General features: G+C 40.4%; 1 protein-coding gene across 1 annotated transcript; it reads right to left on the bottom strand.

Moving 5' to 3' along the window:
- Positions 1-72,951: 72,951 nt before the first annotated feature.
- GRXCR1 (glutaredoxin and cysteine rich domain containing 1) lies at positions 72,952-125,775 on the bottom strand. Its single transcript, XM_030564153.1, has 4 exons — positions 125,256-125,775; positions 83,980-84,219; positions 75,223-75,288; positions 72,952-73,201 (listed from the first exon to the last, which is right to left on the bottom strand). Exons 1-4 carry the CDS (start codon positions 125,649-125,651, stop codon positions 73,022-73,024), a joined length of 882 nt encoding a protein of 293 aa, XP_030420013.1. The 5' UTR covers positions 125,652-125,775; the 3' UTR covers positions 72,952-73,021.
- Between the last annotated feature and the right edge of the window lie 18,404 nt (positions 125,776-144,179).

Raw genomic sequence — 144,179 nt, 5'->3', positions numbered from 1 at the left:
TTAATAGATGGGAACCTCTCAGTCTATGTAATTAAAATGTACTGGGTGTAATTAAAATTAATGTAATTAAAACAGTCTCAGCACCATAGTTCAATTATGTCACTCAAATGTTGCTTCTCGACACACCAAAATTACATTTCCGTAATATGGAGAAGATAATCTCTACATTCCTCTCGTTTAATAAACAGCTGAGACCAAAACACAAAAAAACCCCTAAATTATATACATCAACAAGAAAAATGGAGCTATTTCTCCAAACTTGAAACTTTTAGCTTCACACACATCTGTATTTTAATGCGTACCAGAAACACTGTCACACTGAACCTCTCAAAGGCAACAAGTGCAAATAATTGCCTATTTAATCCTTTAACCCAGTGGTTCTTAACCTTTCTGCAGCCTGCACCCCTTTAATTCTCAAAATATGTTCTTGCACCTCATATCAAAAATCAAAATATGTTCTCGCACCCCTTTAACCTAGATATATTTTTTTTTGTATATTACAGTAATCTTTAAAAATGTATAATATTAATAAATACAGAGGTTTGATTAAACAAAGTAGCTGTACTTAAGTGCATGTGCTTAATTTGTGGTTTTGATGGTTTACCTTCTAAAAAATCTTGCATGTCTTACACCCCCAAAAAGGGCATCTTGCACCCCCAGGGGGTGCTTGCACCCCAGGTTAAGAACCACTGCTTTAACCTAATTATTCACCATTAATGGAGTACTTACAACAGTTTCAAAATATAGATACTTATGGGCATTATCTGGTAAAAATCAAGGAGGCAGTTGATGTATTGTACAAATAGGATGCAAGATGGTATATTGACACTTTTGGATGTTTTACTAAGGGCCATTGCATCAATCTGTAGAATTCCTATTGATATTAAGAATACTGTAAGCAGATCAAGGGCACTGTATGGTTTCTAGTGCGAATTTTAAAGAATTACAGGTTAATAGGAGAAGGCAACACTTTACAAAGAATACTTGAAGCAATATTAGCCACTCAGGCACTGCCTGATATGTCAAAAAATTATACTTTTAGAAAACTTCTCAAGAAAGTTAAGACTTCAGGCAATCCAGATTTCCAGTATCTATCCCTTCCTTTCATACTATTCAGTTTTATACTACTCAGTTTATTCTATTCAGCTACCATGATGATCCGTGCCATTTGGTGTCATTAAATTATACCAAATCAGGGGAAAAAATCTAGGCATTACTTACCAAAAAGAGAGAGAGAGAACAATTCAAAAAAGACACTTATTACAACAAATTGCCATTCAAGATTTGACTCATTAATCAATTCACTGTGAACTATAATACAATAGGTGATACTGGACCTCCTAAAATTATACTGAAGTAGTTTAATAATATCTCTACTGTAAATGTCGGTTCAGAAATTGCCAGAAGCATGTGAAGTATTATGAAGGGATTGGGAATATCCATTTGGGGAAATTATCCACAAAAGGCTGATCCAAAGCCCATTGAAGTCAATGGAAAAATTCCATTAACTTCAGTCATCTTTGAAACTGGCTGAAAATTAGAGGCCAAATCCTTGGCAGTTGTAAATCGGCATATCTCCACATTGGCTTCAGTGGAGCTATCATGATTTCCAGCAGCTGAGATTTATATCACAATAATGATACTTAGCATTTATATGTCTTTACATCTTCAAAGTCCTCTACAAACTTTAATTAATAAGGAATACCTTTCACCTCCGCCTTTGAGGTTGCCAAGTGATAGCTCATGTCTACTGGATACCTTGAAGGGGATTAATAACTGGGTTAAGGTTGAAACTGATGATAAAAATAATATTCCAAACTCTGCAGAGATACCCTCTTGCCAAGAAAAGATGAATGACTTCCTATAAGAAATGAAACAACTTCACAGGAGAGCTTGTCTTCTAACACAGCTATCTTGCCTCATTTTTTGTAATTGAAAACTTTCTTCGATTACTTGCTAATGTAGTCTACTAACATTAATAAAGGAAGCAGGTTTCTCAGAAGGTTTAAAATAGTCCTGAGAGAAATGATACATAGCAAATGACTGGTCTTATTTCTGCTGTGTGTGCCATGTACATTTTCTCATGTGGTTTTATTTTCCTGAAAAATTATACTAAAAGAAATTGAAGCTTGTCCTTAAAAATCAGGCATCCTTAAGGATATCAAATCAAAACTCAGAGAAGTGCAAGAAAAAAACCTTATTTAAAATAAAATGTTAGTACTTTGCCCTGTGCATATTGCACACTGAAGGTACATGTAGCTTATGTCTGCAGGCGAAATTCTATTACAATTCCTCCATGGGACTGCTGGGCTGCAGTTCCACCATCCATGGTTCTCCCTTCTCTGCACCCAGCTCGCTCCTCTAGCCACTTCAGAGAGGACACAGGCCATGGCCCTACTTCCACTGTACTCAGTGACAGGATTGTGAGAGGCCCACAGCAGCAGTGGGTACGCATGCATATAACCCATTTGTGTACCCAGTTGGGGCTAGCCAGAATATGACCTTACATTAGCAAGGAGAAGTTAGCAATGCATTTTTCTGCCCATTTTTTCTGTCTACTAAGTTCTTCAAGGAACAGTAGCTAGCTTTGTCTCTTCTAAAGCACTTAGCATAGGTCAGCATTTACAACCTGATCTTCTACTACTAAAATCAGTGGGACTTTTGCCATTAACTTCGGTGGGAGAGGAGCCTTTATTATTGTTGATGATTATTTTTAGTATTATTGTAGTGAATTATTTTTAGAGTGACATTTGCAGCCTGCCACCGATCATTTGGGGAGCAAAGATGCTTTGTTCTGATGAGGCATTAATGGGATATTAGAATAGATGACACAGTAATGTTGCGACAGTTTTGCCACAAGAAAAAGCTGGTTTGACAATCCTACACTGCAAGGGACAGTAAATATTCAGTCGACTCGGATTTTATTTACAAAGGCTTTGGAGCCACTCAAAAAATTGTTGCCAAGTAAATAGTGACAAAGGTGGCTCACATGGGGCAAGGCTACTGGAGCAGAGTGGCTTCTGACAGCCCAAGAGTATTCTCCATGAATGTAGTACTGGTGCTTTGCTCCATCTTCTTTACACGACAATCCTTTTTTCTCATCAGATTAACTATTTTTGTTGGGCTACAACCCTTTCAGCCGCAACAACTACTTATCAGGAAATATAATAAAGCCTGTTGTTTACCACAGTAAATAGTAATTCTTAACTGTTAGGCTCAAGTCTTCATATATAATTTTTTCTGCTCTTACTTTTGGAGGCTTTCTTTGGAAAAATCCAAAGGGAATGTTGTGCTAGTCAGAATGAAACATACAGGACAAGGAAGGGTAACTAGCCTGGTCAGGTGATAAGTAGTACTTCAGGCTTCATAAGTTTCCTGGAAACTGGCATCTGGTAACTTTGGTAGACTTGGTAATTTATCCTATACAATTCCCCACTCTCTGATTTTACCACCTGTAGGTGACTGTTTCAGTATGAAAAGTGGAGATTGCTTCTAACTTCACTCTCAATGTGAGAGACGATACATTACTTTATAAAAGGGTGGATATGAACTCTAAAATGGTTGAAAGTGAACAAAAGGGAATGGCTGAAACACTGTCAAAGCTTTCACAATAATAACAAATTCAGAAATTTTTCAATTATTTTTTACAATAAATGTCTTATTAATCAAGGCTTTCTTTTATGCCTGCCTGTGGTCTTTAAAACCGCAAAGGTCATATTTTCTTAAACTCTGCATTTCATCAAAGCCTGATACACTTTTATGAGGAGTTTAAACTCTGTAAATACACTAGTGACTGATGAAATGCAGTTTGCCTGCAGGAAATAACATTGTGCAGATGTCCTTTATTTTCTGAAGGCTCTTGCTCTCCATTCTCCAATTATCTCCACCACTCTGCCTTCCAAAAAAGACTTCAAGGTCAAATCCAGGTCTCTCAACCAGCTACACACTTAACAGGTGAGTGCAGTTATTTTATTTTCAGTTATCTTTATCTCTAAAAGCTATTCTCAACACTGTCAGCTAGACACAGGAAGTACAAGATCCAATCAATGTGGTGGGAAATGTTTAGCAGGCAGAAAATTGAACACATGATATTTTGGAACAAATATGTTCTAAAACCTTAGTATTCCTATTTTAATGCAGTTAAGAAATGCAAATATTTAGTTAAGATTTGAAAATGAAAAAACTGATTTCAAAGTGGTGGGTATCGGAATTGTTAGCAGAATGGAGAGGTAGCGGCAACATAGATGCTTGTAGAGGGTTTCAGAACACCAAATGATATTGGTTTAGGGAAGGAAGGGAAAGGGTGAAAACAAAAGCAGGACAAGATAAGAGCATAAGAATGGCAATATGGGGTCAGACCAATGTCTAGCCTGGTATCCTGGCCTCCAACAGTGGTCAGAGAGAATAAACAGAACAGTTAATTATCGAGTGGTTCATTCCCTGTCGTCCACTCCCAGCTTCTAGCAGTCAGAGGCTTAGGGATTACACAGGGCATGAAGTTACATCCCTGACCATCTTGGCTAATAGCCATTGATGGACCTAACTTCCATAGACTTGTCTAATTTTTTTAAATCTAGTTATACTGTTGGCCTTCACAGCATCCCCTGGCAATGAGTCCCACAAGTTGACTAAGTTGTGTGAATTACTCCCTTAGTTTTTTTTTTTTTTTAAACCTGTAGCCTATTAATTTTATTGGTGATTCCTGGTTGTTGTGTTAGATGCGAGGGTGAATAGCATTTCCTTATTCACTCTCTCCATACTTTTCATCATTTTATAGACCTCTATCATATTCCCTTTTGATCATCTCTTTTCTAAGTTGAACAGTGCCAGTCTTTTTAACCTCTTCTCAAATGGAAGATGTTTCATATCCTTAATCATTTTTGTTGCCCTTATCTGTACTTTTTCCAATTCAAATAGATAGGTAGATATGGTCACCAGAACTACAAGCAGCATTCAAGCTGTGGATGTAACATGGATGTATATAGTAGCAGTATGATATTTTCTGACTTATTATCAGGGCCGGGTCCAGGCACCAGCTCAGCAAGCAGGTGCTTGGGGCGGACAAGGGGAAGGGGCGGCACGTTGGGCTCTTCGGTGGCAATTCGGCGGCGGGTCCCTTGGTCTCTCTCCGAGGGAAGGACCTGCAGCTGAATTGCTGCTGAAGAACAAAGTGGCACGATGGAGCAGCCGCCGATCATGATTGCGGCATTTTATTTATTTATTTATTTATTTATTTTGCCGCTTGAGGCGGCAAAAACCCTGGGGCCGGCCCGGCTTATTATCAAATGGTTCCTAACATTCTGATGTTCTGTGAGAATTCTGGAGGCAGGCTGGTTGGAAAGAAGGCAAAACGCTTTTTTAAAATTGCATTAATCTCATCCTGAGACTACTCAGAAGACATTTAGTTCACACTGGACATACTCAAATCTCACACACATCACCTTTTTCCTCATTTGAGTTCCCATACAGATTCTACCCTGAACCATATACTAAGTACTATAGTGAATGAAACAATGAATTCACACTCCTGTGGCTCTTTTGGGGTAATGTTGAGCACTAATTTGGCCCCTGAATCACTGATGTCTGAGTATCACTGGTCTAGATACTTATTACTTACATGTATGTGAACATACAGGAACAACTTTAATTATCCACACAATAATATATTTGTAACCTGTGTGCACTTTCCTCTGTTTAGTTCATTGTTTTTGCTAATACTTGGGCAAGATCCTGCCCATTGATTTGTCTAATATCAAGAATACTTTTGAGTGCTCAGTAATTAATAATATTTGTTGATTTTAGTAGATAAAAATCATATTTACTCCTGTTAGTGCTGGAAAGCTAAAAGAAACAACACAGCTATGAAAGAGTGAGGTAGATTCTTTCCTGGCTCATGTATCGTCAACAGATTCATTCACTAAATCCAGATTAAAGCATCTTTATTTTTGGTAATAATTTACAAACCAGAAATAACTCATCTTGACGTCCAGCTCCTAAATTGAGTTCTCACAATTGGGATTTAGAAAAACATCATTTTCCTTGTAAACTTTATGCAGAAATCATTAACAGACAGAAATATGAACCCCTACATTGCCATTTTTAGAGAATTTTTTCAAAGAATAAATTAACATCAATGAGAACCAAGAGATACACAGATATATTTTAAAAGAGAGAAATGCATCAGTAATTCATGACACTAATTAGTGCTCTTTTCATTAGTTCCTGATAATGGGAAATATGTGAGAAAAACATATTTTACTATAAACAGAGACAGATTGAAAAACATAAAAAGAACTTCTCATCTCATTTGTGTGTCTTCTTTGTCTTGGAAACAAAAAGAGAAATAAATAAGAACTGCCTTCTGTTATGGGAATGACAAATAGCATCTTTAACAGAAAATGTGTCATTCAAAGGCAGAGTAATTAAAATTTAAGTTCTTAAAAGTAGTTAGTCAGCTAACCATTATAAAAGCTAAATCTTAACTGCTTTAAAGCACAGGTGGTTTATGGACTTTCAGTACTTTAGTTCAGCAAACCGCTGTTGCTAATAGAGGCTGAAAAATGTTGATGGTAAGCACAATACATTTTTTCCATAACACTGATTGTACATCATTGTAATCTACAGATAGGAATTGTGTGCACTGCATGTAACAGAAGGCCAGGGAATGAGCCCAGAGGAACACCAACCAATTATCATTATGCCTAATGTTTATTTATTCAATTTGTATTGTAGATGCACTGTTTAAGAGCAATAAATCACATTCTAAGCTATTTATGAAAATATGTGAACAGAAGGGACTAGAGTGGGAAAACAGTTCTCAAAATATGAACCAGTCTGGCAGGATGCAGTCACCAAAATGAGCCCCATATTCTGCTTGTCATTTTGGTGGGGGGTATAATAAAATAATAATGGTTCAAGATATGTAGTTGCTCATGCTAGGGTTTTTTTAGTCCAAATTATGCCTGCACCGGGCACACAGAGTGAAAAGAGTCCTAACTCTAGGAATCTTGCACTATGCACAGCCATAGAGCTGTTGCCTTCACTCCCAAAATGGATGGGGGAAGCGTTAGCGTTGCAGGTAGTGCTCTGCACAGAGTGGGCTGTCTGGATGGGGATGTGGCCATTTCCACTGGCTTGAAACTTGGGGAGTGTGCTGGAGATGCACAGACTAAAGACACTATGCCTGCTCCCAACCACTCTAGGCCTGATATCCCCCACCATCATGGCTGCCCAGACAAACAAAAGTGGGTTTCTATGTAGCAGATAGGCCTAGATTATAAACCTATCAGAGAATAAGAGGATCAGGGAAGATGGAGTAAAGTTTGCTCATTGATGTGGAAACAATGAGAGACATACACCATAGTATGATTAAATGCACAGGCTGCAATTTTATTAAGGCCCTCAACCAAGAGGGAATCGCTTCTCAAATTACCTGACAGGGCTGTTCCAGTGTGGATTTTGATGGTACCAGGTTCTGCAAATCTGAGGACAGTTATGAAATCAATGCCCCCTCTGGCTTCCAGCTAGGATCCCTAGACAGACAGACAGACCTGAGTGCCAGACCACTGCCTTCCTCCATGCAGGAGGTAGATGAAATGAGATAAGGGAGCCACATGCTGTACGAGACATAGAGACATACCCCCTCGCTGGGCCCATAACCAGCAACCTATTAGGTTACTTGGGCCTCATGTTAGACCCTTTTAAAACCATCCCTCTGCACTAGGACCTGTCAAAGTTGCAACAATGTAATACAGATCGTCAAAACTGGCCCTTCAGATGCTCGAGAGAAGGAGAAAAATCCCTTCCGGACCCCAAAATTTGCCTAGCCCTCGGCATCATAAGAGATAAGAATGGGGCTGGACAGAGCCCAGTTGGCTACACCCCAGCAGCAAGAGAAAGCAAAACCCAGCCCTCTTCGCCCACCCCATCAGGCAAGACCCAATTAGTCAGCCCATCATGGCCCTGCTATCCAATGTCAGCAGGAGTTGGCAGCACAGGCTCTGCTATCTGGATACCATGTACAATAGTCCATCCCCTTTCCCCCATGCCATCATTACATGCCCCTGCATAGAGAAGTGGGGAAGGAACAGGAAAGAAGCAGCAATATTGCCCTCTTCTATACACACATGCTGTTGGCAGGGGGAACCAGAGATGCATGTTTGGCACTGCCTCAAATGCCCCTACTTGCACGGGCATTGGAACAATTTGTAGAGTGGGGGTGCTGAAAGCCATTGAACAAACTATAAACCCTGTATATGATGGAAACCACTTCAAGCCAGGGGATGCCGCCACATCCTTAGTGCCCCTAGTTCCACTACCCTGCCCACTTGGAATCTCTCCCTCTACTTAGAGCAGAGGAAAGAGAGAGGATGTCTCCATAGACTCCAGACTTATCTGGGGTCGGGGAGAGGGGATGGAGCACTTAAGCTGCAAATTGCAGTAGATCACTGTAGCTACAAGAGCACACATCACAAAGGAATTGTGCTCACTGTCATTTGCCAGTCTCTGTTGTCAGACCTTTCTGAATAAGGGGATTTTCAGATATGTATTTTTGCTACGTGTTCTACACTGCCTGTTTCTGTATGTGGATCTGTACAGGTCTATACCTAAGGGACATTTTGGCTACCTCATTCTGACAGACTTATCCAGAGTGTATCCTTGTGATAACATTCAGGATATAATAGAGACTCTCACAGTATCTGTGATTAACACTACAACCTCGGTGCTTTAAATTCCTGTTATTCTGCAAGACATTTGTGCCCTGAAGCCTGAATTTCATTGAATAAGACAGTTCCTTGTGTGGGTTTTGGTTTTGGTTTTTGGTTTTTTTCTTTGTTATGCCCTTTAAGACATTGCCCTTGCTTGTTGCTGGCCAGCAGGAAATTTAAAGGGCTAATAGTGTATATGAGGATGAGGGACAATTAGCTTCAACAGCTATTGTATGCTTTATATCCTGTAAATGTATATGTTCTAAGGCATGGAGAAATATTGACATTGATAAATAATATTTAATAAATCTTTTAATTATCAGCCCTCGTCCCCTTGTTTTCTGGGGTCTAACGCTGCTGGGATCGCCAACAAGGAGATCCCAAAAGTGTTTACACTCGACCTCTGAACAATAGCATAAGGGAGAGGACAGTCCTTGCATCTTCTCCTCCTCCTTACCCACCCACACAGGAATGGGTATGAGCTCACCTCTCAGAACCAAGGAAGCCAGTGACTTAACAGCTACAATGGACTGTGAATGTTTAATCATTCCTCAGAGCCTATAACAATCCATTCTTGTTAGGCTTTCCCTCCCCTTTTATTTCAGTTATAAATTATTTGTCTTTCTTTTGAGTGTTCCTTACTGCTATTTCCTGCATGAAGGGATAAAGAATGTGAAAATATCATGGACTGACGTTGCGCTATAGAAGTGGACTCCTAATAAGCAGATATGTCAGGTGATCTTTCTGAAAACAATTGCGAAATTGGATTCCTCTGGAGTGCCTTTTCTTCATATTATTTCATGAACTGCTATCTACAGTTCAACATAAAATACCTGGCATATAAACTGTGATGCAGGAAACATTTAAAGGGCTTTCCAGCGAAAACTTGTCCTCATTTAATAGTTCATTTCCAAAGCTGTTGCTTGACAGAACCAGGGAATGCATACATGAGTTAATAAAGGCCACACTTCAGTGCTGCTTTCCAGTTCATTAATTCTCTTCCCCAGTGTCTAGATAATTAACTACTGCTGCATCCCTAGAGTGATGCTGTCATAAACAAATAGTTAAGGGTTAATGTCTCTTTTACCTGTAAAGGGTTACAAACAGTGAACCTGGAACACCTGACCAGAGGACCAATCAGAAGACAAGATACTTTCAAATCTCGGTGGAGGGAAGTCTTTGTTTGTGTGTTTTCTTTGTCTGTTGTTCTCTCTGGATTCTGAGAGTGACCAGACGTACCTACAGGCTCTCTAATTTTCTGTTCAAGTAGTAAGTACAAGTAGAAAGGCGGTTTAGTCTTTTTGATTGTTTTCTTTATTTGCAAATGTGTATTTTCCTGAAAGGATTTTAATTTGTATGTATGCTGGGGGGAGGATTCTCTCTAGTGTCTATAAGCTGAAAGACCCTGTAACATTTACCATCTTAATTACAGAGACAACTTTTACTTTTTTCTTTCTTTTATTAAAAGCTTTTCTTTTTTAAGACCTGATTGATTTCTTCCCTTGTTAAAGCTCAAGGGAATTGAGTCTGTACCCACCAGGGAATTGGTGGGAGAAAGGAGGGAAGGGAGGAGGGAAGGTCGAATTCCTCTGTGTTTTAGATTCATGGAACTTGAATCTGTATTGCCTCTTGGTGAGGGGAAAAGAGGAGGGGGGAAGGTGACATTCCTCTCTGTTTTAAGATTCAAGGAATTTGAATCACAGTGATCTCCTAGTGTACCCAGGGAGGGGAGGATCTAGGAGGAAGAAAAGAGAGAGGGGGAATGGTTTATTTCCCTTTGTTGTGAGACTCAAGGGATTTGGGTCTTGAGGGTCCCCAGGGAAGGTTTTGGGGGGACCAGGGTGTACCAGGCACTCAAGTCCTGGTTGGTGGCAGCACTACAAGATCTAAGCTGGTAATTAAGCTTAGGGGAATTCATGCTGGTACCCCATCTTTTGGACTCTAAGGTTCAGAGTGGGGATTTATATCATGACAGATGCCTAAGGCACAAATAAAGGCAGAGCCAGGGCTGGCCTTAGGGAAAATGGTACACTGGGCCAGATTGCATTTTGGCGCCCACCCCATGGGCTCCCTGGGCTTCCCAGCCCACCCCCCAATCACTTCTGGGCCCCACTGCCTCCTCCAGTGTTTAATTTGTATTGAAAGAGATGCCAGAGCTCAGCCCTGGCACAAATTAAGCACTGGCAAAGCATCCTGATACTGGCAGGTGCTGCCAGGGTGCCCAGCTCTGAAGGCAATGCCACCAGCAGCAGCTGTGCAGAAGTAAGAGTGGCATGGTATATGGTGTATTGCCACCTTACTTCTGTGCTGCTGCTGTGGCTTGTGGTGCCTGGCGCGTGGCATGTGGCTCAAGAGTGTGTGTTGGGAGAGTGTGAGACAGAGAGAGTCTGTACATATGTCTGAGCGAGAGTATGTGTGTGTTGAGGGAATGTGAGAGACAGAGTGTGTGCGAGAGAGAAAGAGAAATGCAATGTGTGCTCGGGGAGTGTGAAGGAGACAGAGTGTGTGTGTATGTATGTGTGTATAAGAGAGTGACAGAGTGTGTGTGTGTGTGAGAGAGAGAGAGAGAGAGAGAGAGACGGTGTGCATTGGGGAAGTGTGAGAGACAGCGCGCGGTCCCTTTAAGCAGAGCTTCACTCACCAGTCTGAAGGCTTGTTCAGATAGCAGCAGCTGCCAGCAGCCTCATCCCACTCCTGAGCCCTGTCCCCCCACCCCAGCTCTGTAGAGATGGGGTACATGGGTAAGGGGGCAGGGGGAGGGGGATACTCTGACATCAGCATCCCCCTTTCCTCCCCCACTTCACACAGCAAACAGGAGGCTCCTGGGAGCAAGCCAAGGGGCATAAGCAGAGTAGCAGTAGAGGGAGGGGCACCCCTGCTCCAGAGGTGCCCCGCTTAGAATGGCGCCCCAGGCCTTCACCCAGTTTGCCCATACGTAAGGCCGGCCCTGGGCAGAGTCACCTGAAAAAGTAAAAGGATCGCTTCTGTACTGCTTTCTTGGGTAGATAGGCCACAACCCAACCCTGAAAGAAATGATCCTGGGAAAGAAAAGAGGGAAGAAGATTTAAGTGATTATACTGTGAGGATTACAGGAAACTGTATTACAGTATTCAAGAAAAATACAGCAGCTATTTGTCTTAATTGGGCAAAATCCATATTTTGTGGATATTTGTATTATCTATCTCAGAGATACTGCACACGTCATTTTAAAAAGCAAGTTTGGCAATACAGGTTTAGTGAGAGTTGGGCTCCATTTAAACATGCTATTCCTCTTTTAACATATTATCTTTAGAGGCATACGTCATAGAGGTTTATGTCTCCATAGTTTCTATTTGAAGGATGTACAATGCATCTTCTGGGCCTGATTCACCTCTAGAGGCACCCACTCCTGTACCCATATGAGTTGTTCTGCTGAAGGAAGATTCACCCCAGGCAAAGGCATCTTTTTCTCTATCCATGTCTCTACACGACACATTGGTGGAGTCTGCCCAGGGCTTGAGTTGTTCAGCATGTGGCCTTGGGTCCCTGACCATACACTCTGCCTGTCCAGCCCTGTCTACTTTATGGGCAGACATGCTAAATCCCATCCCCTTGATGAGCACCACCTGGGAAAGTGCTCCACTTCCCACAGTATGCAGTCCAGGTTCTGATGGCTTTCAGGCATCTGGGCCACATTAAAAATTACCTCCCACTTAGAAGTTATTAATTGTAGGTGGACCAGTGTCCTCATTTCATACAATCTCACCACTGTTTTTGGCTTGCCTGCTAAAACCGTCAAGGACTAAACAATCCTGGACACCAAGGGATTGTCTGCATAGTGCTTTACTCCACACCAAAGGCATGTACAATGTGTTACGCATTAACTAGCCCATGTGGAACCTGCTAGCACATGCTAAAAGTTCTCTAGTGCATATTAACATAGCACTATTTGAAATGGGACGATGTTAATGCACAGTAAGAAACTCTAGTGCATGCCAGCAGGGTCCACACAGGCCAGAAAATGTGTGACGCACTAGTGTGGATTAAAATTTACACCGGTCTGTTTGGGATGGACTAAACCACAATGTAGACAAGGCAATAAGCCATCAGTTCCCATCTCCTGAAGGTAGTCACTTCAGGTCAGCAGTGAGGCACATTTACATGCATTGTAGATGCCTTTACTAATCCTACTTTATGGCTACATAAAGCACTTTGGGCTCCAGCGCTGTCGATCTAGCTTTGTCCATGACTATTCACTTCACCCACATATACAAATATTTTGTAAAATTAGAAAAAAAGAACAGATATTCAGGAAATAAGGTTAAATAAAGTGAACAAACAACGTCCAAAAACTTTATATCAGATAAAGAGTATTCTAATGTGTCTTACAATGAGATTGATGTATAGCAGCATAACCAATGCTCCAATACAAATGGGTGCAGTCGACCAAGAAATCAATCCTGTAGTGCATAGAAAACTGAACTGTTCTTTGAATTTCTCATACAAATACCAACATGTAACCTATCCACAACATTGTTACATCCTGCTGTGTTGTTGCTTTCCTTATTCTCATGTTTGACACCACAGAAAATAAATAATTTATTGAAATAACACTTTTCAAATTGCCTTTTGTTTGTTGTGGGGGGAGGAGTTATGTAACTAAACTCTTATTGCAGTGTACGTAGTTCAAAATGACATCTTTCCAACACATAAAACCTAAACTAGTAAATCATACACAGGTTGGTGAATTTTACCCTGCTGCTTTAAAAATCATGTTTAGGGCTTTTATTTTCAACTATAGCTAGATGGAATGTTCTGTTGAAATGTTTTGTTGATGGAAAATGCAGTTTCTTCAAAATCAAAAATTTCCAAGAGAAATGTTTTTTGCTGAAAGTTTTTGTTTTCAGGTCAACTCTGACTGAACCACAGCAGTGAATCAGGGAGTTGTGTGGCCATGATGCATTATGTCTGGTCTAGACCTGCCAGAGAGCCAGGCCCATGGAGGAGAATGAGGCATTAGGTGGCACAAGGCACCCAAAACACAACTCCAGTGAGGGACTGCAGCAGCTCAGGCAAGTACAGGTTAATGTTAAAACAAGCTAAAACAAAGTGGTTTGGTTTGGTTCAACAAACTGAAACAAAATGTTTCAATTCACAAATGTGAATTCTTTTGATCACAAATATCAAAACAAACATTTTGAGATTTCCAAATTAAAGTGTTTTGGAACTTTCTGTTCTCCCCTCCCCCCCAGAATGTTGATATTTCAAATTTTGAAATATCAGAATTTCCCCATGGCTGGAAAATATGATTTTCACCCAGTTTTATTTTCAACCTAGTATGGAATTTTACATATCTTACACTTCAGTTCTAACAGTGCCCAGTTATACATAATGTACATCCTGTGCTTAGGTAAATACATGCAATAGCTCTAATCCTATGCTACATCATTCTCATGTTACTGTACTGAAGTCAGCGGCCCGTCGTTTACAGCAGGAACCCAGGATACATGCTGGTAAGGTCATGCAACATTTCCACTGAAGTAAAAAAATGTTATGCACACAGAGTTAGTGAAAGACCCCAGATAGGTCACACATTGACTTGTTTTGCCCTTCAAGCTGATGTGTGAAACTATTTTAAATGATCAAAACAAGGAATGTACCACCCCTGAAATTTGTATTTAGAGAAGACTCTGCGGTGCTGCCTATAGTGACAACATCCAACAAGGTGACTTAGGATACCTGACAAAATAAAGGCCATTTTCTTTCTTAATGGAAGGAGGGCATGCATACCTTGCTGTGAAGGGGGGTGTGGGAGACCTTGGCTATTTGAAGTCAATGGCAGCTTTGCTATTCACTTCAAGTACCGCTTACTCTAGTCATAAAGTTCTACATGCAGTGCCATGCTATTATCTATTAGATTATCTTCCTCCTTCTCCTAAGTACGTACATGGTACGCTCAGAAAAATAATAGTGAAGATTAGAGAGATTCAAATATTTGGCCAAGCACTTGAAATCAGTGGCTCTGAAGGACTCAACACTTCACAGGAGTGCTCAGCCCCTTGCAGGATTGGGTCTAACAATTTATAGGCAGTTTCAATATTTTTCAGGTACCCCCTCACAGTCACATGGGTCAGGTTTCTCAGTACCAATCCGCCACAACTTAAGATAGCTTTTAAACAGTATTCTGTTCACACAGTGGAACTTCCCCCAATAGGCTACATTTATATATTCTCCTCTAGATGACAGTGAAGGTAAATTCCTCTTCATCTAATTAAAGATATTTAATTTACCCCCTTTCCTCTACACAAATAACAAAGCCTTGATTAATCAGCTGTACAGCAAGAGTAAACACTCTGCTTCACTTAATTAAAAATTAAATTCCTCTTGAGGGATGATTGCAGCAGGGAGCTGGTATATGCCTTTGCTAAATAGGTGTTTCTTCCATGACACAGTTAGAGGTAAACTACTGGGAACTCTGTATCAATATAAACAGAAATTTGTTCAGACATTCAATTAGGACTTTACACATGTTCATCCTCCTCTGAGAAGAGGTGTTCATAGAAAGGCCAATGGAACTTTCAAGAATTTGGAGGTTAGAGCTGTGTTATTTGGTACATGATACATTTGATGTATTTTCATGGCATTTGGTGACCTTTTAATAATATTTGTAATGTCTATACTTTGTTCAAAATTCATTCTTTTTTAAAGGTGCTGCCCAAGGTTTTGCATGCTTTTCAGTTTCCTCCTCCCCACCCCACACACAAATCAAAATCTAACAAACTTAATTAAGAAAGTATTGAACAAGAATTTTCATCAATATCTTTTCTTCCTCATTTCTCTCCCTCTGATAAAATTTGGATCACAGGGTACTTTTTCTGTTCCTTTCATCCTCTTCTTGGCAACTAGATCATCATTAATCTTTTGTGCAGGCTACACATTATCCCATGGGTTGCAACATGGGAAAGAAAGCAGGATCTGCAGAGCAGCTACTTACCCACCTCCATGCAGGTGGATGGGGCAGGGCAGGGACTGGACTGGACTGGACTTAGCTCCACCCCCTCTCTGCCCCAGCCAGCATAGGCTGCGGTAGCAGAGTGCGTGACATACACTGCACTGGGTACAGGTGAACTTCCTCCTCAGTACAGCGAGGAGACAGATCATAACGCTCTGCTATTTCAGGGCAACAAAACCATATACTTTCTCTTGCTCAGGTAACAGTCTAACCAGTCCCTTGGAGAACACAGAGGGGAATAACCTGCTCCCCTAGAACTAAAAATCTGATTTTGAGATTATTTTTCCCTGGATAACAAGAGTGGGAATTCACGTGCAATTTTAATTTCAAAGCTAAGCTGAGGACTCTTGTAAAACATCCCTGGCGGCTAAACATCTTGTGATCCAGGCATGTAAAATGTGAGCACTCTGTGAATTAGTAGTACAATATCAGGATTATTATTTATTTTCTCAAGAACTATATGTGCAAGGTAAATAGATCATAGCAATACCACATTACACACTTTCCTACAATCAATATCAATTATCAAATTCGCAGCAGGAGAGAAAGGAGGTGAAATTGCTCATAAAACAAATTTACAAAGTCAACCCACTAGTTTATATGTACCTTTTATTTTTAAAAATGTATATAAATAATTGTTCCAAGGATCTTTTATCTGAATGATCATAAAATTGCTTATGTGTGACATCACGGACACCCATTGTACCTTACTATATTTCATGGAAATAATGAAGGTAATTGGGTTCTTATTTTAATGAAGGTTTTTGGTTTTTTATCCCATTGTAATGTTAGACTGTAAGCTGTTTGGATTAGGACCATTGTCTTGTATTTGTCTGCCAAGCACATACAAACACCAATGTCCCTCATTAAAATAAAAAGGAATCCATCTTGATTAGCCCAACAGTAAACGTTTCAAATGCCAATTGCTGTTAAAAAGCATAGGCAGAGATTGTCCTCACCTGCAGGAATACCAAATGGAGAGGATCTGGTGGAAGAAAGCCTTCACGGAGATTTCTCCCATTCATTCTGTCATGTGGGTGACAGTGTCTTCCATCCTCACCTCCCCGCCCCCACACACACACTGAATATACAACAGGTCTGCTGCCAAACCTTTCACATTTCCGAAGAGCCCTCACACCCCTCGAGATAGCACAGCTCCAAAAAATTTTTTAAAATGCCAACCCTGCCAGGAACTCACGAGACAGTAACTGTTCCCAGAGCACTGGGGGTTCCCAGGTACTGAGGGTATGTCTACGCTGAAATGCAAGCCTAGGTCTGTGGGTCTAGAGCGCTCAGATTTGGTGTTTCTAAGACCATATTTGAGTGTCCACACTGATTAGTCAGCCTGGATTTATAGTTTCTGGACCTGGGTTTCACACCCACACTCACATGACCACACTTCACTACATAGTCCTGAGGCAAACCAGCCTATCCAAGGCTTCCTAGTGCCCTACCCAACTGTAGCTGCTCTAGCCCTTGGTTCATGATGCACTATGGGAAAACTTGATTATCCATCCCATGGTACTTTACCGAAAGTTATCTCAGCCCACCAACACATCCAGCCAAGCCAGCTTTTTGGGTCTACATACTCCGAGCAACTGGAGCCAGCAGCATGGAAGAGACACAATTAAGGAACTTGTCCTCGCTGTGCTTTCTCTGCTTTTTCCAGAAACAGGTAGAGCACTCATGAGACACATTTGGACATTTCAGTCACGTTTTCTGACTTCCCTAAGGCACCTATCAGAGGAGGAGGATACAGACATGGCAGACTCCAACTGGCTAATGTGGCTCATGACTCTCAGTACAGCAGCTGATGTCCCCTATGTAGACTGGTACTTCTGGAGCTAGGCCACAAGTACAGATTGGTAGGATCACATCATCATGCAGACATAGGACAACCAGCAATGAGTCCACAACTTTGGCATGAAGAAAGTCATGTTTCTGAAGATTTGTGAGCAGCTTGCTCTGACCTCCAGCATCTGAACACATGCATGAGGGAGGCCATGCTGGTCCGGAAGTGGCCTGGTATAACCATCTGGAAGCTGGGTACTGCTAACTGCTGCATGTCCATTGCTAACCAGTTTGGTGTTGGCAAGTCAACTGTGGGGCTGTGGTGGCAAAGGTTTCTAGGGTAAAAGGCCTGTGATTTACCCAACGGAGGAGAGTATAAACAATGTCCTTGAAATAATTGCCAGTTTTGAGCAAATGAAGTTTCCTTACTGCACCAGGGCCATTGGTGGAACTCAAGTACCTACAGTTTGCCCTCCTCAAAGAGCACATAACTATATCAACCCACAAAGGGTACTACTCCATTGTTATGCAGGCCCATGTCAACCACAGAGGCCGATTTATGGATGCCAGCATGGGCTGCATTGGAAAGATGCCATGGTTTTCTGCCCATCAGGAGTCTACAATTATGGACAGGCTAGGATGCTTTTCCCACTGATTGACATTGTCATAAATGCATTAACTGTCCCCACAGTTATTCTAGGAGACCCATGTATCCCCTTTTGCCTTGGATTATGAAACCATGCCCTGCTCTCAGAGCAGAGGCGGGTCTAGCTTTTGTGCCACCCCAAGCACGGCAGGCAGGTTGCCTTTGGCGGCTTGCCTGTGGGAGGTCCCCAGTCCCAGAGATTCAGCAGCACACTTGCGGAGGTCTGCTGGTCCCACGGCTTTGGCATACCCGCCACCGAATTGCCGCTGAATCCGCGGACCTCCCACAGGCAAGTCTCCGAAGGCAGCCTGACTGCCACCCTCATAGGGACCGGCAGGGCGCCCCTGCAGCTTGGCGCCTCGGGCATGCGTTTGGAGCGCTGGTGCCTGGAGCCACCACTATCTCAGAAGCCCTGGCAAAAAAAGGTTGAATTACCCTCTCAGCAGGTATAGAATGGTAGCTGAATGTGCATTTGGCAGACCACTTGTGCTATTTTACAGAATCATTTGGATTCTAGTGTTATCAATGCTGCCCACATTATTGTGGCTTGTTGTGCTCTTCACAATTTCTGGGAAGCCAAAGTTGAGCATATTCCTCCAGAGTAGAGACATGACATTAATGGTTTGCTGAACCAACACACTCCGCCATAAAATGCACCTGTCATAAAGAGAGGAGGATGCACAATGCAACAGGAATCAGAGATATTTTGCGTGCCCACATTATGGACTTGCTTGGACCAATGGAAGAAGGAGAATGGTTCATATATGAATGCATCTGTGATATCAGCTGCAATATAAACAGTAAACAAAGTGCTATCACTGTATGCTATGCATGGGGGACAATGACTGTTATGAGTTTTTAGTTATGGATTACATGACTTTATTTTTTTTTTGAAAACTTGTGGATAACAACTGTGGATTTTAATTATGGATCTGAAAAGGTACATCAAGAGAGATAAGGTGGGTGAGGTAATATTTTATTGGACCAATTTCTGTTAGTAAAAGAGACAAGCCGTGTAGCTTGAAAGCTTCTCTCTTTCACCCGTTGAAAAAGGTATTATCTCCTCCACCTTGTTGCTCTCATATCCTTGGATCAACACGGCTACAACAACATTGCAAACACAATATATTGAGACATTTTATTTGCATAAAGCTTCCCAGTTATGCTTTATGATACCTTTATCTTTATTCTTCGACATACATTTGTTGTATAATGTGATGCAATGATGGTAATAAACTTTCTTAATGAATTCAAGGACTTTATTCGTTAACATGGTTGCATTACAAAATGACAGTATTAAAGAACTGACAAGCTGGCCAGCTTCTATAAAAAGAACAAACCAGAACTAAAATAAAAGTTCATAACACAAACATTAAACAGTACAAAACAGTGAAACCAGTGCAGAAAAAAAGGAAACTCTCCTACTTCTGGGTGTCCCTGGCCCTATTCTCCTTTCTCACTTGGAGCTGCTGCATGGAGATGGAGGATTGCACGGGGATGGAAGACTGCATCAGGTACATTTGCCCAGTCCAAATAATGTTCAGTCCTGGTTGCATAGGATCCCCACCCATAGAATTGTCCAGTGGGTTCCTGCTCTTCAGGACACGGTACCATGGAGCTCACTCAGGACATGGTGCTGGCTCAGAAGGTGAGAGAGCACCAGGAGCCTCTACTCTCACAGCCATTAGCATATGCAGCCTCTCAAACAGGTTTCTGCTGCACTCCATCCTCCTCCCTCAAGCAACATTCTTGCTCAAGAAACTGCTTTCATCCCATTCTGCAGCCTCTCTGTCTTTCAACTTGCCATGAATCTTTCTGCCTTTGGTACTGTAACTGCTGGTTGGCCCTCTTCACATTTCCTCTTTGACCACATCATTACAGTGCAACATCCCAAACTCCTGTTGGATTGTGGCTGGGCTGCAGAGGGGAAAGAGCCTGAAAACACAAATGAAACAGTACAGTATTGTCTCAGTATTTCTGAAAAGGTTCACTACATCAGCAGCAGAAGTGCCTTTAGAATCTCAAGGCCAAACAATAATACTTCGTAAAAATTCTGCTTTAATATATTCTGAGAGTAACAGTTAAGTTCCCAGATATGCCTTGGACACAATTGAGAGATAAACAAAGTATAAATCCTTCACACATAATTTTAGAGTGAAAATTATAAATGATGTAGCTTTAAAAATTACAGACTATTTCAGTTTTTTGAGGGAAGGGGGTGCCAGGGCCGGCTTCAGGGTTTTTGCCACCCCAAGTGGCAGAAAAACAAAAAAAAGCCGCAATCACGATCGGCGGCACTTCAGTGGCAGCTCCACCGAGCCGCTTTCTTCTTTGGCAGCAATTCTGTGGCAAGTCCTTCCCTCCAAGAGGGACCCGCCACTGAAAAGCCTGACGTGCCGCCCCTTTCCTGCTTGCTGAGCTGGTGCCTGGAGCCAGCCCCAGGGGGTGGCAACACTTACTGGAGTTTACTGCTTATGGCTTCACAGTCCTTTCAGGCATTCAGCATTCTGGAGGACATAATAATTCTGGAGATTCCTGAATGACAAAGGGATATTCTAGCCCACAATACTGGAGGCAAGTCAGCTGTGTATGCTGAATAGGTTTTCAAGCTTATGGTGACTGAGCAACACATGTATGAGTGGAGTGGGCTGCTGACCTACAGAGGAGGACCTGGAAAGTAAGCCCTTCCCTAACTATGCACATCTGCAGTTCTGACTGTGGGAAAAGTTTGTACCCAGGATTGTATCAAATTCATAAGGGAATCACCAGGATGCTGCACTAGCTTATAGATTGGAGAAGCAGCCACAGAAAGTGAGAAGGATCTATTCTGTAGCCCTGGGTCCTTACTTATTCCTTGTACGTCAACCACAAAAAGATCAGTTAATCAGACTTCCTGCTGACGCAGTGACTTTCACCCTTAACATGACATACACTGTGTTTTCAGACACTGAATATGGGATTGTCATGAACTGTGTATTTTACCAATGATTTCTTGTCTTCAGAAGTGAAGGGCCTGTTTCTCCACTGTCTCATTCCTGTTTTATGCCAATGTAACTCCACTAATCTTAGTGGAAATATACTGGAATAAAGCAATGGAGAAACATGCTTCAAGACTTGAATGCATTGTACCCCTTCCTGTCTACTACTTTTCAAGGTGACACTTTGGCATCACTATAACACTGTGCTTTCCAGGTTTGTCCATAAAAAGTACAAAGACATCCATCATTTTCTAAGGCACTGCCAACTTGAAAGTGTCATGTTGGTACTTTTGAATGTGCAATATATAATTTCTCTACATTTGGTTCTTTAAAAGCCCCATCCTTAATCCTCTCTCTCTAATTTAGACAACTAATTGCTTCAGACAAATTACATCATTCCCTTTCATATTTTCCTATGTGCTAAACGCTGATAAGTAACCTCCATTTATCAATGATATTCAGCTTTACATTAATTATATTTCAAGGCACACACAAATCATTGTGCAGTACACTTTTTAGAGATGCACAAATGAACCACATATTAAATATGAAGCAAATATACTGTATTTAACTGAAACTGAGTAGAGACAAAAATAATCCATTCAAATTAATTCTAGTATTTTTAATTACTGTTATTTTTACTTCAGTTGTCTCTCAAAAGTTACACTTTTTGAACTACAGCACCTGGGATTAAAGATTCAGATATATGAGGCCTACCTGAATCCTTCTGAATAGCCACAGTTATCCTGTGATTTGTAATGCTCTGCTCTCTCCTGTTAAAACCAGACATTGTTTTTAACATGAAAATCAGTAATTTACTAATGCCTGTTAGAACTTTATTTCATTTCTTTATATGTTCTATATTGCATTCATTTAACGGGCTTCCCTGTACCATAAAAATTAAGGATAACATTTCTCTTAATCCGATTATAATTAGGATGGCAATTGAGGAAAACGGAAGCTATTGCAAAAAAAATATTATCTTGGATATATTTGTAAATTTAAAGCCTGGCATTTAATAAGCAATTTGAGAGTAAGTTAAACATACTTAGCTAGATTCTGCAGATAACACCTGTGTCCTTCCACTTCTGTGCAAGACCTCATTAGCCACACAAGGCCATGAATCTTGGATCCTTTTCCACTTAAGTAAATTTAGCACTGTGAAGAAGCACTGCAAGGTGGGCATTTCATGTTAATGAACTCTCCTTCTCCCCATGGTACATTCTTCCTATTTGAGAAGATTAAAAATTGACCCTTTGCCAGGAATATATATATGTTACACAAGATAGTAGTCCTGCAGCAATTAGAATCATTATCCATATAAACAGTCCAAGATAAACAGTCACTTAGGACTATGTTTTCTAGTAGGTCAGACTCTGAAGCTATTTTTATGTGAGTTAAAGACACCTCTACCTGACCCCAGTCCTTCTTTGTTTGATTGAGGGCAACAGGCTCTGGGTCAAAAGTTTCTTTTCTCTTAACTATATTGGAGACAGCAAGATTGCTGAAGAAAGATTTAAAACATTGCTGGAAAAGAATTTCTCAGACCTATAGTGGATTGTAATTGCCCTGCTCAGACTTAACATGTTACTTAGCAAAGCAGCACAGGGACGCCTGAGGGGGGGGGAAAGAAATGGGGCAATTTGCCCCAGGTCCTAGGCTCTGCAGGGGCCCCCAAGAGAACGGATGAAGCTCCCGCCCCTCTCCCGGAGCCTCAGCAGGTCCAGGAACATCCCTGAAGAGCTGCAGAGTGCTCCAGCGAGGCCTTTGAGCTCCGCCCCGCTCAGAGCCACATGATAAAGAGGAGGGGCTGCAACCTCCAGAGGGGCAGGCGCTCCCAGCCACGCCCTTTACCACATGGCTCTGAGTGGAACTCAGAGACCCGGCAGGGGACACTCTGCAGCTGTTCAGGGACAGTGCTGGATACAACGCGCTGAGGCTCCGGGTGAGCGGGGCGCCGGTGGGGGAGGGGTTAGATAAGCAGCAGGGAGTCCTGGAAACAGTCAGGGGATAGGGAGGGGACGGTCAGGAGACAGGGAACGGGGAGGTTGGATTGTGGGCGTTCCAGGGGTCTGTCAGGACTCTGGTGGGGATAATAGGGGTTGGGGCAGCCAGGAGACAGGGAGCAGGGCTGGGGTCCCGGGGTGGTGGTGGTGGTGTGGTGGTGGGAGGTGGGGTCTCTGGGGGATGGGGAGGGGACAAGGAGCAGGATAGGTTGGGGATTCTGAGGCGGGTGGGCAGTTGGGGGGTAGGAAGTGGGTGTGGGTCAACTAGGGGGTAGGGCCAGGCTGTTTGGGAGGCACACCCTTCCCTACCCTAAAACTCATTCAGCAGTTTGAGTCTTGCAGAAGAGCCAAGCTGTTAGCTTTTCCATTAGAGCTACCATCCCTTTCACTTCTCAAATGCCAAATTATAGTCTATATTTAATTTCAGTGCCACAGAGAGATTCATGTCAGGGGAGAGTAGTTTCATTTAAAATTAGCCACTGGGGGAGGGATCACATAAGAAGAGCAATATCCTACACCACCTACCTCCTTTCTGACCCTACCAAGGGAGACCCCCCCCTTGCATTCCCTGAGGCTTCAGAGGGGTTAAATCTGTGGTGTTCTTTGTCCTGGTAACCCCTTTCACATAACAAACCTCTCAGTGCGACCCCCCCCCAATACATTGAAAACACTTTTTTATATATTTAACCCTATTATAAATGCTGGAGGCAAAGTGGGGTCTGAGGTGGAGGTTGACAGCTCGCGAACCCCAGTAATAACCTTGTGACCCCCAAGGGGTCCCGACCCCCAGTTTGAAAACCTCTGGTAATGAATGGTGTCCCTAGCCTCTGTTTATCAGAGGGTGGAGATGGATGGCAGGAGAGAGATCACTTGATCATTACCTGTTAGGTTCACTCCCTCTGGGGCACTTGGCATTGGCCATTGTCGGTAGACAGGATACTGGGCTGGATGGACCTTTGGTTTGACCCAGTATGTCTGTTCTTATGTTCTAAGCTAAATGAACCCAAAGTTATGGAGATAGATATGAGTCAAGGAAGCCAGCAGTATCAGAAACCTGAAAAAATCTCTGACTGGATGGGCTCAGGCATTTGGTCACAAGCTGAGTTGGTTCAAAAGTTTTGGATTTTTTTAAGCAGAATTTTTTAGTGTTTCTTTAAACAATCAAACACAGCAAGCAGCAAATATTTGGCCACACACTTCTGAAACCCCAAACCATATTCAGGTTTTGGCAGAATAATTTCAGCTTTTCAATTAAAAAAAACACAACACATTTTGAAGGAAAGCAGACATTGTGATTTTTTTCTGCTTTTTAAAAACACCTAGTTTTCCATCCAAAAAAAGATTTGACGGAAAATATTTGTCCAACCCTTTTAATGCGCTTTAGTGCCTTTTAGCATTAGCTGATTCTGTGAACCAGTGATACCTTGTAAAGAAGTTTTCTCAAAACTGGGTATGTGCCAAGATGTGGAAGGTTTATTTTCCCAGGGCCGCCCGTGGCGGGGAGCAAGTGGGGCAATTTGCCCGGGCCCTGCAGGTGCCCCCATGAGAATTTAGTATTGCAATTTTTCTTATGGAAGGGGCCCCCAGACCCCTTGAATCCTCTGGGAGGCCCTGAAGCAGTAATTTATGGTAGTTTATTCCCTAGTGACTTCTGGAGGCCTCAAAAACAAAAAAACAAAACAAAAAAAAGATATCAGTGCTAAATACTGCTGACAGGCATTATTCTCCTTCGGCTCCACTATAAAGTTTACTGCTTTTTGGATTCTAAGATTTCTGTTACAAGTTTCACCCGGAACATTTCCATCACAGAATTTTATTACCAGTAGACTGCTTTGAGATTTCTAGTGTGCATTCCTTTTGCAATTTCATTAACTACTTGGAATTCAGACCTACTTAACACTACTCAAATGTTTTTCATAGAGATTATTTATGTTCTATTTAGGAGACAGAAAAGCAGGTTTCTGCAAAGGACTTAATGCAGATAACTACTGCAGATGTGTGGATTCTGGTTGAACAGCCTCTGTTTTTTAAATCTCTCTCCTTCTGTTTACCCATCTACTTTAGAAGCTATAATCTTTTCATATTGCTAGGCTAGGCCTGAGCCACCTGCTATGTTGCCTCCTAGCTCTTGTCTCTACACTCTGCCAGCATGAAAATCACATTCATGAACAGCACCTAAGTAAAATGGATGGAAGAGTCAATAAGAAGTAAAACATGGAAAGACAAGTGTCTCAACAGCATAGTAAAACCCATCAAGGCCATTGCTTTCATCATTCCAGTGAGAATAGGTGGAAAGAAAGAGGGACAATTTTGTTGGAAAAGGAAGAATGAAAAGGAAGGAAATATACAGAGATAGAAGGAGAGTTAGGAGTAGAAAGAAAGTTTAGTGGACAATGAACATGTCGACGATGATTATGTAATATTTATATTACGTTAACATCTAGAGGTTTCAATCAAGAATTGGGGTCCCATTGTGCTAGATGCTGTGCAAACGCATATGAAGATATGGTTTCTCTATAGGTACCTCCATCCATGATGCCACAAGTTGGCTGTGCTCTTCTGGAACAATGCAGCTCACAAACCCCAGGATGCAATGCATTAAAACCAAAATATTCTTAGTTGAGGGATTTGGCTGTGGATTAGCTTTCAGAGGTGTCTGACTACCTTGTCACTGCATATAAAATTGTTCTTTTTGAGAAAGCTTTTCCACCATAAGGAAGTTGAGGGAGGTGAAGAAGAAGAAACAAAGTGTAGAGATGTCTACACCGAGCAGAACCTCTCCACTGAGAAAGAAAGAAAGAAGAGCAGAAGGCTCCATGAAGTGTGTTAAGTCTTTCACATGAAAATCTAGATTATTTAGGAAATATTTAGGTATTATGGTGATGGGCTCTATAGAAAACCCTAAACTAGATAGCATAGTAAAAGCAGAGATTAGAAATCAATTTATTTATCCCACCTTCCCAGCAGCATTTGGAAGAAGCACAAAGATGAAAGTAGTCCTCCACTGGACAGAGAGAATGTAAGGATTAATATAACCATCTCCTCCTGCTGTGCTCCAGCCACATCCAGTCTTCTTTACCCCACTCGCAGGAACCCCCAAGTTAGCACAACAATGTAGCCAATTCTTGCGATTTTATTGCATGTCTCACAATATTTGTTGTTTGTCTTTAAGGCCCAGCTGCTGGAATCAGGTTATTACCTGGGAATCTTAGCTAGCATTGAAAACATTCCCCACCCTCACATTTGCAGAGAGAAGCTTAAAACCAGGATTCTACATGCTCAATGCCAAAAGGTAAACATAAAGACCCTCACTTTTTTATTGTTTTAATCTCAGGATTTTTAAGCCAGTTTTAGGATTTTTGGAGCCTGATTCACCATTTTTGAATGCTTGAGGTTGGCAATACTGGCATAGAATAGGGTGGAAAGTAGCATGATGATACCATGAATTACAGATACATTATTGCTGCCAGACACTTGGATGATAGAGCAATATTTTTTGGTCAGTGAGGAAGAATCATCTTTACTTTCATTGCAAAATTCCAGCCCCTATTATTCAACTGAACTTAAATCTCCTATCTCTCATCCCTAATTTTCAATGTATTTAAAATTGCTGTTTCAAACTGTGGATGGTATTAAAGGTACTTATCAAACATTGTCCAACCTTCAGAGTAAGATTCAGCTTTGTTGTAAGTTAATCTATATATTGGAGATCACAGAGATGCCAAAGCTCCTATTTTAAAGTTAGCAAAGAAAACAGATCGTAGGGTTGAGAAAAAACACATTTAGTTGGGTATTAATTATTGTGACAGAGAAGGACTTGTTTTTTGAGTCTGTGAATGTGCTGCTAATCCACCTTAATCACACAGACAGGGTGAGAACTGAATTATTGACTCTTTCAAAGAGCTGATCATTCTTTGTTAGGTTTAAAGGAGAAATCCTAGAGCTAAAATCTAGTCGTTATCAAGCCTAGGATTTGTCACTTGGTTGAATAATAGAAAAGACAAAAATGTTAAAGTACACTGAGCACATTACAAAAAATATATACACTGTTTTGTTCATGGAGTCTAAAACTCTTTAAAATTAAGTGCAGTCAAACTGATGTAGCATTAAAGGAGTCAAATATTTGATGCTGAACCCCACTGATTGATCAAAATATTTATGTCAGATGTATAATAAAATAATATCTCTGTAATGGAGCATACGAACCCCACACTTGGCCCAAAGGGATTAAAAGACAATGCTGGGCCCAACTAGCTCCATGCCTATAGGCCTGCGAAACAAGCTCCACCTGGAAGAATGGGTTAAAAGGAGCTCAGAAGCCCAGCTAAGGGATAGTGGACAGGCTGAAGGAAAGAAAAATACAGAAAACAGACAGAAGGTGGCACCTGAGAGGGGACCACAGAGTGGGCAAGGCCCAGACAGTCCATTTGCCAACCACCACCCACTTTGAGGACCAGCAAGTCTTGCAGGGCTTTGTTCATTTGGACTTTGTTAGTGAAGCTATTGACTGTTTGGATTATAGGGGCCCTGCTCCAGACTGAAGTATTACATAGATGGGAAATAGCCCAGGGCAGTGGACTTAAGACTTTCTGCAGAGAGGACTCTGCTGGTGTTACTTTCCACAGGTACCTGGGCTGGAACCAGGTGGAGAGGAAGGGTTTGGGTCCTCCTACCATGTCCCACTTAAGAGCAAAAGCCCATATGAAGTGAGGATGCCCAGAGACACCTGGCCTGGGGTCAGGAACCTGGCACAGCTACTGCTCCTCCCCCATCCCCTGACAGAGATACAGCAGGTTAGGGGCATTAGACCACCTGGCCCTCCAAGCCTCCTATCACAGTCTCCTTAAGTCTTAAAACTTGGATCATGTCACAATATATGTGTCCTACACCAAGAGTCACCGTATATGAGCACTGACTATGCAGAAAGTTTTATTTCTTGATTATGGTCCCAACAGTGGCTGGCCCTTGGAGAGGTGGGCCAGGCACAGTTACAGGCCCTGTGTTTTGCTGAGCTCAGGGACTGTTCACTTCTACTATTAGCAGATTTTTTTCCCCAAAAGAGTGAAGAGAAGGTAGGGCCATGGCCCCATCATTCCTTCTATGGAACTGCCCAGACAAAGTTAATCCTGCAACCTCCTGAGTGGCATGCTCCTCCTGGGGCTAAGTGGCACCATACTGACCCTTACTCAGGGCTCTGCCAGCAAGCACAATCTGCCCTATGGAATTTCCATATTTCATGCCCCATTCATATGTGCTGGAACTAGGGGTGCTGGAGGTACAGCTGGACCCTAACTTGAAGTGGATTCCATTACATACAGAGTTTGCAGTTTGATTCTATAGCTCTCAGCCCTCCCACTATACAAATTGGTCCAGCACCCCAGCCCAATTTCTTACAGAAAGGTAAACAAATGTGACATAGCTGACTGTGACATTGGAAGGTGACTTTTTTTTTCCAGATTCAACTTTTCATGGTTGATCACTCCAGGATGTTTGTATTTGCTTCTGAAATAGTTGCCCAGTTTGAAGTTTTTAAACCACAAACTCTGTTTTCTTTCTCCATATCAGTCACTTGACTTCACCAGCATTGGTGGATGCTCAGCCCTTTTGATCATCAAACCCACTCTATCCATTAAAATGGAGGCACTCCATTTAGCAGCCACTCTTCAAAATGTGTCCCAAAGTGACTCCCACAACATCCAGAACAAACAACAAGTGAGTAGCAGAGCTGCAAATGTCCTGACTAGGAGTGTGGGAGACATGTATGGCAAGATGTTCAGTTCAAGAGGGATTGGCAGAAAACCAACTTTTTTGTGTTTTCTTGAAGTAAAAGTTCAAATCAAACCCCCAAGGGATACCTTTCCTTATTGCTTTGCTAGGACACCTGTCACCATGGTATCTAAGCACTGAGAAGAATCTAACCTACCTCTCTGTCTAGCCCCTAGAGACCATACCAAGTGCCTTGGTACCTCGTGTTAATGGAAATGTTTATATTGAAGGATTTTATTTAAGGATTACCTAACTGTAACGCAAGAGATGCTAGAGCCTGCTGTTCACTGTAGGCTGCAGATCACCATGAGAAGCCCAGAGCCCCATCTTCCAAGATGGAACGTAAGAACATAACATAAGAACGGCTGTACCGGGTCAGACCAAAGGTCCATCAAGCCCAGTATCTGTCTACTGACAGTGGCCAATGCCAGGTGCCTCAGAGGGAGTGAACCTAACAGGCAATGATCAAGTGATCTATCTCTCCTGCCATCCATCTCCATCCTCTGATGAACAGAGGCTAGGGACACCATTCTTTACCCTTTCTTGCTAATAGCCATTTATGGACTTAGCCACCATGAATTTATCCAGTTCCCTTTTAAACATTGTTATAGTCCCAGCCTTCACAACCTCCTCAGGTAAGGAGTTCCACAAGTTGACTATGCGCTGTGTGAAGAAGAACTTCCTTTATTTGTTTTAAACCTGCTACCTATTAATTTCATTTGGTGACCCCTAGTTCTTGTTTTATGGGAATAAGTAAATAACTTTTTCTTATCCACTTTCTCCACATCACTCATGATTTTATATACCTTTATCATATCCCCCCTTAGTCTCCTCTTTTCCAGGCTGAAGAGGCCTAGCCTCTTTAATCTTTCCTCGTATGAGACCCTCTCCAAACCTCTAATCATTTTAGTTGCCCTTTTCTGAACCTTTTCTAGTGCTAGAATATCTTTTTTGAGGTGAGGAGACCACATCTGTACACAGTATTCAAGATGTGGGTGTACCATGGATTTATATAAGGGCAATAATATATTCTCAGTCTTATTCTCTATCCTCTTTTTTAATGATTCCTAGCATCCTGTTTGCTTTTTTGACTGCCTCTGCGCACTGTGTGGACATCTTCAGAGAACTATCCACAATGACACCAAGATCTTTTTCCTGACTTGTAGCTAAATTAGCCCCCATCATATTGTACGTATAGTTGGGGTTATTTTTGCCAACGTGCATTACTTTACATTTATCCACATTAAATTTCATTTGCCATTTTGTTGCCCAATCTCTTAGTTTTGTGAGATCTTTTTGAAGTTCTTCACAATCTGCTTTGGTCTTAACTATCTTGAGCAGTTTAGTATCATCTGCAAACTTTGCCACCTCACTGTTTACCCCTTTCTCCAGATCATTTATGAATAAATTGAATAGAAATGGTCCGAGGACTGACCCCTGGGGAACACCACTAGTTACTCCTCTCCATTCTGAGAATTTACCATTAATTCCTACCTTTTAACCAGTTCTCAATCCATGAAAGGACTTTCCCTTTTATCCCATGACAGCTTAATTTACGTAAGAGCCTTTGATGAGGGACCTTGTCAAAGGCTTTCTGGAAATCTACGTACACTATGTCCACTGGATCCCCCTTGTCCACATGTTTGTTGACCCCTTCAAAGAACTCTAATAGTTTAGTAAGACACGATTCCCCTTTACAGAAACCATGTTGACTATTGCTCAACAGTTTGTTTTTCTATGTGTCTGACAATTTTATTCTTAACTATTGTTTCTACTAATTTGCCCAGTACCGACGTTAGATTTACTGGTCTGTAATTGGCGGGATCACCTCTAGAGCCCTTTTTAAATATTGGCGTTACATTAGCTAACTTCCAGTCATTGGGTACCGAAGCCGATTTAAAAGACAGGTTACAAACCTGAGTTAGTAGTTCCGCAACTTCACATTTGAGTTCTTTCAGAACTCTTGGGTGAATGCCATCTAGTCCCGGTGACTTGTTAATGTTGAGTTTATCCATTAATTCCAAAACCTCCTCTAGTGACACTTCAATCTGTGACAGTTCCTCAGATTTGTCACCTACAAAAGCCGGCTTAGGTTTGGGAATCTTCCTAACATCCTCAGCCGTGAAGACTGAAGCAAAGGATCCATTTAGTTTCTCCACAATGACTTTATCGTCTTTAAGTGCTCCTTTTGTTTCTCGATCGTCAAGGGGCCCTAATGGTTGTTTAGCAGGCTTCCTGCTTCTGATGTACTTAAAAAACATTTTGTTATTACCTTTGGAGTTTTTGGCTAGCCGTTCTTCAATCTTCCCTTTGGCTTTTCTTATTACACTCTTGCACTTAAGCTGGCAGTGTTTTTACTCCTTTCTATTTGCCTCACTAGGATTTGACTTCCACTTTTTAAAAGGAAGTCTTTTTATCTCTCACTGCTTCTTTTACATGGTTGTTAAGCCACGGTGGCTCTTTTAGTTCTTTTACTGTGTTTCTTAATTTGGGGTATACATTGAAGTTGGGCCTCTATTATGGTGTCTTTAAAAAGGGCCCATGCAACTTGCAGGGATTTCACTCTAGTCACTGTACCTTTTAACTAACACCCTCATTTTTGTATAGTTCCCTCTTTTGAAATTAAATGCCACAGTGTTGGGCTGTTGAGGTGTTCTTCCCCCCACAGGGATGTTGAATGCTATTGTATTATGGTCACTATTTCCAAGTGGTTCTGCTATAGTTACTTCTTGGACCAGCTCCTGCACTCCACTCAGGATTAAATCTAGAGTTGCCTCTCCCCTTGTGGGTTCCTGTACCAACTGCTCCATGAAGCAGTCATTTAAAGTATCGAGAAATTTTATCTCTGCATTTCGTCCTGAAGTGAAATGTTCCCAGTCAATATGGGGATAATTGAAATCCCCCACTATTATTGGGTTCTTAATTTTGATAGCCTCTCTAATTTCCCTCAGAATTTCATCATCACTATTACTGATCATCACTACTCATCATCACTATTACTGTCCTGGTCAGGTGGTCGATAATAGATCCCTAATGTTATATTTTTATTAGAGCATGAAATTTCTATCCATAGCGATTCTATGGAACATGTGGATTCGCTTAAGATTTTTACTTCATTTGATTCTACATTTTCTTTCACATATAGTGCTACTCCTCCCCCTGCATGACCTGTTTTGGCCTTCCGATATATTTTGTACCCCGGAAAGGATTGATTGCTCTCAGTCCACCAGGTTTCTGTGATGCCTATTATATCAATATCCTCCTTTATCACAAGGCACTCCCGTTCACCCATCTTATTATTTAGACTTCTAGCATTTGTGTACAAGCACTTTAAAAACTTGTCCCTGTTTGTCTACCCTTTTCTGATGGGCCAGATTCTTTTTTATGTGACTGTTTATCATCTGATCCGGCCCTTATATTATCCTCTTCCATCCTCTGTTCCTGACTATAACCTGGAGATTCCCTATCATCAGACTCTCCCCTAAGAGAAGTCTGTGTCCGATCCATAAGCTCCTCTGCAGCAGTCGGCTTTCCCCCATCTCCTAGTTTAAAAACTGCTCTACAACCTTTTTAATGTTTAGTGCTAGGAGGCACTAAACGTGTGGAGGGTGATCATTATTGACCTCTACAACCTCATTCCGTATTCTTACACAACAACAGGTGTGCCACACATCATGATCCACCTGTTGTTAGTTCTGAGGAAGACATGGGCATCTGCACATACAAAGATATGCCAAATCAGATACTGTGCTTCAAACTCTTAGTCCTTATAGAAGGATGACAGGACAGGAATAGGTGCCACTTGTTAATCATGAATTTTGGACACAAAAATAACAACTGATAGTAAAATATGATGCTCTCTATAGAGGCAGCAGGGTTATAATACCTAAAAGTGTGCATCCAGAAAAGCTGCCCTGGAACACTGGAGCGATATTGGGCAGAAGCATGTCTATGTGTGAGCCCCAGGGCTAGAAGACCTAGAGAATGGAAATTTCTGCTCCTTCTATTTGTGAGGACAAAAGCCAGTTCTGGCCAACTTCGTATATATCTTCTTTACCCATAATTTTACCTGAGTTTAGTTGGAATATTTTTCTTTGGTGTGTAATGGTTTTAATGGATTGTTATCAGTACTGTGTTCCATGAAAAGGTGTAAAAGTTGTGCAGAATATGCCCTAGGTGTGGGGTTACCCTGAGCATTCAAGAAATGGATTTTGGCTTGACCTTAGCAAAGAAAGATGAGGAAATTGCTCTGTCCTAGAAACCAGGAGTTCTGACTTGGGGAACAGGGTTTCTGTCAAAGGGTCCTGTTTTGCATTCCCCTTCTGGAGATCTGATGGCCTGTATATAGGAATTTGAGAGACAAGACCCAACAGGACCAGCAATGGCAGCAGAAGAGATCTGGCTTCATGGGGAGCTCTGGACCAGCAGCAGCAACATTGGAGAGCTGAATCCATGGCCAAATCATCATGTCAAGCTGGCAATGCCAATACTGAGCTGATTTCACAGCACCCTAACTCACCAAGTTGGTGGAAGTGAGAGAAAACTACTGAACTGCACTAGGAGGCCACACTGTGAAGTTCTTTCAGGACCAGAGCAGACCAGCAGAGGATAGCCATCCCTGGACACCTTTGGCTATCATTGATTCAGTCTGTGAGTGGGTTTTTGGTGGGGTAGATTGTGAGCCAAGTTTCTGGACCTTCATCAGCTGGACATTTATTACTTGATACTGAGAGGGATTGACCAGTCTCCTAATGAATTAATTTGAGTTGCTCAATTTCTTAGGCCACGTCCACACTACAGAGTAAAATCGAAATTAATAAAATTGATTTTATAAAATCTGTTTTATAAAATCGATTTTCCTCGTCCACACTAGGGCACATTACTTCGGTGGTGTGCGTCCATGGTCCCAGGCTACCATCGATTTCCGGAGCGGTGCACTCTGGGTAGCTCAGTAAAAGAATGGGACCAATAACTTCGATTTCCGTCCACACTAACCCTAAATCGATTTAGTAATATCAATTTTAGGGTTACTCCTTTCGTTTAGCTGGAGTACAGAAATCGATTTTAAGACCCCTTAAAATCGATTTTAAGTGCCTTGTAGTGTGGACGGGTACAGCGTTAAATCAATTTAACGCTGTTTAAATCAATTTAACGCTGTAGTGTGGACCTGGCCTTACACTAATATATGTCTATATACTGGATAGTTCATGTTTCTTTTGCCTGTTTTCTCCTCTTTTCTCATATAAAAGCATTGCTCTAGCTCATGTTCCCAAAAGACTAGCAAGTAAAAGAAAAACTGCTTGCAAGGGTGACAAGTGATGGCTTTTTAAATTAATTAATGTCTCGGAGCCAGAAATAAGTGTCTGACTCTGGATGGGGGCTTGAGCCATTGTTTCACTTATTTATCAAAAAGAACCTCCAGACGTGTTGAACTCAGCCCTTGTTGCTGCCACCTGGCAAAGGCTGATACATGCAAGGCACAAGATGTCCAGTATTGACCAAGCATGGGCAGTGGGATCAAGGATTCCATAAGCCATCAGTATCTGCAATGATTTCCTACCAACTCAGCAAACCATCCTCTGACCATGAGCAAAATACCCGATAAACCTGGGAGCAAGCTAGTCACGGATTTCTGTGTACTGGAAAATTAAGTATACCTTAAGTATACGAAGTGGGTATTCATCCACAAAAGCTCATGCTCCAATACATCTGTTAGTCTATAAGGTGCCACAGGACTCTTTGCTGCTTTTAAGTATACCTTGTGATTATTGTTTGGATTATTGGCAAGTAGATCCATTACACATAAAAACAGCAGCCTCTATCATGGAATGCTGCAGCTTGCTGGCATTGAATTGCAGAGACTGTTAATGTAGATAATGGACCACTTTGCTGGTTGGAATTTGCAGTTTGAAGTATCAGCAAAATTCACACCTTCCGCGCATACAGCCAGTCTAATGGCAAAGCAGAGGCTGCCAACAAGAGTCCAGGACACTATTTAAAAAAGCATATGCACTGATGATAAAGTCCCGTGGGTAGCACTACCGGAATGAAAAAATGAACCACCAGAAGCATTATACAAAGAGAGGTTACTAAAGTGATAGGTTTAAAAAGATAAGGTACTAGGAGGTGGTGCTCAGGTGCATGTAGGATAATTTATGGGTTTTGTAGGACTGATAAAACTTTTTTCCAAATGCAAAACTGCAAATGGCTTCCTTTGTACAGATCTTTGAATCACCTCTTAAAAGTCATTAGGGAATTTTCAGCGGCACCTTAGCCACTCTGCCAAAAATTATGGGGCTTAAGTTTCTGGTAAGTGATTGTTTGGGAAGCTGTCAGAGTTCACTGCCTACTGTTAGCCATTATCTTGTCTGTATGACTTAGTGTAGAGCCACTGCTGTAGGAAATAGACTTCATTCTTCCATTGCTCCATAGGAAAATCAGTCCTGTTCCTGATCACCTGCCTCTGAAAATCAGGCCTCATTTTTTTCTCTACTTGAGCATCCAGAATCATTAGCCACTTATAGGAATCTTGGCTGTTATCCATAAGAGTCTATTTAAAACAAAAAACAAAAAAAACCTTGCTATGTCCTTGGACAAAATGATATTTTAAAAATAAAATAAAATGTATTAAATGCAAAAAGATTCAGAAGACTTATGACACTTACAAAACTCTTCCATTTGGGATTTAGACAGTGAGGAAAAGGGGAAAGGATTAAAAGTGAACTGTGGGCCAAAAAGAAAAAAAAAAGAGATGGGGAAGGCATCAAGGAAGCCAAAAACAAGTGTTTAATTATGAAAAATTGTGGTTAATCAAAAAACCAGTCTACACAATTGATATTTTCCTAGCCAACTAGAAATCCGTTGCTATTAATTGATATTCTTCTCATTTTTAAATGATTATTCACTATTGTTAGACTGTCTAAAAATCAAGAGGCCTATTTTTTATCATGAATATTATGTAGGAACTAAAAGTTCAGACAATTGGATCTTTTTCCGAAAAATACAATCATTAACTATTCCTATTACCATACATTTAGAACCCACAGGCATGAACCAGGACCCCATTGTTCTGTGCACAGCGCCTAGCACCAAAAAAGTTCCCTGCCCCCAAAGAACTTACAATCTAAGTATATAGCATTTTTTTAAAAAGAAAAGATTTCTGCATTTACTGAGTACCTATTCACCTGTTCTGTTATAGAACTATTTAAGGACTGATCTGTTGAACTGTTCATGAAGTGTGTGTGTGTGTGTGTGTATGTGTGAGAGAGAGAGAAAGAGAGAGAGAAATCCAGATGGGAGAGTTTTGTAAATGTCACAGGACCTTTCCAGTTCCCTTTCTTTCAATAAGCATTAATTTATTTCTTTCTTTAACTGTAGCAGCAGAAATGCAAACAGATGGGTTTTCACCACTGGGGAGATGAGACTTTTTAAATTTTTTATAAAATATACTAGTAAAAAAGAGTGAAAATAGATGGTGCTTTCTAATACCTGTTCCCAATTAAATCTACTTTATTAGAATGATGTCATGTTCTCAGCATGGATGAACAAAAATACTTATGCTATTTTTCCTCCTTACATTTCTTTGGTCTCACTCAGAGTGCTTACTCAATAGCACTCTAAAATTAAACCAAGACATCATTAAATAAGTTATTTGTTGAAGTAAAGGGGACTTTTTATGTGTGGATTTATTGCAGGATCATGCACATACAGCTAGTACAATATTAATATTTCTCTCCTCCCTATTAGTAGCTGATTCTGCAGTTGTATTTTGCCTGGTACCATAATATTCCCTTCTCCTACTTTTTTTTCTCAGTTTTCAGTTTTATTCAAGAGCGGATGATAATTTAAGGCTTCCATGCCACCTCCCTGAAGTTATTTGGACTCATCCTCAAGCCACACTGCAGATTGCAGCGATTCAACTCCCTCAACTCATAAGACCCCCTTGATCCTTCCAGCTCTAAGAGAATCCACTGGAAGCAAGGAAAGCTTGCACAGGAGCTCTTTGCCTCTCCAATGCCACCCAGCCCTTGATCTTCCTGTACTGATTGACAGCTCAACTCTGACTGTCAAGGGTGCTCCACCACCAGTGCCCCCTGGTCCTCCTTGGCAGGTGCATGTTCCAGATCCTCTGTCCCAGATCTGTATATTTTTCCAGAAGGTAAAAGAAGAGGGGGAAATGGTCCCTAAGGGTTGATCAAAAACTAGATTAGTCACTTTTGTGTGTGTGGATTTACAGCTTTTCCTCTCTTTCCCTCCATTGAACCAAGAGCCTGTTCGTTACCATTTGAAATCTGTAATTTCTATATTATTATTTCTGTGATTCTGCTCTTCCTATTGTTCTTGTTGCTGGAATTAGGTCTCTGACCCTTTTTTCTGGGAAAGAAGTTTCATTGCATAATACTGGTTTCTGATGGGTTTAAAACCCTTGTGTCAGCAAGAGACAGGAAGATATACAGTGGTAAACGCAGAGCTTCTTATTTTGCACTAGTTAGAAGTGAAGTTGTCTATTGTATTATTAAGAATTGGAATGGTTAAAGAAAGTTGCTTATTGCTTTAGTAAGTATCTCAGTGGTAATAACTGGAGTTATTACAAAGCCTCAGCGTGATCCTGCAATCTCTCCCCATCTGCTGGGAGCTCTGTGAATGCAGCATTTACAGTATTAGGCTAAATATTACTGTTTTTCAAAGTGGTACTTAAAAGAGCTGTTGTTACTGCAGTATTGTCTAGCACCTATATGGGACTTTTCATGCTTAGCTCTCAAAGTGCTTTAAGCATCATTATACCCACTTTACAAATGAGGAAACTGAGGAAACTTGCCCAAGGTCACTTAGCAAGCCCATGCCAGAGCTGGGGTCTGTCTGCTAGGCCACACTGCCTTCCTAGTAATTAGTAACACTTAACCAACATTATATTTTTGAATTTCTTTAGCAAAAATAAAATTCTGATGACAAAACAGAGAGATTGATGATAATATCAGTTAACAGCCAGCTGAAAACAAAGGATTACATTCTGGAAGGTGCTGACACTCTTTTATACCACATTCATCTCCATGCTATCAGAGAGCTTTTCACTTCAGTGGGAGCTGAAAGTAGCAAACACTTCTCAGGAGTTGCTCAGCTTCTTGCCGGATTGGGTCCTGAAATTATAATTGGAGAGGTTAATGTCAACCTGGTCACAAGTGGAACTGAAGTAGAATCAACCAGACTCAAACTAGAAGCAGTTATGCCATTAAACAAAAAACAACATGCATGCAAAACCAGAATTTTAATGCTACACAGAAGAAAGCACGCAAAAATGTAACTGCTTTAAAAATATTTTCTCTAATTATTTAAAAAAAATTAAAATAGAGTGATAACTGTGCTTTAAGTATTATATGTGCCGACATCTTAAATAGTGCATTATTTATATCCACACTGATATTTGCTCAAGAGTTTGGAGGCCCATTAAAAACAGAGCTGCTGATGGAGTAAATGGGTAGCAAAAGAGTTCAGTACAGTAATAAAACCTCTCTTTCCATCAGTTGCTTGTCAGTGTTATGGTGCTGTAACGATGACCAATGATGGTTTGGAAACTCTCACACTGCACTAATAGTGGACTACAGTAAATCACACATTAAGCACTATAGAGGTGGGACAATTTGATGGCACAGATACTGCATCAACTGCGGAACTAGTGCGTAAGTCACTATTTTTCCATGAAGTAAAATACAGTTATCGGGAGAGTGAACAGGCTGATTCTTTACCTCATGCTAGGACAGCACACACTTTGGGTTAGTGCCCAGAACCGCTGCTCTTCCTGGAGTTTGGCTCTATTAAAAAATAACTACTAAAACAACAACACCCCCACCACCCATAAACTCCATCCTGAACTCTTTTCCAGGGTGGGCAATTTCCTAGGCTTTTTTTCTGTAAATGCCCATAATCACATCCTAGCTTTCTCCCTCAAAGAGCCCTGCCAACCTTTCTTATACCCAAGGTACAGTTAACTTCAAGAATTAATCAGCAGTTCCCTAATTATTCCAACACTTGCTTATTCCACAACCCAGTCACCCTATTGTAGTGAAATTTTGTGGGTAACCTCCTATCATGAGCATTTCTTGATAACATAATAACTATTCAATTAGGAGCACACAAACATCCAACCCGAACAGATGGTTTTGGTAAGGGCAGTTCCATGGGGATGGGAAGACAACAAATTCTTCCCCTCTCTCACACCCGCACATGCACAAACACACTGATAGATAGCATTTGTGGCCCTCTTAATGGAGAGCAATCGTGGATACATCCATGTAGCTCTAGATCCACCAGCCCTTGACCTGCTCCTTCCTGGCACATTCAACTCCATTGTTCTAGCAAAGTAATGCATTGTAGAGCAGGACTCCATAAAAGGCATATACAGCCCCTCAGGGCCTGCCTTAGGTATGGGCAAACTGGGTGAAGGCCTGGGGTGACATTCTAAGCGAGGCACCTCTGGAGCAGGGGTGCCCCTCCCTCTACTGCTACTCTGCTTATGCCCCTTGCCTTGGAGCCGCCCATGGCCAGCTGCTCCCAGGAGCCTCCTGTTTGTTGTGCGAAGTGGGGAAGGAAAGGGGGACACTGATGTCAGAGCATCTCCCTCCCCATGTACCCCATCTCCACTGAGCTGGGGTGTGGGGACAGGGCACAGGAGTGGGAGGAGGCTTTTGGTAGCTGCTGCTGTCTGAACAAGCCTTCAGACTGGTGAGTTAAGCTCTGCTTAAAGGGATAGCGCGCTGTCTCTCTCACTTCCCCAACGCACACCGTCTCTCTCTCTCTCTCTCTCTCTCTGACACACTCTGTCACTCTCTTATACACACATACATACATACACACTCTGTCTCTCTCACACTCCCTGAGCACACACTGCGTTTCTCTTTCTCGCTCACACTGTCTCTCACATTCCCCCAGCACACACACACACTCGCTCAGACATGTACACAGATTGTCTCTGTCTCATACTCTTGAGCCACATGCCAAGCGCCAGGCACCACAAGCCACAGCAGCAGCGCGGAAGTAAGGTGGCAATACACCATATATCATGCCACCCTTATTTCTGTGCAGCTGCTGCTGGTGGCGTTGCCTTCAGAGCTGGGTGCCCTGGCAGCACCTGCCAGTATCAGACTGTCCTGCCAGTGCCAGGACTGAGCTCTGGCACCTCTTTCAGTACAAATTAAATAGTGGAGAAGGTAGTGGGGCCCAGAGGTAATTGGGGGGTGGGGCAGGAAGCCCAGGGAGCCCATGGAGGCCAGGGGTTATGGAGTGGGCACCAAAAATACAAGCTGGCCTAGCATGCCATTTTCCCTAAGGCCAGCCCTGGAGCCCCTGCACAAGTTCCCCAAATCCTGTCCTGCTTCTCTATGCATCTGAACTTTTGATGGCTTTGCTGTGGTAGGAAAGCATGGGCAGAATTTGCACTTTCATGTGAGTCATCTCTATATGTTGGTAAGAGCAACAATCACAGGAGCATTTTATACAGGAAGATAGCTGGACCCTCTAAATTAGCATTAAGGAACTTTTAACAAAAAAAAATAGTTGGAATATGCAGAAAGCTGCTGATTGATTCTTGCTGTTAACTGTAAGTTGACTATAATGTGAGCTTGGAGGAACTCTTTGGGTTAGGAATCTAGGATCTGAGTGTCGGCATTTATGGCTTGATAAATAGAGACAATTTCAGTCTTTTTTTTTCCAGTTGAGGTATCCCTGTTCTGATTTGAGCAGTGTGCAGTCAGGACCCTCCTCTTTTAAAGTTTCATTTATTATTCATGGCTATATGAGAATGTGCACTAATGGCCAAGTTCAGCGCTGAAGCAAATCCCATTGCTTTCTGTGCAGCTGTCTCTGCATACTCAGGGTCAAAATGAGTCTATCTGTCCCAGGTAACCTACAGAATTGTCTGCACTTTTTCTAAATCATTCTCACCAGGTACTTACACCCAGAATGATGCACAGCATGCGAGTGTGTAAAGTGCCTCGAGTAACAACACAAAATAAACAGCATGTTATGAAACCTTTGGGGAGAAACCCTATTTTATCATGCTTCCAAGTTTTTTGGGTCAGGTCACCTGAACCAGATCCAGATATCAGAGGGGTAACCATGTTGGTCTGGATCTGTAAAAAGTGACAGAGTCCTGTGACACCTTATAGACTAACAGACGTATTGGAGCATAAGCATCTGACAAAGTGGGTATTCATCCATGAAAGCTTATGCTCCAATATATCTGTTAGTCTATAAGGTGCCACAGGACTTTGTCGCTTTTTACAGATCCAGATGCTTGCACTCCTCTTATCCATCACTGCCGGACATAGATTTGGAGATTCTCTTCTATTAAGCTAAAGGAAAATCTTCACCTGATGACTCCAACTACCATACTGTCTTTTCTCATTCTAATCTTTCTTATACTAGGCACAACTATCACAGATTAGAAGCACACTAGCTCCATCTGCTGAAATTCTTTTAGAAAAGCCATTTTACATCCAGTGAAATTACACCAGGGGTTTCTTTAGTCCAGACGAGAGAGAGAGAAATTTCTAGCATATGACACTGTATGAACCACCCTTTATTGCAGCTATCTGATACAGTGACAATATACATATTAAAATGTACTTTTCAAAACATATTCTATGGATAATAATTTGTCCATCGTAACTGTAAAGGCAAATCATTATAATTGCACTTCCCTGCAACTCTTCCCCACTTCTGCTGACCCCCATTTGCATCAGAACATAATTTGTTACTGTGTTTTTTATGACAGACTTAAGAAGGCTTTTGCCTCAAAAAATCCTTTTAATTTTGGTTGCTCCAATGATCAGATTAAAAATTTTAATTCAAAAAGGCTTTTTCCCATGAAAATGGATTTTTTTCAAAATGGAAAGCTTCATGAGAAATAGCTATTTTCCATTAAATGTTTCTGGTTTTTGGTCAAAAAAACTGAAAAAAAACCCTGAAGCTGAATTTTTTTTTAGTAAGCAAGAATTAAAATATTTTCCAAAACCAAAACCTGAAAATTGTTCTGCTTTTTATTTTCAGTTTCTCAATGAAAAAAACTGTAAATTTTTGTCAAAAAGAAATTTCCCACAGAAATGGTCAAAAAAATTTCTGGTCGGTGGATTTTAAGTTTTTAAACCTCTTCCCCCCAGAATAAAAACTCACCTCATAGTCCCAAGTAGTGGGGCAAAGGAGTCTTTGTGGTACCTTGGCACCTCCTGGCAGCTGGAGCTGCCAGGGGCCAATTCAAAAGGTGCTCTGATTTAAGTTCTGGCTTCAATGGTTTCCAAGAGGCCATCTGTCTTCTCAGAAGAGCCAAAGTACAGACTTCTCTGGCCGCACCACTGCTTTCCCCAACACACCCTTTTCCTTGTTCCTGAGTAGTAGGGGCATGAGTCATTTTACCAGCCCTATAGAACTGGAGAATCAATCACCCTTATGAAGGGAGCATTCCCCATTGGGTAAATCAGATTGGGCTGGAGCTCCTTGACACTACAAAAGCATGCAAAAGGGCCAGAATGTAGCCCATAATCAGAGCCAATATTTTTTAAAAGGCAGCTGACCTGGTAATTTATAAATGTGGAGGGGAGGGAGTATTTCTTAGCAAAATTTAAGGGGCCAAATGGAAAAGCAGAGAAAGTACGTTCCCTAAAGCAAAGTGAACCTGCAATTTCTAAAATGCCTATTCAGTGAATCATGGAATGAAATCAGCTTGAACCCTATGAGACAAGGATAGAAGAGACCAAGAATCTTTAAAAAATAAAATTAAAATTAAAAAAAAAGGAAAAACCATTCTTGATTTAAATCTTTTATGAAGCGAAGTCTTTATTAATCCTTTTGCTGGCTTTGACTCTACACTAGTATGAGTGGCTATGGAAGAAAGGATGCTGTAAACAAATCTACACTAATTAAAACACAGACCTAAAACAGAGAAGTTGTGGTGAAAGATCAAAGGAGGATTGAACATACAAAAAGAAATAGAGCTGACAATCACAAAGAGGAAGAAAAGAGTGTGTTGTGAAAGCATGGCTGTAGTTCTGTGATAGCAGAGTCTGTGGAAATTATCTAAAGATGTTTAGCTCACTAACTAAGAGTGCGACAGTGGTATATATTAATTGATCAAAATCTTCCACTGGATTAACAATGTAATCATATAGTTACTTGCAGAATATTATTCAGTCACTAGAGGTCTCTCTGTGCTATGTGGAGTACCAAACAGCCTGGGATCCCTGATAAACAAGGGAGACAAAGCTAGATCTCAAGCTGTGTGGAACCTGTTTGTTTATATCTGTAGCTGTTTTTTAATACATTTCTCTTGTTTAAGATGGACTGTGATTCCATACAGCATGACAGGCAGTCTCACCCCAAACCAGTACAGGTCACTTAGCTTGACTCCAGATGTTTTAACAGGCCAGGTAAGAGCAGAGGGATGGAAGGAAAACCAACAGGGCAAAATTAAACATATCAGCTCCAGACATCAAAGACTGCAACATACTGAATTTTAAAAATATTTGCTTTTTTGTTGAAAGTTTCTAAGGATCATCTTTAGGGATACATCCTGTCCCCTCCTCCAACCCAAAGCTTAATTGATATGTTCTGTTGTATGGGTAGGAGTGAGTTCTAGGACTCAAGGAGTTCTAGATTAGGAATTTGCACCTGTGTTCACTGCATTGTGGGGTCAGTGTCTCTATGCAGATTCACAGCCAATCCTCCAGAAGAGGAAAGAACACAGTCCTGTGGATGTTATAGATGCAGCCCTGCAGTTTGAAGCAGCTCTACTTAGTCTCCACAGTCTGGAAACATAATTCTACCCCCATCCCCCCAGAACTACCCACACCAAACTTGACAATTTAGCTTGAGAAAGGAAGAATTGTAGGTCCCCAATATTGTTTAACAGGGTTTCCTACACCCACGCAGGAGGGATCTCTACAACCATGCCCCACCCCAGAGGGAGGTTCTTCTGAATCAGATTGTGATGTAGCACTTTTTGAGTTAAATCACAGTGGTCTCAAGGGGGCACTCCCAGCTGGGAAGCTATTGGTTGCAGCTGAACCTACTTAGGCTCATAACTTTAAAAATAATATGGGCTAGTTGGAGGGGAGAAAAAAGGGTGTTTAAAGTCCAGGAAGATGAGCTGTCTTGTTTATATTGCTCTGGGTTGGATTTTATTTTATTATTTCAGATGAGTGAGGGGAATGGAGTCAAAAACTCTGGGAAGTTTTGGTTTTCTTGTGTTTTACTACATATGAGCCCTGCAAAAAAAAAAAAAAAAAAACCTCAATAACAAGAGAAGGTTGGGGGAGGAAGGAACTTGATTTTTGTTTGTTTGTTTTGTTGTTGTTTGTTTTTTAACCTGAGTCTTGTGTCAAGCTTCTTCTCTCCAGCTGTGTAGACTCTTGACCTGCACTAGTTTAGCCTTTTAGGTTTTGAAAGTTTTGTGGAATCAGTAAGACCTCTGTGGTGACTTCTTAGGATACAGCTGCTTAAGGATGGGCATACAGCTACTTAGATATCTGTGGCGGTACTGAGAAGCATTCTGCATGCATTTTCCAAAGCAGGGGAAAATAATGAGCAAAACTGAGCAGGAGCAAATATTTAGATAGAAAACTGTGATAGAAATTTGGGAGCTCTTTAAGAAGAGTCTTAGATATCCAAAAAGCAACAATTCTGCAGTTAAGAAAGAGGACAAGTGTGCCTAAAAGCTCATCCTGGTACAGTGGGGAAGTGAAGACAGCAACTGGAAATAAAAAAGCACTCTGTAACACACGGGAAAAGGAGAAATAAATAGCGAAGTATATAAATTAAAAGTTACAACATGTAGAAAATCAATATGGGAAGTTACAGATATTAGGAAAAAATCCATGGCTAGCAGAGCTGTGGGACACTTTTTAATGTTTATTAGAAACAAAAGAACCTCTGGCAATGGTGTAGGCCCATTACTACATGGAGATGTTAAATTGTGAATAATGATGCAGAAAAGAGGATAATGATGTGCTTTCTATTAGGAGCTAAAAAAGTAAACTATGTCTATTACTAATGATTAAAATAAAATATAAAAATGAGAGTAAATCAGCAGGTCCAGATAACTTGTACCCATTTTTAATAAATAGTGGAATGCCCTGGGAACTCCAGAAGACTGGAAAGTGCTAGTATTGTGCCAATATTCAAAAAGGACAAGCAGGATGACCCAGATAATAGACGCCACTTAGGCTGGCATCAGTCCTGGGCAAAATAATAGAAAAGCTGATACGGGATTCAATTAATGAAGAATTAAAGGATAGAAATATAAGTAATATCAGTCAACACGGTTTTATGTAAAACAGATCTTGTCAAACAAACCTGATTTTATTCTTTGATGAGATTACAAGTTTGACTGTTAAAGGTAACTGAGTAATTTTAATCTACTTACATTTTGGTGTTTGACTTAGTACCATACAAGACTCCAATTAAAAATTAGCACCCTGCAATATCAATACAGCACAGGTAATAACAAATGTCATCCAGCTGAAATGTGAACTTCACTCAGCAGAGTCTCAGATTGAACAGGAAAGGAAATACTAATCCTGCAAAAATTGACTCCTTCCAGAGCTACTCTAAGAGAATCATAAGCCCAGCTCTACAGATTTGCCAAATGAATGTTGAAAGTGTGTTCTGATCTAAAAGTGACTAACTAGCTCGCATTGTGTGAGACAACGTGATTGATGTTGTCACGCTGCAAGAAAGCCATATCAAAGATGACATTCAAGAATCACCCTGCCCTATTGCTGTAATAAGCATGAAGCAGGTCTATTTTTATGAATTTTCCAAGATGCTAGTTACATTTTAAAGCTGAAATGTAACAAACTAGGTTTGCCAATTGGATAAGTGTTATAGATAACATATAATAGAGTCTAATAGCATAACCTCTGTTTATTCAGTCCCGGGGATGTTAGCTTACTAATTTTAATACTGGGTTCTTTTCAAGTCAACTTTTAATTTGAACAGTATTTCTCAAATACTGACACTTACTTATTCTTAACCAATCAAGAATTTAATAATTCACCTAGAACCAAATTAATATACAATCAAAAGTTTATCATTCATGCGCAGACACAACCAATGTTCTAGGTGTGTACTAAATACAGAATACAGTCTTTCAAGCAATTATCACAAATTAGAATTGAGGCTTAGCTGTTATATCAAGGAACAATAAAAATTACCAAGATTTCTTATTACATTTGCTTATGTTCACCAATTCTGTATTCTTTAGTACCTAACACATTTATCACATTTCCAAGGATGCACTTTTGTTTAATGCACTTTAAAGAATGTGGTTAGTACAGTATGAATGGGTTGGTCCAAAAGGAATGAGTTTAGAATATTAAAAACAATTGTTTAAAGTTATTATTTTCAATTTCATGTAGACCAACTTGCTTGGACCTATAAAGGAGTTGGAATCTAAAATACAGTTCCTTAAAGTCTCCCTAGAAAGTGTAGACTTAACAAGATAGCCTACAATTATTTATATTAAAGAAATTAAAGAGGAAATAGAGTCTCAAAAAAGAAATCTCACCATGTCTTATCTTCTTAACCCTGTGATGGGGGAGAGTTCTTTCCACACAGCTAATCCAGGTGTTGGTCACACTTAGGATTCTGCAGCTTCTTGCTGGGTTCAGTCAATGCTCTTGGCATATAATTAACTCAGTTTATATACCCTCATTTCAGGGGTCATTGTGTAGGAGTGAGGGTGGGGAGGAAGGGACACTGATTCCTATTGGAAATGTGTCAAGTTGGTGCTCAGATTTCAGCTCTTACTCTCTTTGCTGCTTCCATTGGTAATCCAGTAGATGGTGCTAATGTGTAACAAAATTCTTTAATTGTTTTTTTATCAGAGGATTTTTAAATTTGATTCACTTCAAGGATTGTACTTCATTATTAGCCCATACTATTGAGATTCCAGCTTTAAGAAATTAATGTTAATATGCAAAAGCTATATTCTGACTTATATCTTTCATTCCTTCTTTCTTGCACCAGACAATTCCTATTACTTCTAGAGTGCAACAATTATTTACAATGACAACCAACAAAATCCCTTATAATCTAAATTTGGAGCACATACTCCATACATTCTTCGATTGTACATAAAATTTCAGATTATTTAGGATTTACAATAGAACAAAAGACATTCACGTATAGAAGGATGTAGATCTGACTCACAAGGCAAACATGTGCAGCATCTAATTAGGGATGAAAGAGATTATTCATGGTATATTTGATTTACAAGGAAAACAGTGTATAGTTTATAATCTGGGGTGAAAACATGTGGTTTGGATTTCTTGGGGTAACAGGCAGTTTGCACAATTTGACCTTCAATATTACAGGTAGTCATTTCTAGCTTGCTTAACTTGCAGCTTCCCCACCCACTTTTGATCTACTCTCAGTGTACAATGGGCCACTTAGCATAGGAAAACAGGATGTGGCCCTGTCATAAACAGATAGCTAAGGGTTAATGTCTCTTTCACCTGAAACACCTGACCAGAGAACCAATCAGGAAACCGGATGTTTTCAACTTTGGGTGGAGAGAATTGTGTGTCTGAGGTCTTTGTTTTCTGTCTGCCTGCTGTCTCTGAGCTTTGGAGAAGTAGTTCTGTTTTCTAATCTTTTGTTTCTAAGTGTAAGGACAAAGAGATCAGATAGTAAGTTATATGGTTTCTTTTCTTTGGTATTTGCATGAATATAAGTGCTGGAGTGCTTTGATTTGTATTCTTTTTGAATAAGGCTGTTTATTCAATATTCTTTTAAGCAATTGCCCTGTATTGTATCACCTTAATACAGAGAGAACATTTGTATTTTTTCTTTCTTTTTTATATAAAGCTTTCTTTTAAGACCTGTTGGAGTTTTTCTTTACTTCAGGGAAATTGAGTCTGTACTCACCAGGGAATTGGTGGGAGGAAGAGATCAGGGAGATCTGTGTGTGTGTTGAATTGGCTAGCCTGATTTTGCATTCCCTCTGGGGGAATAGGAAAGTCCTTTTGTTCCCAGGACTGGGAACGGAGAGGGGGAATCACTCTGTTTGGATCCACAGAGCTTGTGTCTGTGTATCTCTCCAGGAGCACCTGGAGGGGGGAAGGGAAAAAGGATTATTTCCCTTTGTTGTGAGACTCAAGGGATTTGGGTCTTGGGGTCCCTAGGGAAGGTTTTTTCAGTGGGACCAGAGTGCCCCAAAACACTCTAAATTTTTGGGTGGTGGCAGCAAGTACCAGGTCCAAGCTGGTAGCTAAGCTTGGAGGTTTTCATGCTAACCCCCATATTTTGGACGCTAAGGTCCAGATCTGGGACTAAGGTTATAACAGGCCCTTGCTTGGTAACTTGGAGTTCTTTTCAGCTATACTGGGGGGGAGAAAGAGGTTTTATCCATATGCAAATTCTGAGAGATTCTTGCCAAGGTGATTAATAATATTCTCTTTCAGTGATTTTTGTTTCAATGCTTGGGGAGAGAACTCCCAACTTTGGCTGATCAGTGGGACCACAGACAAAAATCACCCATGATGTGAAACATTTTCTTATTGTCTTTACTTCTTAGGTGGATCCTCTTTTGGAATAAACAGAGGTGGATAGTTTTTTCTATTTTTGAAGGCCAGACGGAATTCTGAGCAAATGTATTTTATATATCCCTTACACAGCTACAGTCTCATCACCCAAAACACAGTGTTGTCACCTACATCAAGCAGGGCACTAAGGATTATAATACGATAGATGCCAGGGCCAACTACATAATCTTCACCATCTCAATAAGAATCGTCATGGTAACAGTAGTTAATGTGCATAAACCATCAAATACAGCCTGGCTTTCTCCCCAATTACTCACAACCTACCACCTGACAATATAAGCTGGTGATTTCAATAGCCATCACACTATGTGGGGCTATGATAGTAACAATACTGCATGCTAGACACTTGCAGAATGGTTGTCAAAGATACATCTCCTTTTTGATGCAAAAGACAGGTACTTCTCATTTTGCCTGCTGAAACAGAAACTAGAACCCAGACCTCTGTTTCCTCACCAAAGACCAGTTTGAAATCCCTCACACCTCCAGAACTATTCTTGGCAACTTTCCACTCAGTCTGCACTGTCCAGTTATAATCCACATTGGGACTGAACTCTCAGTAATCGTGTCATTGCCCAAACCATAATGGAGCTTTCAAAAGGCAAACTAGCCAGGATTTACTGTGACAAATGAGGCTCCCATAGATGTAATTCAACTGAAAACATTGGCTGTTTCACCTGGCTCACCCAAATAGGTCAAGAAAAAATTCTCTTGCAGCCATCGTAAAGGATACCACCTCATGCCGGAGACCGGGAACAGAAAGATTATTGAGAGTACCAAATTTTGGTGACCTAAACACTGCAACATCCTTAAAAGTCACTGAATTGAGCACATCATCAAAGCCAGGTCAAGATGGTTGAAACTCTGTACTTTATTCACTCCAGCCACAAAGCCTGGCTGTTATTGCTCCAGTTTGAGACTGCTAACCCAGTGAAACTTCAAAATCCTGAAGTCCCAGCGGACGCAATTGCATCTTATGACTTTAAAAGCAGTAGGGGACAAGTTTATTAAGTGCAAAGTGAGCAGAGAGCTCTGACAAATAGTTCACTACCTGCCTCCTGCCCCATATCACTGCCCTCCGCTGTTGAGGATATAAATAAAGCCAGGAAAGTTGCAGGACATGATGACATCTTTCCTGGTTTTATTATGAGCCTCAGAGCTCAGGGATGGAAATAGCTAGCAGCACGTTAATCTCCAATATCCATTCCACAGGGTTCATCCTGAGGATTTGGTGTGAGGCTGTCATCATTTCCAATGCCAAGCCCCTGAAGCCAAGCAGTAATCCCTCATCATACTGACCCATATCATGCCTCTCTGCATGTCATACAAGCTCATGTGGAGAATATTATTGGCAAGGATCATGCCAATTATAGAAGCAAGTTTACCGAATTAACAAGCAGGATTCCCACCAGCCTGCAGCTGCACAGAAAAAGTATTAGCCTTAACAACACACACTGAGGCAGGATTCCATCAAAACCTCAAGACTCAAGCACTTCCTATTAGACTTATCTGCTGGCTACAACACCGTATAGAGGAATGACCTTCCTCCAAAAGTCAGCAAAATTATCCCATGCAATGCAATGATAAAATGCTTCTGAGAACTTCTGATCAATGGTAGATTTCCTGTTTTCCTTGATAACCAGGTCCGTAAATCATGCACGCTCAATGATGGCCTTCCGCAGGGATCAGTCCTAGCACTGATCTAATTTAATATCTACACCAGTGACCTTCCTTGAACATTATGTATGACATTAGACCAAAGCCTCACATATCACTATAATCTGAAAAATATCCATAACTAAAGGGACTTCAAACAGCTTGTTAATCAATGGCCGAAATGATCATATCCTGGTGGTGACTCTGCCAAACTCCACGACACCTGAAGCAATCAGTTAGATCTCCAAACTAGACTTGGAGATCCAACATTACTGCTTTTAAGTCATAAAAAAGAGGAAGAAGAAGAAAGCACGCATTAAATAGATTAAGAACTGGTTAACTCTTAGATCTCAAAAAGTAGTCATCTATAGGGATTCACCATCGAATAAGGGTGCATCTAGTGGGATTCAGCAATGATCAGTACTACGCCCAACGCTGTTCAACATTCTCATGAATGATCTGGAAATAAAAATAAACTCTATGCTGATAAAATGTATAGGTGACATAAAGATTGGTGGAGTGGTAAATGATAAGGACAGGGCAAACGTGGAGCAATCTGGATTGCTTGGTAATCTGAGCCCATTCAAACAAAATACATTTTAACATAGTCATTTATTATTATTATTATTATTATTATTATTATTTGCATCTAGGAACAAGTAATTCAATAACTAAAGAACTGGGAACAGTATCCTGAAATCAGTGACTCTGCAAAGAATTTAAGGGCCATTGTGGAGTTCCCACTATGATCCTGTGACAAAAAGGGCAAAAGTGATCTTTGGATATATAAACAGGAGAGTATTGAGTAACAGTGAGGAAGTGAATTTACTTCTGTATAGGGCACTGGTGAGACCAATAATAGAATACTGTGTCTAGTTCTAGTGTCCACATTTTAAAAATGATGATGATGAAAAATTGGAGAGGGTGCAGAAAGGAGCGACAAAAATGATTTAAGGGCTGGAGAAAATGCCTTGCAATGAGAGATGTAAAGAGTTCAATCTGTTTAGTTTATGAAAAAGAAGCTTGAAAGGTGACTTGAGTATGGTGTATAAGTACTTTCATAGGAGAAAATACTAAAGAGCTCTTTAATCTAATGGAGAAAGGCATAAAAAAACCATGACAGGAAGCGGAAGCCAGACAAATTCAAATTAGAAATAGGGCCCACTTTTTTAACAGTGAGGATGATTAACTACTGATGCAAACTATCAAGGGAATTGAAACATCTCTTGATGTTCTTTTAAATCAAGACTGGATGCCTTTCTGGAAGGTATGCTTTGTCGAACACAAGCTGTTGGGCTTAATACAGGGATAACTGGATTAAATGTATTGTGACAAAGTCAGGCCAGATGGCTGCAAGAGGGTACTGAAGGGCCAATATGTTAGCCCTAGAATGTTAATAGTAAAGGCCCTTTTTCCTCAGGTCAATTAGGGACAGCTGAGTCCAATTAAGAGCTGCCTGAGCCCTTTTAAAACCCCTCCTCTGGGGAGAGAGACAAGCGGCTGCCCGGCTAGTGGTAGTAAGGAAAAAAGCTCCTCCAGGGTTAGAGGCTGTGCTCCTTTCCATAGGGGAAATATCCAGACCTGGGTGTCTATTGGGGAAGGACTGACTTCTCCGGGTCAGGACAATACCTTGTCCCAGTGAGGAGGCAGCAAAAGGTATCCCGCTCAGTTATTGAGTTCGTGAGACTTTCCTTTTGTTTGGTGGAGGATTACCCTTTAGACCAACCAAGAACTACTCTGAAAATATGGCCAAAGGAATACAGAAGAGGGAAGGTAAATATGGCCAAGAGTGGGGCTGATTTACTCCAAGCCTGACGTTGCCAGACGGGGAAGGGCCAAGTATGGTGAGACAAAGGAGGTGCCTTGCCATAGTATATTCTGGAGGTCAGACTAGATGATTAATGGTCCCTTCTGGCCTTAAGCTGTATGAATCTATGCATTGGGTACAAGCAGGCAGAATAGCTCTGGGAGTGCTGGGGAAATGCACGGAGGAGCAGTCACTGTTCCATGCTTTGAAAAAAGACAGTGAGTGCTCCCCACAGTAGCATACTATCAGCTTCTATAGAAGTGGCACATGTCCAGGCTTCCACTTCTTTGAGACTGTTTAGAACTCCTAGCAATACTAACACTCACCAGGGATCTCGTGTGCTTGGGGAGTGCCCTCCATGAAGGAAATCAAGTAGGGAAGGCTCTCAGTGCCCTTGCCCTCATGCTCTTGAGCTGCAGACCCTAACTAATTAGATGAGTGATTATTACCCTATTTAATGGATGGAGAAGCAGAGGCAAAGACAAGGCAATTTTTTTTTGGCTATGCCCACAAAGCAAGACAGTGTCAGAGTCAAAATTCAGATTAGAACTCAGACGTTTTCAAGTTCCTATCCCTTGAAATTGACCAAAATGGCTTGTGAATTTGGTAGGGCTGCAATCTATGTAAATAGATGCTAGTACATGGGTAAGATTGCACAGAGCAGAGCAGATCCCATCATTTTCCAGGCAGAGCTGCTAAAGGCTCAAATGGATGGGAAAGAAGGATAAAAAGGAGAAAGGAATAATAATTCTATCATAGGGTTCTCTCATTCCACGAGACATTTTATAAACACAAAGCTAGGATGGACAGTGCCCCAAAGGGTTTATGATATAATTTTAAAAAGATGTAACAAGTTGGTGTACTAAAGAAATGGAGATAGGACAGTAACAAGGACATGTATTTACATAGGCCAGATAAGTGCATAGCTAAATTGTTTTGAGTCATTTAATTTGAAAAATATATTTAATAAATTATAAGATTAAGTAATGGGAATCCCTTCTGGCCATCTACCTCACCCATATCCATTGGCAATTTCCCATAGATATCATGGTAGAAGTGAGTGATGAAGAGGGAAATGAAGGACAGGGGAGAATATGCCATACAAAAAGGGTAATGTGGAAGACAATTCAAAGGTGTTTATGGGAGCAGAGGCTGGAGGCTGGCATAATTTGTGACATCTGATACAATAGCATATGCAGAGGAAGGGCTAAAATGTGAAGTGATTTAAAGGTAGGGACAAGAAGATTTTGTTTGTTGCAGTGAAGATGTGGGGCACTAATGGTGAGATTCAAAAATAGTGAAGGTGAAATAGAATAATGAACGAAGGAAGTTGGTCTTAGTGGCTGTGTTTTTGAATGGGCCTGAGATGAGCAAGGGGTATGGGGAGAAAGCCACAGAGGCGGAAGTTACAGTAATGAGAGAAGATGGGGGGGCTTTGATGAAAGTTTGAAAGTGGAAAATGGAAAGGATGAAAGGGCTAGATCTTGGAGATATCTGAAGAATAAAGCAGCAAGATTTGAATGTGGCTTGTGTGGGGAGTCAAGGATGACACTAATAAGGCTATGTCTACACTATGAGCTAAGGCTGTGATTCCCAGCTCATGCACACATACTCGTGTTATCTCCCACTTGACATAGCATGCTAAAAATTGTAATGTAACCTCATATAATGGTACTGTTCAGAATGTCAGAGAATGGGGAGGGGGAAAGGGTTTAGGAAGTGGTCAGTGTGTTGGGTTTTTTGCCCCTTTTTTTTTTTGTTTCGTTTGTTTGTGGGAAGTGTAATGAGTCCTTAGTGACTGAAAACACACAGGACATCCTCCTTTAATCTCTCAATGGAGCAGAGCATTGGTGACTGAAAGGGATGATTCATAGTTTCTTCTGTACACAATAAACAATGGCAATAGGAAAAAAAAAAAAGAAGCTGCCAAAGGGAAACCAGATAAATTCCTGGTTCTTACTGCAGCAGGCAATGGCTTTGTTCCCTTGTTCTTTAACAAGGTTTCCAAGGATATGAAACACTGTGGCAGGAAATTAGACTAAGACAGTACACATTGCTGGACCACAGCCCAAAATGCTAGAGCCTAGCTTTCCTCTCCAAAATCTTGCAGCGTCAGTTTAATTTCTTCACAGCTAGTCTTAGTGTGGTCACTTGCTGACAAGGAAACAGTACAGCAGAGACCTCTCACATCTGGGTCTAGAAATTAAAATTAAGCTTTAGTTCTCCTGAAATACTATTTGGGCTCGATTTCACTCCCACTAAAATATTCCCATTGACTTCAGTGGGAGCAGAATTGAGACCAAAGCCCGTCTCAGTAATGCTTCAATGTACCTTTGTGTTTTACAGCATAATTCACAGAACAAACATATCAAGTCAGCAACCACAAAAATAGTCCACTCTGTCTGACTATTACTGATGTCATATGTCTGTCATTAAGCAACAGCAAGTATCTGGTTCTAAGTGCACGTTTATCACATAAATAGTCCTTACTCCCAGGAACAATCCTATTGGTTTTAATGGGACTACTCATATAAGTAAGATTCAGGAGGATTGACAGGCCTTTAATTTGTATAATGTATTTCACTTCAGTCCAGGCAGTGCATTTTTAGGGGGGTATTGTAGATTTCTGGTAGGTAAAGTCAATTGGCCTTTGGCTTGCTGCCTGTTAACATGCTTGTAAAAACTACACAGAAATGTACTGACTGTCATCTTGTGTTTTTAGCAGAAATATTTATTGGAAATAGAGGGCCAAGAAATGTAGTATCATGGCTCTATTGTCTTTCTGCTACTCTGTATCAATCAAATTCACATAGTAAAGAAAGTTTTATAGGACGATCATTTTCATGAAAGTCATACTCGCATGATGATGAGGTTGTTGACAGAAATGTAAGTGAATTATAGTCTGGCACAGAATGAAGCTATTACAGGCAAACTGTCCTCCAAGCCATCCCTAAGGATCAGCAGATTTTATACTCGACAGCTTTTCTTTACTTGATATTGTTTCAGTGGGAATTATGGTAGCACAGTTTGCATTACACAATTCTTTATTTAACACTTTGAAATGCTGTGCCTAGTCAGTGCTGGGGCTAGGGAATGGAGGAGGAATGAGAGGGAAAGCAAAAGATGACTTAATCTAGGGGGAAAACAGGATTGAAGTACCTTTTTTCTGCATTTAACCCACATCTAATTACTCTAAACTTTCTCGGTTGACTGTTTGCAATTAAATCATTTATTCAACAAAGAATAACACCTTCATTGCCAAAAGGAAACTGAAATAGCAGGGTAGCTATTGATGAAGAAATATATTAAACACTGTAAAATTTTATTCTCTCAGCTTTTTTATTGGATCTACTTGTGTTTTGTTTTGCTTATTCCTTTTGTTTTCAGTTCACCAAATCATCTCACACAATTTCAAGGGAAAACTTGGGCTTTTTTATTTTATTTATTTATTTTGCTTTCTCTGTGTACCTAGAGTTAGTTGTTTGGGTACACTCCCTTCTCTCTCTTCCTACTTGTAGTCATTGAAAGTTTTCTGTCCCAGCACTGATATCAACTATCTCTTGTAGGAACAAAGAAAATGCCGTATAGGATGAGACAAGTGGGCCATCTGCTCTTCTGGGTTAACTCATGATCTCATGACCTTGAGCCTGTTGCAGGTGGTTACAAGCTCAGTGCATGAGGATGACTAAATTTTGGTTCTTGTTGTTTGGAAGGAGGAGGAGATTTATTATAATTTGATCAAGTCTGATTATCTCCTCATCACTTTTGAAGTCAGACCTCCTTTCTGAGCAAAAACCTTGTCACTCATCTGCCTTGCTGAAGGAAACTGATAGACCCAAGTCAGTTTCAGATGTCCTCTAAAGATAATGCTGTCAAGAACCTGTACAATGTTATACTCTTTTGTCATCCTCAGCCATTGATAAAATGGTTCCCAAATATCATCATCTCCTATATCATGCCTCATACAAGCCTCTTTGTACACAGGTGACCCTCAATAGGTTAAATGCATGTGGGGGGCAGTGGCAGAAAAACACATTTGAAGTCAAATGAGTTGCAGCAGAAACAGTTTGAAGTATTTTCTACTACATCTGTCAGGGCAACAAAGGAGGTTTAATTCTCCTCAAAGACAGAATCTCCTCAAAGACAGAACCCAAAAAAATCCCATTAAACTTTGTTTCTGGTCATGAACAGCATGGCAAATGCAGTCAATGACCATCCTGAAACAAAAAGAAACTGCTCATACAGAAGTTTCTATCTTCTTCACAGGTACAACTGCTCAATTTCTGACTGGACTGATGGTTCCACAGGGATAGAGTCTAGGTATGGAGGATAAACATGTCCTACCATCTTTTAATCAAGTCTGACCCATCTTGCTTACTCTGAGAAGGCCTGGGAGAACTTCAGATTACCATGAAGTTGTTTATAAGAAGAAATGTTATGATTATTCTTTAAATAGTCACAAGTGTGCAAGGTTCTGCACAGAAAACATACAACAGGTTTGTGTCCTAAAGAACTTACAATCTAAATAATGGATATGACAAACAATTCGGATAGTAACATGAAAGAGCAAAGATGAGGAAAGACATGTTTCAATTACAAAATTACATGGCTACTCAACTTAACGGGTGCGTGCACACTCACACCCACACCCACATACCCCTATACATCTAGAGAGAGAGAAATTGATGGCTCAAAATTATTTGGCACATATATGTATGTAATATTAACATACTGATTTTATAGCTCATCTATTTAGGGTGTACAGCAGAATGTGATTATTTTTTAAAAAAAAATTCACCAGAATACATTCCAAAAAGGATTTGTGTTAACTCATATCTTTCCAAACCTGGTTCTTGCATCCACAGTAGGCACCTTGTAAAGAAGACACTTTCACTAGTCTGTGTGAAATAAGTTGGCTTTTTTTCAGCACAGCACAGCACAGCACAGCCCCTCTGTCTCCCCTCCACTTCAACTGATTGCCAATAGGCAATCCTGTTGGCAGTTTCACCAGTGAGATCAAAGATTGAATAGCTATGGAGAACAAACCAGCACTTCACTCTTACAGATGGTCCCCCTAGAATACGGTTGGACACATGGGTGAAGCAGTGTGGAGTAGCTTGCACTGGCTGTGCTCATCTTGTAATCATTTTGTGAAAAAGCTTGGAGACAGAAGTCCTATCAATCTGGGCACTGGCACCTTTCCTCCAAACAGTAGATTCAATTAGGACCTTTTTAACAATCACTATCCCTCATTCAGGACTGGTTCCAGGCACCAGCGTAGCAAGCAAGCGCTTGGGGCAGCCAATGGAAAGGGGCAGCACGTCCGGCTCTTCGGTGGCAAGTCCCTCAGTCCCTCTCTGAGGGAAGGACCTGCCACAGAATTGCTGCAGAAGAATTAAGCGGCAGCGGTAGAGCTGCCACCAAAGAATGAAGTGTCGGCGGTAGAGCTGCCGCCGAATGCTGCAGATGGCAGCTTTTTTTTTCCCCCGCTGCTTAGGATGGCAAAAACTCTGGAGCTGGCCCAGCCCTCACCAGACAGCTCTCTATCTAGCATGAGCAAGATTTGAGTAGCCTCTTTGCACCCTCTGGTCCATTCCTAGCCAACAATATAAACCCTTTTCTGAAGGAAACCTAAATATTCCTGAAATAATGCAATCTCATTGTCCCAAACTGGAAAGTCTTGGATAGGTTTGCCCTTGGTCTTTAGCCATACTTATTTTGAAGAATATTGACTTTCATAGCCTGTTATATCTATACTCTCCCCCACCCACCCTCCAATAGAAATGGGCTCCCTACCATTGCTATGCCTTGTAACGGTGTGGCTTGCCCTGTGAGCTGGAGAGCCTGAGACTAAGCCAGCCCTGATTACAGGATGAGCCCCATGGGTTGAATCAGGTGCTCACTGTTTAAAAAGAGCAGGAAACTGAAGTTGTTGGAGTGGAGCAGGCAGAGACTGTAAAGGTGAGCTGGGATAAAGACAGTAGGAGTGTTTGATGTTATTTTGGTTTAATCGGGAGAGAGACATTGGGCTTGAGGCCTAGAGGGCCAGTTTGTACCAGAGGACTAAATAAGGGGACCACTTGTGAGGGGTGTTTGAACCACCCCTTGATCTGTGAGTTCTTAAATAGTCCTGATTGGTGGGGGAGGCAGCCACCCTGTTACTCTCATACTTACACATTATTGATCAAGGTAAGGCATGAGGGGTACAATTGGGGATTTTACTACTGAGGTGTGGGCAGTCAAGCAAATAGCAAGATAGCTTTCTATAATACAGAAACATAGTGGACTAGTTCCTGAGCCTGAAAGAAGGGGGTGCACTTATTTGTAACACAGCTGTGGGCCAAACATCCACACTTCTGCTGTAACGACAAAGCAGAATCAGCAACCACAGCTGCACTGCACAGTATAGAAGCCAACTGCTCCAAATTGATACAGTATTTTCTTACAGTGTGCTTTGCTGAGAATACCCAAAAGCAGCTGGAATGTTTAGCCAATGTCTGGATCATTTCACATGATCCCATGTGGCTTCTTTGTAGGTAAAGGTAGCAATATGACAAACAACCAGGGATTCTGGGTTGACTCTCATTCACTCTTTCACCAATTGTCTTAATGTGACTGTACAGGTCTAGCTTGACATAAGAACAAAATAACTGCTAAGATACTCTTCCACCACTTTGAGCACTAGCTGGTAACTTGGGAGACTCTGGACTAAATCAAGAATATTAAAACACTTTCAGTATAAAAGTTCATTGCTAGAATTCCGTCTGGTATTTACTATATATTATCTACTATATGACTGAATGTATTTTTGATTAGGAAAAATACCACTCATTCAGTCACTCATGCGTGAAGTCATTAGGGAGATCACTGTTCTCCATTTTGCCTAAGGCACGTATTTTCCTATTTTCATCACTGTTATGACATCCCCATTTTCTAATATATCACTCTTCTTGATTATATTTACTCTAATTTCTACAGGCTCCAAAGAACATGTAAAAAGAGCAGGAGTACTTGTGGCACCTTAGAGACTAACAAACAAGAACATGTAGTTCATTGCCAACACTATGAACAATATAACTTGTACTCCTGGAAATGAAAATCATCTTGAAGTGAAAATTCAGTGCAGTGATAATATATGAAACATGTCAAATGGAATTTCATCTACTGCAAGAACAAAGGAATTCCTGACTGAAAGTAACAGTCACTCATACACAATTGTCACTAAGGAGGGCTTCCTTTTTCTCCATGTTGGCGATGAGACACACACATCTATTTATCAAGTGTTCAATGCAGCACTAAAAAAGCAAATAAATAAACCAACACACCCAGCAATCTCACCTCTTCTTTTTGGTGTGCTTAGTTCCTCCACTGGGGTCTGAGTACATAAAGCCCCTCATTTCCCAACAGGTGCATGGCACCTCATTGATTTGTCAAACAGAGCTAGTGCAGTTAGGAGGACACAGCAGCATCTTGGCTCTTCAAGCACATCAGGTGTGTCTCATTTCAGATCTATTATACAGACAGCTGCAATGGATTAGTTTAAACTTCAGAATGAAAAGTGACCTGTTGGTGCAGTTGTCCTGCCACTAATGACAATGTTTCCTCCCTGTGGTGCATACTGGCAATTCATCGCAGAATTCGGGAGGCAGGAATGTCCTGCTTTGGAATCATGCTAATGGTGCTACCAAGGAACATAGTTTCCAGTATGACACTAAAGTACAATAGGCTTCTGTTACTTAGTGACAGCATCAAAGTTCGGGGAGGGAGCTAAAGCCCCTGACAACTTCAGTACAGTCCTGAATATTTCTTTTGTACTTGTTATGGTTGAACTGGTTTCCCAAAGTCCTTTAGGTGGTTTCTATCCCTAAAAATACCATCTAAATTCAGAAGACAATGTCCATTACAAACTCAGTATCCTTAACTAGTACATTCAATCACACAAGGTGAAATTCTGGCAACTCTGGATTATACAGGATGTTTCCTATCAATGTTGAGAGAATCAGGATTTCACTCACAAATACTGACAAACTCCTGACAAGACAATAAAAAATTCCTTGTGGGAGAACTCCTGCAGTAATTTTTAATGCATTTTTGAGCTAAAAAAACTTCCAGCACTGATGATTTTATTGGGTATTCAAAGATTCAGTTCAGCTTACAGAAACGCTGAAAGGTTCATCCAAACCTCTCTGGCTTTGTTTTCTGTTCTCCAACTAGATACTACTTCTGTTCTTTAACTCCCTGGGTCTCTCCCCTTCTACTCCTCCCCCTCTCCCAACTCCTCTTCCTGTCCCCAACAGATCCAGTTATACCCTTCAGGAAGGCAGGCAGAAAAGCCAATCGGCTGGCAAGGAAAGTTAAAACAATGTTGAAAAAAGCAAGAGACTTGTTATTCCTCAAGAATCTGAGCAGCAGGAAATTGTAAACAGGTCAGCACTTTCTGCATTTATCAGACAAGAGAACAAAAGAGATTCTGTATGTGTTGGTAACTTTCTCTCTCACTTGGTGATTATGGTGCATTAATTATTGCTGCAGATTTCTGAAATGAAACTGCTAACTCATTTTTATGGGTTGTTTAAAGTTTTTCATAGATGGCATTGTCCTTTTCCTTTCGGAAGTTAATATTATACTGCCATCATCTGAATAGAATAATATTGTAAATCTTCCTTCTGGCTTATGTCTTTGTTTGTGATAAATTCTGGAAAGGAATGACACCTGGGAGATCTTTAAAGATCTCAGTTGTAGCTCACTGGAATTAATGAAGCCACAACAGACAGACAGTCTGGTAACATACCGATACTAAAGATATTTTTATCTACAAACTGTACCTCTCAGGCTCAGTATCCAACAGCATTCACAAAATTATCCCAAATTGCTTAAACTTTGAACAAGTTGCTACTTTATAATAATTTAGATCGTATTGTTACAATGAAGGTATCATTTTTAATCAACTATTAATTTGAACTAATCCAGATAAATACACTTTGTCATAGTTCTATGCGATTTGGATAGCTGAATTATAGACATAAATCCTACCTGTAAATCCTACTTGTAAAGCCATTTTCCTATTAGAACACTCCCATGAACAATTTCTAGTGAAGCTTGGGGAGATTACCATAATATGTCTTATTTTCTTTTCTGATTTTCTGCATGTCTTGAAAATTTAAAAATATATATATTTTTAATGTAGGTTACAATTTCTTGTTAGGTCACTAAATGGAACATAATAAAAGTTGTAAGGAAGTTAAGTGAGGGAAGCTCTAGCCAGAGTAAATACAGATGAGAAGCCTTAGGGCAGGGTTTCTCAAACAGGGGTCACCACTTCTGCAGGGAAAGCCCCTGGCGGGCTAGACCAGTGTGTTTACCTGCCCCATCCATAGGTCCGGCCGATCGCAGCTCCCACTGGCTGCGGATCACTGCTCTGGGCCAATGGGAGTTGCTGGAAGTGGCAGCCAGTATGTCCCTCAGCCCATGCCACTTCCAGCAGCTCCCATTGGCCCAGAGCAGCAATCCGTGGCCAGTGGGAGCCGTGATTGGCTGGACCTGTGGACGGGGAAGGTAAACACACCAGCCCGGCCCACCAGGAGCTTTCCCTACAGAAGTGGCGACCCCTGTTTGAGAAACCCTGCCTTAGGGAATGTCTACACTACAAGTAAAACCCTACAGCAGGCCTGTGCCTGTGGCTAAGGCTGCAGGGCTGTTTAATTGCAGTATAGATGTCTGGACTCAGGCTGCAGCCTGGTCTCTAGGACTCTGTGAAGTAGGAGGGGCCCAGAGCTCAGGCTGCAGTGCAAACCCAAAAGTCTACACTGCAATTAAACAGCAATCTGAGCTCCTTGAGCCCAAGTCAACTGGCACAGGCCAGTGAAATGTGTCCAATTATGGTGTAGATGTACCCTCAAAGGTTGCATGGCAATGAAGAGTGCCAGAGTTAATCTACTGTCATCTATCCCTTGCTGTCATACTGAATAAGAAATATACTATGGCTTCTCCAATTTGCATCAAGTACTGCAAATTCAAAGACTCTGCTATCTCATGACTCATCAGAAGTAGAAATAGGAGTTTTATATCAATAGAAAGGTTAGATTCCTTCCAAGAGACAGTCTTCCTCATTGGTTGTGAATTCAGAGCCCAATATCTGATACACTCTGAAATGCTTCTCTATACTAGATGTATGCCAACACTGCCAAGACACCTTCCTGATAGCTTGTGAATGGTCCCAATGCTCTAGCTTCTACTCCCCCCACTCTTTGTTTTCCCTGGCCAGTCAATACTTCATCCATTTCCCAAACAGAGCATGAGTTTGAACAGGAAGTTCCAGGGTGTCATATTACGTATTACTTGAGCTACTTATTTTTCATCTTGCACCATTCCAATATGTCACATTTCAAGCTCATATACTGTGTAATATAATATGCCATTGCCAACTATAAGTGCAGATACTATGATGTAATGTGGCATTAGGTGTTAAAAATGTAAATAGAAAATGCTTTCTTCCAGGTCTGGTATCAATTACTAATTAGAACGAATCCTGTTAACATATGTGTGTCTAACTTTATTCATGTGAGTAGTTTCATTGCAGCTCCAGCTGCAGGCACCAGCACAGCAAGCAGGTGCTTGGGGCGGCCCATGGAAGGGGGCAGCACGTCTGGGTCTTTGGCGGCACGTCCGGGTCCCTCAGTCCCTCTTGGAGGGAAGGACTGGCTGCCGAATTGCCGCCGAAGAATGAAGCGATGTGGTAGAGCCAATTGCGGCTTTTTTTTTCTTCTCTCTTGGGGCAGAAAAAAAGCTGGAGCCCGCCTTGTTTCATTGATATTGATGGGATTTCTCCACAGAGTTAAGTGATGTGCATTAGTGGCAGAATTAGATACTTGGTTAACAATAGTCCATGAGATTTTTGGCAGGAAATGAAATATATACAAATCCAGAAGAAACTACTGTCTTGAAAGAAACAGCAATGATTCCACTGCCTGCTGATCTCTGTTCAGCATAGTTCCTATTGATAACAATATTCATCCTACTTACATCATCTAAGCATATGTATCATTTAGTAACTCTAGAGGGACACAATGTGACTTCTTCCTGGCTGCTTTCTGTTTCTCAAAGGTGGTATGCTCTCTCTCCTTGATTAAATAACAAGTCTGCTGCCCTGGGTCATTCACATAAGGATGTTAGCTGCAATTTTTCTGACAGTTGCAAAAGCCCTTTCCCACTTATTTCACTGATTTTAATTTGTTTATTTCCATCTACAGTACATGTTCCTGTTGTGTGTCACTTATTTCCACATATACAGGTATGGCAATCTGCCATTTTCCAGCAACATTTGTCAGGGTTCTATGACCTTTCCCAGGGGAGCAAAAATAGAACTGCAACTAACTACCTCCAGATCAAATAACTTTGGAGTCATCAAACTGTTCAAACTGTCCACTACTTGATTTTAATCATCAGAAACTGCGCTGTGTGCAGTGTCAATTCATTTCTCAAAGGAAGAGATCAGATCCAGCCTAAAGACTACATTAAAAGTACAATGACATGGTCCTTTCTTTACAGACACTGTGGTAAGGGACTCAGCAGTCCCAGTCATACAGCATGTATTCATGTAAGTAAAAGTTCACTTGCAGGAGCAGAGACTATAAAAGTAAGGGATACGTGTGCTGCCATACTGCACCCCAATCCTGCTCCCTCTGAGGCCAATGGGAGTTTTTCCTTTCACCTCAGTGATAGAATTGGATGCCTTTTTTATACTTTTTTCTGAACTGAAAAGCCTACAGAAGTTGACAAAGCATTGTTCTGCTCTGTCACGGATGGGATCTCTGCTCTCAACACAAAATAATAAATTTACAGGACACATTCATATATCAAATAAAACAGAATTGTTCACTTGGTTTATTCAATGGTTATAAGCGAGTTACGAATAACATGGTTTAGACTGGTTTTACTGTGCAATGTTATGTAGGGATTTAGAAAGGGAAAATAAAAAAGCATGAAATACTTGGTCAAATTTCTAAGCAAGTTTCTTTGCAAAGGGAGAGTGAGTGTTTATCTGTCACTGTGGAAGAGATCATACCATCATTTTAACTTTTTTTAATGTGAAACAGCCATTTACTTCATTCAGATCTCCTTGCATGAAATGATGGCAGATATGGCTCCACTATTGTATGGGGAAAATATTGAAAGCCAGAGTGTGCCTACCAGATTCATGAAATAAGGTACTATTCAACTTGAATAACCATATTCATTTCAATGGAACTTCTTGACAAGTGTTGTACTACTCAGACTGGGGAAGGATATCTGAATTTGTGAGTTCTGTGCCTGACCATACTGTATATACACTTTTTCACAGATACTATGTGCTCCTTACACTGAGACTCTGGAACTTGTGCATTTGATCTAAAATAACCCAAATTTGGTAACCAGAAAACCAATCTGCAAGGCTCTGAAATCTCCTATTGCTTGGCAGATGGACAATAACAACATACCTAGGTCAATTCCACTTTCCTGCTTTTCACCAGACCCTTCCATCCTCTTTCCTCTCTAGATACAAAACTCAGGCCTTAAATATTCTGTAAGGATAAAAGGCATAAGGGACATGATTTTTGGTGGTATTAACTATGAATTTCCATGCATTGGATGGAAATTGGTTCAAAACAGGATGTAATCTGGAAACTAGGATTGACCCCTTCCCAACAAAAGTGAGGAAATTCACATCAGTGCTAGAAATGTTAGTTTGCTGTTTGTGGATGGGATTTTGGTTGTTTGTTTAAACAGCAATTTCAGGTCCAAAGTTAATGATGTAGCCCTGGAATGGCAGAGACCTGGGTCTCTAACCCCCCCTGCCCGCCACCACACTGCTCAGATGGATGCAGCCCTAACCCAGTGGCTGTGGGGTGAGGAGGGTTGGGTCTGGAGGCATGCTATGAAGGGCGGGGCACACTCAGTGAATAGTACTAGTCCACTCTTCTGGCTCCATTAAACCACTGACCAAAGTATCAGCCTAGGTTGGTCTGATTTTTGTGGCTGAAGTTACATGTCAGCACTCTTCAAATGCCACTTTTGTGGTTGTTATTACTTTCAATGCAAGTTTGATGTGATTATTGGCCTTGGGTTGAAATAGACATTTTCAGTAGTTGAAAGGCTCCAGTAGGTTCACCTGGGATAATTAATATCTTATTGTTGAAATTAAAGATTTTAATTCAGTCAGTCAGCACATTTATTTCCCTCATTTTCACAAGAAAACAGTGAATCATAGTTGTCTTGTAACAAAGGCTTTTTTTCACAATTCTGATAGTTTGAGGACTTTGTTCTTATATAAAATTTTGTTTGGAACACAGAAAATATGTTTAACAATCTCAGATGGATTGCAGCCACAGCAGAAATCAGAGGAATTACACAAGTATATAAAAAACAAGACAAAAATCAGTGGAATGAGATTTGAATTCAGATAATGCAGTTTGAAGGGAAATAGCAAAGAGTAACAAAATGGGAGATCACTGGTTAGAAAGCGGTAACTGAAGAGACTAATTTGTGGATTCATAGAACCCAAGGCCAGAAGGGACCACTGTAACCATCTGCTCTGACCTTCTGTGTAACATAGGTCACAGAACTTCCCCAAAATAATTCCTAGAGCAGATCTTTAGATAAACATCCAATCTTGATTTTTAAACCATCAGTGATGGAGAATCCACCATGATGCTTGGTAAATGGTTCCAATGATTAATGAATCTCACTGTTTAAAAAAAAATTGCACCTTATTTCCAGTCTGACATTGTCTAGTTTTAACTTCCAGCCATTGATTCTCTGCTGGATTGAAGAGCCCATTATTAAATATTTGTTCCCCTTTTAGATTCTTATGAGCTATAATGGTCACTCCTTGAATCTCTTTATCTATTTAGCTTAACAGAATGGAAAAGCCCAGTCACTATAAGGCATATTTTCTAATCACTTTCTTGGTTCTTCTCTGAACCGTCTCCAATTTTTTAGCATCCTTCCTGAATTGTGGGCAGCAGAACTGGACATGGTATTCCAGGAGTATTTGCATGAGTGCCAAAAACAGAGGTAAAACAACCTCTCTATTTCCTGCTCCAGATTCCCCTGTTTATACATCCCACATTCAAATTAGCTCTTTTGGCCACAGCATCACATGGGGAGCTAATGTTCAACTGACTAGCAACCATAATCCCCAATATTTTTCAGTCACTGCTTCCCAGGATACAGTGCCCTGTCTTGTAAGTATGGCCTATGTTCATTGTTCTTAGATAATAGCGGACATAATCAAATTACTGTGTTTATGAAAAAGTAAAGGGTCTGTGTAAGGATATTCCTTTCTGGCTGGGGGGTGGGTGGGAATATCTTATCAAACTTCTATAAAAAGTAACACTTAGATCTGTGTGTACGGTTTGAGGCTCTTTGCTGTACAAGACAATGTTCAGTTAAAGGAATCCAGGGACTAGGGAGTCTGATTCGTGAAGACAGAAGAAGAAAACTTGATAAGTATAATACAGTTTAGAGAACAGACAGAAAGGCTACACTGCTCCAGTCCTCATGGCTGAACAGGGGAATGTATAGGAATGAGGCTCTACTTTTTGCTTGGCTGTGTAGAGCTATAATCCAGGTGGGCTCTAAGCATACAGGGGAGGTGTGAAAAACAGTTTCTGCATTTTGTAGACTCCTCCGAGTATGTGTAGAGGAGGTGAAAATGGGCAGAAGAGGGAAGTTGGTAAAGCCATGGCTCTGCCCTCTATGTACTGACTGAAGTATGCGAAGTATTATGCCTCCCAGTGCTCCTGCTGAAGTGATGCAACTCCACATGATACCTAATGGAGGTCTGCATCTAAAAGCCAGAACACAGGATATAAATTAAAGTGACTAGTAAAGCCTAGAGTAAGTAGAAGTATATGGGCAGTGGAACAGTTGCTGTGAATTCAACTTGAGCCTGATTCATGAGACTCTGGCTATTCCAGATGTGGGGTCTCCCTGTCAATATGGTGTCAGCCATGATGAATTATAAGGAAACTAGGGTGTGTGTTCTTATTATTATTACCTTCATCAGTCCATGAGGGGGCCATTTAGGGAACTGGGGTAAAAAAAAACTGTCTGGGGATTTGTCCTGCTTTGAGCAGGGGGTTGGACTAGATGATCTCCTGAGGTCTCTTCCAACCCTGATATTCTATGATTCTATGAGGAGGGAGAGAGTGGAATTGTTACTTTTTGTGTTTTGTTTTTTATTGCAGACCATTATTAATTTCACTTCTAATATCTTTTTCATAGATTACACTCTCAAATGCATGGGGGGGGAAAGTCCATAATATGCTCCCAAATGAATTTTTGAGGGTTACATGGAAAAATATATTGGGCCAATAAATTAAATCAGTCAAATTAATAACAGTAAACTGCATAAAACATATTCATCATGAAGGGTGGTTATTTTTCCCCGGTCATGTGAAAGATCCAAATAACTCGTGTCATCATTAAATTTTTTTTCCTGTAATTAAATCATAGAACAATCATCCTTCATGGATGAGGCATTCTGCAATAGTCAATAGAAATGGCTTTTTAAAAAAATCTCCTTAAATCATTGCATGTAAAGGAAAGTTATTTGCAATTAGTCAATGGATGCTTACAACACAGATGTATGTTTCTGAGCATGTGTCCTGAATGATAAGCAATAAAGTATTCTCATCAGCTTATTTTACTGCTATTAGTATAGAACATGAGAGCTTGCTTTCATGGACATGGCATGTTCTTTTGTGATGTTGTGTATATAAGAAGCCAAACTTCAGCAAATGTAATAATGCACAACAAAAGAGAATCAAACATTGCTAGTGTTAAATAAAATATCTTCAGACTTGTTACCAGTTTCCTCCTAAGAATAGCATTTGCAGTCCATTTATATTTAGTGTATAGTTATGACATGATAAACATAAGTTTGGTAAATAACACCACCTCACAAGAAAAGTTTGTTTTATTTTCAACTCATTGTTATAAAACATATATCCAGGACCAGATTTTCAAAGGTGAAAAACTCTTAAAAAAAGACATTATGCATGTTGGCATGTACCAGTGCATCCTGATCCATCTGGGTAGACCCTGGCAGCCAACTGAAGCCCTGTTGATGATCAATAGGTATCTGTGCTGGCTAGCACACATATGTTTCATTTTGGCTGGGGCAGTCCCCTTTTTAAGCTCTGTCCAAGACGTCATGACTCTTTTGGGAAAATTGAGCATTTTCCCCATTTGTTCTTACCCTATGGGGGTCCTGAGGAATGTTCAAGCAAGTGCAAATGGGACAAATGTCCAGATTTGCCAAAAAAGTTGTGATGTTCGTGATGTCAACAGGCCAGCAGTGATGGCAGGCAGCTCATATTCTCTCAATGCAGCTAGATGTGGAGGGGGGAGGGAAGCAGGAAAATCGGAGCAGAGTGGGTCAAGAAGAGGTACAGTGAGGAGGGGATAGGGAAAAATAGGAGGGAGAAGTACTGGGGCAGAAGGTTTATAGCCACCCTCAGTGTTCTATTTTCACTTTAGGGAAATATGGTCACCCAAGTGCTGGCACAAGATTCACCTGAGTAGATCAGAGCCTTTTTGTTACTGGTGGCCTCGTTAGCACTACAGAAATAATTTCCCCTCTCTTGATATTCACCCCTTCTTGTCAACTGTTGAGAATAGGCCACTTCCACCTTAATTGAATTGGCCTTGTTAGCACTGACTCACACACACACCCCAACTTGGTAAGGGAACTCCCATATTTTCATGTGCTGTGTATTTATATACTGCTTACTGTATTTTTCACTCCATGCATCTGATGAAGTGGGTTTTAGCCCAAAAAAGCTTATGCCCAAATAAATGTGTTAGTCTCTAAGGTGCCACAAGGAATTCTTGTTGTTTTTGCTGATACAGACTAACACAGCTACCCCTCTGAAACTTAATAAATGTTGGTTTTTAATGTTTTGTTTCCTTTTTTTTTTTATCACTCATCTATGTTTTTTTAAAGGGATTATTAGCAATGTACCATGTAGGAGCTTTGTTTCTGGGTTCAAAGTATACCCACTGACAATTTGCTGGAGCATTTCACCCTACAGAATTTTCTGCATATGCATTCAAACCTCAAGTCATTAGAGCTACATAGAGCAAAATGCATTTTTGTAGCTAATTGGCATTCAAAGTTCTTCATTTTCAGGGAGATAGGTTGTCTTTTAGTCAAAACAAAATATAGCATCTAGAATCATGAAACAAAGCAGGCAGTGAAAGTCGTACCGAAACACTACAACATGGCTTTACTTTAGTGAGAACTTATTGTATTTCATAAATCTTTTAACTCATTTGAAAGCAATTTTGTTAAGTATCACTGGTAAGCTCCAAGCACTAGTGTCTGAGTCTTTTCATAAAGCTTTTCTTCTAACACAATTATTTCCTGATTCATTACCTAGGAGTAAAAGAATGCAGGAAGAAAGAAAAAAATATTTCTTATAATTTTTACTGTTCAAATTGTGGCTGGAATACAATGTCCTTTACTATCATCTCTAAATAATTTAAAGTAAACTGAGCAATCTAAATTCTTTCTGCCTAAATTATTTAGGATATAAATGTTTCCCTTTGAATGCTTTTGTGGTCACATTACGTGTCACGGTCTTAGTGAATAAAACTATCTTTAATGCAATAATACAAAGGCAGTGGATAGAAATAATACATGAAGTGCATACTATTATTTTGCTTCTCATGAAAATGATAAAGCATATTTCTGCAACAAAATTAATTTCTTATTTTCTTTAATAAAACCCAGAGCCTCCAGAAAAAACTTGTAGGCCTTGTTGGTTTTGTTTTTTTATTTTTTCACCATATGAAGTCAAAGGAAAAATTATTGTATTTGACACTACTTATGGCAAAACTAGCTTTTGCTTTCATGTTTCAAGATTTATCCAGACTTTTTTAATGTAAACAATAGCCAGTGTGCAGGTTGACAAATTACCTCCCTCAGGGAAAGCACACCGTTTGCAGCAAGAAATACAGCTTGGTTTATATTGGATTATTTATTCCTTACGATTATTTAATTACATACTCTCATTTCTCTGAAACCCTATTACCCAAAGCTCCGTATTATCTGAATTCCCTTCCTCGTCCCCCAGCATGGAGATACATGCTCTCCACAGGGGACAAGGAAGGGATTTTGATAATGTGGCATAATAGAGCAGAGACCTGGCCTAGACTGCATGAAAAGGCCCCCCTGCAGCTAACTGTACATGGGTATCATAGATTATTAGAGTTGGAAGGGACCTCAGGAGATCATCTAGTCCAACCCCCTGCTCAAAGCAGGGCCAATCCCCAAATGGCCCCCTCAGGGATTGAACTCACAATCCTGGGTTTAGCAGGCCAATGCTCAAACCACTGGCTCCTGCCCTCTCAATTGTCCGAATTCCCAATTATCCAAACAAAATCCTTGTCTCTCATGCTATTCGGATAAGGAGGAGTATACTGTAAACGCATTTGGTAGTAAAATTTTCCTTTCCAGCTGCACGAAGAACAGTCAGGAGGGTCTGGCCTGTGATCTAGCCTGGTGTAAGAGAAGACTGTAACTCCTTTGAAGTCAGTGGCGTTATATTGGTGCAAAAATTGGGCAAGTCAGAATAGAATCAAGTCATTTGTCTAGTTGTAGAGAAATAAGGCAGAAAACATGGATTCCAACTCCATGGCTCAGGGACAGTTTTCTATGTCTGTAAAGCACCATGTATATTTATGTTATTACCACCAAATCTTTAGCTGGGTTAAATTGGCATCGCCCCATTGACTTCAATGCTGCTAGACTGCTTCACACTAGCTGAGGATCTGGCCCAATAATTATAACAAGTAATACACAATATATTTTTACTTATTATCAAAATTACTCCTTCCTTCTCAAATTATTTCTCTTGGTATTTCTCAGGTGGGCTGACAACAAGGAAAATCTATTTGGATTGAATGGACTGGTAATTCATGGGAAGACTGGAAATGCAAACGTTGGCTTGCACAGTAATGACATTTTACTGTAGGCATTTAAACATCTAGAACTTTGTTTAATTTTTGTGTCTCCATTTCTCATGTTTTTACTTTGTTCTTTATCCTCTCAAACTATTTTACAACTTTTAAAGCTTATTTTTCTACCAACACATCCCCTTTTGCTTTCCTCGTTCAGTCTTTGCAAACAAAATCTAGTGAAACTTGCCTTTCACAACCATGCAAGGGAGCTACAAAAATGGAATGCTTAGCACAGAAAATCACTTATTAAAAGTGTAGCAGAACTATACTCAGTAAGTTTGAGGAAACTTATGGAGAGTTTCTTAACACAGGAGATTATCAGGTAGCAAATCCTTACCTCGTGTAAATGGTCACCACCTCACTAAAGTCAATAGAGATAGGACAGTTTATAATAGCTGAAGATTGGTCTCTGTAATTTATTGTGGGCAAAGCAAGGCCCAGTTTTTTGAGTCCTGAGTATCTCTTATAATAGCTACAGGAGGACTGGAGGGGAAACCATTCTGGTTCACAAAATAATATGAGGCTTCAAAATTTGTTTTTCTTCCTATAAAGAACAAAGCCAAGATCTTTTAAAGGTTTTCAAAAACTGAGGAAAGACTTCCTCTAGCATGATTGTTTGGGTACTAACCTGCAGTTTTAAAAAATGTAGGTTTAAGTCCCTTCTCCCTATCAGAAGAACATTTTAGGTTGAATAAAACAGCTTTCTGTGATGAGATAATACCTTATCCAGCTCTAATTCACATATGCTATTTCTATGGAAGGATGGATCATCAATATAAAGTGCAGAGTAAGATCTTTTTATTAGTGAGAGACTTTAGGATTTCAGTGCTATAAACCAACCAGAAATATTTTTTGCCTTTTTTTAGTAGTAATTCCCTTTTGGAAGGAGATCAGTTATCCAATACACATCCTAGTAGTCACTGTCCAGAGTGTGCTCATAATCTATATCCAGTGTTAATTAACAATTGTGACAAAGGCTGTAAAGAAGCAGGATTTCATTTATCAGATATCACAGAACAATGAGTATCAGCATATTCCTTAATATCATTCCATTTCCCATTAATCCAACCAGTTCTTGTGCATTAGCCACTAAGAGAGGCTGCCTCTTTGTGGGAGCATAACATACAGATAGGACATAGACTGTTTAAGGGAAATAATATGCAAAAAAGTTTGCACATTTGCAGTTCACTCTCTAATAACTCCAGGCCACAATGCATTTTGACTACTCCTTGGAGCAAATACATCTGTCCTGCCATACAGATGATCCATCAGAAGGAAGAGATTCTTTCTTACTAAGCCACAAAAGCAGAACTCTCATTCTAATTCCTTATATACCCTGTAGTTTGTAAGGCTTTCGTGTGACCTCAAGTTATCACTACAGTATGCAGAAGATCAATACTTCTTTGTGATGGTTTAGAGATGATTACAAGCAGAAGCAACACCACCAAATATTTTAATAAAACACCACCACCTTTTTTAATGAAACTAATTTGGCATTTACAGTAGCAGGCTAAGGGGAGTTAATGGTTCAAGGGATTGTTATCGGATATTTTACATATATGTTAAATTTTAGTCCAAGTGAATTGTGACCAAACATCGACTGTTCAGTGAAATGCTATGCAGAAAGAATTGTAGTCTGGAGTTAGTCCACATCACAAAATCACTATCATCATTGGCAGTCTGTGCAGAAACTATCAAACAGATATGAAGTCTAAACTTCCTTCTGATGTTTTCTCCAGGTCAGGACTGAGGTCCTTGGGCAGGGCAATGTGAGGAAACGTGTGCTCCTGCTGCTAAATCTCCTATGTGAATAAAGATTTCAGATCTAACCACCATCAATCTAGTAACTTTTGTGAGCACGATGTTCCCTTAAGTAGCCTATACTCTCCCTTTAGTTAAGACTCAGTGCACGTGACAGGCAGTGGCCTGAGCTAATGGCTTCAGCAACTGAATCAGAAAAAGTTTATTACAAATAAATTTTATTGACTGCATCAGAAACATGGTCGTTTTTAAAAAGTATATAACAAACTGCTGTGGGAACATCATAAAAGGAGGTTCTACATGGGAAGATGCCATTCTTAACTTGCACAGCTCTTGCAGCGCTGTAACCCGTTCTCGTTGCAAGAGGTACACTTGAGGGCTTTGAAAGAGTCTGTAAAACAGTTCCGAAACACTGACATCTTGCTCCCATGGCACGCTGAGCATGGAAGGAAGCCAAAACCTCCACAGGAAGGGCATTCTTGGGGATGCTGCACTCTCTGCACAAAGAAAAAGCAAGAGAGGAAAAATGTTACTCCATTAATAACTGTAAGCTCTAGCATAATGAGGATTCCAAGTCAGAATTCACTTTGCAGTATCATTCTAGGAAACAGCAAAATCTGAACACTGAAATTTGGCTTTGGTTTTTGTCATTGTGCTGCCATAGAATCTTGCTTTATCTGTTCTTTCAGGTGGTAAGAGCAGCATTCAGTGATCAGCCAAATTCATTACAAGTTGGTATATCTAACATAATGCTTAATGGCTTGTGTTTTCATTTGCCAAAAGAATTAGCCAGGTTCTAAATATTTTATTGTCTAGTTATGATCTATTAGGTAACTAAACTGGCCTGTTCTAAATTCTGGGGTAAGAAACAGGTTTTTTGTGTTTATATTATTTATGGTGCATATTATTATAGTATGACTTGTATACTTTCTCATGTTTATGTTTGGATTGTGTGATTCAGCATTTGATAGTTGCTCATATCTTAAAATGATTCATACCATCTAACCAAGGCAGAGCTCTTTGGAAAACAGATATATTCAAATCTAAGTATTGAGGAGATTATCTTAGGCTTTAACAGTCAAAGATATATACCAGCCGTGGGTCTGATTCTTCTCACATTTGTATAAATCAGGAATAAATGCCTTTGAAATCAATAATTACACTGGGGAAACTGGTGTGAGCAAGGAGAGAATAAGACTCAAATCTCTCAGCTGTCTCTGAATTGTTTTAATAATTCTGTCTTTATTTTCTTTTTTTTTATGATGCATTAAAGAGATTTAAGAAGCAGACAAATCTCTTTTGATGAAAACGTCACCAGTTAATTTAATGATTAACACCTCAAAATATTTATATAAATGGCAATCTATTATTGTTTAACTGCACGATTAATTGTTTTAATTGCTTGACAGCCCTAGATGTAACCCTTTGATAAAGTTGAATTTTGGGAGGGGAGGTCTAGCTTTGCTTTGAAAGACCTGAACTGGACTTGATGAAAGACTGGACTGCATATAGTGAATTCCTGTGTTCTGGATCTTCAGTGAAAATGAGTCACGACTGAACCTTATAGCTAATTTCAGGCAAAGCCATCTCTATAAATCAGTGGATGTATTCTGATCATAGTCTGCTCTAGCCTGCTATTTATACTTTAGTGGCACTTAATGGCCCCTGCAAAGATCAGGACACCCATTGTGTTAGGTGCTGTACATACACATAGTAAGAGACTGAGGTTTCATTCTAAGCAGATAGGACAGGCAAAGAGCGGGAGAAAAGAAGTGTATCTGTTTTACTGATGGGGAAAGGAGACACCAAGCTTTACTTGCAAGAAATCACACATGAATCCTGTGATAGAGCTGGGAATTGAACCCCCATCTCGTTAGCCCCAAACCAGGGCTTTAACCACCCATCCTTCTGGAGAAGGATGCTAGAGGCCCTGTCAACAAACACAGCTTAACTACATGTAAAGCTGTCTCACTGACCAGTCCTTTTGAGCCCAAAGGTGGCCAGTGGATGGAGGAGTGAGGGGTATTCTGCTACCCTTACTGCTACTACTGCTAAATTCCCTCAGGAACACCCATTTGTTGAGTGGAGATGGTTTGGGCTCTTTCAGTTGTACTATGTTGGATATTGTTTTTTGTTGTATTCACCATTGTGTTTCTCTTCTAGACGGATGAAACAATTTGCTGTCTGATTAAATATCAGACTCCTTATGCCGGTTTTGTTCCAGCTCAAATTGTGGAGATTGCATAAATAGTTCTTACAGAAGATAAATGTCTTGGGTTTTCTCCCTGTCAAATTCAGGAACAGTGGATGTGGACTGTTGAGTTTGGCATAACTCCAACCTTCTAATGGGGCTGGAATCTTTGCTGGTTTGTAACACTAAGTAGTTGTTCATTTTTAAAAAATGGGATTTATCATCAGTTTAAAACAGAAAGAAAGGAAATATCTAGCAAATAATTTGATTTTAACAGCACAACTTCCATTTGTAGTTTCTCCACAGAGTTTGTAAAAATACAATTACCTCAATTTTGGTTAAGAGATCCTGCAGCTCCCCTGATTCATTCATTGACAGAATTTTCTCAGCTCCCTATTAGCAAAAAGAAAAAACCCAGCAGATTTAGCATTGGGGGAACTGGAATTACCTGAGGGTTTACTCTTGGAAACTTAACTAGGTTGAATAAATGATTGAACTTTGTTCATGTGAAGTATTTTTGTTATGAGATGAACCTTAGAATGGCTAAAAGGTGAAAATAACTTAACCCAAGTTCCTGAACAGCTGTCCAAGGTTGGTTATTGAACTCTATATTGCATTTTTCTTGTGAATTCACCACAACTTAATTATAGAGATTGTTTTCCTCTTATTTTACATTATGCACTTCCTGGCAGAATAGAAAATGTCTTAGATGTCAAAAATACAATTATATAGATATACAATGCATCAGAGAATGTAGCTAAGTGATATAGGGGAAACTGTATTTCAAATGTTCCGGCAGGTGAGTATTGAATTCAGACATAACACTCCTAATAAGAGTGAGTAAGGGCAATGAAAATTCTGTAACAACATGGAAGTCAAAACTCTGTAGTGAATAATAATAATGTAGGCCTAGTACATTAGGCCTTTGGGGATTTCTGTGATATCTGAACCAGAGCAGTAATGAAATAGTTTCTCATTTTTCTTTCTGAAAGTAAATGTTCAGAGCTTATTACAAACAAAATGAAAGTGTCAAAGAAGATGTAAAACTTTTTTTTCTGTTTTTTTTTCTTTTTAGAAATAATTGAGGGTCCAATTTGAATGTTTTGCATTTAACTCATGTAGCTATTAGTGTCTTGACTAATAATACCTAGCTCTTACATAGCACTTAATCTGTAGTGCTCAAGGTACTTTACAAAGCAGCTAAATCTCACTATATCCATTTCACAGATGGGGAAACTGAAGCACAAGGCAGTCAGGCAACTTTCCCACGGTCACCCAGAAGGCAACTGGTGGCAGAACCAGGAGTAGAATCCAGCACTTCTGAGTCCCAGTACAATTCTCTAGCTAACAGGCAACTCCGTCTCTCCTGTAGCTCAGTAGTTACTGTCACTGCACCAAATACAGTACTCTGGATAAGAGGCTTCTGTATGTGCATATTTGAACACACACTTAGTTCAACTGACAATATGTTGGAGTGTCACATACTGGTATCCTGTTCTCCATGGTCAAAAACTGCTTCTCCCCTACCTGCAATTCCCCTTTGGGGGCTTGGAAGGCCCTGAATGCGGACAAATTTATGTTGTTCTACTGAGCAGAGAGGCAGGCAATATAGAGGCCAAACAGAGGGACTCAGTGCACACACCATGGGACTCTACTCCAGGATACTGTTTCTAGGGCAGCTGGGATGGGAGTGTAGTGAAAGATCAGCCCAGAGGAGGAGTCAGTGAGTGGTTGGTGGTTATGCCACTAGGTGGAAAAAACAGAACTGAAACCCTTGTGCATGGGAGTATACAGGTCCCCAATTACTTCTACAACTTATTAGTTGACTGGGGCAGCAAAGTGAAGGTACGGGTGTTCTACAGATCCTCTGATGGTATAAATTGCATAGTTCTATTAAAGTCAATGGAGCTACGACAATTCTTACAACAGCAGAGGATCTGCTTGTATCTAGCATTGTGGAAGATTCCTCATGCCTGCTCTCTCAACTTAGATCCCCAGCACAAAGTTGTTTTGCTTTGACTTTTGCCGAGGAATGGCATTTTTTTTCTTTCTGAGGCAGTCACAGCAGATGCTTGGGTATATTTCTCTGCTATAGCTATTGGCTGTAATTCAGAGACACAGTTTATAATTACAGTATTTTATCTCTTCAAATGACAACATATGAATATTTTAGCCAACACTTATTTAACAACTGATTGATATTCCATTATTTCACATTTACAGGAATTGAAAAGGAGAGGCAATATATTTCTGGCTGTGGTTAGTTACAGAAGCAAAGCTGACTGTGCACTCAACTCTGCCATCTTTGTTCATGTTGAGTAGTGCCTTCCTCCATGAGTTGTCCTATTGATATCTACTACAGATTATGGGCTGATGGAAGAACAGCTGCTTCAAAGACTGTTCCATGGCCCTCTGTGACACCTACACAGAGGCTTCCGAAGCTCTACCAGCCTCTAGCTTGAACACACCACACCTTCAGTTCAGTGGGATGACTAGCGGGAGGGTGCTACTCAGTCTGGGTAAGACTAGCAGAATCTGGAACATGAACATCCCAGTCACACAATGTGACTGTTGCTACAAAGCCATCATTTGCCAACACATACAATAGTGTTTGCTGAGGCCTATCTATGTGAGGTGGGAGGAGCTAAGCTCATGAGCTACACCAGTGCAAACCCTTGATACAGATGCACTGCACTGTTATAAGACACAGGTTGCACTGCTGTGATTTACCATGCAATGTAGCAACATTTAGGGATTTACAATTCCACTGATGTAGATACATCAGTGCAAATTTCCCTGAATCTAGACAAGCCCTGAGATGATTACAGTTTATTTTTATTTAGAACAGAAATAGCTATTGTAACTATGTAGTAACAGTTGTAAAAACCATTTCTGAGGAATTTCTAGTCAGAGGAAAGCCTCTTTTGTTGGATGAATACATTTTATCATCCATTACTAATCTAATACTAACCTAATATTAGTGTGGATTTAAATGTAAGCCACAGCACTTAGTGCTTTTATTAACCATTTTGCACAGAAATGGCAAACAAAAGGCATGCATGAACAGGGCTCCTAAGGTGCATTGTCTTAAATAATTATTTTCTTTTAATTTTCTTTCAGTCAGATTGAGTTTTAATGCACAGGAAATTAAGGAGGAAATCACACTTTGCAGTCCCTGTTTAGCAATGGTTCAATGAGAGTTTTGCCTGAGTTAAGGACCACAGGATTTGGTCCTAAGAGAATTAGCAAGAGGCATAGTTCAGGGACAGGAGGTGAAAGCTTTCCTACACCGTCCTGCCAATGCACTATATGCCTTACTTGTATGAGCAGAATTGCAAAGGTGATGTCTCTCTCTGAGCAAGAACTATCTCACAGTGTCTATATGGGAATTTAGTGACATGCATGTCTTTCTATATACACTAAGTTAAAGTGTGGTGTGAATGAGGTATGTTGAATGTAGATACATGAAGATCATGCCATGATCAGGGGCCCTGATGCAGAATCTGGGCCTAAATCTGTCTTTGAATTTCTTTTGCCTTTTATCTCTTCTCTCTTTAATATGTAAATTCTTTTATTTTTCATTTGGTTTTCCAGACTGTCTCTAATTTAAAGAGAGTTATCATTCACACAAAACTATTTTTATCAACCAGCAATAAGGAAAAATAATATTATGTTTTAATGGGGTCTTAGTGAAATAAATCTGCTGCTGTATCATTGGGATTTATTAAAAGTTTGAAAAGATGAAGTGAAAACAAATGTCACTAAAACAGAATCATCACTCTCTACCCTCCACCACACCGCAGAGAAAGTGCATTTGAGTTTAGGTTAAATCCGCCGCTCTTTTTGGGAGGAAAGTGTATAGTTCTGAATATAGCTGTGCAAATAACTGATTTTTCAGTTCAATGTAAGTTTCAAAAAGTAATAAAATAAAAAAATGAATGTTTTGTTCAGCCCAAAACAATACAGTTTGATTTCTAATTCTAAGGTGTTTTTTTAAATAAAGAAAAATTCAAAATAAAAATATTTTCAGTTGAAAAAATACAATATTTTATTTTGAAAATATCAATGTTTCTATGTTTTTAGAAATTTTTTTTTTGGGGGGGGGTTCACCTGTCAAAACAATTCAGTGATTTTGCCATGAATTTACAAAATGTTTTGGTTGACTTGAGTCTTCATTTTTCTCAGAAAAAAATGTGTTTGAAAAATTTCTCCTGGCTCTAGTTATGAATACTTCCATAATAGTGAAGAAACACCTTTAACATGACATCTCTTGGTGTGGTAGTTAGTTGCCTTGGTAAAACAGCTCCTGCATTCTAAGCAATCTTGCTCTTCAGTCTATAAATCTGCTTTTACGTTAGTAGAGTAAGGACTGACTCCTCTGCCCAAAAGCATATTCATTCTTGTTTTGGTCCATCTCTCTGGCTTGCCGGCTTAACTGTTGGCTTCAGATTCTAGAACACCTTAAAATGACACTCTTTTTTCATATACATTCTTATGATTTGCTTGGCTTTTGGCAGGTTTCTCCCCATCCAGCAAATAAGAGAGAACATTTGTACTGATGTTAAATCTGTCATTGAGAAGAGAAATATATGGGGAGCTTGAGTGCAGCAAGTCATGATAATCACAGAAGATGTTTATTTTATTAAGGTCATTGTGCCAAATTCTGGTCTCACTTATGCTGTCATTAATCCAGGGTAACTTTGATTTTGGACCCCGTATCTTCATTCCACAGGTGAGTGCATGTTTACTCCTTTTAGAAGGCTGAATGGGATGTGTGTCGCACAGCAAGTGATGCTTAGTATTACCCACAGTTCACAAACTGTAGTTTATAAATCACTGGTAATCTCGTGAAAGAGTAAAGTATCTGTAAGAGGCAACGCTTCCTTGTATAGAATATCTGCTTCTCAGATTGCCATTAAACAATTCCAGGAGACCAAGATTCAGCAGTTACTGCTGGACTTTTCAGTTTATGAAGGCAACACTCATCGTTTTATGGCTCTATAGATTATAAGGCCCAAGGGTACCTTTATGATCATTGAATCTGACCTCTGACATAACAAAGACCCTAATTTCTCATTGAACTAAAGCATGTCTTTTATAAAAGATGGCTGATATTAATATGAATAATCCACCACATTCCTGGATAAATTATTCCAATGATGAATTACCATTGCCATACCTTATTTTCAGTTTGAATTTATCTAGCTTCAACTTCCTGCCATTGAATCTTGTTATGCCTTTGTCTGCTAAGTTAAATAGCTCTCTACTATCAGAAATATTCTCAATGGAGACACTCATAGGCTATGATCAAGTCACCTATTAACCTTGTCTTTGATAATATAATTGGGTTTAGCTTCTTAAATCTCTCACTGTAAGGCAGGCATGGCAGACCTTGAATAATTCTTGTTGTTCTTTTTTTGAACCCTTTCCAATTTTTCAAAGTGTGGACACCAGCCATGACATAGTATTCCAGAAATGATCTCACCAAATATAAACATAATACCACCTTCTCCCTATGACTTTATATCCTCTATATACACCCTCATAGCCATACCAGCTCATGTTCAGTTCATTATTCACTATGACCTATGACCTTTCCTGAGTCACTTTTTTGCACGATAAAATCCCTCATTCTGGAAATATGACACAGTCTTGGTTTTTGGATGCATGACCTTGCATTTGTTCATATTAGAATGCATGTTGCTTGTTTCAGGGAGTAGATACTGGCTTATATCACTTTGTATAAAGACAAATAACAACCTTATTACAACCTTAAATGAGGCAGAGGTTGGGTGGCAACAGTAACTACTGTCTGAAAAGAGTGGGTTTATAAGAAATAAGAGTCCCAACTAAAATGGCAAACTCAAGGACATCTCTTGACCCTGCTTAGCCTACAGAATGATTCCCTTTCCTTGCTCCTAAAAGTCATCCCTCATAAAGTTAATGACCCAACCCCTATCTCCTTCACCATCTTTGAGGAGGGTTTTCCCAGCACAGAGGAATTAATCCCATTCCAGGATGCAGTTTTTTCATAAGGGGCTGAGGGTGGGTAGGGACATAATATATGGGAGCTGGGGACAGAGTCAGGTATTCATCTTTACACATTCACAGGATCCTACTGTTGGACAATTGATCTCACCCATTGTAACACGCAGTAGTCAGACATGTTCAAATGGCTGAGAACCTTGCAACAAAAGGAGAAAACTGTGAATGTAATATTGTTACATAGTCTAGGAAAGGAAAACCTAAATTTAGTCTTCAAAAAGCTAAATTGCTGGCTTATTGGTCTCTAAAAAGATATTATTAAAGCCTACCCTTTAGGAGTGCTGATCTCTGCAAAATGGGGAAAGCAGGTGGGGTCAAAACACTAGAGGCTTGCTCTGGTAACAGATGTATAATAGTTACACCACACTCGCGTTAGTGGGACAATGGCTATAAGGGCATTCACCATTCATACTACCAAAGGAAAGCCACATAGTTTTTCTGTTGCAAACTACAAATGCATTTTAGAGTAGAGTAATCACATAAATTTGCTACAATGACAGTAACAGTGCAAGCATTGCTACTTAGTTTATATAAAACTACATTTTACAATTGATATTTTCTTAACTATATAAATTTAAATGTTGTCATCATCATCATCAGTAAATCTTCACAGAGCATGAAACAAATAAAAATCTAATTCTTAAACCTGCCACCCAATTAGAACTGGCCAGAGGCAGGGGAGAAATATAATATTATTTTTTTAAAAGTGAAATTGATTAAATAGATATATAACTCAATTTCTTCAATCAGATCTCTAAGATAAATGAATAATGGAAGATAAAATTAATCAAATATTTCATATAAAAATAAATTATTAAATAAGTTCTACTTTAATTTGCAAAATATCATTCAACCAGCCACTTTGCATATTTTACATACAACTTTTTCTCCCCACTCCTTCGACAAAAATATCCCTAGGACTTTACATACGACAGGTCTCTTACAGTTCTGAATGCCCTTGGAAAAGGATAAACAAATGCTACAATTCCTTTTTGTATCACCTTCTTGCTGAAAATGCTGAGCTATTGAGGCAGAATGAAAAATCAGAGGGCATACTTCAGTTTCACAGAGAGGCAGGCTGGCCTCAGGTAAATGTTAGAGGAGATATCTCAGATTTAGTGAGATTATTCCATGACATCTAGACCATTTAGAAAATAGTTGAAAAAATGTGACAAGACTTGTATCTGTTTCTGTCATATCTGAACCACTCTCTCACAGAAGTCCTTTTCCTAGACCTCATGATCCACCTTATTTGTCTGCTGTAGCAAGAAAGCAATCTTTTGGCCTCTCTGCTGGATTGATGTAATGAATTCAACCTACAGCCTAGACAGAAGTCACCCTGAAGCTGAAAACAAACAGTAAGAGGGTGGCTGCAGGAGAAGTACAATAAAGACCTCATTTTATTTACTACCCACCTATGTCAACTGTACTATTACCGCTGCTGTTCAGAGTGAAATGTGTGGACCATTCAAACTTGCTACAAATAGGCTCACTTGTCCCAGGAGTATCTCTTCCTTAAACTAGCATTTTGAAGGAAAATGAACAGAGCACTATTTTGCCCACTGGATTTAAGCGGGAGCCACTGAAATAAAGCAGTCTGCCAATACAACACAATCTCAGTTTGTGGAAAATAAGCTCATCAATTTTTTTTTTCAGTCTCCAAATACATTCTCCTGGTGATTAACTGAAAGTCTCTACTGATTTTTAGGGTTACTGAAGAAAACTTGGCAAAGTGTCCTTTTACAGAAAAAGTTGAATACATATTTTGATTCAACATATGGCTGTTTTGGTTAACATGCCTAGCAGTAATCTCATCTGCTAGACTATTCTGAGAAAGCCAACACCAATAGACCAAAAACACAGTCTGAGCAAATTCAAATACATATTTGTGGATTTTTTTAAAAATTTTTTCCAGTATTAGCTCAGCTCCAATATCAAGGATCTCTTGTTTCTCTATTCCTTTTTTTTCATCAAATACATCTTTAGTTTTTTAAAGAAGTATTTAGCAACACAAACAACTTAGTTTGTCTGTCAACTCAATATCTCACCTCTAGCGATGGTTACTGGTTCCTTAACACCTTATTCATATATACATAAAGAATAAGTTTTCTGACGTCCCAAGCTTTTCTGTTTTTTGCTTCTCCTATTCGCCTTTCTTTGGAAAACATTAACCTTTGCAACCCTTCAGTGATGTGGAAGAACTGAACATTCTGCTTGAGGTCTCCCTATAACTACCAAGTAAACACTTTAAAAATCATTCTAAATAAGAAATGTGTTTTGAACAGAGGAGATGAACCCAAACCAAAATCTGGTTTCAAACATTTGTGAACTTTTAGCCCCATGGCTTGAGAATCCAAGTCTGGATTTAAAAAAAAAAAAAAAAGCCATTCAGCCTTTAGGTCTCAACATAATAGTACATTGCTCTTTTTTCACTTCCCTTCATTCTGATTCAGGATTATGCAGCTGTCATCCTCCATACATAAAATGAAAAGGTAGCAACTTGTGTGCAAATAAAGGAAATTTAACTAATTATGTACATGATGTAGAAGAGTGCAAAACTGCATCTTAACTGAAGGAACTGAGCCCCAAACTCATAGAACAAATTTATTTAAATGCAGAGGTTATTAAATAGCAATCTAATGCTGACTATTCTCAGTGTTGATTATTGAATATATTAGCTTTCATAAATGTGATATGAAGCCCATTTCCTTATATTCTTATGGTTTGAACTGTAAAGATGAATTATTTCTTCAGAGGCTGAGCATAACTTGTTCATTTGTTTGTTACTTAATAAGCTCCCTCCCACTTTTTCCTGTTTGTTTTATCCGCCTATTGCATCTTGTAGTAACCTAGACTGTTGGCTCTTTGGGACAGGGACCATGTTTTGCTGTATATCTGTACAGAGCCTAACACAATAGGGTCCCAATCCTTGATTGATCCTATAATACAAACAATAAAACAAAATAATTTCCCATTCTTATTAGTTAGGATCTACACATACAGACTGCAGAGTGAAATTTAAATTTGTGCAGAACTTACCCCAAGATATTGGCCATCAATAAAGACAACAGGTAGTGATGGAATTTCACACACCTTCCTGCATCTTTCTTCTAGTTCTTTTCCATAGTCATTGTTCAGAGCAATGTTTTTTTCTTCAAATTTCACTCTGTGATTTTGGAAGATCTTTCTTACTAGCTCGCATCTTTCAAATGTAGTTCTGACCACACGAAGGCTGGTAGTGTAAATTACAATGCGACCAAATTCTAGAACCGTAGACACCTGGAAAACAGAATGTTTTTAGTGTCCACTCAAGTAAATAAAATGTTAGTAATTACATTTATTTCATGGCTGGACCAGTACCTTTCAGTGATTATTCTGTTCTTTTGAAATATTATTTAAGCAGTAAGCACATCTTAACCACTTTTCCAAAATTATTGTTTTGATTTTTCCCTCTCAAACATGAGTATGGAAGAGGATGAGGTGTGATCTTGGATTAAGCTGTCATAATTGCCATGCAGGGGCCCAATTAAGAGGCTTTATGGTGGTTTTGCACAGTGGTGCAAGCAGCTTTGAACATTGATGAATCAGTCCCACTAGTTCCAGTCTCTCAAAGCACAAATTCCCAGTTATGTAGCTATGACCTTTATTGAGGTATGAGATGAATCCTTTTTTCGGGAATTTGCCAGATCCTGTATCAAATAGTGTTTTGTTCTTCCCCATCCAGTTGGGACTGGGGACCCATATAGCCAGTGATATCTTGATCTCACATTAATGCACCTAGAGTACAGGGGCAGTCAATAGGAGGATTGTGGTCCAAATCTGGACTGCCAGACACTTTTGAACAGACCCCCAAAATCTTTTTATTTACTTATTATTATTTTCTCTGGAGTCTGGACTTTGACTATACCTTGACCAATAAATTTGGACCTTGACAAAAAATAATTGACTACCCCATGCTATAGCCCTTGCTATCATGAATCCTCATGAAAAGCCAATGCTACTGCCAGGAAAAATGGATGCAAGAGAAAGGTAGACAATTTTGTCTGTCTAACTGAAAAGGACTGGCATCTCTTGAGTGGCAACTCAGTACTGCCTGGTCTTTGCTGAGGATTCAACCAACAGTTTTCCCTTTTAAAATGGTAAATTTAGAATAAGGGTCAGATCCAAAACCATTGTAGTCAATAGAGGTTGAAAGAGAGAGAGTGTGTGAGAGTGTCTTCCCTCTTTAAAAAAATGGCTTGTGTTTATAATAATGTCTAAGAACTTTCTTGCAGATTAAAGAGATATTAAGTTCAAACACTAGATAAATAGTAAAACTCCTAGATTATTAATTAAAGCAAAATGAACTTCCAAGCCTTTTGAGTTACCCATTGCAAGAGCCAACACAAGAAGGTTTCATTATTTTGTCAATGTTACAGCAGTAAAGCTACATGTCAGGAAACACTACAAAGCAGAAACTTAAACCATACTGTAGCAATTTGTAGAAAATGATTCTTGATGGTGATTATTCATTTTTTAATTGTGTAACCTTAACTGCAAAGGTAAAATTGCAGTCAGACTAGGACAAACAACATTGGAAGTGTTGGTAGATAATGAAGTCATGATTTAACTTACTAGTCAAATGCATAGAAATGTTAGTGGCAGCAAATTTATTTTACTTAGATTTTTAAAGGGTTTAATTTGTAGATAAGGAAAGTCCTCAAGAAGAACTTTCAGGTCTTCCAGATCACCAAAGGGCTGCTTCAAAAATATGGATTTTACCAATTTCCTACCCACCATCTCAGGGCACCATCTTATAAAGGTTCCAAAGGTTCTTTCTCTCTGATTATACTTCTTGGCTCTTCTGTTTGTAGGAAAAGTTAGTGTAAAAATTGCTCTATTACTCACTGGCCTTTATTCTATCGCTAGAATCTATTATACCTCTGCTGAGGCAATTAACTCTTCCTTAGCATTTTTCACATCTCCTGAATGAGAGGAATAGCTTGTCCCTTATTAAACCATTCAATATTCTACAGTAATAGTCCAAAATATTTCAATAAGCCTCATCTGTCACCTTTGTCTTATAAATTATATTATTCTCCGTTCTGGATATTATACTATTACTAACATCTATTATGCACATTTCTAAAATGCCCATCACCATAGTATCTTAGTGCACAAAATAATACTTTTTCAGCATTTTTCACACAAACATCTCAGATCTCTTTATGAACATTAATGTATTCTTGTAATACCCATGTGGTGGTACCATTATTCCTATTTCACAAATGGGGAACTTGGGGCACAAAGCAATTAAGCAACTTTCCTTAGGTTATACAGGAAGGCTGTGGCACAACCACGACTAGAATCTGTCATGTGGCTCAGTCGTATGCTTTAACCATGAGACTTTCCACAAAACTAAACTAAAAGGAAAAAATACTGACAATATGGTTACAGATTTGTTATGGAACTAGGATTGCTGAGTAATGATCCACAATTAAACAAGATTCCCTGCCGAGCAGGAGCTGATGCCAAAGTCTGAAAGATTTGCGAAATTAATGAAAATAGAGAATTACTGTGAATTACTTCAAAGCAGATGTATAACACATTGCACAGTTTGTGGGGGGAAAACCAACTGCTTATGCACAGGACAAAAGGGAGGGGGGAATTGAGCAGTGAGCTATTTTTGAACTAATGGAAATGCTAATTCCAAAGATTTCTTTAACAGTGCTAATTCACAATACCAGAGGCAAAAATAACCTTCCCATATACCTCACTGGAAAGACTGGAAATGAAAGAACTTTGGTTCTCAGAAATGATGTTTTCCAATATGTAATGAATAAAGTCACTTTAGGTCTTGGTGACATTGTCATAATGAACAGGAGCCAGAACCATCATCTTGAATAAACCTGGTCAAACACTTCCCAGTGGAATTGCTTTCCCATTGGAAAATGCTGATTTGGCAGAATCAAACCATTCCCATGAACATGTTGCTTCTATTGAAACTTTAGGTGGAAACTAAGCAAGTCAGCCTGCCTGCTGCCAGCTTGTTCACCCACTTCTCTTGCTCTTCGGTAGCCCGCCTTTTGAAGGAGATTGGGATCCCAGAGTTTCCTGGCTTCTTGGTAGCCTGGGTAGACTGGTGCCACAGAGCTAGGGCTTCCCAGGTATTATGCACTCCAGCACCCTGTGAGGTGGGTTGCCGCAGAGTCTGGAAGTACATTGAGCTTGGACCGGAAAAATTTTTTTTTTAAATTCCATTTTAGAAGAACTGAAACAAGATTTTTTGAGTCTCTCCCCTGGAAAATTTTGCATATACTGTCCAATGAACAGCCTTTTGGAAAACGTTTATGGTGACACCTCAAGCAAAGTGAAGTTGATTTGGGTTTGAGATCTGGATCTGGTTCACCAAGGCTCATGAACTTGGGTCAAGTTTTGGTGAACTAGCACTGAGTTCCAGGGATGGCACCTGCGTCAGGGAGGGATTTATGGAGTCAGAAAAAAAATAAGCTTATATACTATTCACAGCTGTTAATTTAACAGTGCAGTGCTTCCATCTGCCAAGGAAGGGTCCATATGCAGTAGCTGCTCCAGTGTCTCAAACTCTACAGCCTGTATTTCATTTGGGGTCTTCAAGGCAGCAGCAGCATAATCTCAGGGGGCAAGCCCCAGTAGCCTATCACAGTGAATGAGCACAAAGGAGCAGGGATTAGTAAAATCTGCCATTTTCTCTGTCAGGAGAGAAAAACAAATGGAGGAGCACTCACAATTTGGTGTTCCTGCACATGCACCATCTTCCCTGATCTGCCATTGTTGGAAGTAGATCACCAGCAGACAAGGGGGACATGAGCAATGCTGTGATGTAGGGTTAGAGGATTGTGCAGATGAGTTTGGACAGGGGAGACAGCAATGGAGAGAAAGAAACAAAGGAAAGACTTAAAAGGGAGAGGAATAGAATGAGGGGGGAAAGTTGAGTTGCAGAGTATTGAAGGAAGGCTGATGAGGAGATAACAGAAAACAGACAAATGTGAATCAAGCTAGTGAAGAGAGAGATGGTAAAGAGAAGAAAGATAAAATAGCAACATCATGAAACTTTTGTTTAAAAAAGAGTTTGATAATCAAAGTAATTGTGTGATTAAATCTGTTATGAAATCCAGGAATCCTCATGTTTTAATATTTTGGAGTAAAATTTTCAAAGCAGTGACGTGCAGTGGTTTAGCTGCACACCTATCACTAAAGTAGGAATCATGCTGTTTAAATACCACAAAGCATTGGCGAATATGCCTTTTTTAATAACATGTAAGTATCACATATAAATACCAGTAATCTGTTATAAACTCAATATCTTTGAGAATAATGTATTGTGCTCTGAGGTACACCAAAATACTGCATTTTCTGTGTTTAATATGTTAAGCATTTATGACTCATTAAATTCCCTGAGTAGTGTGAGAGTTCAGATCCTCCACATAATATTGTGATCTCTGTCTACTGGGCCTGACATAGACTCAGACTAGTTACTTAGAAGTTGAAGGATCCATGTCCCCTTACCAATCACAGGAGCTGTTCTGTCCTCATTCAGTTTTCACTTTCTCTAGATTGAAATCTGATATAGGAATTTTAAAAATGAGTTACTAAGTAGTAATAGGTAACACACTCCTTACGATGTTAACAGGATAATCTTTATTCAGCACTGTTTGCCCAAACCTACAGACTTCTTTCTTACCTGTTTTGGGATGGTTTTTATTAGGTGCCCGTAGAACCTATTTTGCCACTCTTACTAACATTAGATAATTTCTTACTTCTTGAATAGTCCCATTTAAATAAATGGTAACATTAGCAGAGTAAGGAACTGTTCAGTGTGAACAAGGACATGAGAATCTGCCCTTGAATGATTTTCTTATGAGCTATGTAGCCTTGTAACATAGATATTTGCTTACTGCTGCTCTGTGTGGGGCAAATACAAATGCTGGTCTATATTACATGGGAATACATCCTCCTGATGGTTGCTATTCCTGTGATACAGCTCTGTCTTTTTGCCCCCTCAGTGTGAAAGTGACATCAGCTGACATTCACACCTCCGTATAATTATACCACCAATTGGTTCGCTTCTGAATTTAGCCCTGTATCTTTCAAGGTACTTATCTTTTTCCCAGTTCTGAGTGTTTCAAATAACACATGCAATGAAACTTGGCTTTATATTTTGTACTTGAGCTAAGGTACAATATCTTATCTGCTGCATTTGGTGGTCTGAAACAATACTTTGAATTATCAATGCTGAAATGTCAACACCAAATTTTAGTAAATATGAGATTTCTTAAGATTCTTAGTATGTTTGTATATATCATTTAAATAATTCCATTCAAGCAGTGGCAAAATGCTTCACTGATGCATATAAATGACTAACACTTCCTTCTCAATCTAAGAATATGATCTTGCCACATCTCAAAATGTTCTACTGAAATAGGTACCCCTTGGCCTGGTAATTAGATGGTATCAGGTTGGCTAAGATATCTACTATCCCCTAATTCTTCTGAAGAAGGAAGTCACAGTACACCACAAGATCTGTGCCAGAGGGGTTTTATTAGGTGAATAAGCACTTGCAACTGATAGTGAATGTTGCACTGAAAAAAATATTTGGCCAACGTTTTCATTCATGAGTCTTAAATTAGGCTTTTGTCCACATGTTGGCATATATTGCAGCCTCAGCTGGTAAAATTCTCTGGAACAGAAGGTTGTGGGCTTAAGACTACCCAAACTTGGGATTCTACCCACTGCTGACAAAACACTGCAGCACTGGTTGTGCTGTACCATTAAAGGTGCCATTCATGTGATGAGATGCTAAACCCAGGTCCCTTCTGTCTGTCATTGGTGGCTGTCCATTTGAAAGCTAAAGATATAATGGCATCTTTAAGAAAGAATAAAATATCTGGTTTCCTGACCACCATTCCTTCTCTCTCAATAAACAGTTCCTAACCTCCACTGCTCTCTGAGAGAGAAGGAATTGCAAACAGTAAGAGAAAGAGATACTGAGAGCTCCTAAGAGCTTGGTCATCACAGTACTTGGTCATCACAGTATCTCTCTTATTATTTGTGATGTGCTTCAGTATAAAATCACTTTCCATTTCATTTAGCTATTTTCAAAAGCATGCAAAGAAGAATATTAATTCCAATTCCATTATATATTAATAGGATTTGTGTCTTCCTCCCATGTACATCATTTCAAACACACAACCCTTTTTCTTATACTATACCTATATGTCTATTTTATGTACTATGATAGATATGGTGAGGTTCTCTAGCATCTAAGCACCTCACAATATTCAGTGTATTTACCCTTGTGACACAGCTGTGATGTCAGGAAGAACTCCCTATCTCCATTCTATGGGTGAGGAACTGAGACATAGAAATGCTAAGTAAATTGCAGGAAATTTGTGGCCGAGCAGGGACTTGAACGTTGATCTTCCCAGTCCTAAACTAGTGCCCTAAACACTAGATCATCCTGCCTCTCTCGAGCCTTCTTCTACAGCTCTTGGAAATATAGCCCATTTTCTTGCATCTTCCAATTTTATCTGTGTGACCTGGTACCTGCAATACAAGGTCAATATAAGTCTCAGATCTTACCCAATAATTATGCAGATGGTCCTTTAGTAACTAAAAGACTAAAGGTTTAATAATAAAAAGAAAAAGAGTTGCTGTGGTTAAAAGATCAATATACAAACAGATATTCATGAAGGCCTTCAATCACTTTCATAGTAGAGATAGTGAGGCTGCTGATATATAAAGTCTTTCTTATAAATTGATTCCAGTTTATAGTCCAATGAATAGTCCAGGTGTAGAGTCTGTTAAAATTCTTCCATGAGAATTCCTGGTTAATCCAGGGTAAACCTGGAGACCTCAGACTTTAAGCTTAGACCTTCCCTGTTAAAGTTTAAGCAGATCTGAGATAAAAAGAATCAGGCCTAGGACTTTTCTTTATAGTCCTCTAGAAAGCTGATAAGCCTCTTGATAGCAATTGTCACAGTAGGACCTTCCCTGGTGAAGAATAGGCAGTGCAGATTGTTTCTTTGAAGCTAAACTATTTCCTATGCATACACAGGTAAGCTAGTTGTATTCATTAACATAAGGCAATTAGCCATTCAAACAATCAAGACAGTTCATTATAGCATAGAAAATTAAACTAAAGATGATGCAAACAATATTATGAGTTCCTACAGTATCTTGCATCTTTGATTTTAAGATTAACTGAACCATCCACATGTATACTATAAGGCCATAAAGACATGAAAGGGAATTAGCATCCACAAGCTAATCTAATTACATTGTTAAACTTCTAACAAGATATAGGTAAACACAGTCAAATACATTTAGCATCTATTCTTGATCCTGTTAAAGATTCGTGTCTACTTAACATGGTTTTGATAACTATCTACAAGAAATAGCCCTGTTTACCTTTCAGTACCCTTTGGATATGCCTTTAAGTGTTGCTTCCTTAGTGTTACAATCTTTATAAGGTTTGTCCCCTCACAGTTAGTCATAGACAGTAGTATAGTTCAGAAAAATAGTTGCTATACTACTTCAGTACAGATTGGCATATAATACATCCTTGCCAGGCAGTAGGGTATCAATAATAAAACATGTTTATAAAATGTATGATATGGAAGGTTGTACTCCATTTTTACATTTAAGACACCTTATGTCTTTTAGGGATATCATAAAGGAAATGGCTGTAATAATAGTGTTAATATATTATATGTATATTTCATCTTCATCTCAAAGAATTCCAAACCATTTTAGGAATTTAATGTACTTTTCTGATGGAATTATGACTAAGAATGCTGAAGTTGTGTGATTAAGCACTCGAAAGACGAAAGAATAAGTTAAAGCTGGAGGGGCTGCCTCTCCACTAACCAATCTGTGTCTGCATTATGATTAGAAGTGGGTGATTTTTTTGACAAAACATTTTTTGGTGAATTTTTCATTTTGGAAAAAGAAACAAAGACAATTCTGAAAAAATTACATTTTGACATTTTTAAGCAAAACATTTTGTTCTTTGATTCAAAACAACTGTAGCTTTATTTTTTTAAAATAATCGAAAACATTAAATGCTCCATATCATAATGACACATTTTGTTTGACTGAAAACAATATTTTTTTCTTTTCAGTTTGCCAAACATTTTCTAACAACTTTTTTTTTAAATTGCCGACAAACTGAAAACTATTTCCCCAGCTCGTATTAGGATCTCATGTTATTTCTCAAATAGTACAGTGTAATATCATACTGTTTTTTGGCAAGCTTAAATTCACCAACATGTCTTGTAGGTCAGAGTGCATGCTAACAAAAAAAGATGTGCTTTCAAGTAAGAAAAAAAACTGAAACACCAATGCAAGGGACCAGAGCACAGCTCTTCATTTTCCTGTCATCCATGAGATGGAGTTGTCACAGTTTCATGGCAACAGTACCTGTATTACCCCACCATGCTCCACCAAGGGCACCCACTTTAAGCTTCTAACTCCCAGCGATCAGCTCTCCTAGGCAGATACCTGCACCCACTCCCTCCTGACCAGGGATTTAAAAGCTGCCCAGCTCCTTGCCTTACACTGTGATAGCCTTAGCAAACCAGACTGACTGAAAAGGTCAATGCTGGTGCTTTGCTTTCCTCTCAGGGCTATGAACAGTGTATTACCTGCAGTTACAAGTTACCACACAGCTCATTTTAAGCAAATATGTTTATTTAAAGTAAAAGCATTACAGAGGAAACATATTAAAAGAACCTACACACATGCTAAAATGCTTACCTGAGGTCACCCCCAACGCCAGCCTAGGGCTCTGATTGATGTTAGTACTTCAGAAGCTACAACTGTGTTTTCACCAACCTTCAAGTTCATCTGTCTTAGATCCAGGATCAAGGCTGGGCAGATCAGTTTCTCCTTTATACAGCTCAGGCCTTTGATCTTGACCTTCTGTAACAGCTAATCAGCAGACAATGACCCTCCCCTCAGGGAGCAGCTTCAAAATGCTGAGGGGTTACATAACTGGAGTTGAGGAATTTGCATTAACTTCTCCCTAGGATTTCCCCAGGAAATCCACTGTACATTTATTATCTCAAAAGTCCATACTTGTCTGGCACATTTTCAGTATAGTTTTTTGAACTCCCAACTCTGACATCTGTCACATCTCCCCCATATAGAGCTCATATACAATCCTAACCCACAATAATCCAAAAACTTAATGCAATAAAGTCTTTCAAAGATATTGCAGGAAATTGTCATATCTATCACAGGAGTAGCACTTCACATATTGCTTGCCTGGAGCACTTCCAGTTCAAAGACTGCAATTGGCTCCTCGTGCTCTCATTCCTCCTTACCATGCACATCCACACAGGAACAAGCCACCCATTGTCCCTCAGTGATTTACTAATGGCCACAAAATGAGCTAATATCAGATCATGGCCCAGCACTCTGGAATTCATAGCTTCTTGCTCCTGGGTCATTAGATTCTGCTGCCCCTGACTTCATAAACTCATGCACAAGTTAACCACTACTGGTATGCAAACAGCTCTAGGGAGGAATGCAGTTTCTGTTTAACATTGCACAACAATGTTTAAGGACATTAAACAAAGGAAAAACACCATATCTAATTAAAACTACAAGGAGGATGTAAGGCAGGCAGAATGCATTTACCCAACTTGGAATTTATCCAGGATATCATTTGTAATGATGATCAAATTACAAACAATTACTGACAGTATCTTCCCACACCTGGCTGGACTTTATGAAGAGTCTACTCCCTAAAAGCACCAGCAGTATTTTCTTTTTAGTGTAGCACATCACTGTGTGCTTCATGATTTATTCCTTTCTACATATTCTGATAACAGGGATATCACTTCTGGCTTCTGGGTCCTCTGCAATCCAAGAACTATAGGAACACCAGAGTGGTATCTGTAATCTATCCTTAACCTTCCAGTACAAGCCCATGGCTTTTGACCTCTCATCTCCCTATCTCTAGGAACTCTCTCCTGGAAATGAAAATCTGGTAAGAGAGGAAAACCCCTCTCTGGTCCTCCCCTGCATCAGCCTGGAAACGAATATTTGTAAAGCTAATTTATAAGTATTGCTCTCCATTAAAACACAATATAAAGAGACAAAACATCTAGTAAGGACAGAATGAGGAGAAACAAGAATTATTGAAAATAAATTAAAATAATTCTGTTCTCAGCAGCTCACATGATGCAATTCAAGAGGTTATTCCATTACAGCATCTAGCAATCTAATCTAATCTATCGTGCCATGCTCTGATCTGCAGTATACCACGTGCTTTCCTTATTCAGCAGCATAGGCCTCTAGCTAAGCAAATTGCAGCTAGATTGTTTTGTAAAACTGCTGAAGTCTTCATTAGCTAGTCTGACATTTAGGGCTCAGATTAAGATATATATTTGTAACTCAGCTGTTTGCTAGTTAAGTGCTTTTCTCCTCCACATTTACAGTCTTAATCATAATAAGGAATCTCACCCTTCACTTCATCGCCAAAAGAAGCATACTGACTTAACACAAGCAGTGGCATTTCTAAACCGAAAGCAGTCTAGCCTGTTTTCTGAAGCACAATAGTATATTTGATAGATAGTAAAATATAAATATTTAGAGGGTCTTTGTAAAGACCTCAGAGGCCCAATTCAGTCTTCAGTGGATTACTGCCTCTTTACACCAGCTCCTAGTATGGCCCATTGTTCTTATTTCTGGAAGAAAACAACTGCAGTAAGGTGTAACAATGAACAATGTCATGAAAACAACAAACTTGGATGAAATTACCCAAACTCAGCTAATTCAGCCATTCAATCTTATTTTCAATACAGAATTCTCATATACAATCCTCTTAATGAGCTAGGAAAAATCTTCAGATATTAAATTCCTCTTCATGTCCTGTTTACTTTAATACAGAGATGGTGAGTACATTTCCAGCTATCTGTGAATGTAGTTTCCTAAAATGCTACTTATATTAGTGGGTAAAATATAATTATAATGCCAATTGACATAAATGCCTTTACAACTAAAACAGGGGTGGGCAAACTAGGGCCTGCAGGCCGGATCCAGCCTATCAGGAGATTTGGATCCAGCCTGTGGGATTGCCAGCCCCATGGTGCCGTGGGGCTAAGGCAGGCACCCTGCCTATCCTGGCCCTGGCCCTGTTCCACTCCCAGAAGTGGCCAGCACCATATCCCTGTGGCCCCTGTGGGCAGGGGGAAGAGTGCTCCATACACTGACCTTGCCAGCAGGCACCACTCTCTGCAGCTCCCATTGGCTGGGAACAGTAAACCGCAGCCATTAGGAGCTTCGGGAGAGTACCCGCAGGTGAGGGCAGCGCACAGAGCTCTCTACCCCTAAGAGTGCCTGTCTTAGCACCGCAGTGCCAAGGGGGTGGCAATCCCACAGGCCAGATCAAAACCCTGACAGGCCAGATCTGGTCCACAGGCTGTATTTTGTCCATCCCTGTTTTAGTTGTAAAGGCATTTATGTCAAATGGCATTATAATTATATTTCACTCACTAATATAAGTAGCATTTAAGGAAACTACTTTAATACAGAGATGGTGAGTACGCTTTCGGGAGCGGCGCGGGGCCAGGGCCAGGGCAGACAGGGAGCCTGTCATAGCACCACTGCGTGCTGCTGCCACCCTGGAGCTGTGCAAGGTAAGCGGCACCGGCCCAGATCCTGCACCCCACACCCTTCCTGCACCCCAATCCCCTGCCCTGAGCTCACTGTCGCACCCCTCCCACCCCTCAACCCCCTGCCTTGAGCCCATTGCCACACCTCGCACTGTTTCCGCACCCCAACCCCCTGCCTGAGTCCCCTCCTGCAATCCGCACTGCCTCCTGCACCCCAAACCCTTGCCCTGAGCCCCTTCTGCACACCGCACCCCCTCCCACACCGCAACCCTCTTCCCCAGCCCTACATTCATGGCCCTGCATGCAATTTCCCCAACCAGATGTGGCCCTTGGGCCAAAAAGTTTGCCCACCCTTGAACTAAAATGTAGTCAAAAGGCTGTCTCAAGTAAACCCAAAAATAGATATTAGAATAATCTGCTTAACATTCTACTTCTTAGTTAATTGATTATACTAGCACATGCTTTCTCATTATTTAAAATACTTCACTATGGCACAGATCTCTGAAATGAAATTTGTTAGTCTCCCCACCCTTGTCATAAAGCTTTTAAGACGAGAGAGAAACAGAATAAGGCTGCACAAGGAAAATAGCATTAAAACGTTAAAGCCAGGCTAATGATCACACTGACAGCTTTTTCGCAGTTGGCCTCTATACCCTAGAGGAAATAGATAGATTTCAATCTCCCACTCCCAATACAAAGAAAATCTGTAGAGTTGCAACTACATTGCCAAAATTCAGACACGTAATTCACCACCAGCGCAATTCCACCAGTAGTACTGGCAGCGGAACCTGTGTCCATTGTAGTTTCATCACCCACCATTGAAATGTTGCCAGGACTGAAATATATTGTGGTTACCATTGAAAAACTCACAATGACACTGCACAACAGTTTAGGGCAGGAGATGAAGAATAATGTATTTAACTGCAACTACCAGGCATATTTTAAGTAAGCAGAGTGGAATTACTCAAACTGAATTTTAAACATAGCATATGATAACCCTCCTTTTGCAGAATGTACATTGGGAATGTACACAACCACAAGCAGTTAGGACCTACTTTTTTAATATTACTACAGCTACATATTATCCCTCTCATATTAATCAGATTCCTTAGTGATGCACAGTGTGAGTCCAGTTCTAAACTTCTTCCAGGCTTATTAGTGCTTGGATTCAGGATTTCAGTTTGGTACCACTACTTGCTAAAGTTACTTTCATTTCCTTAATATAAAAACTGCCACAGTGGGTCAGACCAAAGGTCCATCTAGCCCAGTATCCTGTCTTCCAACAGTAGCCAATGCCAGGTGCCCCAGAAGGAATTAACAGAACAGGTGATCAAAGTGGTCCATCCCCTGTCACTCATTCCCAGCTTCTGGCAAAGAGAGGTTAGGGACACCACCTCAGCCCATCCTGGCTAATAGCCCTTGATGGACCTATCCTCCATGAACTTATCTCGTTCTTTTTTTAATCCTGTTATAGTCTTGGCCTTCACAACATCCTCTGGCAAGGAGTTCCATAAGTTGATTGTGCATAGTGTGGAAAAAATACTTCCTTTTGTTTGTCTTAAACTGGCTGCCTATTCATTTCATTTGGTGATCTCTAGTTCTTGTGTTATGAGAAGGAGTAAATAACACATATTTACTTTCTGTGCACCAGTCATAATTTTATAGACCTTAATCATATCCCCCCTTAGCTGTCTCATTTCCAAGTTGAAATGTCCCAGTCTTATTAATCTCTCTTCATATATAAGCCATTCCATACCCCTAATCATTTTTGTTCCAGTTTTCTGAACCTTTTCCAATTCCAATACAACTTTTTTGAGATGAGGAGACCTCATCTGAGTGCAGTAGATGTGGATGCACCAAGGATTTATATAGAGGCTATATGATATTTTCTGTCTTATTATCTGTTCTTTTTGTTAATGATTCCCAACGTTCTGTTCGCTTTTTTGACTGCTACCGCAAATTGAGTGGATGTTTTCACAGAAGTATTCACAATGATTCCAAGGCCTTTTTTTTGAGTGGTAACAACTAATTTAGACCCCATCATTTTACATATATAGTCGGGATTATGTTTTCCAATGTGCATTACTTTGCATTTATCAACATTGAATTTAATCTGCCATTTTGTTGCCCAGTCACTCAGTTCTGTGGGATTCTTTTGTAGCTCTTTGCAGTCTGCTTGGGACTTAAATATCTTGAATAGTTTTCTATCATCTGCAAATTTTGCCACCTCACTGTTTACCCCTTTTTCCAGATCATTTATGAATATGTTGAATAGGACTGGTCCCAGAACAGACCCCTGGGGGACACCACTATTTACCTCTCTCCATTCTGAAAACTGACCATTTATTCCTACTCTTTGTTTCCTATCTTTTAACCAGTTACCAGTCCATGAGAGGACCTTCCCTCTTATCCCATGACAACTTACTTTGCTTAAGAGCCTTTGGTGAGGAACCTTGTCAAAGACTTTCTGAAAATCTAAGTATACTATATCCACTGGATCCCCCTTGTCCACATGCTTGTTGACCCCCTCAAAGAATTCTAGTAGGTTGGTGAGGCATGATTTCCCTTTATAAAAATTATGTTGACTTTTCCCCAACAAATTATGTTCATCTATGTGTCTGATCATTTTGTTCTTTACTATAGTTTCAGCCAGTTTGCCAGGTACTGAAGTCAGGCTTACTGACCTGTAATTGCTGGGATCTCCTCTGGAGCCCTTTTTAAAAATTGGTATCGCATTAACTATCCTCTAGTCATTTGGTATAGAAGCTGATTTAAATGATAGGTTACAAACTACAGTTAGTAGTTCTGCAATTTCACATTTGAGTTCCTTCAAAGCTCTTGGGTGAATACCGTCTGGTCCTGGTAACTTATTACTGTTTAGTTTATCAATTGTTCCAAAACCTCCTCCTATGACACCTCAATCTGGGTCAGTTCCTCAGATTTGTTACCTAAAAAGAATATTTCATGTTTCTCCTTCACATCCTCAGCCGTACAGACCGATTCAAAGAATTCATTTAGTTTCTCAGCAAAGGTCTTATCATTCTTGAGTGCTCCTTTAGCATCTTGGTCACCCAGTGGCCTCAATGGATGTTTAGAGGCTTCTTGCTTCTGATGTACTTAAAAAAATTGCTATTACTTTTTGAGTCTTTGGCTATTGTTCTTCAAATTCTTTTTTGGCTTCCTAATTATATTTTACACTTCACTTGCCAGAATTTATGCTCCTTTCTATTTTCCTCACTAGGATTTAACATCTACTTTTTAAAGTATGCCTTTTTGTCTCTCACTGCTTCTGCTACTTTGTTGTTGAACCATAGTGACACTATTTTTGTTCTCTTACTATGTTTTTTTTAATTTGGGATATATGTTTAAGTTGAGCCCCTATTATGGTGTTTTTAATAAGTTTCCATTCAGCTTCTAGGGCAGTGGTGGGCAACCTGTGACCCAGGGGCCGCATGTGGCCCATCAGGGTAATCTGATTGTGGGACATGAGACATTTGGCTGACATTAACCCTCCACAGGCACAGCCCCCTGCATCTCCCAGAGGCCACGGTTCACCATTCCTGCAGCTCCCATTGGCCAGGTGGTTGTAATATATCCCTACTGCTATATTCTTCTTATTAGAGCATGGAATTACTATCCATGGAGATTGTGTGGTACAGTTTGGTTTATTTAAGATTTTTACTTCATTTGATTCTATGCTTTCTTTCACATATAGTGCCACTCCCCTACCAGCACGAACTGTTCTGTCCTTCTGATATATTTTGTACCCTGTATTACTGTGTCCTATTCATTATCCTCATTCTATCAAGTTTCTGTGATCTCTATTATATCAATATCCTCATTTAATACAAGGCAGTCTAGTTCATACATCTTATTATTTAGGCTTCTAGCATTTGTACATAAACACTTTAAAAACTTGTCTTTTTTTAGCTGCCTGCCATTACATGATGTAATTGAATGGGCCTCTTTTTCATTTGACTGATTTTAAAATACCCGTATTTTATCATCTTCCATCCTCTCCTCCTTACTAGGACATAGAGAATCTTCTTTAACAGTTCCTCCCCTAAGAGATTACTCTGTCCAAACCATATGCCCCTCTGCACCTGCCCACTTTCCCCCAGCCCTTAGTTTAAAAACTGCTCTACAACCTTTTTAATATTAAGTTTCCTTAACTATATTAACCAGAGTGTAAAGAGCATTGGTCAGTTTACATTGACTAGTGTGAGTAATGATGTAGATCAGTTGGTTCTGCTTTTAGCAAAACCAAGATAATATTGTATATGAATCAACTTGAGGGAAATAACCCTTTGTCATTCTATTATGTAGATATACAATATATATGTAACATATTCCAGAATATATTATGTTAGAGGAAGAACATTACCCCTAAGAAAATTAATAGGAAATGAATTCAGTAAGATGATTTCTTAAACTCTTAGGACCCAATCCTGCGCGTTGACTTCAGCGGGGCTTCACATAGGCACAGGGGCTTACTCACACATCTGTGTTTGCAGGATCAAGGCCGTAAGAATTTTTAGGTATATTTATTTTGCTAATTATAGAGTTTGTTATTCTGAAAGAGACTTTTGGGTTTAAAAGGTGACCAAATACCATGTGAGAGAGAGAGATTGTATTTCTGGCATTGGTCTCCTGTTCCACAGATTGAGAACATCTCATTACTCAATGGCGGGCACTCTAGTTCAGTAAGAAGTGGCAATGACAGGATCAGACATAGTCCAGTCTACTCCTCTTTGGTTAACAGTTGGTTGGCTAAAATGCCAGATTTTACAAGAAAGGGAAGGGAGGGCAAAACCAGAGATGAATGGCAATTTATGTAGACAAAATCAAGGATATAAAGATCCTGCCACGAATCTATGTACGAAGAACAATCTTTGGCTTGTTTTCTTTCCATGGTGTAATAACATCATGTGAAGTTCGTAAATACAGTTCTTTAGAAATGGCTCTTTTGAGTCAGTTTACAAGAAAAAATCAAAACAGTAGAAACCTTTTTTCCAGCATAATGAAGATGGCTGTTCAGGAAAAATGCTACTGTACCTAATCCAAAAGATAGATTCATATGCCACATTTAATGTTAACAGTATAAACATCTATCTTGTACTTTGTATATCATCATCAGATCTGAGTACCTGTCCTAAAAAATAGCTTTGTATGGCATTTGAGTTTTCCAACTTTCCCCTACTCTGTTATCCTCTTGCTTTCTGCATCAGTGTGGCATCCACTGCTCGTCCTCTCTTTTCCAGGCCAACTTCAGTTCTTAGGTCTTTATTGCCTAGTTTTGCCCAGGAGGCCATGAGACACCCTCCCACTGCCAGGGCAGCCAGTTCACAGAAGGCCATATCCTCTCTCTTACCTCCTTTCCCCTCCTGATTGTTCTCTCTAGCTGGAAGGCTCTCTCTCCTGTCTTGACATTTCCAACAGCTGTTGATTTTCAGCCCATCTATAGCCCAGATGATTAAATTCTTTCTTCTTGTGCCAGCCCAGTCATATAGTAAACATCTCAATATCCAGGTCCACATATATTATAATTATTATTATTTATTATTATTAAGCACTGTAATACATTGCCTAGAGAAGTTGTGGAATCTCCATCACTGGAGATTTTTAAGAGCAGGTTACACAAACACCTGTCAGGAATTGTCTAGATAATATTTAGTCCTGCCATGAGTGCAGGGGACTGGACTAGATGACCTCTCAAGGTCCCTTCCAGTCCTATGATTCTATGATTCTCTATGATTCATCAGTTATTACACAGCAGCTCCAGATCCATCACACCAGCTACCCTCATCTGCCCCTCAGCCACTTAGCTGCCCTCTTGAACACCCTCCCAAACCCAAATGTCCCCAGCTTCTCTCCCAAGCTTTTCCATCTACCTCCACAAAGCTAGCTCCCCCCTAACTCCCCCCTCCAGCTTTCTCCAGTCCCCAGTGACCCCATGGACACCATTACAAACCCAGCTCTTCTCCAAAGTTATCCAGCTATCTCTTGGAAACCCCCATAATCCCAATTGTTCCCAGCTACTCCCTCCCCACCCCAACCTCTACCCCCAGCTTCCTCCAACCACTGAGCTTGCTCCCATCTTTCTCTCCTGGACACCTGCACAAACCCAGCTTCTCTTAGCTATGTCACAGCTTTCCTCAGCTCCCAGTTAACTTCCTCTTCTCCCAGATACCTCCACAAAACAACTTCCCTTAGCTGCCACCTAGCTTCCCCAGCTACCTCCACCCTCACAACCGCTACTACAGCTCCTCACCCAGGGGCGGCTCTAGGCACCAGCACCCCAAGCCCATGCTTGGGGCGGCAAGCCACAGGGGACGCTCTGCCTGCAGAGGATCCGCTGGTCCCATGGCTTTGGTGGACCTCCTGCAGGCTGCTGCCAAATTTGTGGGACCGGGGACCTCCCGCAGGCAAGCCGCCTAAGGCAGCCTGGCTGCCATGCTTGGGGCGGCAAAATGCCTAGAGCCGCCCCTGTCCCCACCATCTTTATCTTCCACCCAGACCCTCCACAAACCCAGCTGCCCTGACTTTGAATGCACCCACATACTCTCCAGACACCCTTCAGTACACACCCACCTGCCACCACTGTCAGATTTGGTGCAGCAATCTGTTCTACCCCCACAACTGCTTGGTGCAAGGTATATTGCTGTTCAGCTGTAAACAGGGGATTAAACATATTAGCTAGTATGCTTTAACTAAAATATGTATTTTTATAAATAATTTGTATAAATCCTGGCAGCTATAAAACCTCCTGAACTGGCAATGGCTCTAATGGACCTCCCCCTGCTTCTCTAACCCCTGCATGCAGAATATTACATCTGTCAGGAATAACTTGTGTTGTGCGCGGACTACACAGTACTGCTAATGGCCAAGATACGTGTGTACACAAACACTGTTTTGGCTGCATAACTGTGTGCCCATTTGGAATCCTTTGAGTTTAGTTCCTGATTGTGGCTTAAGTTCTCAGGGTATGTGCCTTGACTCCTGCTGAATGTTATCATATCATAGAACAAACAATGTTCTATACTACTGTAAATGATCCTTGCAGGTTTTGATGTACACATTTCATACATGAGAAAGAAGTGGGGAAAAGGTTGAGTTCCTACCTTTGCAGCTGTCATTATTTAACTGGAGACAATTTTCTGAAGCTGTTGTTAGCAGGACAGCAGGATAACAGCTTAGATAGTGAAAGATGCTGTCAAGGTCTTTTCCCCACTTTGAACTTTAGCGTCCAAAGAAGTGGGGACCTGCTTGGACCCTTCTCAGCTTAATTCCTAGCTTAGATCTGATAGAGCTGCCGCCAGACAAAATATAGTGTTTGGCACACTTTCTGTTCCCCCAAAACCTTCCCTGGGGAACCCAAGACCCAAACCCCTTGGGTCTTAAAACAAGGAGAAATAAACCATTCCCCCCCCTTTCCCCCTCCCAGACTTTCCCCTCCCTGGGTTACCCTGAGAGGCTACACTGATCCAAACTCCTTGGATCTTAAAACAGAGAGGAATTAACCTTCTCCCCCTCCTTTCCCCCCACCAATCCCTGGTGAGTTCAGACCCAGTCCCCTTGGGTCTTAAACAAGGGAAAAAATCAATCAGGTTCTTAAAAAAGAAAGCTTTTAATTAAAGAAAGAAAAAAGTAAAAACTATCTTATGTAAAATCAGGATGGAAGATGTTTACAGGGTATTCAGCTCATATAGACTAGAGGGACTTCCCCCCCCCCCTGCCCACAGCCTGAGATTCAAGTTACAGCAAACATAGGTAAAAATCCTTCCAGCAAAATACACATTTACAAATTAAGAAAACAAACATAAGACTAATCCGCCTTTTCTAGCTAGTACTTACTATTTTGAAACATGAGAGACTGTTTCAGAAAGATTGGAGAAACCTGGGGTGCACGTCTGGTCCCTCTTAGCCCCCAGAGCGAACAACCAACAAAACAAACAACACAAACAAAGACTTCCCTCCACCAAGATTTGAAAGTATCTTGTCCCCCAATTGGTCCTCTGGCCAGGTGTCAGCCAGGTTTACTGAGCTTCTTAACCCTTTACAGGTAAAAGAGCCATTAACCCTTAACTATCTGTTTATGACACGCCCCCCAAATCTCAGACAGTGTGGAACCACACTGACTGTGATTTCTTCCTAGAACTTTAGAATAAACAGATTAGTAAAACACATGCACCTTTACATATACTATTAATTGTGTAAACTACAAGAGTTTTCTCATTTCAAGGACAATTTTTACCCAGTTGATTCTGGGAAACTTTCACGGGAGAGTGCATCAGCTATTTTGTTAGAAGCTCCCGAAATGTGTTGAATTTCAAAATCAAAATCTTGGAGAGTTAAACTCCATCGAAGCAGTTTTTTGTTGTTTCCCTTGGCTGTATGAAGCCACTTTAATGCAGCATGGTCGGTTTGTAGTTGGAACCGCCGTCTCCAAATGTATGGGCGTAGCTTTTCCAGGGCATACACAATGGCATAGCATTCCTTTTCACTGATTAACCAGTGGCTTTTCCTCTCAGACAGTTTCTTGTTGAGAAACACGACAGGATGGAAGTTTTGATCCGGTCCTTCCTGCATTAAAACTGCTCCCACACCACGCTCAGATGCATCTTTGGTTACTAGGAATGGTTTGTCAAAGTCTGGGGCCCTTAGCACAGGGTCAGACACGAGTGTCGCCTTAAGCTGGGTAAAGGCTTTCTGACACTCATCAGTCCACTTAACTGCATTCGGCTGGGTCTTTTTGGTCAGGTCTGTTAGTGGGGCAGCGATTTGGCTGTGCTGTGGTACAAATTGCCTGTAATACCCGGCCAAGCCAAAGAAGGATTGGACCTGTTTCTTTGACTTTGGGACAGGCCACTTTTGGATAGCATCCACCTTGGCCTATAGGGTTTATTGTTCCTCGACCCACCTGGTGTCCCAGGTAAGTCACTCTGTTTGGCCTATTTGACACTTTTTAGCCTTAACAGTTAGTCCTGCCTGCCTGGTGCGCTCAAAGACTTTTTCCAGGTGTTCTAGGTGTTCAGCCCATGAATCAGAAAAATTGGCCACATCATCGAGGTAGGCAACTGCATATTCTCCCAGTCCTGCTAGGAGACCATCCACAAGTCTTTGCAAGGTGGCGGGTGCATTTTGCAACCCGAAAGGAAGCACATTAAATTCATACACCCCTGCATGGGTGATGAAGGCTGATCTTTCTTTGGCGGGTTCATCTAGCGGTACTTGCCAGTACCCTTTGTTTAAGTCTGTTGTAGAGATGAACTGGGCAGGTCCCAATTTTTCCAATAGCTCATCGGTGTGTGGCATTGGATAGTTGTCAGGACGAGTTACAGCATTTAGCTTAGGGTAGTCCATGCAAAAGCGTATTTCCCCATCTGGTTTGGTACCAGAACCACTGGAGATGCCCATGCATTGGTAGAGGAGCGGATTATACCCATCTGTAGCATGTTCTGGATCTCCCGTTCTATAGCAGCTTGGGCATGAGGAGACACCCGGTAGGGTGGGGTTCTAATTGGGTGAGCATTATCTGTGTCAATGGAGTGGTATGCCCGTTCAGTCCGTCCTGGAGTGGCTGAGAACAAGGGGGTGAAGCTAGTGCACAGCTTCTTGATCTGTTGCCGCTGCAGACGTTCCAAGGTTGTGGAGAGGGTCACCTCTTCCACGCCACCGTCACTTTTTCCTTCGTAGTAGACACCTTCAGGCCACTCAGCGTCATCTTCTCCCTGGGCTTTAAACTGACAAACCTTTAAGTCTCTGGAATAAAAGGGCTTGAGAGAATTAACATGGTACGCTTTAGGGAGGAGGTGGGAAACGCTATGAGATAGTTAACAGTTCCCAGGCACTCTTGGACCGTGAATGGCCCTTCCCATGATGCTTTCATCTTATAGGCCTGTTGCGCCTTCAAGACCATAACCTGATCTCCTACCTTGAAGGAACGCTCTCTGGTATGTTTATCATACCAGGCCTTTTGCTCTTTCTGAGCATCCTTTAGGTTTTCTTTAGCAAGCCCTAAAGAGTGTCAGAGGGTGCTTTGTAGGTTGCTTACAAAGTCTAGAACGTTAGTTCCTGGAGAACGTGTAAACCCCTCCCATTGCTGCTTCATCAACTGTAATGACCCCTTAACCTCATGGCCATACACAAGTTCAAATGGTGAAAACCCTAAACTGGGATGTGGTACAGCCCTGTAGGCAAAAAGCAACTGCTGAACACTAGGTCCCAATCATTGGAGTGTTCATTTACAAATTTACGTATCATGGCCCCCAAAGTTCCATTAAACCTCTCCATCAGGCCATTGGTTTGATGGTGGTATGGGGTGGCAGCCAAGTGATTCACCCCATGAGCTTCCCACAGATCTTTCATGGTCCCTGCCAGGAAGTTAGTTCCTGAATCTGTAAGGATGTCGGAGGGCCAACCTACCCTGGCAAAAATGTCTGTTAAGGCCTGGCACACAGTTTTAGCCCTGGTGTTTCTTAGAGCTACTGCTTCCGGCCATCGGGTAGCAAAGTCCATGAAAGTCAGTATGTACTGCTTTCCTCTGGGGGTCTTTTTTGGGAAAGGACCCAGAATATCCACAGCTGCTCACTGAAATGGGACCTATGACAGATGCAATATGCATTTTTGCAATAGAAAGATAGAGACATTTTAGAAAGTTATGGAATGTTATGGAGTAAAGCAAAAAGTGTGGAAAGACTATTGCAGAACTCATAATTTTTCATTCATTTTTAATTCCCCTGTCTCTGAACATTAACACACAACATGAAGATAGCCAGCTAGCAAAGTGTTAACATCATCTTTACATCTCCAAAATACTTAACAAACATTAACATTAGTTAGTCTAAGAGCAGAGGAAAAAACTCCACTGCATGTCAACTTAAGAAAGGTTGCTCTCTGGACATTAAAAATGCATGCCAGCGTGTGCATAGCATATGCCTGTCTAAACTTATGTCTACAAACAGTGAAAGATGAAGGGTTTAAACAATGGATCACATATGTGGCAATTAATTAGAATGTTAATATTAATTATAACTAGAGCTAGCTGAAATTTGAGACAACTCTTTTTGCCAAAAAATATAGATTCAGGTTGACTGAAACATTTCACAAATTCATGTAAAATTCATCTAATTGATTCAGTCAGGAAAAAAATCCAAAATCAAAACATTTCATTTCAATATTTTCTAAACTAGATATTTCCATTTTTCAATTTGAAACCACTTTTTGTTTAGAATTTTAGTTCAGTTTTATTTTTAAAAACATTAAAGGTAATAAAAAGCTCAAAAATAAAATGAAACATTTTGTTTTAGGTCAAATGAAGCATTTTGTTCACCAAAAATTATTTTTTTCAACTTTTTTCAGTTCTCTGAGAAATTTTCATTTCAAGTCACCCAGAAAAGAAATTTTTTTTGTTCAGCTAGTGAACCAAAAAATTGTTTTTTGCACTGCTCTAATTATAACATTCTAAACAATATTTACATGTTGGGAATACTAAGAATCAAAGTTACCTTCGTGGCAGAAAATTGCACCTAGATAATGTAATTTAAATTCCTACTACTTAAGGTTAATGTGTTACCAACTGATGACAAAGTTTGTGTGTAGGGGTGTGGGAAAACGATTTGAGATACCTTATTTTAATTAAAACAAGTGTCTTTGCTTCTGTTAGAAACCCTCTAGTGTCATAGATAGTAATCAGCAAGTAAACAAGCAGTTGCCAGTAAAGATTGGTCTGGGATATTCCTCTGAGTTTGTAAATTTGACAGATATTAAACTTTCTTTTAAAAGTCAGCTCCTATTTTACAAATATTACCATGAGCGGAACCTGCACAGGGCCGGCTCCAGGCACCAGCATTCCAAGCAGGTGCTTGGGGCGGCAATCTGCAAGGGGTGGCAGTCTGTGTATTTTTGCCCCCAAGCAGCGCGCCAAATTGTCACCACTGATGGCGGGGGCAGTCCATATGCCATTAGGGTGGCACACGCATTTCCGCAGTGGCGGCAATTTGGCGGCAGCTTCTGTCTTCAGCCAGACGACAGAAGCTGTGCTGCCACGGACAGCTGAACATAGAAGCTGCTGCTGAACTGCGGCTGCCACAGAAACACGCGTGCTGCCCTGACGGCATTCGGCGCGCTGCTTGGGGCAGCAAAAACAGTAGAGCAGACCCTGAACCTGCAGCAGGACAAACAGAGACCATGAAAGTAATTCACTATAAAATAAAACGGCAAAACTAGGTCCATATTAGGTTGTACCTAGTATATTTAATTTCCATTTTGAAATATCTGCCATTTACATGTAAAAGGATCTGCTACTTTTTTTCTCAGTAGTTGTAATATACAATGTGCCTATTATTTAAATGATACCTTATTGGTGAAAATGTTAATCAGCTGAGCTAAACTGTAATAATAAACAGAAAACAGGCACCTTTGGAAAAGCTGAAGTTTTCATCTTTACTGCACAGTTATTGTACATAAAAATAGTAATACTGAACCCACACACAACACATTTCCTCTCAAAGGGTCCCAAAACCCTAAGCAAATGTTAATGACTTTCACACTGAGACTTCAGTGAGACAAAGGATACAACTGGACTATGTTTAGGCTGACAAGGTGCTAATAAAGTGTTGACTCAGTCCTGAGTCTGCAATGGTGGTGCTGTGCCTTATTGAACTAAAAACCCAGTAGTGAAGAAAAAGGACCTCTTCGAGTTACCATGTTAGAGGATTTCAGTCCCCTTGCCACTTTCTTAACATAATTGGAACTGTAAAAGCAGCAAAGAATCCTGTGACACCTTATAGACTAATAGATGTTTTGGAGCATGAGCTTTCATGGGTGAATACCCACTTCGTTGGATGCATGATGAATAATTGGAACTATACCTCTCAGCTGTTCCTCATGACTTAATAATACTGAGAACTTGGATACCACCTTCATCTTCAGACTAACTAATTCATTAACTAAGTACATATTCAATCTTCTCTAGTTTTAAACCTAAATTTATCTCTGTATCACTCATGCCGGTCTTTCCTCCTTTTTCTTGTACATTACATCTCAACAACACAACCACAAATCTAAGGTTATAGGACCAAGGCTTGAGGGTATTTTCTGCAGATATAAGGGGTGCATAATCCATATATAACAACATGAACTGGCTCTACATTGGACCCAGCTTCTCCTGAGGCCGGATGACTCACTATGCAAGCTGGGGCAGACTGTGCACACACTCATTTTGTGAGAGCAAGGCATGGAGCATCTGGCTAGGCCATGGGCCTTGTGCCTGGGAGAATGTCTAGACCAGGATAAAAAGTGGGGGAGGGGATTAAACATATTATCTAGCATGCTTTAACTAAAATTTTAAAACACTACTGTAGACCACTCAAGCTGTATTTTAACATATGTTGGCTGATTGACATGGACCCCAGTAGTAAGCCAATGGGGACCAGCTAATATATATTAGAATTCAATGTACAGTGTCTACATGAGGGTATAAAACATGCTAGTTAAAACATGTTAGCTAACACATTTTTAAAAACAACAATTGGGCAGCCACATGGGCCCTATGCAAATACCCTCGGGACACTGTATCTCATAACCAGGGTAGGTTTCTCTCTGCAGAGCCTGGGTAGTCCAGATCCACTGGATTTCATGGATGTGCTTGGTGCAAGATTTGGCCCTTTAAAAATGTTCCATGTTTTAAAAAAAAAACATTTTTTTAATTTGTTCTTCCTATGCCAATTTTTTAGTTTGGTTTTCCTCTGTGTCACGAAGTCACAGGGCCAATGCTCTGGAACTATTCCACTACAAAACCAGTCATGACTTTGGTGTAGCATGCTTCCTCTCTCTGAGCATACTGTCTCCAGGGCAAGAAGCTTACACAGCTTTGACCTTCTTGAGTCTGACCTCAGAGCATTCAGCATCTCCTTCCACACCATGCTCTTCCCACAGCAAGTCTGCCCAGGTGGGGCTCCAAGGGAAGCCAGAGGGTCCTGCACCCCAACTCTCAGCCAGCATGTAGAACAGAAAGGTTTATTAGTTGACAGGAACACAGCGTAGAACAATAATAAATAAAAATAATAGTAATTGGAGATATACCAATCTCCTAGAACTGCAAGGGACCTTAAAAGGTCATTGAGTCCAGCCCCCTGCCTTCACTAGCAGGACCAATTTTTGCCCCAGATCCCTAAGTGGCCCCTCAAGGATTGAACTCAGAACTCTGGGTTTAAGCAGGCCAATGCTCAAACCACTGAGCTATCCCTCCCCATGTGAGCTTGCTATCACAGAAATCAGTTACTTTCAACCAAGTCCATCTTGGGGAGTCCTGGACCAGGTGGCCTGGACTCGCCCTCTTCCAGTCTCCCCAAGCAGACTGCCAGCTTCCAGCAACCAGATCTCAGACACCTCTGTTGTTCCTCCTCCTTGTCTTTGTCCCACTTCCCAGGCAAAGAATCACCTGGTCGTCACCAGGTTGCATCCCCTCCTATGTCTCAGGTTACAAAGGGCACCGGGGTCATAGCATATGTGCAGGCAGCTGGAGCCGCCTGATCTGCTCCAGAGGTCTCAGACAAAGTCACACTCCTAATCCCACCACCGAGGTATTGGTGTAGCACACAGCGAACCTGAGGCACACACAGTATTCATGCAAAACAGTAAAACTCACGCAGGCTTAACAGTAAGACTCACATACAACATAACAAGTGAAAATCCCCACTTTCATACTCTGCCTCATTTTAGGGCAATGTGCTACACTGTGTCACATATTTGAATCTTGAGAGATTTGATTGCAAGTGGAGCTACTTAGGTTATTCAAGCCACCTAAATATGTGCTGTTCTCCTTGGAGCACTAAGGCTTCCTTGGGATATGAGTCATCCTTGAACCCACCCTATACAAAGAATTTCTCTAGCAGTGCTTTTGCAACCCCATGCAGTTCTCTCTGAAGCAACTGTTCAGCAGTTCCTGAGTTGAACTTAACCACCTCTGCAACGGCTTCCTTGTACTATTTCAATTTCACAGACTGGAACTGGAAAAGACCTACTAGGTCATCTACTATATCTCCTTGCTGTGCAAGACTGTTCCCCACAGTGCCTTCTTGAGCAGTTTGTCCAAACTAGCTTTAAATGACTACGTTGGCCAATGAAAGAGAGCTATAGGACACCTAGATAACTGTGAAATGAGTGCAACAAATATTCACAGCCTCTGTAAAGGAAAATTATCTCTCTGGAATCTACTAGAATTCTTTAAGCATTTCAACAAAATAGTAGAAAAAGGAGAACAGGTAGGTATAATTTACTTGGACTTTCAAAAAGCCGATGTCTATGCTACAAAGTCCTTCAGTGTCAAATCCACACCCCTGAGTGACATAAGTTATACCAACCTAAGTGCCGGTGTAGAGCATCTCCTGCCAGCATAGCAACCACCTCTCCTGGAGGCTGGAGTTTTTATGCTGATGGGAGAGCTCTCTCCCATCAGCTTAGAACAGTGGTGGTCAGGATAATATGCTGGCGGGCTGTGAGACAGTTTGTTTATATTGACCATCTGCATGCACAGCTGCCCGCAGCTCCCAGATGAAGTAATTTGCACTTAGTTGCAAATATTAACTGTAAAAATGCCCTTCTAGCCACCAAACAGTCACATGAAGAATGTGTGACAATTATTTTATCTATCATGGCTAATCTCAAAAATGGGTGCTCAGAGAAGGCTTCTAGGTCCAGATCTAAGCCTCTACATCAGTAGCCTGAGTTTCAAAAGTCCTGAGCACTCAGCAGCTCCCACAGAACATGGGAGATGCACAGGAATCCATCTTCTGAATGAATCACTTAGGAAGTATTTGCTTTTGTAAATTACTTTTTCCTTTGATGCTTATTTTTTGGAGGGTTTATTTGGGAGGGGTGTTTTTTTGTTCAGACTGGTGTCTGATCTTTGGGTTTGGGGGTGGGGTGGGGTGGGGTGTTCAAATGGGTTGTGTTTCTGTTTTGTTGTTTCTTTGGATGGCATTGGGGATTGTGGCTTACGGATGCTTCAGTTGTGCATCAGCCTGATTGAAAGAACTAAACTGTAACTGTCAAGAAGCATTAAAACCTGTGATTGGTGGAGGGAGGTGTGGCAGTGTTTAAAATTGTCATTTTTCACCAGTTCTGCTATTTTGTACTCTGGGATATTCTGCATCTGAATTGAAACACAAAGGCAACTGCTTCACAGATGGCTCTGCAGCAGGCAGAGATACTTCTCTTGCAATAAAAGATACAGTACATGGACAGCAGAAGCACATCATCATTCAGTTACACACACAACACTGCATTTTCTTTTTAAAGATTACGGCCTCAGTCATAGGATTAGAACCTTTGTTGGTGGTTCTGACTGCATTCTATACCACATGAACTTTGTGAACAAGAAAGATTTTGTAAAAATAATTTACATATAACTAGCTGCTGCACTTCTTTTTAAGCCTTAGTTTTTCTGTGGGCTTCTTTTGAAAGTATTATCACCCATTCAGTGGGTACTGGATATTCCATACTAGGGTACAACCTGATACAGAAGGATTTTATCACAGGACTTTTGCATTGGTATTTATTGATTGGATCAGGGGTTCATAAGTATGAGACATGATATTGTTTGTTGGTATAGATCTGTGCACATATCAGCTGAGGACAAACTTTTGCATGTTTCTGGGGGAGGAAAGAGGGAAAAGGAAAGGTTGTGTGGTGTTTTTGTGGTACAGCATCCATTCTCCTCTGATAGTATTGATGGACGGTGTCTCTAGAGATAGCTAAAAGCAGAGTTGTAGTATGGTTGTTGAAATGCTTCCCAGAACTTACAATAGATATACAGATGGCTTTCTGTCATTTCTTGTCATGTGTGAAATGAGTTTGTACCTCACTGACTCCAGCAGCATTTCTGTGACCAGTTTTCTGATTTGGATGGTGGAGGGAGGCTCTCAAGAATTATGCTGCTGCAGCAGCATGTGTTTCTTGTGCTTAGAAAAACACTGCATAGATTGGCTGTTTGGTTTGGGATTAATCTTTCTCCTGAACCTTATCCAGCACCAGCAGAAAAGAGGTAGTACACTAATTATTACTTATAAATAGGGACTGGCTTAAATTGTGAAATTTGGTAAATATTTATACTTCAGTACTTTTCATATTTGGTACCAGATGCTATGAGGATGTGGGGAAATGGGACAAAAGAAAATTAAAGGTTACATACCTTTATTTCTGGCTGCAAATTTCCCTCATTTTAAAGCCTGTTTTACTGCAGTTAAACTAGGGATTTACTCATCATCCTGTGGGCTGCTGCAGTAACTGGTAGAAACGTTGTTCCTAGTCAACTGATAGAAACAGTTAAAAGTATCCCATAGGTGATCTTTCTTTAGGCTGTTAATTATGTATCTTGTGTGGGTGCAGTGTGCAATAAACCACCAGCCGCAGCACCCAAATGTCTTCAGCCTGCTCTGACAGACCTGAGTAGTCTAGCTGTTTCTCATTCAGATTCTCATCTGCAATTACATCATCGCTTTCTCTTTTTTGTCTGAAAGAAAAAAACTGCTCCTTAACCACTTCCATATGCCAGTCATGTTGGTTAGCATATGCTTGACTGACTTGTCACTGGTTTATGACCAGGTGCTAAAATTGTACATCAGATTTCCTTTGTTGCACAACATCAGTATTGCATGAATATTGTGTAATATTCTTATTCAGTTCATCAGTACTTGCAAACCCCAGTGCAGGCTCACTGCAAATATACTTCTGAGGTGCTGTTAAAAGAGTGTGACAACACTTCAGAACTAAATGGTATTATAGTGTAATTAACTGGCTGTGTATTTGTACCATTGCCTTCTACAGGACAGAATCAGCACTATTTGTTATGGGCCCCATACAGCTAGCCACTAAAGGAGATTCCCTCGTAGTTCAAATGGTAGGAGCATGTGCTTTTGGAATAGGAGGAGGTGTCCCCATTCTCACAACACCAATAGTTGCACATTTTGGTGACAGATGTGAAGACTGAAGAGGCCAGAGGTTTGTTATAATATTTTCATGATTTAGATGTAACTATAAATGACCTCTCATGCAAATATTAAAAAAAATCAGCTGCAAAATATTCAGTTTCCAAATAAGCACTAGTCCTGAACCTGCATGGTTGACTTTAGCTGCTAAGCACCTAGGACAGTTTATAAATATAAATAATTTAACATTTACATATGACCTTTCAACCTAAAGTGCTTCACAAACTATATACTTACAGCATCCCAGGAATTCATCCAGCACAGAGATGAAAGGTAGCAGGTAGGCAACCAGGGAACAGCTTGTTCATGAGGGCAGGGGCAGGAATTTGGTCAGGATAGCAAGGCAACCCCCTACTCTTACAGACATGACAAGCATTTTTAAAATGTCTGTACACAGGACCAAGTTTAAAGGTAGGTTCAGAAAGACCCTGCAACAGGAACACACCATTGTTCTGTTGAGTCACCCTACTAAGCGCAGGTGGTAGACTGCAAAAAGGTGCAGGGTTGTTACTGTTGATTAATGATAAATGCTGGCAGATGGATCTTTTTAGTGTCAAGCTGGATATAAGAGAGGCTGGGGACTCTCTAGAAGAATAGAACAGTGAAATCCTAAGAACAGCTAGTTTGGGGGAGACTATGTTATTGATAATGCCACATTGAAGGGAATACATTTTGGATGCTAATTCAGAATCTGAATGCCTTGCTGAAGATAGGCTAGAGACTAAAGCTAAGAGCCTGGTTCAGTGTTGTACTATTTCCCCTGTGTGTGGGCTCTGCTGCTAAAAGGCTGTAAAGCCACTGGATGTGCCTATTAGGTAATTCCCTCCTCTTTGTGGAAAGCATCCACATGGCATAAAAATGGCTGCAGTGCTCTAGCCCATTCTTGCAGCTGTGAGAGCAGTTTGCTATTCTGAACTCTGCAATAGCCCTTTGTGACAATAGGCAGTTGGGCACAGGTTAGGGTAGGCCTGAGGCTGCTTTAATTTGTGCTAGAAATCAAAACCACTCCTAGCCAGAGTAGGGTAGGTATGAAGTTACAATTGCCTCCTACCCTTGGATCCTACATTTATCACAGCTTGGTGGCATTTAGGATTCAGACCCATTTGTGGAAAGCTGCATGAGGCTCAGTTTTTCTACTGTGGAAGGATAGAGTGCAAAGGCAATCCTGTTAAGATTTGAACCTGTGGTTCTAGGTTGACTAGAGACTTTAAACTAACATCCTCTTTAATACTGTACTGCAAATGCACAGGGCAATTCTCAACTGCCCTGTGCCTATTGTAGGCATTTATACCTACACAAAGGGGATATAAATGCTGCTGCCAGTGTGAATAGAAAATTCAGTTTGGTAACAATATATACCCACCATGAAGAGGTGAAAATGACTACACAGGATCCAAGGAGCAGTGGATCAACATGTACATTTTTCTGATTCAGCAAATATTCTGGATAATTAGATAAGTATGTATGTTGCAAACATGGAAAAGAAATGCCAAGGAATCACATCTTATATCCAGAGCACCGCTGATTTCACCAGTATTCCACATGAGAATAAGGGTTCTCACTTGTGGGTCCCTTAGCAGGATAGAGCAAGAATCGTTTAGTGCACCTGTGGAGCTCTGATTACATGTGGGTCATGGTCTAAGAGCCTATACTATACAGAGCTGGATGAAGTTTTCAAAATAAAAACATGTATATTACTTTCTTTCTCCAGAATAACAAAAACAACTAATCCACTTTATGGAACAATCACTGATGAAATCAAACAATCAAATATCATGGTTTGCTTTTGTTGCTGGTTTCTTTATATTCAATAAATCAAGCAGTCAAAAGATTTTTCCTCTATAACTTAGGGGGAAATGGGGAGGGGGAGTGAAATCTTGTATATCAGCTTTCAGAAACTTGTATTTTTTCCAGTCTATTTATAAACCCTAAGAGTAAGGTGTTTCAATGCAACACCAGCAAACCCTTAACTGTAACAGCATGAACAGTGCCACTATAATAATGCCCTTGTCTAAACCTGCTGATGTATAGTTGTTTTTGCAGTCTGGGAACAACAGGTACTAATACACTAATTAATGATCAACCATAGACTCTAACTGAAAGAGCATTAACCCAGAGTTTAAAATCCTCCTTTTGGAATCAATGTAATTATTCAGTATGTGGTTCTATAAAACTAACTATAGGTAAACTACAGTATTACTCACAGTCCCAAGCAGTTAAGGTAACTTGACAAAATTTAAGAAGCCATGAAAATTGTTTTGCAACAACAGTTTTTTCCCTTCCCCTCCCCGTCTGAGATTTTGGACACTCCAGTTATACCTTTTCTATTTTCTTCTGGACAGAAATCTAATTTTCCTAACTTCTTGCTATTACTCCACTGGCATTTGTCAACTTTGTTACCATTTTTCATACACTCTCTAATTCTTCAATTAGACTTCTATAATATAGTGCTCAGAATGGTCACAAGATTCCAAGTGAAAGCTGGCACAGGGAGGTATAGTTAAAATTAAAGTTAAAGTTAAGTTAAAATTACCTACACCAGCTAATAAATCTGCATCTCATCAGAATTTATCTTAAAGGAGGAAGGTCACTCTCCTTCAAGATTCATATCAGACAGGGCCAGCTCTACCATTTTTGCCACCCCAAGCAGAAAAAAAAGGCTGCTCAGACTGCCAAAGCAAAAAAAAAAAGGCACCCGGACTGTGCTGCCCCAAGAATGGACGGAATGCTGCTCCCTTAGCATGTGCCACCTCAGGCACTGGCTTCCTCCTCTGGTGCCTGGAGCCAGCCCTCACACCAGATGATGTAGCTTTAGATTACAGCTGGGGTTCCATAGCAGCCTGGCTGGCCAGTACTGCTGACCTGGCAACTCTCTTTTCTGTGAAATGTGCTATTTTGGAACCTGTGTTTTTCCTGTGTCTTTTGCAGATATCCCACAAGGAGGCTCTGGCACAAGAAGCTTCTCTTCCTCTGATCCAAGTCCAGTGGGAGCCTTTATGTTAAGGGAGTCAAAGGACTATCCAGGGATAGTGTGGCCCTGCCGGTGTTGAAAATTTGACCAGGGAGTGGGAGGGCAAGATCAATGACTCTCGCCAAATAGTATGAATAGTATTTATTCTTCTCCTGTGCTCCCTAGAGTTCTGGGGATTCTGACCTCCACTCTGCCCCCAATAAGGGGCTGTAGCTACATGCTACATTCCATCCAGCCTATAATTTTAGGTTTCCGTTCACTTGTCACTCCCAAATCCTGTCCCAAACAGCATTTTGCAGTTCATACTATTTAGAGCACAATTCTTTTTCTAACTCCCATTGGCTCCATTCTGCTTGCTATTTGGTATTGGTCAGCCCTCCTATTTTTGCAGCATCTGCAAAGTTAAAAACCACGCCACATATTCACTCACCCAGGTCACTGATGAACAGAGAAAATGACAAGGGGCTTGGAAAACAATCCCTGCAGCACTCCATTTGTTGCTGCATTTTTATCTGATTTTCCATTCACCGCCCCCCTCTTCAGCCTTAACAAGCTAACTCTTTATCTAGCTGAGTATTTCATTGTCAATACTATACTTTGCAATCTTACACATTAGTCTTGTCTAGGTGTATTGGAAAAGAGCTTGAAAAGCACTTTTCATTGCTTCATCCATAAATACGTTAGTCAGATTTGGTAACCGCACCTCCTCTTTTATAAAGGATGCTAGCAGGCTTGCCTTGATTTAGTTCTGTAGTTAATCAAACAGCAAGTGACCTTTCAGAACATACTAGATGCCCAGCAGAGCGTGATAAGGCTGGAATTAAATAAAAAGATTTCTGCTGGGACTGTGATAAGGAGGGAGAGGATTTGTACAAATCTTTTGGCTGGGCTTCACTATACCACACCTTGTGGTAGGAAATCCAGCATGAACTGAACAACATGCTAGTTAGTGATGTACCAAATAATTCATTCAGTTTTGTTCTATATTACCTAGATGCTATCTGAGGCATGAGCAAGTCACCAAAGATGGTTCTGAGGAGTATTAGCATTTATTTTAGGAAAAGAGAAATCATGCCATTCCTAAGTTTCATAGAAAAATCTTAGGCATATTCAAGCCTGTAGAGGTACTAAAAACAATAGTGATTAAATATATTTAATTAACAAGTGTTAGTATTAGTATTAACCTCAAACCAATATTAATATACTAATCTAAAGACAACAGTTAAGCCACAGCTGCCTCCAATGAGTATATGCTCCTAAAATAAGATCCATGAAAGAATTTAGGCACCTAAACACCAGACTTAGGCATCTAAGTTCCTGTTTTAGGTGCCTACATCCTAGTTTTGATTCCTCTGCCATTCGCAACACTCCCACCCAGTAGGTGCCTAAACTCATTCAGTGGCTCAGATTTTCAGATTACAATGTCCTTATGTTTCTGTCTCTAAGCATGTGCAGTGCTACTCTGGGCATCCAGACTCCTCTCAGAGCTAAGCCCCAGGGTGATTCACAAATCAGGGAAAGACAGGCATTCATCCACCTAACTCTCATGGGAGGACTCAGTATAGTAGGTATGTTCAGACTGCACCTATGCATAGGGCACCATTCAAAATCCTGCTGAATGACATGGTGATGCCCACCTTATAACTTTTAGCCCAGTGCTTAGAGCACTCACCTGCGATGTGGGAGACCAAGGTTCAGGTTCACGTTTCCACTCTCTGCCAGAGGCTGAGAAAGGATTTGAACAGGGGTCTCCAAGCTGTCAGGACAGAGCTCTAACCCCTGAGTTATTCTGATGTGGGGCTCCCTCAGTCGTTCCTGTTAAACGTTCCAGTTGTTCCACTGTGGATAAATAATGAAAGAGTGGTTGGAGCAGGGGGAAGGGACTCAGGGTCTATGACATCCCAGGTGGGTGCCCCAATCGCTGGGCTAGAGTCATTCTCTCTCCTCACATTCATTATATAGGGAGTCTAGGTGCCTTACTCAGCTGCATGGATTGCAATCTTGTTCCCGTGATTTTCTAGGCCCCTAAAAGTTAGGTGCTGTAACAGTCAGTGTTGCGACACTAAGTCCCTTCATGGATCCTACCCCCAGTATAAATAGCAGGTCACTCCCATAGTTCTATACCAGCAGATGGTATCTTCCTTCCCATTGAGGGCATGCAGCACTAGGGCATTAAATCTGATAGTTGAGGATCTACAGTTGATTGTCTGCTGTAGCTTCAGCCATAAATATCCACTCAACTTAGCTATACTGAACTCCCAGTGACAAATGCCTTGTCACCAACATACTGAGTCCTCAGTGCACATCAACATGTCTTAGGCCTGGTCCTGAGCATTCAAAAAGGTTATCAATATATCCCAGTCCTGATCTTGAATACCCAAAGGAGTCATCCATGAGATTCTGACCTTGTTCTGATTGATAACATGACCATCAGTAGGCCCCAGGCCTAGTCTTGAGCATCCATCAAGGTCATTGACATTGCTTAAGCCTGTTTCCAAGTGCCCAGTAGAGTCACTGATAGGGTCTCAGGCCTAGTACTGAATAGCCAGTGAGGGTCATTAACTTAGAACCCCACTCTGGATTCAGAGGAAAGTGTTTTATATCAACTGGGTTGAGGCCTCCCATGCTACAGGCTGGACATAAAGTGAGCCGTCTACCACAGGCTTCAGAGCATGGTGCAGGGAGACTGGGGAATTGCTATGTCACCTTCCTTGCTGGAGGCATCAACTTACATTAAAAGGGAGTGGGAAGATGTTGCCATAGCAACCTTGTTCCCATCTTCATTGAAGCACAAGGAGAGGCTGAGGGGGTTGCTATGGCAACATTCTCTATTTCAGGCACCAGTATCTTAGAGGGAAAGTCAGAAAGGGTTGCTATAGAAACCATGCTCCCATTGGGGCATCAGCAGGGCTGGTTTCTTGGCAGCCTCCCCACCCTAATTTCAAAACATCCACATCCTAAAATGGAATTAAACCCTCCCCTGAACCACAACATAATTCCTATCATACCATGCATCCCCACCCTGCAAGCCGAGAAAGTAACTTTCTTGGTGCTATCTTGACCATCTTTCAGCACCTTCAATACCTGCCTCAAACCTCGGGTATTTATGATTACACTTGGTCGAATTGTTGTGGCTCCTCTTATTTACAGAGCATTTCAATATACAGTTGGACCCAAAAGTATGCACAGGGGCCAGTTATTAGATAAACTGAGGTGTCAATCCCAGTTACTCTTTCACAAATGGCTGAAATCATTAGCCATCTATCTGGCTTGTGGCAGAGATGCTCCAAGTGTTCTTGTAGCAGTGAGCAAGGGATATATGTGTACACTCTCTCTCTCAGACTGGGCTTCTACAACAGGCAAATTCTTGTTTTAATCTAGAAATACTTCCCACCTAGAAGATCTATTCTGCTCATATTCATTAAAGGTATGGCGGTCATGAGCCATGTCTGATTAGGTAGCCTTTTTGAAGGAACTATCTGCACCACTTACATAGGGGTGCACTCAGTAGCATGAATAAAAAATTATTCAATATCCAAAAATATCTCTGAAACATTTAAAATTCCCAGAAGATTTGCTGGACTCAGGTATTCTTAGTCCTTCTGAGTATAAAAGATGAAAACAGCTTGCCTGCTTCATCAAGCTCCATTTACCAAAATCCCCACTTGTCTCTGTACATATATGGAGTCTCTCGAATTCCTGATAGAAATGACTTGTTTTGAAGTCTGCCATTTCTCTACACTAGAGAATATTTGCCACAGTTAGTAGTTGTTAGCAAAGGCTTTGATGTGGAGGTTGAGGACCAAAATCATGTGGCCACAACTGGCAGTATACCTCAAAGAGAAGCCACTGTTAGTGATCACTGGACACACACATATTCCATATTTGAGATCCCAAATAATTTTTTTCATTATAAATAATTTCTTAGTTACTCTGATCCAAATAATATTTAAGAATACATCCACAACTTAACTCAAGATTGACCCAGGAATTTCTGTGCATACTTTAAAAGCAGCAAAGAATCCTCTGGCACCTTATAGACTAACAGACGTTTTGGAGCATGAGCTTTCGTGAGTGAATACCCACTTCATCAGATGCATGTAGTGGAAATTTCCAGGGGCAGGTATATATATGCAAGCAAGCTAGAGATAACAACATTAGTTCAATCAGGGAGGATGAGGCCCTGTTCTAGCAGTTGAGGTGTGAAAACCAAGGGAGGAGAAACTGGTTCTGTAGTTGGCAAGCCATTCACAGTCTTTGTTTAATCCTGAGCTGATGGTGTCAAATTTGCAGATGAACTGAAGCTCAGCAGTTTCTCTTTGAAGTCTGGTCCTGAAGTTTTTTTGCTGCAGGGTGGCCACCTTAAGATCTGCTATAGCATGGCCAAGGAGGTTGAAGTGTTCTCCTACAGGTTTTTGTAGATTGCCATTCCTAATATCTGATTTGTGTCCATTTATCCTTTTCTGTAGAGACTGTCCAGTTTGGCCGATGTACGTAGCAGAGGGGCATTGCTGGCATATGATGGCGTATATTACATTGGTGAACATGCAGGTGAATGAACCAGTGATGGTGTGGCTGATCTGGTTAGTTCCTGTGATGGTGTCGCTGGTGTAGATATGTGGGCAGAGTTGGCATCGAGGTTTGTTGTATGGATTAGTTCCTGAGCTAGAGTTACTATGGTGCAGTGTGCAGTTACTGGTGAGAATATGTTTCAGGTTGGCAGGCTGTCTGTGGGTGAGGACTGGCCTGCCACCCAAGGAATGTGAAAGTGTGGGATCATTGTCCAGGATGGGTTGTAGATCCCTGATGATGAGTTGGAGGGGTTTTAGCTGGGGACTGTATGTGATGGCCAGTGGAGTCCTGTTGGTTTCTTTCTTGGGTTTGTCTTGCAGTAGGAGGCTTCTGGGTACACATCTGGCTCTGTTGGTCAATTTCCTTATTTCCTCGTGTGGGTATTGTAGTTTTGAGAATGCTTGGTGGAGATTTTGTAGGTGTTGGTCTCTGTCTGAGGGGTTAGAGCAGATGCGGTTGTACCTCAGTGCTTGGCTGTAGACAATGGATCGTGTGATGTGCCCGGGATGGAAGCTGGAGGCATGAAGGTAGGCATAGCGGTCGGTGGGTTTTCGGTATAGGGTGGTGTTAATGTGACCATCACTTATTTGCACCATGGTGTCTAGGAAGTGGACCTCAAATGTAGATTGGTCCAGGCTGAGGTTGATGGTGGGGTGGAAGCTGTTGAAATCATGGTGGAATTTTTCCAGAGTCTCCTTCCCATGGGTCCAGATGATGAAGATGTCATCAATGTTTTGTCGGCAGAGAAGGGGTGTGAGTGGACGAGAGCTGAGGAAGCGTTGTTCCAGGTCGGCCATAAAAATATTGGCATATTGTGGGCCATGCGGATGCCCATAGCGGTGCCACTGATCTGGAGATATATATTGTCATCAAATTTGAAATAGCTGTGTGTGAGGATAAAGGCACAGAGCTCAGCAGCCAGTGGTGCTGTGGCATCATCAGGGTTACTGTTCCTGACAGTTTGTATTCCATCTGTGTGTGGGATGTTTGTGCAGAGAGCCTCTACATCCATGGTGGCTAGGATGGTGTTTTCTGGAAGGTCACCAATGCATTGTAGTTTCCTCAGGAAATCAGTGGTGTCACGGAGATAGCTGGGAGTGCTGGTGGCATAGGGTCTGAGTAGAGAGTCCACATATCCAGACAATCCTTCAGCGAGAGTGCCAATGCCCGAGATGATGGGGAGTCCAGGGTTTCTGGGTTTGTGGCTCTGGGGTAGTAGATAGAATAACCCTGGTCGGGGCTCTAAGGGTATGTTGATTTGTTCCGGTGTTAGTATAGGGAGTGTCCTGAGTAGATGGTGCAGTTTCTTAGTGTATTCCTCAGTGGGATCTGAGGGAAGTGGTCTGTAGAATTTGGTATTGGAAAGTTGTCTGGAGGCCTCCTTTTGGTAGTCAGACCTTTCATGATGACAACAGCACATCCTTTATCAGTCTCTTTGATGATAATGTCAGGGTGGTTTCTGAGGCTGTGGATCACATTGCGTTCTGCACGACTTAGGTTATGAGGCTAGCAATATTGTTTTTCCACAATTTCTGCCTGTGCACGTCAGTGGAAGCATTCAATGTATAGGTCCAGACTATCATTTCGACCCTCAGGAGGAGACCATGTGGAGTTCTTCTTCTTGTGCTGTTGGTGGGAGGGTACCTGTGAATCAGTGCGCTGTTCAGTGTTGTCCTGAAAGTATTCTTTGAGTCAGAGATGGCGAAAGTAGGCTTCCAGATCGCTGCAGAACTGTATCATGTTGGTGGGGGTGGCAGGGCAGAAAGAGAGTCCCCGAGACAGGACAGACTTTTCTTCTGTGCTGAGTGTGTAGTTGGATAGATTGACAATATTGTTGGGTGGGTTAGGGGTATCACGGTTGTGGCCCCATGTGGCAGGTAGGAGTTTAGACAGCTTACAGTCCTTTTTCCTTTGTAGAGAGGTGAAGTGAGTGATGTAGATCTCCTGTCTTATTTTAGTGAAGTCCGTTTGTATGGAAGTTTGGTTATTAATGAGAGTCTCCAGGTTGGAGAGCTCTTTTTTGATGTTTTCCTGTTTGCTGTATAGGATGCTGATCAGGTGGTTCCTCAGTTTCTTTGATAGAGTATGGCATAATCTCTCACTGTGGTCTATGTAGTATGTAGATAGCAGTGATACTGTGCATACTTTGGGATTTCAATTGGCTATTTCAGGTAAGGATGCTGACAAACATATACTCAGGCCACCTAGTTCTGAATCAATATGCAAGCAATGTCAGAATCTCACCTCAGATATTGGAACCTCCATAAAAGTTTGACTGAACTGTTATACAGCTAGTTGCCCCTTCCCTAGTAGAGAAAAGAATACAACTGCAGACAGTCACAGCTGTTAAACATTAGCCCCTCTAGAAGGTCCATAGACCTGAGGGTGCTAAAGCAAATCCTTTAGAGAGAGAAATAAAATTATCTTGTCATATCTTTGACCACAAAATTTCTACTTTCTACACTCTTTTGTTGGGGAAGGGACGGTCCTGATCAAGCTCATGGAATAACAACAGAAATGTTTATTGATAATCTTTTTCAAGAGGCAGGCAGATGCCATTCCATTTTTAATAAGGAGAGATATCTGAACATGTCTCACACAGGACTCCAGCAGTCTGAAAGGAAACCTTGTACACTCTGGTATCCCACATTTATACCGATTAGTGTTGCAGACTACAAACCATAGAAATCATTTGCAATAGATAATTCCTCTCTACTAGACTCTGAACCTTGAATTTGTGATGACTGTTGTGCAGAGACCTTTCCTTATGCTTCCTTCAAACTGTTTAAAATATCGGTGTGTTCCAGTTTTTCAGAGTAGTTTCTTTTTGTTGGCAATGATATCATCCAGTGGAGTAATACATGAAAACCAGGAGTCTGCTCTACCTTCTCTGTGTATAGTTTTTTTTTCCTATGAAGCCTTTCCTCTTTCCTGAATGCCATCTTTCTAGACATTTCAGAGAAATAAGTAAGGTTGCTGGACCAGAATCTTATTGCACTTAACAGGAGTGACCACTGAAGTCAATGGAATTACACTGGTATAAAATTGGTGAGAGCAGAATTAGGCCCCTGGTTCCTGCCCTGAAGAGCTTGTGATCTATACCTGAGGATAGGAAGGCAAGAGTGACTGTAATAAGATTTCATGGTTGTTAAATAAGAAAAAGGCATAAAACTGAGAGAGATTTATCGTAAATAGAGCATTTCATTTCAATAAATAAGTCCTTACATAAAACCCTACCCCTCTTACATATTGCGCAAATGCTTCTAAAACAATAGATACTCTAAAACTAGCATGTGTTAATTTTGAATATCATGATAAACACATTAGACATTGAAGCCTTCTAGAAAACAGTGAATAACAACACGTATGCTAGCACAATTTGAACATTAATAATTCAAAAATAGTATAGTAGAACTAGTGAATAGTATATTTTGTAGTTTTATTGTATGAAATCTAAGCTATTTTAAAAAACAATTTTGTTTTATTTTATTTTTCCAAGAAATCTAGTTTTCAGTCTAAGGGGACAAAGTGGCAGAAACCATTTTAAATATGGATCTTCAATTCCTTCCAGCAAATTAGTGAAAAAATAGACCTTAATAAGAGAGACATCTGACTACATATCATTCATCTAAAACTTTAAATAGGAGATGTGGCATTGGTGGTATTCTGCATCTAATTTGACTTTCTTATCAGGTTAAACACAACAGAATTTACAAGTATAAATATTTATAGAGAAAGGATAGCAGATGTCATGGTAAACCAGTTAAAACAGATACCATAGGGCTGGAAATGGCATATAACCCCATATATCACTCTTAATGCTTGTAATGAAGCTGAACATTAATTCTTCAGTCATATCTTCACTTCAGGTCTTTACATACTAAGCAGAGAGTATCCATTTTTAGCCAGCAAACCCTAGGGGAGGTAAATATTGAGAGAGAGTTTCAAAACCAATTTGTGCTGTGGAGTTGGTATAGGAACAATCATTCTCTCCTGTACAGAGGAGCCTTCAGTGACAACAGTTATGAATACTGATGTATAAGAACTCAGAAATAAGAGAGGCTTGGAAGAAATAGGAGAAAAAGATGAGACAGGGTAAATGAGAGAGAGAGTTTTCACAATTAGCAAAGCTGCTTCACTTACCTGAAATATTTTTGACAAATTGTTAAAGAGGGCTTGACCAGCACTGACTTTGTGTTTGACTCCTCTGACTGTACCATTTTTGCTTAGAATGTTGACTCGTTTTGTACCAAAGCCCCTCTCTTTAGTAGCTCTCACTAAAATGAGCAAGTCATCTTGCTCATTCTCATTTTCATCACACTCGGATCCTAAATGTCCATTCTGCTGTCCATTCGCTTCACTCAGTCTGCTGGTTTGGTCAGTCTCTGAACTACTGGTGTATTCAGAATCCAAAGAGTCTGCCGTTTCTCCATCTGCATACACTTCTCTTAATACTCTCCCACTGTGAGAGGAAGCAATTCGAAATCGGACTTTCCTCAGCTGCCTCTCACCTTCAGTCTTCAGCTCACTTTTAAGCATTGTCCCATCTATTGGTATCAGCTGTTTACATTGTTCTGGTTTAGACTGTGACTGTAACGGCCAGCATGTCACACTTAAAACAATATCAGAACTGTTTTCCAGGGACAGCAACTCTCATATTAAACTGAAGTGTAAAGGAAAGAGGATTCCCAAGAACTTACACTGCACTTCTACAGTTAATAATGAATGGGTTTGTGCTATGGTTACCTTTAAACTAAAACCTGCAAAATGATATCATCAATTAAATATTAAAGAGCCATTGTGTTGGGTTTTCTAGCAGTTAGAGAAAGAGAATATTAATTGATTGAAACCAAAATTCAGATCAGCTTCTAAGAAACATAATAAGTTACATGAGTTTATGTGAATTAAACTTTGTTGAAAAGTGCAAAAAGGAAGGAAGAATTTTCCTCTGGGTTCATCTGTGTAGAATTATTAGGGCTCTTCATTTTCAGTTTTTATTTTATATACAACAACAAAAACAGGTGAAAATCAGTGCAAAAAACTATTAATACTTTTTCTGGATAAATATTGGTGTTTATTTTGGTGGACAGAAAAACAGGGGGAAAGGTATTCAGTAGATTAATGCTTTGAATTCCGTTCATTAATGTGGTTTGCTGCAGAACTAAAACAGAACTCAAAACACAATGCCACCTTTGAGCTTAAGAAAACAATACAGCTCTAATCCCCAAATAAAACTTTTCATTTGAATAAACAGTTCACTGTTGTAGGCTTAAAACTATTAGCCTACAAATATTTACATTTCATAATAGAGCCATAGCATTTGCAGCGCTTACACTCAACTTCCTCCTTTTCTCCTTTTTTTGTTTTTTTTTAAACTTTCAAATACTTCCTTGTGTTCTGAAATGTATTCTGATACAGATTTTCACTTTCTTCCCATGTTAGTGTGTCAAATCTTTAAACCATTATTGCTAATAGCTTGAAAGGTGTATGTGATGGGCGTGAGATTCCTCAGTATGTTCAGATGCACGTGCACTTTAGAGCCTGCATGCATGCCCTTTTGTTTACTCTGTATATCTTCTAGACTAATACATAGCCTTATTTCAACAGGCAGTTTTGCATATACACACAAAATAATGTATTATTGCAATACATATATCTCATGCAACGTATTGTATTTTCCTAATAAAATACATTATTGTATATATTTGAATGATACAAAAATAGGGTGAAAATCAGATAAAACTGAATAATACTTTTTGTAAACCCAGGAATTTTACAGTAAAAATCAGTTTAAACTGAAAATGAAGGTGTTTAAGAATTATATAGACTCCACTCTGCAGGTGAAAATCCTGAGCTCCAATTATGGAGAGGGGTGGATGCTGGGAACATTGCTTTACAAACAGAGACATTGACCTCCACTCTGCCCCAGGCCTTGCCCACACTCCACCCCTTTCCCCAAGCCCCCACCCCATCCCTCTTCTTCCCACCCTCTGTTCCTCCTCCTTCTCCCCAGCACCTCCTGCATGCTGCTGAACTGCTGAACAGCTGATCACAGTGGGCAGGAAGAACTGGAAGGAAGGGAAAGGAGCTGATTGGTGGAACTGCTGGCAAGCATTGGTGGATGAGAGGGAGGGGCTGATCTGCAGTGCTACCAGTGGGTGCTGAGCACCCACTATTTTTTCCAGCCCCAGAGCACCAACAGTCGGTGCCTATGTTTCCAATAACCTTTTCTTGATCCACTGATCAACTCTGTCATAGGTTCATCCAAAATTTGCTCTTCATGTAACCCCATGCAGTATCAACGGTATAGAATAGAAAGCACAATTATGGCTGTGTGTGTGTGTTGATGGTGGCCTTTTGATTATGGTGGGGTACAAGAGCAAAAGGGAAGAGAAGAATAAGGCCAATCACAGTCTGATATGTAAAGTAACAAATTGATGTAAAAATAATGCTGGTCTGTATTCTGTTACGTAAATTGCACAATGTGCTTGGTCAAGGGAGTCTGGAGAAAAAGATAGAAGAGAAAGATAATAAACTGGGACAACAGTGATCAAACAAAGAAAAGTGGGGCAAGATCAACTTAATGACAGAGCAAGCTAGGTCCCTTCACAACAAACCATGAATACCTAGGGCTTCCTCTTATGTTGAGTAGCACCTTACTTCACAAATAGTCCTACTGAAACCAATAAAAATGCTTGTGGAGTAAGGTCCTATTTAATGTAAGAATGGCAGAACTGAGCTTTTACTGATGTAAAAGGTTGATGGGGTATTGGTGCAACTCCCCACCACCCAGGACTCCAGTAGGATGTCTCAAATATTTTCAGTTCCACCTATGCTAAGGTCATCAAAAGAATCAAGAAGACCAGCTTAAAAGTCGGTGACATCTTTTAGGTATCTAGTGTAAAAACATCCATGAGCCAGTTGCAATTTCTTCAGATGTTTCCACTTTATTCACCAAAATGATTGTAAACAGCTCACTGTGTGAGTATTCACTATTTTAATAGTGTTGGTGAGTTGTGATTGGTCATAAAGTCACAGGGACATCCTCAGAAATAATCCTAAACAGTAAAAATTATTTCTCACATTTGAAAAACCCAGAGGATTAGGAACTGTGAAAGATTGTGATCAGACTCTTGGCTTGTTTTTTAAATGCTAACAGATAAATGCCTCTTTCTCTCTCTTTAAAATATGAAAGCAGATAAATAACTAACATTTACAGCAATACTGAATATTCCATATTTGTAGTTAACTACAATAATGAATAAATATTGAATTATGCTATTATTTATATTCCAATAATTTAATTAGTTCCCACCTATTTAAGATTGATAGTCTGTCCTTCTAGTCAGAGCAGTTGAGAGCTAAGAGCCATAGAGGTATGAACAGGGAAAGTAACACTGAAAGGTGACACAACTCAGCTTTTAACAGGCATACCAGAGAAATATGTATGTAATGATAGACTTAGCCAATGATCTTCCATTAAAAGAAGCTGATGTTCTTCCTGCAACTACTAATATACTGTGTGGGGGGGTTCTCCTGAGATTTGTTTTGGAAATCCCTGTTCGGTTCTCCCTCATCACAATAAAAGAGATAATATTTCCCATTCCCTGTGAATGAGAACAGTCAATTTTACATTGTGTATAAGATAGCATACAAAACACTTAGCAGTATTTCTTCATTAATTCTTTGATCTCAGATGTATTGCAAAGCAGCTCCTAATATTTAAATCAGTTGTACTGACATGGTAGAAATTATATATCCTTCAGTATGTGGTGGATTTGGCAGATTGAGTCCCACTATTCTGTGTTTTTCATATTGGACTATCTGTTTGAAATACATCAAATTCCATAGCTCCAAAAGTAAGGCAGACTGTCCCAATAAGAGGACACTACATTACTTCACCAAACCCCTATTATCCTGCAAATAAGAAGAGGGAAAGCATTTTTAAAATTATTGTTGTAACTTCTCAACGTTATGTTTGTCCCGTTTTATGCCATTATAACCTCATTGAAAATCAATGGAATTTCACTGATCCAAAACTAGTACAACATAGTGGTGAATTAGGGCGTTTTTTGCAAATTCAGACTAAAATCTAAGCATTCAGATCAAATCCAACATTTTAGAGATAATAAAAAAAGTGCTGTTTGTGAAACAACACTTATAGGAAAGAAGAAACCAGTGCATATAGGTGACTCATAGACTCATAAACTCTAGGACTGGAAGGGACCTCGAGAGGTCATCGAGTCCAGTCCCCTGCCCTCATGGCAGGACCAAATACTGTCTAGACCATCCCTAATAGACATTTATCTAACCTACTCTTAAATATCTGCAGAGATGGAGATTCTACAACTTCCCTAGGCAATTTATTCCAGTGTTTAACTACCCTGACAGTTAGGAACTTTTTCCTAATGTCTAACCTAAATCTCCCTTGCTGCAGTTTAAGCCCATTGCTTCTTGTTCTATCATTGGAGGCTAAGGTGAAAAAGTTTTCTCCCTCCTCCTGATGACACCCTTTTAGATACCTGAAAACTGCTATCATGTCCCCTCTGTCTTCTCTTTTCCAAACTAAACAAACCCAATTCGTTCAGCCTTCCTTCATAGGTCATGTTCTCAAGACCTTTAATCATTCTTGTTGCTCTTCTCTGGACCCTCTCCAATTTCTCCACATCCTTCTTGAAATGCAGTGCCCAGAACTGGACACAATACTCCAGTTGAGGCCTAACCAGCGCAGAGTAAAGCGAAAGAATGACTTCTCGTGTCTTGTTTATAACACAACTGTTAATGCATCCCAGAATCGCGTTTGCTTTTTTTGCAACAGTATCACACTGTTGACTCATATTAAGCTTGTGGTCCACTATGACCCTTAGATCTCTTTCTGCCATACTCCTTCCTAGACAGTCTCTTCCCATTCTGTATGTGTGAAACTGATTGTTCCTTCCTAAGTGGAGCACTTTGCATTTATCTTTATTAAACTTCATCCTGTTTACCTCAGACCATTTCTCCAATTTGTCCAGATCATTTTGAATTTTGACCCTGTCCTCCAAAGCAGTTGCAATCCCTCCCAGTTTGGTATCGTCTGCAAACTTAATAAGCGTACTTTCTATGCCAACATCTAAATCGTTGATGAAGATATTGAACAGAGCCGGTCCCAAAACAGACCCCTGCGGCACCCCACTTGTTATACCTTTCCAGCAGAATTGGGAGCCATTAATAACTACTCTCTGAGTACGGTTATCCAGCCAGTTATGCACCCACCTTATAGTAGCCCCATCTAAATTATACTTTCCTAGTTTATCTATAAGAATATCATGCGAGACCGTATCAAATGCCTTACTAAAGTCTAGGTATATCACATCCACCGCTTCTCCCTTATCCACAAGGCTCGTTATCCTATCAAAGAAGGTTATCAGATTAGTTTGACACGATTTGTTCTTTACAAATCCATGCTGGCTATTCCCTATCACCTTACCACCTTCCAAGTGCTGCAGATAATTTCTTTGATTACCTGCTCCATTATCTTCCCTGGCACAGAAGTTAAACTAACTGGTCTGTAGTTTCCTGGGTTGTTTTTATTTCCCTTTTTATAGATGGGCACTATATTTGCCACCTTCCAGTCTTCTGGAATCTCCCCCGTCTCCCAGGATTTTCCAAAGATAATAGCTAGAGGCTCAGATACCTCCTCTATTAACTCCTTGAGTATTCTAGGATGCATTTCATCAGGCCCTGGTGACTTGCAGGCATCTAACTTTTCTAAGTGATTTTTTTACTTGCTCTTTTTTTATTTTTTTATTTTCTAAACCTACCCTCTTCCCGTAAGCATTCACTATACTAGACATTCCTTCAGACTTCTCAGTGAAGACCGAAACAAAGAAGTCATTAAGCATCTCTGCCATTTCCAGGTCTCCTGTTATTGTTTCCCCCTCCTCACTGAGCAGTGGGCCTACCCCGTCCTTGGTCTTCCTCCTGCTTCTAATGTATTGATAAAAAGTCTTCTTGTTTCCCTTTATTCCCATAGCTAGTTTGAGCTCATTTTATGCCTTTGCCTTTCTAATCTTGCCTCTGCATTCCTGTGTTATTTGCCTATATTCGTCCTTTGTGATCTGACCTAGTTTCCATTTTTTATATGACGCCTTTTTATTTTGTAGGTCACGCAAGATCTCGTGGTTAAGCCAAGGTGGTCTTTTGCCACATTTTCTATCTTTCCTAACCATCGGAATAGCTTGCTTTTGGGCCCTTAATAGCGTCTCTTTGAAAAACTGCCAACTCTCCTCAGTTGTTTTTCCCCTCAGTCTTGATTCCCATGGGACCTTACCTATCAGCTCTCTGAGCTTACCAAAATACGCCTTCCTGAAATCCATTGTCTCTATTTTGCTGTACTCCCTTCTACCCTTCCTTAGAATTGCAAACTCTATGATTTCATGATCACTTTCACCCAAGCTTCCTTCTACTTTCAAATTCTCCACGAGTTCCTCCCTATTTGTTAAAATCAAGTCTAGAACAGCTTCCCCCCAGTAGCTTTTTCAACTTTCTGAAATAAAAAGTTGTCTGCAATGCAGTCCAGGAACTTATTGGATAGTCTGTGCCCCGCGGTGTTATTTTCCCAACATATATCTGGATAGTTGAAGTCCCCCATCACCACCAAATCTTGGGCTTTGGATGATTTTGTTAGTTGTTTGAAAAAAGCCTCATCCACCTCTTCCACCTGATTAGGTGGCCTGTAGTAGACTCCCAGCACGACATCACCCGTGTTTTTTACCCCTTTTAGCCTAACCCAGAGACTCTCAACACTTCCATCTCCTATGTCCATCTCCACCTCAGTCCAAGTGTGTACATTTTTAATATATAAGGCAACACCTCCTCCCTTTTTCCCCTGTCTATCCTTCCTGAGCAAACTATACCCATCCACACCAACATTCCAGTCGTGTGTATTATCCCACCAAGTTTCAAGCCACATTAAAATGTCTGAAACATATTGCCCAATAATTCCCAAGCTATTAGCATCTCAGCATATTGCCAGTACATGTACTTTACATATTCCTGCCATAAATTAATTAAATGTTTAGAATTAATATTACATACTGAATTTTACTCTTCCTCTCCACATTCTTCAATATTTGAGAATCTCATTAAAATTAAACTTGTTATTGCCATGCCTAAGGCATCTATTTTAATTAAAACTCTAATTCTGACTCTTATCTCTCTATCAGAAAGGTACTAAAAGTATGTGTGTATATTTATGTTTATCTTGGTATGAAGGTGCTGTGACTTTTTTTAAATGATCAAAAGAAAAATAGGCAGGAGGGGGTTGATCATAACCTGAATGGCTCAGATGATGATGATTTATTATTTGTATTACCATAGTGCCTAGGACCGCTATTCATGGACCAGAACCCCATTGTGCTAGATGCTGTACATACACAGAGGAAAAAAGCAGTCCTTGCCTGGAAAAGCTTACAATCTAAGTGTAAGATAAGAGAACAGATGGCTACAGACAGACCGACAGGGAGTACCAGGAAACAGTGAGACAATATTGGTCAGCATAAGAGGTAGTGGTCTCAGCACATCAGCAGCTGACCCGTTGTCAAGTTTTTTGTAGCGGCATCACCGAAAAGTAGAGTTTTAAGAAGGATTTTGAAGGTGGATAATGAGGTAACTTCACAGTTGTCTACAGAGAATTCCTTCCCAAGCTTGTGGAGCAGCATGGGAGACAGAGCAAAGGTTCTTGTGTGAAAATTTAACAAAAGGGCAATATGAGTCCAGAATCACGCACCAGTTAGAGGCAGGGGTCAATAGCGAAGGAAGGATGATGCGTAGGGTGAAAATAGGCTTTGAAGGGTATTGAAGGGTATTGAAAGTGAAGACAAGTTGTTTATGAGAGTTTGGCTTTGGAAGGATAGTGACAAAGGACTTGCCATACTGGATCAGACCCATGATCCCTCTTGCTCAATATTCTGTCTCCAGCAGTGGGCAGTGCCAGATTCTTCAGCAGAAGGTTCAAGAAAAACAGCAGCAGGTCAATATGGAATAATGTACTCCTGCACGAAGGTCTCATTCTAATCCCTAAAAGTTAGGGAAAGATTGTTAAAAGATAGTTTTAAAACCTGAATAATAGTAGCTTGGAAGTTTATGTTATTACTTATATCATATCTTTTAAAACCACATGTGTAGTTTAATTATGTTTAACTTTCAAGAAGAAATATTGGTGTTTAGTGCTGGTATGACTCTTTCTTACCAGTCAAACATACATTAGCAAAGCACGGATTACTTCCCTAAATGTTGCTTTTTAACATTGCATCCTTCAAGTGAAATGTTTTGGGAACTTCTGGGTGAAATCCTGGTGCCAGGGAAGCCTGCAGCTGGGAGCAGGTCTCCCAGCCCAGGTGGACAGACTCATGCTAGCGCAGCTCAAACTAGCATGATAAAAATAACAGTGTGGCCATTGCAGCCCTAGCTGAGACTTGAGTTAGTCACACTAGCTCAGAACAAGAAGGCCAGGTCAGCTTGAGAACCTGAGCTCCCCATAGCCACAAGATTCACACTGCTAATTTTAGCACGCTTGCTCGAGCCCCACTAGTATGAGTCTGTCTGCTCAGGCTGGGAGGAGTACTCCCAGAGTCCCAGCTGTACTATAGAAATACCCTCATTGCCTCCCTACCCCCATAACAAAATGGGCCCACGATGCTTGATTGGAGCATCTAGCCTTTACTGTAGTACAAATAGCAATGATTAATTATTGATTTAATATTTTCTAAAATCTAAATAAAATATTACAATATAAAAAAATAATATGTGTATTGAGCCAAATTTTCAAACATGTGCATAAGTACCTGAAAAAATGTGTCCATTCTGAAAGCCTAGCACCTGGCATATTTTTGGTGCAATGTAAATAAAACGAGGCCTTCAGATGTGGAATTGGATTCCCTCTGTAATACAGGTTAGATATGTTGATCTTCAGAGCAGAGCTTTAATCAAGCCTGTTTTCTAAAGCTTCCCTTAGGGAGCATCAATTGGTGTAATTAGGCATAAGAGTTATGAGAGGGAGGAGTTGGTGGGGGAATTGGAAATGGATTATGGAGATGCTTTGTGAGCATTGGCCCTCTAAGCAATTTTTTAAATGTTTTCCAAGCTCTGAATAGGCACTTAAAAGTTAAATAAATTCTAGTTTGCAGTGTTGTTGTAGCTGTGTTGGTCCCAGGATGTTAGAGAGAAAAGGCAGGTGAGGTAATATCTTTCATTGGACCAACTTCTCTTGGTTAAAATGACAAGCGTTTGAGTTTCTTCTTCAGCTCTGGGAAAGGTTCTCTGAGTGCCACAGACAAGTACAAGATGGAACAGGTTCTTTAGCATAAGGAACTAACATGTTTGAAAAAAGGCAAATATAGTGTCTATCTTTGCAAAGATAAGAAGAATCCAGGGAACTACAGGCTGATCAGCCTCACCTCAGTCCTTGGAAAAATCATGGAGCAGGTCATCATGGAATCCATTTTGAAGCATTTGGAGGAGAGGAAGGTGATCAGGAAAAGTCAATATAGATTCACCAAGGTCAAGTCATGTCTGACCAACCTGATTGCCTTCTGTGATGATATCGCTGGTTCTGGGGATATGGGGAAAGCAGTGGACGTGCTATATCTTGAATTTAGCAAAGTTTTTGATACGGTCTCCCACAGTATTCTTGCCAGCAAGTTAAAGAAGTATGGATTGGATGAATGGACTGTAAGGTGGATAGAAAGCTGTCTAGATGAGGATCATCTGGCTCAACGGGCAGTGATCAACGGCTCAACATCTAGTTGGCAGCTGGTATCAAGCTGAGTAACCCAGGGGTCAGTTCTGGGGCCAGTTTTGTTCAACATCTTCATTAATGATCTGGATAATGGGATGGACTGCACCCTCACCAAGTTCGTGGATGACACTAAGATGGGGTGAGAGGTACATACACTGGCAGGTAGGGATAGGGTCCAGAGTGACCTAGATAAATTGGAGGATTGGGCCAAAAGAAATCTGATGAGGTACAACAAGGACAAGTGCAGAGTCCTGCACTTAGGATGGAAGAAACCCATGTGCTGCTACAGGCTGGGGACCAACAGGCTAAGTGGCAATTCTGCAGAAAAGGACCTGGAGAGTAGGGTGGACGAGAAGCTGGATATGAGTCAGTAATGCACTCTTGTTGCCAAGAAGGCTAATGGCATATTGAGCTGCATTAGTGGGAGCGTTGCCAGCATATCGAGAGAAGTGTTTATTCCCCTCTATTCAGCACTAGTGAGGCCACATCTTCATTAATGATCTGGATGATGGGATGTATTGCATCCAGTTTTGGGGCCCCCACTATAGAAAGGATGTGAACAAATTGGAAAGAGTCCAGCAGAGGGCAGTGAAAATTATTAGGGGGCTGAGGTACATGACTTACGAGGAGAGGCTGAGGGAACTGGGCTTATTCAGTCCGCAGAAGAAAAGAGTGAGGGGGATTTGACAGCAGTCTTCAACTACCTGAAGGGGGATTCCAAAGAGGATGGAGCTAGGCTCTTCTCAGTGGTGGCAGATGACATAACAAGAAGCAATGGTCTCAAGTTGCAGTGGGGGAGGTCTAGGTTGGATATTAGGAAAACTATTTCACTAGGAGGATGGTGAAGCACTGGAATTTGTTACCTAGGGAGATAGTGGAATCTCCATCCTTAGAGGTTTTTAAGGCCAGGCTTGACAAAGCCCTGGCTGCAATTATTTACTTAGAGTTGATCCTGCTTTGAGCAGGGGTTCGACTAAATGACCTACTGAAGTGTCTTCCAACCCTAATCTTCTATGATTCTATGTTGTAAGAGCCCATTCAAGGTGAAGTGGGCAATCAACACCTCTGCAGTCATTGGACAGAAGAGGGTTAGTGGGCTATAGATTGAGGTAATGAGCCATGAATCCAGTGTCTTTATTGCATCCATGATTTTTAATGTCTAACAGAGTTATGAATTTAAACTCCCAGGCCCATTTTATGAAGGTGTTGTGCAAGTTTCCTTTGAGGATGAGGACTAAGAGGTCGGACATGGAGTGATCATTTTGTGAGAAATTTTTGCCCACAGGTGAAAAGGGTTTTTTTTTTAATTTTCTAATTTTTCTTTGTGAATTTATTAAAGAGCACGAGTGTCTCATTTCTTGTTTAAATAAATTATAATCCTCCTGTATTTGCACACATAAGTAAGCATTTGTGTTTATGTGTATAATAAGTATTTGTATGCACACGTCTGTTTACACAAACATATACAGGTTCTGGGAGTGTACAGGTCAGTTTCTTGCTGGTCTAACTTGGGAGCTGTCTTTTGAAAACTCAGCCCTGACTGTATTTGATTGAAGGAGAATATATAATGGAATATTGAGAGATTTGCTGTGATCAAGTAATTCTCTTACTTTCTACATTCTGGTTCAGGTTCTGGCAGCTAAAGGAAACAGTTCCAGGTCTAATGCAGAATGTTTAAAGGAAATTAAGGGGAGGAGGGTAACAATTTGTGTGCTAGAAAAGGCTTTCAGCCTTTTACTCTCATCAGACTACACTTAACTGGTGTCAAGGGTTTTTACTCCACTTTGAACTTCAGCGTCCAAAAAGTGGGGACCTGCATGATCACTTTTAAGCTTAATTACCAGCTTAAATTTGGTACACTGCCACCAGCCAGAAGTCTGTGTCTGGCACACTTCTGTTCCCCCAAAAACCTTCCCTGGGGAACCCAAGACCCAAATCCCTTGGGTCTTAAAACAAGGAGAAATAAACCATCCCCCCTCCTTCCCCCCCCGACTTTCCCCTCCCTGGGTTGCCTTGGGAAGCTACACAGATCCAAACTCCTTGGATCTTAAAACAAAGAGGAATTAACCATTCCCTTCCTTTTCCCCCCACTAATCCCTGGTGAGTTTAGAATCAATCCCTTGGATTCCAAAACAAGGAAATATCACTCAGGTTCTTAAAAAGAAAGCTTTTAATTAAAGAAATAAAAAGTAAAAATTATCTCTGTAAAATCAGGATGGTAAATGCTTACAGGGTACTCAAATTCATATAGCCTAGAGGGACTCCCCCCACCCTTAGCCTGAGATTCAAAGTTACAGCAAACAGAGCTAAAAATCCTTCCAGCAAAAGACACATTTACAAGTTAAGAAAACAAACATAAGACTAATCTGCCTTGCCTGGCTATACTTACAATTTTGAAACATGAAAGACTGATTCAGAAAAATTGGGAATACCTGGGTGTACGTCTGGTCCCTCTTAGCCCCAAGAGCGAATAACGAACAAAAACAAAAACACAAACAAAGACTTCCCTCCACCAAGATTTGAAAGTATCTTATCCCCCCATTGGTCCTCTGGTCAGGTGTCAGCCAGGTTCACTGAGCTTCTTAACTCTTTACAAGTAAAAGAGACATTAACCCTTAACCATCTGCTTATGACAACTGGGTAAGAGTAAAGCAACAGAAATGTAAAGTAACACCTTTTAAAAATGTTTTTATGTTTTTATCCTGAGTTTATTAGATTGGGTAGAATTATCTGTTCATGTCCTTGAATGAGTATTGGATGCCCAAATACAGATATTTGGACCCATCTCTGCTTTTCACCTGGGGATTCAGTGCAACTGGGGAGGAATTAAACTTCTGCATTTTAAGTGCACAAGGCTTGATTCTTATCTTGCTTAAATTAGTGAAAATTAAAAGTAACTCTTTAAAGCTAAAGAAATGTATACGCATGTAAATCCTAAACGAGATCAGAATCAGGCCCCCAGACTCTAGGATTACTTCTTATCTTCAGTCTATGAACTAGAAATACTAATGATTAATGATATTTCATAACATTAGTGTCTGGTTGTCAGACATTTTCCTGCTGAAAAGAGGTGATTTATTGTATTATCAACTATTATTTACACAGAAGAAATGAACTAAAAATAATAAATGACAAGACTCAAAATGTATTATCATCCATTCGAGAAGAAAAACAGCTTATATCAAACTTTGTATTTGTATCAAATACATGTATCTGAACTATAAAATTCATTCTCTCTAGGAGCTGAATAACAGTGATTGCAAAATTGTTGCTTACTCACATGAACTGTGACAGCCAACATAATTCATTTTCAAACACTGATTTAAAATTAAGAAGATTCTTGAAGCAGAATAATTGCTTCTGGTGGTGTGCTTTTTTACTAATATTTTTCCTTAAACTTCTACAGTAGAGCTCAACTGGTTTGCAAAGAATTTGGACTGCATTAGGAGATGTGAATGTCTGTGTAAGCCTCACTTTACATGAGACATTTAATTTTTTTTTCTTTCTAGCAGATCCTACATGAATTTTACCATGGGCTTGATCTCTTGCCCATTTGAGTCAGTGGCAAAGCTCTGATTGACTTCAGTGTGCAGGATTAGGCCCTATCTGAGTAGTTAAATGATGGCCTGATGTATTGAATGAAAATGGTGATAATGCAGCAGCAAGTAAATGCAGAATTAATTAGACTTTCATTTTAAGATACATTTTAGCTGTGTTAACCGAGTACTATTGTGTTATTATGAGCATCATTCAGTCACATGGTAATTCAGTTTTTCATTAGAAAATATTTTTTGTAACTGTGTGTGTGTGGGCATGACAATGAGATTCTGAATGCATTGGTTCCTCTGGAGCAAAATCAGTGAACACTGTGCAAGCGGCCCAATAGCACTCTCCCATAGTTCACCTCAATCCTCACCTGCCATCACCCTCAGTATTCCAGTTGGGAACCTCTCCTGAGCAAACATATGCCTCTTGTAAAGTAGTTTAGGGATTTGTACAAACATCTAGCAGGAAGCAGATCCAAAGCAGCAAGCTAATTTCATTCGTGACATAAGAAAATTTGAATGTAGGACCAAACAGTGTTTGTATTGTCTCACACAAGCGCTATGGTCTCCATGAAGTTCAGTATTCTCAGTGGAAGCTCTTTGAGGACAGAAAAGATAGATTTTTGCCTACCTTGTTTTTGTCCCATTTACAGATTCAGATTTGTTTACCTACTGTTGTAAACTGACATATCTTTACTTGTCAATATTGCCTCTGCACTTTCAGATGTCATCAGCTTCAACTGCATATTCTTCCTCTTCTTTTTCTAGTTTCTATGGCCCAAGTACTTTTTATTCAGCAAGATGTTTCATTTAGTGGACAATATCCATCCAAACCTAATGCAGGGAACTTTGCAGTAATGACACATTTCTTGCCTGATAAAGTCATTCTTTCTGAAGCACTTATTTTTTTTTAATTCTTTGCCACTGATTTTATTTTCAGGTACTAACTTACTTCCTTCTCTGCTGGTGTTCAGAACTGAGTGACTGTTTGCCCTTCTCCCATTTCTCTCTCTTTTTAAAAAATGTTGCAGTTCAGTTTTCTTTGCCTCCTTGGTTTTTTATGTCCTGTCTCCTGGCAAGAATATTTGTAAATTACATTTTTAGTGTGATCTCAAGAAGTACATTTTAGATTTTTCTACTAGATATAGAAATACAGTACATGATTGAAACAAGTTATTTTTTCTCCCCTATGCAAGAGGCAGGGAAGTCCAATAATAATGACCTTCCCACCTCTATTCCTTTCCAGGACAACAGGAAGGAAATCTATGAGACAGCAAGCCAAGCCCAGGAGAAAAAGGATGGCGCTACAGAGACCCACCACTAAGTGAGGATCACTTTTTGGAAAATGATATAGGGATTGGCTGAACTCATCCATTGCTGCATCTCACAACACCAGATAAGCATGTTAGCTTGATGTCCCTACTCATTAACGTGTTCTCAGTGAAAGAGTTATGGGTATTGACACGTTGATTGACTTTATTAGCTTCCGAGATGAATGGAGCACTACACACTTCTGTTAGAGCTATAAATTCAGTCCATATTTCTGCAGACTAGAGAAATCAACACTGTATTGATTTACTTGTGCAAAGATATCTTTATTATCAGACCAGGGTAGAAATGTAATGACATTAAGATGAAAGCTTGAATCCTGCAGAAGTTAATGGAGGAATACAATTGGGGATGAAACCTCATAGCCAGACCAATGCATGTACCCAAGAGAACAGAAAGAGAATGCCAAATACACACCTTTGAAATCAGATTTTGAATGTATGGAACCAGATCACAGATCATTTAAATCTGTTTAACTCCATTTACTTCAACGGACCTGTCAATTTACAGCGGCTGAGGATCTCACCCATGATCTCCATATTTGAACTTTGAGTGTATAATCCCCTCTATAATTTAGTTCTGTGAGTTCATTTTTTATTCTTGACTTTACATGGCTCATATTGGCTGTCCTTCACTTCGGTAGAGGACCATAAATTACAGAGATTGGATTGTAGCAATATAAAATCTGCACAAATGAAGCAGAGTTTAACTAAGGATTACGTCTTGATAAAGAACATTTGCCATATTCATTGACTAGCTCTCCTGAAGAGATGTAAGTTGTACTTTTTAAAACCACTATAAAATGTACTTTACAAAACTCTAGCTGATGGTAAAAGTGGGACATAAAAAGCAAAGGTGACAAAGAACTGTTGGAATGAGTAATGTAAAAATAGCAGTAAATAGGAAATTGAAGCATAGAAAAGAGACTGTATTGGAAGATAACATGTCAAAACCATGAAAAAGTAAAGAGCAAATAGCTAGATTAAAATAAATTAATGTCTTCTTCATTTGCACTCATGTCATAAACTTTATAAGTCAGTTTACCATATGACAAACTGTTACAATCTCTTTCTTTTTGTATATTGTAACTGAGACCATTTTATCATATTTACACATGTTGTGGATGTTTTAAATTGTTTTCAGATTATTAAGTACTTACAGCAAATGTGAAATAGCAATAGCTATGGCACAACAGTACCATTCATTAGAAGTCAGATGGTATGAATTACTACTGACATCTCTTGTAATATTAATTTCTGAGTACATTATGGTATCTATTTTCAGCCGGCTGTAGACTTTGGTATAGTAAGAGCAACCCATGATCATATCACTGTTATCTGTAATTTTTAATAAATGAGTAACAGAAAAGAGAACCAAGCCCTAGATCAGGGATCAGCAACCTTTGGCACATGACTCATCAGGGAAATCCGCTCATGGGCTGAGATAGTTTGTCTACCCGCAGCGTCCGCAGGTTCAACCGATTGCAGATCCCAGTCACTGCGGATCGCCGTTCCAAGCCAATGAGGGCTGTGGGAAGCAAAGTGGGATGTGCCGGATGCCACTTCCCACAACACACATGCGCTTGGGAAGTGCATACTCTGGTCAATGCATGATCCTTTGAAAATCTGGCCCTGATTGTTCTGTGTGGATTAAGTAAGGTTATTCAATATCACGAGCAACAACAACAACTAAAGGTCTGGAATGAATTGCCCAAGAGGAGTTAGAGAGGTAGATCATTTGGATTGCGTAGAATAAACATGCCTCAAACTGAGACAAATGTAATGCATTTTCCATTGGCCCAACCAAAGAAATATTACCTTTGGCTCACCTGATAAAACAGCTATCTACACTCTAAGGTGCAGAATAATGTATCAGCTGTAATAATGTCCAGGAGGACACAGAGGGCAAAGTCCAGCCACCCATTTGGGAAATTCTGCAACTGCCTAAGTTTATTCTAGCATCTGGCAACCATTAGGTAGGCATGATAGTGGCTGTCATAAACAGATAAGAAAAGTTAATAGCACAGAAGTACTTTATATCTCTTTGACTATAAGGGGTTAACAAGTTCAGTAAGCCTGGCTGTCACCTGACCAGAGGACCAATCAGGGGACAGGATACTTTCAAATCTTGAGGGAGGGAAGTTTCTGTATGTGCTATTAGAATTTGGTTGTTGTTCACTCTGGGGGCTCAGAGGGACCAGACGTGCAACCAGGTTTCTCTCCAATCTCCTTGATACAGGTTCTTATAGATCCAGAATAGTGAGTACTAGGTAGATAAAGCGAGTTAGGCTTATGGTTGTTTTCTTTATTTGCAAATGTGTATTTGGCTGAAACGAGTTCAAATTGGTATTTTGCTGAAAAGATTTTAACTTGTACTTGTATACTTAGGCTGGGAGGGTATTCCCAGTGTCTACAGCTGAAAGACCCTGTACATATTCCATTTTTTTTTAAATTTACAAAGATAATTTTTACTGTTTTTTCTTTCTTTAATTAAAAGCTTTTCTTGTTTAAGAACCTAATTGTTTTTTTATTCTGGTGAGACCCCAGGGGACTGGGTCTGGATTCACCAGGGAATCGGTGGGGAGAAAGGAGGGAAGAGGGAGAGAGAGGCTGATTTCTCTCTGTGCCAGGATTACTTTCTCTCTCAGAGAGAGTCTGGGAGGGGGGAAGAGAAGGAGGGAGGAAGGTGAATTGTCCTCTCTGTTTTGTGATTCAAGGAGTTTGAATCACACAGTGATCTTCCAGGGTAACCCAGGGAGGGGAAGCCTGGGAGAGGCAACGGTGAGGGAAAGGGTTTACTTTCCTTGTGTTAAGATCCAGAGGGTCTGGGTCTTGGAGGTCCCTGGGCAAGGTTTTGTGGAGACCAGAGTGTACCAGGCACTGGAATTCCTGGTTGGTGGCAGCGCTACAGGTTCTAAGCTGGTAATTGAGCTTAGAGGAATTCATGCTGGTACCCCATCCCTTGAACGCTAAGGTTCAGAGTGGGGAAATATACCATGACAGTGGCTATACTGGAAAACAGCTAATTTGAAAAAATCTGGCATAGTTTTGCTATTTTAAAGCACAAATGTTAATAGGAACAGTTGTTTTATATTTGCCAGGTTGTTATATTTGGCTATGATTTGCAAAAAAAAAAAAAATGTAAGACCTGGGTGCTCAGTCCTTTTGAAAATCAGATCAGTTATTTAGGTTTGCAGGTGTGAATTTAGGAGTCTTACTTCAGGCATGAATTTAAAAAAAAATCTTGGCCTATGTTTCTTTATATGATGCTAATACAGTGGGTGCCTTCAGAAAATTCCGGGGGTTTGAGAGATTCCATTTTCAGCCAACTTTCCCATTTGAAAAATAGGGAATATTCTTGGAACCAATAAACTCATACAAATTAATGGAATTTTTAAGTATGCCCACCTGCAATCTGTCTACCAGATTTTGTGATTGTGAGCTTTGACCCAGGTCATACGACTAAGGTCAAGAAATATGATTTAATACCCATTGCACAACAGAAGTCAGTGCCCAACGATTATAGTAATGGAGGTGGTGATAATGTGATATATGTTAATACCTAACTGGCTTGCCAAGATTTTTAGATTAAACTAAAATCCATAACACAGTACATAGTAACCACAAATCTTACCAATCTTTAGTGCGGCACTGAATACGTATGATGTTCTTCATGCAGCTTTAGGTTTTGCTTCCCCGATTGTTCAAGCTGGCACTGAAAACATAAAATAACTGAGAATTGTAGGTGAGATTTCAGAAAAAAATATAGTGGCTTTATAACTATGGAGGAAATAGACACACTTACTGAATCTTGTTTCACTACCACAGAACATTTTATAGCACACATTTGCAGAGGGAAGGAATTGATCTTTTTATCAACATTTTGCTGCAGCAGGAAAAAAAATGAATAGCTGATACCAACTAGCTAAACACAGATTGCACTAGCCTGTCATAAAAGTTAACTATTGTGCCAGGCCACTCTCTGGTACAGTGCATTGATAGCCCAGCTAGCTGTATTATCGCCAAATGGACAAAGTGGATAAAGGGATGAGCCTCCCGAGCGTATCCACTGCTACTGAAAAAGATGCTAATCCAGATGTTTTGCTGAAATTAGTTCTTGCGGTGACTGCAAGCCTTAGGGCAAGCGTTACTGTCACTATGTCAAAGGCAAGATGTTGGGCAGTGGACTAATCCATGTGATTGAAGGGACATGCGTGAACCAGCCATGTCTTTAAACTGTTGTAGCTTACATGGACTCTAATTCAGAAAATCATCATGATGGTTGCTAATCATTGCTGTTGAGTGACAATTTACCTTGTCACCAGCATATTGTACAATGACATCTGTTTGTGTAGCCTTCAGTTGTTTTTACTGCTAATATATAAAGTGAACTACGATAGTAAAAAGGACGTTG

This window comes from Gopherus evgoodei, chromosome 5 (assembly GCF_007399415.2).
Source record: "Gopherus evgoodei ecotype Sinaloan lineage chromosome 5, rGopEvg1_v1.p, whole genome shotgun sequence".
Taxonomy (NCBI): domain Eukaryota; kingdom Metazoa; phylum Chordata; order Testudines; family Testudinidae; genus Gopherus; species Gopherus evgoodei.
This window is presented reverse-complemented; position numbering and strand designations above follow the sequence as displayed.

Excerpts from the sequence above, each read along its gene's own strand:
- GRXCR1 (XM_030564153.1), bottom strand. The coding sequence starts at position 125,651 with ATGCTTAAAAGTGAGCTGAAGACTGAAGGTGAGAGGCAGCTGAGGAAA. Across the intron at positions 84,220-125,255 it reads ATTTGTCAAAAATATTTCAG|GTGTCTACGGTTCTAGAATT; the intron begins GTAAGTGAAGCA and ends TCTGTTTTCCAG. Across the intron at positions 75,289-83,979 it reads TTGATGGCCAATATCTTGGG|GGAGCTGAGAAAATTCTGTC; the intron begins GTAAGTTCTGCA and ends TTTTGCTAATAG.